The following is a 141973-nucleotide window of genomic DNA, read 5'->3' on the forward strand; positions in this document are numbered from 1 at the left end:
GGTTATATAAAAACACAGTGACCCTGCTCCTTGTCTGCCTGAGAATCTTTACAGAATGACATAACTTGAGGAGTTCCTCTTTGGATATCCTCCCCCACTTCTGCACATGCGAGCATTGTGTTTTTGTTTTTTTGAAGGGGTGGCATTGAATGTTTCTACCATCCCACAGCAAACTTTCAATAAACCAAAGGAGGCAAGTGTAATATTTCATAAATAAATCAGTTTTATTGTTGCATATAAAATTAAATCATTTTACAATTTATTCCAGTATTACACCTAATATCCAAATAAAGTAGCTACATTTATTAGATAAATAATATTAATAATAATAAAAACATTCATCCTTTGACATGTTTCGCTTGTCTTTTTTTCATGAAGGGACATCAATAGCTGCCACAAAACATGAACAATAATGCCCACGTCAGGAAGGAATGAAACTACGCGCCTGTTAGACAAGTCGCCGAGTTACATTTCGTTGTCTTGTTCTTTAAGATATACCATGGTATGCTAATTGAAGATGCGCGTGTGCATATCAACATATACACACACAAGTCTACAGTCTGGGTCATGTTGGAGAAAGGATCAAAATATACACAGTGAATTGATATCAGCATCTAGCATAAATGTACAATTAGTAATTACAACCTGCTCCATGACGAAGCTACTTTCAAAGCTCCAATAATATGAAGCAATTCATGTTAAGAATGCTGATGTAGTCACAGCAAACAGTGCACTTCATTAAGTCCTCATGATGTAAGTCCACAATTCCTTGGGAATCTAGTTACAACAAGAAGATGGTAGTTGGCTGATGGTCTGCCTTCACCCCTGCAGTCATCTAGACTGCCATTGGCTGCCAATGATGCAGCTGATCTATTTCTCACTGAGGGGTTTGGATCCTCTTCACCAATCAGTCTCTGAATTTGTGGATGTCATTGGAGAGGCGGTAGAAAGGGTAGGAGGCTTCGTTGGCATGTGGACAGTTGTAAGTGCACTTGCAGGACTCAATCATCATGACGTTCTTGTGGAAGGTCTCGCCGTCCTCACAGCGGAACTTGACACGGATGGTTCTGGTGTCGTGGGGACTGCAGCAGCGACCATCCACGCAGGCCCCGCAGTATTTGGGCCGGTACTTCTTCAAGCTGGAGCAACCAGCATAGTTGAACTTCACTGGCTGGCTGGACTTCTTGGTTCTGCTGCACTTCTTTCCTTTCTGCAGAGGGATGAGAACAAAAAAGATGGCGATCAGTTGTGTGCGCAGAACCAGCAGTAAGATATTTTTCTGTTTCACGCATATTTCTATATCATTCAGTTGTGGTTGGCTCAAGCTTACCTTCAGACTGGAGTAAGGTGACTGGGTGCATGGGCGCACTTCACAGATTCGTGTCTCTTTGACCAGCTTGCACTCGCTGTTGTTGTTGGTGACTCTGGTGGAGATACCGGTTCCACAGCTCTTGGAGCAATGGGACCAAGGTGTGGTTTGGACGATGCACTTTTGACTGTCAAACCTGTGGACTTCAGGTTCTGCTCTGAATGCTGAGAACAAAAGAAATAAACCAAATTAGCAAATCATTATATGCTTCAAATGTTAAGATAGAACCTACAACTATTTAGAAAAGATTGACTGAAATATTTCTTACCAGGTAGGGACTTGAGTCCTCCTTTGAAAATTGCAATGAGCTCATTCTTCTTGGTGAGGTCTTTCTCCAGCTCTTCACTCAGCATGTCTTTGCCAAATATCTTTTCTAAGATGTCGGTCTCCTTGCCATCATTACACACCCATTCTTCACAGCACTGGCCAGCAACTTTCACCAGCCTGGGATTGGCACAGCCCAGATTGGGCAGAGAGAGCTCTTGTGGACAAAGCGGGACGCATCCCACTGCTCCATCAATGCATGTGCATTGGTGTTTACAGTTGGGCTGGAAGCTCTCTCCATTCTGGTAGATCCTGCTGTTGTACTCACAGGGTCTGCCCTCTGATTTAGCTGTAAGAGGGGGAAAAACAGAAAGAAAGGAATGTTATTCTTTCCCGCTCTTCTCATAGATGTCTGCTAAAGACATCACATGGCTGCCAGATAAGGATCAGTTCAACTGAGAAATTATTCAGGCTGCCTGAGGAGTCTCCCTCCACAGTGGGCTTTGAGGTTTGGACTACTTGCATTCCACAGTGTTGAAATCACCTAGCTCCTACTCCTCTCATTTACAGAGAGGGGAAAACAGACTGCAGGCTAATTCAAAGAGCAAGTGTAGTCTGAATACATACCACGACAGATGCCTCGAGTTGTAGCAGCAGCAAAACTGGCCCCAAAGTTACACTCCAGCCCTTTGGTGTGATCACAGGGCTCGGTCAGACTGCAGTCCTCATTCAGCTGCCTGGCGCAGACCTTGCAGCACCCGCAGCCGTCCAGGACCACACTCACGCCAGGCGCGCACTTGGGCATCTCCGAGGGACAGTCACACATGGAGGGGCAAGAGGAGGATGAGGAGAGGACCTGCGCGGTTGACAGAAAAAAAATATCTTGATTTAGACTTTAAATCTTGACCTCAAATCTCAAGGAAAGAACAAGTTGTTCTTTTCTCAAACATAATAATTGAACAGTATCTGTGAAAATAAAAATAACGAATAAAAACTCACCACGTGATGGCTTACGAGGAAGAAAAAAGTAGAGATGGTAGACATCAGCATCTTGGACAAATTTTCTTTGCGCGTAAAGAGGAATCCTTGTGAAAAGTCTGCGCCCGGTACTATTCCCTGTCTTGGTCGTTTGTCTCTCTTGTTTGCTGGTAGTCTTTGTAGCGTTAGAGGCTCGTTTAGAGCAGATGAGGCTCTCAGTAAAGCAGTTGCTGTCTGCTGCAGTCTGGCCACCTCCGCGCTTATATTGGTTCATGGGAAGCTGACGTCGTCCCCGCTGAAAGTCGGCCAAACTATGCCAGGAATGTTTCTCGGCGCATTTTCCATCCAAGACCTAAGCTCCACCCTGTCTATACCTTTCTCTTTTTTTTTCTTGTTCAGATAGATTCCCCTTCCTCTTGGATCCCATCTGAATACTCTTTTCCATATTTTCTCAACTTGTTTATCCTCTCTTTCATTTCTTCCTCTTCTTGCTTTTCACGTCTCAAACAGATTACCTAAGATACTTCCGAGGATGTGTGATTACCCTGTGAAACTTTGATATTTTTATTTAGTTCTCCAAATTAAGAAAAAACACGACGCTGTAAAATAATATACACAAGTTCCACTCAAATCTAAACAAATCTGCAGCTGGGTGAAAAAAGTGTTGGTTTCACCTTAATTTTGCTACTATTAGTGAATAATCCCGTGGCATCGTTTATGCACATCGAATCCATTCATCTTTATCAAATGTTGCAAACCATGTCTAAGGTAAAAAATGTGTTTTTCTCTCTGTTAGTGTTGAAGGTGTGGGCAGAAATACGTTTAACAGCGTCTATTTCTGGCTCTCCGGTGCCTTTATTCAGAGAAGTCTAAGCGTTTCCAGATGCGCACCAAGAGCTCAGACGTAACAATATTGCCATATTTGGTATGGCAGTAGCCTACATTATTGACATATTTCTCCCTCTTTGGCCGGCATTCCTGACAGCTTAAATGCTGGTAAAATATGTTCCCCACGCAGGGAGATTCTTTTTTTTATTTTTTTTTTGCACTCATTCCTTGGGTTCTCCTGACTTTTCACACAAACTGTCCACTTTTTGCTGGGTGGGGAAGAAATCTGCTCCTTTCGTGTGTCCATCTTTCCACATGATGTTGGTGGTGGGGAGTACAGAAAAATACTCGCCTACCTTTTACCTCGGGGGTTTCAGTAAGACCCTGCTACATGAAACGATTCCGATTTATTGATAGTTTTCAACCAGATGGGAAAGCTGTGCGTAAAGACGCAACAACATGATGCTTTAAACAGCTGGTAGACTCCCAAAACGTTTATAAGAATATGAACTTTTACCATTTCTATCTTGATATAGTCTTTTATATTTGTTTTAAATTACTTCAAATGCAGCGCCGACCAAGACGGCTGATGAGCCTCACTGGTGAGTTTGGATTTGGTTTTTAGTTTGTTCGTTTTTTATTTCTATGTTCTTTTTTTACTCTGTTCAGTATTAAGTATATGTTAGTAGCTTTTCCTTTACATGTATCTGATCTCTTTTTCAAAAAGAATTTATCAAATGGAAATATTATTCAATACTATCGTGACTTGTTAAAATAAATTATTGAAACATTTCCCCCTCTGCGCAAAATGTCTTAGGCTGGATTTTCTTTTCCTTTCCTAGTTTTCAGACTTCCAGTTGAGGACACTAGATGGTGATGTGACGGGTTGAGTTTGGAGGATGATGTGTTTTTTATTTTGGGACTTGCAGGGCACATCTTCGTGGTTGTTCTATAAACCCTCTGCTGATGTCTGTTTGCGCTCAATGAACAGCCTTATGAGTGAGTGAGTGCGTGTGTGCGTGAGTGCACGCAGTCCGTTAGGGGGTGTGTCTTTTGAGCACATGTGTGGCGTGCTGTGCTGGACTGGAATGCAACGCACTTGTTATACAAAGTATTTCACAGTACTTTGCAAAAGTAGATCGTCTTGATATATATATATATATATATTTTTTTTTTTTTTAAATTGTGAGTTTATGTAATGGGCCAGAAAAGTATTTTATGATTGTGAAGTGAGAGACAAATCTCAAACAGGTTGTCTTTCTGAATTAACTTATGTTGAGATTGTTTGATCTTTCCAACAACTTTGACCTGTTTCTTTGCAGAGGAAGGGCATCCCCCACAACATGATGCTGCCAACACCATGTTGTCTTGTTACCTTTCCGACAATGGATTATGAAGGTTATTTAATTTACCGCATTTTACTTAGGACAGTCAGATTAAATGAAACTGACAACAATTTCATGCCAAATCTTTTAGTTTTTTAATGGTGAGAACGTTTGACAACCGTATATTATTTTCCCTTGCCTTCAGAATTATGCACAACCTTGTGTTGGTTTATCTCAAAGCATCACAATAGCACATATCTCATATCTCAGCGTTTTTTCATTGTAATGTGACAAAATAGGAAAACATTTTAAGAGGTGTGAATGAGTTTACGTGTTTGTGCTTCTGACCCTTTGTTAATGTGACAGGAAACAGTGTTTTCATTGTACGTCAAAGGAAAAATAACATTCAGGAAACATCCCTGAAGGCCAATGTGTGTTTCTTTGTCCCAGTTACAAAATAGTTTCCATTCAGGCTTTTTGAGAACCTTCATAAATTATACATCACACCAAAGAGACAATCTTTAAATATTCCTAAATGTTCTTCAATGTGCCGGTCCTTGCAGTTTCTCTGTGTCCAAAGGACACGTTTAAGAAAATTCACTGTTCATCCCAATCCAAGACATTGCGTGACTCCTTATATCTCAGTGTAATGGAAACCTGTTGTCACATCCCATAGTTCAGAAGACAGCAGCTCTCATAATCAATGCTGAGGAAGTCTGTGGCCAGCAGCCCACCGGCCTCTGCATTCAGAGAAACAGAACAGGACGATGTCACATGTTTGGACAATAGATTCCACTGTGGCGTTTTCAGGATTAAATATCATAAGCAGAATACTTTGTGCATGAGCAACACATCCTTTCAGTGTCAGGACATGGAACAGCCGGAAGTCCAAAAAATTATGGTCGGCACTCTTAAGAATGGCTGCCAGAGTGAATCCAACAATCAAAGCAGAGTCAAGCGCTGAAGAAACGCAGATCTTTAAACACTGACAGAAGGCAGAAGTTAATGTGTACAGACCATTTTTACTGAATCTGTTTATGAAACAGTTTTCTGCAAAGATTAAGATGCAATCCAAGACGATCCCTGTTGATATCTTGTTTGTACAAGGGCCATTAAAACGGACTATTTCAACAATAAATACCAGTAATAAATGAAACACTATTTACAAAAGCATATTACACAGCACATGTGTTACCTTGTCATATGGCTGTGTGGCACTGAGATGACAGAGAGAGCAGATAATGAGTTTTATTCCAAAAGCCTTACATACTCTGACTGACTGTCAAAATAATCAAAGTGAAAAATATGCATAAAAATCTCTGAGAAGTGATGACTAAGTTGAAAAGAATGGGGATTTCCAAAGAAAGTGGAGTAAAGAGCTTGATGCCTGCAGGTCAGATTGCATATCCTGTCAGAGTAATCTGGGTTTCTTTTTTATCATTTTACAGCTGATTGTACAGGCAGTAATCAAATACAAACTCCCAGAGACAGCTGCCCATGCACAGCTTGGAAATGATCATGCGGGTCAGGTCAATCTTTGCTGCTTATCAATTAGGACAACATTTTTATCATATAGCAATAATATCAGTCACATGGTTGGAAAACCAGGGATCAGGAAGGCTTCCTGGTTCCTGGTGCAACCCTGCCTACCTCAGAAACACTCTTTGTGGGATGACTAAAGATGCCTGATCCCTGATGCCTGATTAAAGGCAGGTGTGGGAATAAGTGAAGTAGAAAGTGTTGTGCTCCTCAAAGAAATAGAATTCAATTTTTAAAATGCGGACAGAAAATATGTATTACAGGAGCAAATAATACTAAAACAGCTCAATAAAACATTGAATAATAACATCTCTAGCTCATATTATTTATGTTTTCTTCTTGTATCATGTTGGTAGAGTTTAAAGCAGCAAAAATGCACTTTTCCCAGCTTTTCTTACTATATACTTAGCCAAATTGTTGACATTTAAAAAATGTATTCTTATGCATTCCTAATGTGACAGATCCAGATTTTCTGCTTAGATATTGAAAAGAAAATGTAATTATGTTTGGGTGTGTTTAAGTTACTGTCCCCTCCTGACACATGGTACTGCTCAACTGTTCCCTCACAAAATAAGCAAATTTAAAATGTTGCTTCACACAAACCATCATCACTATTGTAATTCTTTAAAAAGAATGTGCCAGATGAGGTTTGTAGCATTGAAAAAGGGGAAAAAATCCTGTTCAGTCTTTGGTGACAAGTTTACTTTAGTGTGGAAAGCACATATTGCCCCACTATGAGGAATGTGTGCTGTCAGCTGTGATGCTAAATACCAAAATTCAGCATCATGATGCTGCTTTCCATTCGTCAAGAACTCGAGCTGATCGGCCCCTAACATTAACAAATCCACACCTTATAAGTAAGCCATCACCTTGCAAAATAATTCATATCCCTTCAACATTTTTGCATTTTCTCAGCTAAAAAAAAACAAAAAACATTTACAATTGCTGTGTCAGTCAAAAAGGAAAACTCAAATTTTTGTTCTTTACATTTTATCTTAAGGCACTGATAAATCAGAACCTCTAATTCACCCGACTTTATTCTTGACAGTTTCTGGTGGCAGAACAACTTCATAACTTTTTCTGTAAAATAGTAACAAGACTTTAAATGTATCTTCATAAAGTAGGACAGATGTTAATTGAATATTGATTTATTTTCCAGTTGCTCTGGCACAATCATTGGAAATGATTGATTTGTGTTGTGTTACTTGTATGTCAAAACTGGATTGGAATTTGATGAAAATTTAGACAGAATAACGTTTTTCACACAATAATATCTTAAAGCTAGTCTATCTTCTGGAAAGTAACAAACGATGCATAGGACGGGATTTAAAATGAATGAAATGAACTCAGCCCTCCATCCTCTGTTATAGAGGAATAAAAGTAAGAAAACTCACTTCTGTTCAAAGGGGGAAAAAAACATAAGCATTATCCATTCAGAACCAAGAATGATGGAAAAGAAGGGGGGCTGAGCAGGGGGCAGGTGCTGGTATTGGGAAGAGGGTGGGCAGTGTTTGGCCATCTTGGCTGGAGTGGAAAATGGAATGTGGGGCTCCTCAGAATGTGCTGGAATGTTTAGCGCAGTTGAGGATAATTGAGTGAATCTGGAACAAGAAAAGACAAACTGAGATCTTGTGGTGGAAAAAAAGTGCTTCTGGGACGTCTGAACAAAACATTCCATCCATTCAGACGGCTTCGCCAGGCCCAGAACCTTCCTTAGATGGCACTGTAGGGAATAGAAGCCCCCACCCGCCCGCCATTCCTCCCATACTTGCCCTACACTTCACACAAGCAGAAAGCCCCTTTTGATATTCTTTGCCCTTGAAGTTTGTGTGTGTTTTTTGCTTGAAGTCTGCCAAGAGCAAAGCTTTTAAACATTGGGTTGAAGAATGGCGCTGTGCTCTTATCTTCTTGCTTTTGAAAAGCATTTTATTAAACATGGCTGGAATAATGAAAATCAGTGCTGCAGAAATCAAGTAAGGATACATTTGTTTTTCTAGCATTTGAACTTCTTGTTTTATGCATGTGGTTGTTCTCAATCATTTTTTTTCTCGCTTAAAGGTAAATTTAACTTTTATATTAACACCTTCATTAAGGTGAACCTCCACTTGAAGCTCAAGGTTATTGTAGTTGTTATACCTTATGTAGGTATTTTTCAAGAGTTGAAATAGCTTGATCCATCTTCCCATCAACTCTGACCAAGTTCACCGAATCTACTGAACAAAAGAATCTCCACATCATAATGCTGCCACTACCTGATTTCAAACTGAGAATGGTGTCTTAAAGGGTGGTGTCCAGTGTTTCTAGGCCAAAAAGTGTCCTTTTGGTTCCAGCTGCTGTAGATAAGATCTCTTTTTAAAATGGGACTTCTTGTGGCTTGTTTTCAACAATGCCTTCGATCCCAAATAGACGTCCTAATAAGAGATTTGACCACCTGAGCGGAGCATTTAAGCAGCTCCTGCAGTTACCATTGGCCTCTAGGTGGCTTCTCTAAATAATGTTCTCCTTGCTAGTCCGTTTATCTGGTCGGTTTTAAATTGTGTCATACTCTTTACATTTTTGTATGATGGGTGGACGGACTTTGCTCTGTGAGATAATCAAAGCTTGGGAAATTGTTTTATGACCTAATGCTGCTTTAAACTTCTTGAAAACTTTATCCCTGACCTGTATGGGATTTTTCTTGGTCTTGATGTCATTGTTTGTTCTCTGATTTGCCCCAACATCTCTAAGGCCCTCATGGAAAAGGTATACTTATACTTTTTTTCCCCACATTATTTAGGAGTATCAGAGTAAAGCACATTAAATACACATGAATCCACATTTTTCACATTTTTATTGAATTTTTTTAAATTGATTGCTTCTACTTAGCTGGAGATAGGCACCAGCAACCCTCTCGACCCCATTAGGGACAAGTGTGAACAGAAAGTGGATGGATGGATGCTTCTACTTTACAAATATGTGCAACATTGCACAGTAATTTACACCGAAGTGAAAGTAAGATCCATCCATCCATCCATCCATTTTCTTCCGCTTTATCCCTGGGTCGGGTCGTGGGGATAGCAACTTCAAAATAAAACAAAATCAAGAGTCATCAATACTACAAGTATCATCCAGAATCAGTGTTACTGCTACTGAGTAATACTGATTCTCGGTAGCAGAATCTTTTTGGTAATTGTTTTTTTTGTTTTCCTGATTTTGAGGTGTGATGAAGAAGTTGACAACAACATCTACAGGTAAGCCCAAAAATATTATTTCCCCTGGGAGATTTTTCTTAAAATGGGTTTTATTCAACCAAAAAGCTGGTTTCTGATAAGAAACAAACCTCTTGCTTGATAAGTTTGTTTCTTGCCAGAAACAAACTTCAAGTATCCCACAGAAGATAACTAAACAATGTAAAACGACTATAAAGATTTTAAAAATGTAAAAACTATAATTAAAAACAAGGGACATGTTTGATTTTTTAGGGACCTTTTTTAATCCTTCTGGATAATCAACAGAAAAATCCTTAATTGTGTTGCAGCATTTAAAGGACCAGGATTTTGTATGTTTCTTTTTAGTATTTTGACCACAAGTCCAAAAAGTCTTTAAGGTTTGAGGCCTCTGTGCCATCACCCTAATCTTTAACTCTCTCCAGAGAATCTGAATTGGATTCAAATCAGGACTTTGGTCATGCCAATCTAAATATTCCTAAAACGTCAGTCAGAAGAAACAAGTTGATGTATTTAAAAGATTACAAATCCTGGTATAAAGATATTTGGGCTAAGTTACCGTTCTGCTAGTTACTGTTTGACTAACTGGAGGTACTGTTTGACTAACTGGTCAAGCTTGGTAAAGCTTAACGTTGCATATTTTCTTTTTGCAAATAATTAAAACAAAAAATAATTATTCATTTCACAAACTACTTCATTTTTGTAAACATGTTAACAGTAAGACGCTGGTTGTGGGTAATACCATACACTGACACAGGGACAGTTTGAGAAAAAAAAAGAGAAAAGGAATAAAGGCGTTTTACTCCAGCAGTCCTTTGATTTGAAGGCTCAGCTGTGCGGAGACAGCGTGAAACTGATTAATCGATCAGCCTAGTGCGTTTCGGTCACTTGTTGGACTGATCGCCTCTGAGGGCTGACAGCCTCGTAGCGCTACACGTGATGATCGGCGCGCGTCACAGAAAGCTGTCGCTCGCCCAGAGACTGGAGCTCGGCTGACTGACACTGTGTGTTGCAGGCTGTTGTAAATAAAGAATAAAAACCCAACAAACTGACAGAAAATAAGCAAGACAGGCAGCACTGCGTCAACAGGGTGGCTTTTTTTTCTTATTCATTCGCTGAATTGTCTCTTAAGGTGTTTTTTTTCTCCAATCCTTTTTCCCCAGATTTGAGCGTGCCAAGAAAGAGAGAGAAAAAGAGGAAAGCGAAAACATGGCTGGTTTGATGGCAGGTTTTGGTCACTACACCCATGCGGTTGTCCGGGGAATCCCCGCGTCCCTGGCCAAAGAGGCGCTCAGGACCAGCCAGGCGGAGGTGGACCTGACAAGGGCGCGGACGGAACACGAGGCGTACGTCGAGGTGTTGCGGACGAGGCTCGGGCTGGAGGTGGTCGAGCTGCCCGCGGACGAGTCGCTCCCGGACTGCGTGTTCGTGGAGGACGCGGCAGTGGTGTGCGGCGAGACGGCGCTCATCACCAGACCCGGGGCGGAGAGCAGGAGGAGAGAGGTAAGGAATGTGTCAGTATGATTCAACGTGCCCAAAATAATACAATTGTAGAAAAAAAGTTTGATGTGGGATTGTATGGGTTTGCTTAATCCCTCCTCTCCTTGTTGTCAATTGGATGCAATTAATAGGTTTCAGGGATGCACAGAAAGGTGACAAAACCTCCAGGTGACCAACATTAGAGCAGATTACTCAACACATAAAGCGCCCATGTGTGTGATGGTGATGACATAGTTAAATATTAATTAAACCCTTTATCTCTCTTCAATGTGCAAATTGTGCACAACATCCTCAGTTATGGATATAAAACATTAATAAATAACCAATATGTGCAGTCTGTTAACATGTTTTGATAACTTTGCAAGACAACATCCATGTCAGTCATATTAAATTTTGTATTGGGTGTTAATGCATTTTTTTCCTGTATATTTTATTTCAAATTAATTTGCAAGTTCACAGTGTTTGCTTTCTTTTATTGTAGATACTATGCATTTCAAGGCATCCAGTGCGGTGTTGCCTCATAACTTACACAATTTTACCTAAGTTGGAACACATGGCTTTGAGCGAAACACAGTGTCTCCACAGATATGTCCAAAAAATGAAATGACTGGAAAACAAAGGAAACAAATAAATACATTGTGTGACCGCACATGGTGGCCTAGTGAGGGGAAGCTGCAGTGTGGGGTATTCATGTGTGAGTGCTTGGCAATGAGAGGAGTGGTAGGACAGATTCTGTGAAAGCTCCCTGTCATTCCACATCAGAGTCACTTTACTTGGCTCACTGGTGATAATGGTCCTCCAGCCTCACTGACGGCACAGATATTGATCGAAAAGCTCAGTGCAGCCACCCTCAGCCCCGCTGCGTTTCACATCTGACGCACATGTTGCCAGTTTGGTTTGTATTGCATATGAATGTGCCCCATCAGCACTCTCATAATAATATGTGCATGCTTTTTGTGCACTGATTTGGTTACTTACCTTTATTGCAGTAGACAGGAAACATAGCAAGCCAGCAGCATATATAATGACAGAATACACGCTTGTGCAAATCGCAAGTGCAATTTAGCAAAATTAATATGTGACACTTATTTCTGCACACATGGTGTTTTAATAGCACTAGGAGATAAAACAAAGTTAGCTGCTTAATGTGCTGGTATGGTTGCAAATGAATTTTTGCGTTAAAGTGACCATGAAGGCTTCTATTCTGGAATTGAGATTATGTATTTTGGTGGCCAATGATAAATTATGCTTTCATATAAAGTGTTTGGCAACCTTTTGCACTTTTGCTTTGCAGCGATGCATCCAAGCGCTGTCAGAATTACACTTAACCATTTGTGATGGGTTTTAACATTTCAGCTGTTCACAACTTTAACTCCAACATATTCCTAGACTTGTCTCCATTTTTTACTGCTGCCAGTTCCCTGTTTAGATCAGTAGTGCAGTGTTCAGGACTGCCCGTACTTGTTCTTCACATGGAATTAGGACGCAGCTGTGTCTGAACATGTGCAGACATTAATACTCCATTGGTTGTAGTCAGTTTGTTACAAGGTTTCATGAAAACAGCTTGGCTTTGTGTTCTTCAAGTGAAATTGTGAACTTTGCCCGAATCCTTCAAAGAGATTAATTATCTCTTTGCTTTGATCTTAGAGAGCAGATATTGTTTGTGGGACGATTGACATAGGAACCAAGGTGCTTGTCTAAGCTTAAAAGAAAAGCATTGAGTAGTTGGTTTATAATAGACATTTCAATCCCCAAAATCAGCTTAAAGTGTTTTCGTCTAATTATATCCCAAACTCACTTCAAAGAAACTTAATGACTTACTTGATGTATTAACATACTTCCTCCCTCTGTTCTTGGAATTGTGAGACCATCAATTCCTTAATAGAGCTGATGAATTATAGATTTTTATGATATGCCATTAAATAAAGGTGTAGAGCCGCAGCATATTCTCAGGCATTGGAGCAACGATCATCTTGAATGCATGTTGAAAATAAAATCTACCATGACTTGCTTTTTCTGTACCTTTTAGGGTAGAGATTATTGTCTTGATTTGAATAATGGTTAGTTATTGTGACAAAACATGTGTCTGGAAAATAACGGAAGATTTTGGGTGCGTATCCAACAAGGCCATATTCAGTTTCAAGCTGAGTTTGACGTGCCTGTGATTTATGTCAGGGTTAAGGCAGGATAAGAGACAGAAGTTAACCTGAGGCTTGTTGCAGCCCTGAGCATCCCACTGAGGCAAACTCAAGGCCTTTGTAAAAAAGATCAATGATGAGCTGTAAAACTGAGCTTCTTTCAAAGCCAACATGTAAACCACTAGAGCAGGCATGTCCAGCAATGATATGTGCTCATATAAACAATGCCTGCATGAGGAAACTACCTTCCTAAAAGTACCTCTAAACAGTGGGACTGCTCACTCATTGGCCAGGTTCATTCATGAATTCCCACATCATTTTACGGTATACAGTGGTTGATTTGTCAATATTCGAAGGGGGTTGCTTATGTCCCAAGCTGGTTACATTCATAAAGTAGGCCTTGTCTCCATAATTAATTTAGCCAGAAATGATTACGATAAACGATAATATTGTTGTTTTCACACCATTTTCAAATGATATAATGACAATGACACTATAATGCAGGAACACATCAACAAAGATCTTTAAACTTTAAATTCTAGTCATTATTTAACTCTGGAACTGGAAGATTTTTTTTAAATGTCCAAAATAAATAAACAAAGCAACATAAACCACAAATACAATGAATTATAAACAAAATTATCTGAAATAAAGGTCTAGTTGACATCAACGCTCTAAACTGAAGACTTTTGTCCTCCAGAGAAGAGAAAAATGATAAATCATGCAAATGGAAATTATTGAGGTAATTTTAATTTATCAGGTGATTAATTGATTTCTTGATTACTGCGACAGACATATTCACAAAATGCTAACAGCCCTACTGCTTTAGGTGAATCTGACAGAAATATAGGGTGTGTAGTAGTCAGAATGATTACTTAAAACAATATAAGTAAATCTAAAGCTTTGCTTGAACCAACAACTGTATTTGTTTTGCTATGGACTGTAATATGTCACACCATGTGAGCTCTCCTCAATAAAATATCAGCAGTAACCTCTGTTGTGCTACAGAAAAAACAAGACTTCATGTTTGGATTTTTTATTTGTTTTTGCTGCAGCTGCATCATGACAGACAGATCCAACAGAAATATGAGTCCAACAACAAAAGTACTAAAAGTTTAGGATGTTAGTCAGCTTGATAATTGAAAGAGGGAGAGACGACTGAAGAAAAGTAGAGAGCAGAGGACATTTGGGGCTTAAAAAAGTGGACAATAATCAGATGTCTGTCAGTGACAGTGGTTTTCACAGAACATTTCTGATACTGATTGATGTTGTTTGTTGGTATTTGTTTACGAGAGTGCTCAATAAAGCAGTCAGTATTTTTGTCACCCTCACGACCTCGCCTTATGATCATAACCAGAGAATTTATTCATTTCTTTTTAGACGGCTGATAACCACACAGTGTGAACCCGACATTAGATGCAAGTATTTCTGACCTTAACACTCAAATATAAATGACGTTTCTATTGACAGAAAAAGTAGTATAGCATTCTAAAAATCATAAACGTATTTTTTCCAATTTACATAAAAGAAGGAAACGTGTGCTCTGCAGATATCGCATTGCCGGATGACTGCTTTGATAAATTCTCTGTCTCCTCTATTTTCCATTATTCTGAATAAAATCCTATTCAGGTTAAGGTGATAAGAAACATTTTTTTCTGTAATGTTTTTTTTATAGGTTGTTAATGTCCTCATTTAATGCCATAATGCTATACATGTGAACATTGTCACTGTCCCTGACTTCTGATCACACAGTTGCTGCGTAATAAAGTAAAGAGAATTGGAAATAGTAACTGCGGGGGAAAAAAAAAAAAAAATCCTCAGCGCTTTATTTTCAGTTGTTGTTCTTACTGCTCTTTGCTCATTAGGTTACTTCTGTTTATGCATTTGCATTTTAACTGTTTTTATCCACTATGACTTTTAAATGAGGAAGAAAATTCAGGCTGCAGGGTTAAAGGAAACTCATATTCAGGAAGTACCAAATCTGTGTTGAGGGCAATAATACGAAAAGAAGATGTAAAATGTAGGGGAAGAATGTAAGAGTGCAATAGGATTTACAAGTAGAGGTTCCCTTACATGATACAGTCTGAAGATGTTGTGTGGTTTCCATAAAGAACCCACAGAAATGTATCTGACTAAAATAGCCTTTTGAGCAATCCAAAAAAAGGTTTATGTGTTAAAAGCTGCAGTCATGCAGGATCATCAACCCATCCAGCCAAGTCTCCATTTTGATTTGTGCTGCCATCGATTGCTAGCAAAGTTCAATGAGAAGCAGAGTGACATGTGACCTTTTGGTTGAAAAGACACCAGATTTATCTTTGCCTGGTCCATCTCTGGGGATTTCCTTTCTGGATGCTAGAGTAGAAAAACAGAATCAGGAGATAACCATATCATCTGGAGCAGGGGTCCCCAAAGTCGATCCTCGAGGGGCGGCATCCTGCATATTTTAGTTCTCTCCCTGGTGGTACCAACAACCTTTACAGCAAGTCAATGCTCTTCTTAGGCCTCTAACGAGCCATCATTTGATCCAGGTGCGTTAAACCAGGGAGAGAACTAAAACATGCAGGATGCGGCCCCCGAGGACCGACTTTGGGGATCCCTGGAGGAATACCAACTTAAATTGAACAAATATGGAAATATCATGTATTGCTTTTTAATTTTGTATTAAGAGTGCAGCTGTTTTCTCTAAGCTTGAGTGTAAACAGTTAGCTGAACATTATATTTTTCTCAAACTATGAGTTTGAGACAGCCTACTTGACAAATTAGATTATTTTACCCTCATATTTTCATTATTCAGTGATTTGAGCTAAAAATCATCTTAACAATTAGTTTTCAGTGGAACGGGGAGTTGTTGGAGTCAGGCGGAAAAAACAAAAACAATAAAGAGTCCACTCAGACGATTTCTTGTTTTTTTTTCTCTGTGACAGAGTGGGCACTTGAGAAGTTTCCCATCAGTCTGCTTCTAATAAAAGGTTTCCTTGATCTTGGTGATTCAGTAACATAAGATATGATAAAGATCAAATTTGAAAGTGGCTTTCGAAGCAGCAGCCCACTGTTTGTGGTTTTTCTTTGTAATAAAAGATGGAAGAACAATTTCATGGGCGAACGGTTTGAATGTTGCAATTCAACACACTATCTACTCAAACACAACTTTTTTGTTGCCTCTTCCCACACCAGGAGGTTAGCAGCTTGTCAGCTCTGAGGTTTTCAAAAACGTCAGAACATTTTCAAGAACCCCGACACAGGTAACTCCTGGAAATAAGAAATAAGATTTACTACAGGAGTTTCAGAATCACGTTGCTGAGATTTGATCTCATACCTTCAGTTTCAGCATTGGATTTTTTAGAACTAATGTTATTTAAAATGTTTTTAAATCAGTTAAAATCTGAAAACATTAATTTGACTTTAATATTAACTCTTCAGAAATATGTTCTGTCTATTGTACAGCATTTTACAGAGCTGTAAACAGGATTACCCTTTTTCTTTTTCTATTTGCTAAATGCCAGACAATGAAAAGGAGAAAATTTAAGAAAATTTTTTATTATTCTAGCAAATAGAAAACATTTTGGTCATCCTAATCGACGTAAAGGGAAATGTTCATTCTGATTTCACATCCGACAGTGTGGAAAAAAAAAATGCATGTCTTTTTGTATATAATGTATGCAAACTTCTGGTTTCAACTGCGTCTTCAAATATCGATTGTCAGCCGTAACATTAATATTAGTAGCAAATATGGATCCAAATCTTTAGATCAATGCATTAATAATTATTTTTGCTGATGGACTGTCAGGTTGACAATGCTGCCAAATTTAATCACCCAGAAGTACAGTATTTTTCTTTCATTTTTTTCCATTTTATTTCATTTTATTGAAACAGCTAAAACAGTTCACTTAACACCAGAGAACTTGGAAAATGAGTGCAATTAAAAAATTGCTAAATTCTGTTATAAAATAAGTATAAAATGATTGGGTGAGTCCAGGTCTGCAGTCTGGACGGAACCTTCTGCTCCACAGCCACAATATTTAGGTCATGTTTTTGTAGACCTAATATTTAAGTTTGGTCCTCGTTATTTGTGTTCCTGTGGGCCCCCTTTCCGGTCAGGCCTCACGTTTCCACCCCCAAACCATCACCAGACAGCAAAAGAGGCCTTGTTTTGACTAGACAACCTGCAGATCCTGATTCCTCTCCGCCCTCCTGCCTCTTATATGACTTCCTTTCCGGAAACAACTTTGTTTCCTACAGGGAGACATGACATCCGAGTGTGATCTGAGGGGAGGAAGGTGACTCAACTGCATCCCACCTGCAGCAAGTGGGTCGAGGTGATCGTGCCTTGTCTGACACATTCCTCCCACAGTTAACCCACCCGTCCCCTTGCTGTTTTTTTGCCTCACTGCTCAAATAGATGAAAACACTAAATTCTCCATCCTAAAACACTTGAGGGGTCAGAAAAAAGTTTCAATTGACTATAAAGAAGGTAACTCTGTTTTCAACAAAAGAGAATAAATATATTACGTAATGGTATTGGTAGAATACCACTCTACTAAAAAATATAAATCAGATTAGAAACTGGGTTTTAAGTTGGCAAAAGGTCTTTGAATTTAAATGAGGCTTTGAATAACTTAAAAGGTGCCAAGACATTCAAATATATTTACAAAGAGATGACTTTAAATAATTTAATGACTTCCTTTGGCAACTGCTTTTACAGAGATTGGCACTCATGTGTTTGGTACTCCTAGGAATAAATATAAAATATAACCAAACTATTAAATGGGTCTTAGAAGGGAGTTCACCCAATCATAAGTGGAAATTAACTGGGATAATTGGCTACTTTTCCTGTCCTAACTTGATTTACAGTGTCTCGCAATAGGATTTCAACCCCTTAAATTTTTTTTATGTTTTTGTGCATAGAGATTGAAATCTTTAGAAATTCCAATAAAGTCAGATACTTAACAGGCTATTACATCTCGTTGCTTGTACTTGTGACAGTGCAATGACAATAAAGTTGAATTCTATTCTATTCTATTAATTTCTTATTAGTGCAGGGTTAAAAAACAGCTTTACAGTTTCAAAAGGGTCACTTGATCTGCAGAGTTCATAGCAAAGACAGTTGATTTTCTTTCCTGATTGATGCGCCTGGTGTTTACTTTTCATATATGTGGAGTAGAAACAAAAATGTAGACCAGATGGCCCCCTGTGCCATCGCCTTGACCTCTAGTCCATTTTAGTTTGGTCTACTGTAACCGCCACCTCCCAGTACAGTGGAGAACTCTGTGAAACAGCTGCAGGACACTTGCGAACAGGAACTCCTTGCAGGATGACCCGGTCACACTCCGCCGTCACTGTGGGTGTGTGAATGTCTGGCTCGGTGTGCGAGTCGGAGTAGTGGAAGACACAGGAAGTGGGCCAGGCAAGGCGGTGCTAAGAGAAGTCTTGCTGAGCCCAGTGAGGGTTCTTCACTGGTTGAGACAAAAGCCCTTTTACTGCTTGACGCCTTAGGAGCAAAAAACATGACATGTAATCTTCTTTTCTTTGTTTCGTAAGTTTAGCCTACTGCACTGTTATCAGCTTTCTTAGAAGACACAGTGGGAGGACATTTTCAGAAAATGCTGTTGTTTCAAGTAAACTTTATGGATAAAAGATAGGTACTTTTATGGCTTCATGTTCTGCTTCTGTTTTTCTCAAAAAAGGTTCAATGATTGACCGAGAGGCTGTTAATCTTTACCCTTGAAACTAGTTTGAACAGTCTCATGAAAATACTAGAACAAACACACTAAGCTTTGCTGTTTCATGAAGTCTGAAAGCAGAAATAATGTCCTAATTCCTACAGCTTTTATTCATTACATTTTTAAATCCCATCTGTTGAACATTTGAATATTAAAAAAATAAATTACATTCTTTAAACACATGGTCATAGATTTATTTGCATTCTAAATCTGGAGATTTCATTGATGTCCTTAAACTGTAGCTTGTGCCAAACCATACAAACAACTCAGCTGCAGCTGGAGATGCACTAATAAATTGGTTAAACTTTGTTGAGTTTTGTTCTTGTGACCAGCCAGTCAGACACTGAAAATACACAATTTTGCACATAAACACATAAAGATAACATGGCATGAATGTTGTTACTGACTGAAGAAGACTCGAGTGATAGCTAGAAGTACAGAGATGCAAGACATTTTTTAGAGACTATTTATATGTGATGCCAAGACTTGTGTGCAGTTCCTTCATTCTGCGAGTCGGTGAGAGAGAGCGAGTCTTTCAGCTGATAATAGAAAGGATTGAATTGGAAAGGACATGCTGGATTTGGACAGGTTTGCAGTCTTTAGGAAATATTTATGTCATGAAAACATGAAAGTAGACATTGCTGTTATGGCAATGCAAGCTACACTAATTATCATAATCACTAAGATTTTGACTTTCTGTGAAATTCTGAAATCCTGTTTTGCAGTTGCAGGTTTCTCAATGACCAGTCAAGGGGTGAATTATAGGAAAAAACATGTTTTAAATGCTGTTCTTATACTTTTAAAGAGAGATTGAAAGCATCTAAAAGTACTATGGAAAAGTCAGAACTGTGCAAAGCTGGAGATATTCCAATTATGAGTCTCTAATTGGAATATTTTTTGTCATTTTGTCTTTGTCATATGTGTAGATACATATCTATCAAGACTGAAATAAATCATTGTAGGTTTTATCTTCAATATTACAAAACCGCACACTTCCTTCCTCTCTGTTTTCCCTCCCTCTCTCTCTGAGATATAAACTGTCAACAATGACTTTATTGATTGCCAGAGATGGAGAGCCTGAGGGAATATTTTATACCTTGCAGGCTATTGCCATTAGTCTTGTCTGTCATGCCAGCTGTCAGCTAGAATTAAATGTCCAGTTAACTCTATTGCCACAGTCAGTCTTTTAGGTTTTTCTCTTGAGGAGCATTAATGGGATTTAACGGTCACCATTATTGGCAGAAAAATTCTAAATTTAACCTTGCAGAACTTTTAATTAAATTTTAAGTTATTTATTATCACAGTTATTTGTTACCACAGTTGGTTATTACTGTAGTAGAACATGCAGTAGAAGCTGTAACTCTGATTAAAGTTTTCTATCCTGTCTTCGCAGGTTGCCATGTCTTGATAGGTTTGCAACTGGGTGACAATTTTTCTGTTGATTGATCAGTGTTGTTTAAAATTCCCAAAGCTTGGCATGTTGTTTTATAATCTAGCCAGTCGTCATAATGCTGTTTGCTTGCTGGTGTTCTTCACCCTTTGAGGCCTTGAGAGCACAGCTGTATTTAAACTCCAAATAAACTACACACAAATCAACTTTGTTTAGCTGTTTCCTAATTGCACAATATTGTTTGTTGAACAGTGGGCTGCATATAGAGGGACATCACAGTTTTCAGATTTTTCAGTCCTTAGAAAGTTGCAAGAATTCAATGAACTAAAATGAACTTGGTACAACCCTGGGACAACGCTAATATCCATTCTGATGTAGGCTGCATCTTAAAGTAAAGTAGTTTTTTTTCCCACAGTAGGGTGGGCTTCTTTCACCTGCCCTGTTTAACTTGTACATGGATGACTTGTCAGTGGATGTAACAAATCGGCGTATTCAGTTCTAAACCAAAAGGACATGCATGTGTCTTTCTTTGAATTCCATTAATGTACAACACTTGTACATAGAGAGAGTCCTGTGGACAAACTTGTTTTGGCAACAAGTGTCAAATCTATGGATCCTCAGTATCCCTGCTCCCATAGAAACACTGTTTTCATATCTGCTTAGAACATACAAAATGTAAATTTAACAGGATTTTTCTGTCAACATCAATAAGCAATGTTTCTGTTGCACACACTTTATGCTTAATTTCTGTCAAACATTTTCAGTCAGCTGTTTTCTTTTTTCCTTTCATACATCATTAATTTACATTTATTTTATCCACAGGACACCGGGGAACTCATTAATACAGCAGTCAGTCGATATTAATCTCAACTATGACTTCAGCATATAGCCATGTGAAAGTCGTTATCTGGAAACCTTACTTTGACTGAGAGCTGATTTTTATCTCATGGAAACTTTGAGAGTTGATGTAAGAAATGATCGGTAGTGTGTGCGGTTTGGGACCTATTTGTGATGAACTTAGTATGATCTTCATGAAGAATGAAAGGTGTGACCTGTGGTGCTATGCAAGTCGTTAATTTTTTCCATCTACTTTAAGATTAATTTATTTTTATTTTTGGCCACATTGCTCAGTTTTATGTTTTTGGCTTTTCATGCAATTTCTCTCTTGATATTTAAGAACTGGTTATAACCACATTATTGTGAATCCTTACAGAGTTTACATTGTGTTCATTGAGTTGTTGGTCTGTGATACAACATAAAGCTGAACATTCCTGACAGTGTGATTATCATTTGCCTTGTAAAGAGCCAATCATCAGCTTTCAACAAAAGTGATAAGTCTGTTTAGTAGTGCGGCTTTCAATTACAGCCCACCAAAATTAAACTTTATAGTTTACAATTTTGCCAAACTAATGAGAAAATCTTATGTATTTTATGATTTTTGAACAGAACATTCTGTTTTATCTACTCTTATTCGCAACGCAAAAATTACATAAATTAGCCTTACTGGTAAACTAATTATGTAATTGGCAAACAAGAAGTCCAGTGATTTAGAGGATTGAGGAGAAGTACTCAGATCAAATGTAAGGAATATCCTGTCCTGGCTAGAAAACAAAATCGGTTACATCAGTTCCTTTTGAAACAGTTTGAATCTAAATTACGATACAGATTCATTCTTAAGTTGTTAATGTTCAAAAAGGTAATCAATGTGTCAAGAGGAATTCACATAGCTTCTCTCCATTAATGGAGGGTAGGATGAAACGGATTCCTAGTTTCACTGCAGGAAATTATACAAATGCAATATACACACGTTTTCATTCATACAAATATGACTAATATGTGTGCGTCTCTGAAGGTGAGACTGAGCTGTTTAGTTTCCATGTCAGGTTGAGTCAGAGGGAGATGTTATCTATCAAATGGATGCTAAAATGTTCTCTTAGTGTCAGGAGGCTGGAGGCCCCTGAGGAGAAGGCATGTCTCCTGCACCTCTTTCACCTACATGTAAGTTGTGTATGTGTATAACATTGAGACATACATCTTTGTGGGCTTAGCCTTAATGAATGAAATTTGAACGTTTATGCTAACCTTAAACAAAAAACAACCTAAAATCAAACAAATTTTGATGCTGCATTATTAATTGCTGGGGATAATCACTAGCTAAATGTAAGTGAAGTATTATTTCACTTTACATTTCACAATTTGATTGAGCTAGAGTCAAGCTCAACTTTGATTCCATACGCAGCAGACCCTCACCTATAAACGGTCCAGTTGTTGCAGATTCTCCTGTTTGCAGATATTTCTATGAAACGTAACTCTAAACTATACGCAAACTCTAAACTATAAGCATTTGTACAATTGCAGATTTTTTTCATTAAGCACATCTATTCTATGCTACATGACATTGTATTTACTGGCATTAGCAAAGTGGCTAATCTGGAAGCTGCAATGATTTTCCTTTCCAATGATAACCTCAAGAGGGAAATAAGGAAGATAGTGGATGTTAGCTTCTGAGGTAGTGCCAAGATGGCTTTGCTAATGCATTTTAACATGTATGTTTATACCCATAATGTTGGTGGATGAAGTTGATTCTGATTGTGATATCAGAGTCAACATTGCACCACTTGTAAGAGAGAGGTCTACATAGCACAGAGTGCAAAGAAAAAAAATGAACAGAGATAACATTTTTAATCATCCATAGGATCATTAATCTGAAAATCATCCAGTTCAGCAAATTTCTTAGTATATCTTGGCAAATATCTAAAATGTATGAAGCATATTCTCAGCAATACAATAAGTTGAGGCACTTTACTGGTGTCTGTTGCAACCAACTAACTACATTGTGTTTTAATTCATGTTTCTATTTAGGTAAAACGGATTTGATATATGCTTTTTACCTTTTCAGTTTTTTCATGAAAAAGTTGTTATTACTTGCATTCATGTATGTAGTTACATGTAGCAATTTTATGTTGATGGGTGACAGACATAAAAAGGGAAGCTAGGCCCGGAAGGAGGGTTAGAGTGTGATAGAGAGCCATAGGGAGGTGTGTCTGTAAAAAAGTGTGCATGTGGGTGGGCGTGGGGGCGTGTGTGTGTGTGTGTGTGTGTGTTCCCTCCTCTGTCTGCCCTGTGCTGTCACAGTCTGGTGTTATATACACTCTAAGTCTGTTCTCACGCCAAGCTACACACTGGAAACACTCTGTCTTGCTTTGCTCTGCTCTCCTCAGTCACACATACTCAAAAAACGTTGATAATAACTGAATATTTAAAGCTCCATAATAGTCTTCTTTTTAAAAATATTTGCAGAATTCAGAGATTAGGCTCCATAAACCATATTTGTCTTAGGTTCTCAGAAATGATCCACAAGCAAAGTTGTTTTTGTTAGATGTTGTTTGATGATTCCAAGCCTCCAGCATCGAGCTTAAAGTAACTTGTATTATCATAGTTTTGGTGATCCTTAGGAAAATTTGATTGGTCTACCCATTTTTCATTTTTCTACAGATCATTCACTAAACCTTGCAGTCAGAAAAAGAAAACAATGCATGCACAGTAAGAATGCTGTGTTTGTGCATTTATGTGTCAGTGGAAGGTTATTCATGTCTAGGGCTGTGAAAACTTACTTTTGGGCCACTGGATGGCTTCTTACATAAGATTCTCTTTCCATTGTGTAACTATGTTTATTTAGCTTTCCAGCAAATGGTTTGGTGAAGAGGTGAATGTCGCAGACAGGCTACAGAGGATACACAGGCCTTAGAGGTGGAGCAGATGTTGTATTTTGTTTTCGCTGTGTTTGGAAAGAAGGAATTAACCCTGCCGAAAAATTCCAACGGACTGTTTAGAGAGCTGGCAATGACAGATTTATTTGTTTTTTCTTTCATGTAGATAATTTTAAGATCGTGTTTTAATTTGACCGTTTTTACTTTAGATGAGGAAAAAGTTAATAATTTTACTTACTCTAGTGTCATGTTGGGGCCAAATACTTGAGATTTGCTCAACCATGTGTTACCTCTGTTGATATCTTTTTAAGCTGCTGTATGTTTACAGAGACTCTCTCTGCACCCCATAAATACTCACAGCACTAACCTGTTACGGCAGTTTTATCATTTGAGAATAAACACTGTGATGATAGACACCTTAAATGTTACAGGAGACTCGGAGCTGCTTGCAGTGTTTTCCACTTTTACCAGTAATCTGATGTGTAAAAGGTTTAAGGTAATAACTGATAGGTATTTTCCTTTCGAACCTATATAAAACAAAGAACCACAGACAACGTATATGAATTTTATAGCCAAGCTTTTGCAAAAGGAGAAAACACAGAGAACTGCTCCTCTGACCAGTTCACCATGTGTTCTGAAACTCTGCAGTAGAGCTTGTCTTTTTATTAACACAAAACAAAAGCAAAGGGGGCTGGTGCTGATAAGATTAGGAGCCCCCGAAATGAACACAATCAAACACAGTTTTACGACTAAGGAATTTCTACCTAGGGGACAGTCAGGAAAAACAACAAAGGTCGTAAAACTTCTGATACAATCAACTAGCAACCCAGTTCCTAGGTGTGATAACTAATCAAAGGTCTGAGAAACACATTGTTAACTGTTTCACATGAAGATAAACAGACAGTAGTGACTTCCAGGTCATTTAAAGAAGAGAACTTTTTAAACAGAAAATCACTTTAAACAGAAGATCACTTTAAACAGAAAATCACTAAGATCTATAGACTTAAGGTGAACCAGAGTAAGAATGAAATGATAATACCAAAAAATCTCTAACAATAACAGCTTTAAAGCAGAAGCCTACTCTCACACTGACAATTTTGCCACAATTCCCAGCTAGTAGATCTTGTTTTTGTTTTTTCTTTTTGCACAAAAAATGTTCCTCCTGCCTTTATGCTTTTTAACTGATTGCTCTGACTGGCAAATTTAGGTTGGAATCTACTTTCTTGTAGTCTGATTTAAAAAGTTCAAGTCACCTACCAATTTAAGGGTAGCTATTAGATATGAGTTGCTGTGTCGAATAAAATGTATACCTCTCCAAAGAGTCATGAATAACTAATTAAAGGTTCCTGGAAGACTCCAGTCAACCTAAACATATGTTCTTACAATTTCTTTTACAACTTAGTCTATCTCTGTGCTCTCTCTGATGTCATTTAAACATCTCACTATGATTAAGCGTAGCAAACTTCCAGACACTTTTCAGAAAATTTTTTTTTAAGTCTCTGACTTTTCAGGCAATAGACTGGGACAATTCTTTTTATTGCATATTTACCTGAGATCTACAGTACTTTGATTGAAGGTTAATGATATTATACTTTGTCTTTTGAATAATATATTGCTTGACATTATAGTAACCATGTTGCTATTTTCTTGAAAATGTATAGGAACAAAAAATGTTGAAACAAAGTGAGAGTTGTAGGGTTAAAAACATTCTTGACTTTTAAAAAAAAGTCCTATATTTGTCCACACTTTACAGCCCAGTGAAGTAGATGTTTGAAGTGAAAGGGGAAATCAGCTCTGACAGAATGGCAAGGTTCTCTGCCTCTTAGTGCTTACCATAAACTCATCTAATTGCTCTGAGGCTCCAAACCCACAATAAAAAGTCATCCGTTGGGGCCCAGAGCAGTGGGGGGCTCCGGTAGACTTCCGGAAAATTGGAAAGTGAATGAAAAGCTTGCATACAAGTACACACACACACATACACGCCCACATGTAATGTGCTTAGTTAAAATGTTACATTTTCCTCCGCTAAGTAGCCAGTTGTCCACAACACACTCACTTCAAAGGGTCATTTAGTACATTTTTTAATATTAAAGTATATTTGATAGCAGGAAAAATGGGAGTGAGAGTTTCTGCAAGTGCATGTTAAACTCATGTGTGGTTGCCTTTGTGTCATCATGAAATCAAGTTAATAATATAAAAACAGCAGGACAGAAATCTCACTAGTTAAGCCAGTCTGCTGCTTACTGAGTTCAGTGTAAGAGGAAACAGTCTTGGCATGTGATCACAGGTCAGGGGCTCTGGGGTTATGGAGACAGACTGATGAACTGGAGCCTACTGCCCAGTAAAGGATGTGGCATATCACCCTGTTAGCGGACAAGATTAGCACATCAACACCCCAGGAAGCCAAATTGCCAGTATCAACTTTAAAGGTCACACAGTTATATGAGCAGCTGTAATTGAGTGCCAGTGCCCTCGCTTTGACCAGCTTGATAGTGTGTATCCTGTACAGTGTACTTATTGTGACTTGTAAAAAGATTACTTCTGACTTCTGAGTCTTTGAACTCCAACAAATAAGACTCCATCTTATTTGTTGGAGTCAACAAAAAGCTCACCACCCAGACTGATTGATTCTGATTCATTGCCATCTTGTTGTATTGCAACTTCTACCCACATATAAGTTGCAATACAGAGAAATAAATCCTGATTTATTTGTAAAGTGTTAAATTTAGTTTTTTATAGGCACAGCTCTGTTCCTCATGCTCAGTGTTTCATCTGCCTCTGCCACAATCTGAATTTCATTGAATTGCTTGGATAGAGATGCAGGATGAAGTGGATTGAGCACAATGAAAAAAAAAATCAAAGCACATGACACTTCTTGCACTTTCTGTTGGAGCAGGTACATGATGCCTCAGGATATTAAAGAAACTAACTTCAAAGGATATCAGTAACAGTTTCAATTATTAATTTTAAAAGATTAATGAAACTGATGGCTAATCTGTTTGGCACGGTTTACAACACAAATATGAATTAGAATTTGTTGTAACAAGCTTTATAATTATCCTGGAATGCATTAGTCACAGTCTCTCCAAACATCCACACACACATTTTCAGTCATCATGAGTGGTAGAGAACAGAGAAAAGTATGGATTTCTCACATAAGAATTGGCTAGAGCCCCTGCTTTACATAATATAAGAATACATACATCATACAATCGCAACCATGCAGTCATTATAATCTTTTTAAAGAAAAAATCTGATTTTTTTTAGGGCCTAGAGCAAAGTAAGATGAGATTATTCATAGCTGTAACATTGTAAACTATGCTGTTCATAATTCTCTGCAGAAGCCGACTGAGAAATGGCCAAGCATCTAAATGAATGTCGGGGTAGCACAGTGTCATGTAAATGCCAGGGCCATTACAACAGAACTACTCGGAATAATTTACCCATCCTTCTTCAAGTTAATGTGTTCATTTCCTGGTTGCACCTGTTGAAGGATATGAGTATAATTGTCATATAAGTCTGAGGATTAGTCAGAATCTTAAAGGAGTTATAAACAGACTGTACATGGAAAAATTTCTAATACTTTCAGACACATGTCAATACTTGTGGACCACTGGAAATGTCACGCCCTGTTAACCAGAAGGCCTGCATGTGATGGAGATGAGAGTGCAGGGCTTGTTGTGAGTCTTGTTTGCCTTAAATGACATAGACAACTACAACAAAAAATTCATTCAGCAGATGAGACTGCAAAAATAGCACCGTAATTTAATAATGGAAGAGCAGATCTTCCTAAACATCAGACAGAATGTTTGTTCTCGGGGATAGGCTTGTGGCTGAATGTTCTCAATAAAATGATACTGAGATAAGCAGATTGCTGACAAATTAAAGGAATAGTTGAACTGGGAGTCTTGTTCTGTAAAAAAACTCTTTTAGAATAATATTAGTCTAATTTGAGTGTCTGCAAAACTGCTTAATTATGTTTCTTATCTGATTAGAAAGACACAAAGTTCACATTTATGTAAGGACTTACCGAAGGGTTTGGCAAGCAGAAAACTATGTGAATCAGAATTTCTCTACAGATCTCAATCCAACAAACAAAGTAGGGCCAGGATTTTGAGGAAATGTATCTAAATGACAGTCTTTGAATTAGAGAAGGTTAATTCATTAAATGGTGCACCATCCCATTCTTGGACTGTCACAGCGAAGACTCTCACTGTTACCCTTTGTTAGATCTATTCCTAGTTAAAACATTTCCTACTGCTTTTCTTCTTTAATTTTTTCAACATGCTAAAACTCTATTGCCTTTGCACCAGATTGTTGCAGAAAAGTGTATTTTGAAATTTCCAACACCCTATCTCCACCTAGTAACTATTGACATATTTGTAGCTCCAATAAAAATGTTTAATTTGGTTTGCTTCTTCATTTAGTCTGTTTTGATTAATGTTAAGGAATACTGTAAAAACTTTTTTGGTGGCCTAGATATGAAAACAGACATTATTTGTACGTAGCATCACCTTGATGCATTTTTTAATTTTAGGAAGACAAAGCAAAGAATAATCAAAATAGATTTGCATGTCATGTTGTATTATGAGTATTGTTAATAACAAACTAATGGTTTGAAGCTCTCATCTGCATTCTTTGTACATTCCACTGAGTTCATGCTTTTTGTTTCTTCATGGCCACGTTCGTCCAGCCTTGGCTGTATAATAGAAACATGGAAAGCCAGTTTTGACTATAGATGTTTGTGGGTGGTGCGGTTGTATCAGTTAGAGGAACGGCCTCAATGTCAGACATGGGAAATCTTTGCTGTAGACTACACAAACAGTTCTAAGTAGTCTGGAAGGAAACACTAAAAAGAATCTGCCAATTTGGAATCCATGACTTGTTCTGTTCACTGTTGGTCTTGGTCCTCACACAGACGCTCTCAAAAGATTAAACAGACTATATACAAATACACCCTCAGGCAGACAAATACACAGCGCAGTTCATTCAAACGGGCGTAAATGTACTTCCTTAATATTTTATTGTAGTCATAACAGGCAGCACAGTTCCTCCTCATCAATGCTACACTGTGGGATACTATTCCTCTAACCATGTCAGGTCAGCCTTTGCCTGTCTGTGTGCGAAACCGTTTGTCCCACACATCAGTCCGCTGGAAGTCTCAGGAGAAATTCAGATGATGACTGCCATAGAAATTACCCACAGAACTGCCCAGAAGCAACAGGAGTGCTCTGCTGTTGGAATCATCTGCCTCATTAACAACGGCTACATAATAGCACATAGCACAAAGCCACAGTGTTAATCAACATCATAATGTATTTTAAGGACACTGGCTCTTGTTGAAGAGCTATGGAAAAAGTCATGAGAGACATCACTTCTTGTTAGTAGCATGTGACATGACAGAAGAATAAAATAAGACAGACATAGATTTATAAGCCCCATGTTGGTGTTATGACAATTTTCCAGTGCAGTTAAGTTTTTACTGTGTTTTCTGTTATTTATTAGCTATATTCAATATCCAGGTCAACTGTTTATAGTACTTTGATTTATTTGATCTAATCTGACTTACTCAAGGCCAGTGTAAGATGTATGCCAATGGGTCTCTGTTTTTAAACCTGCATTCACAATGTATTTCCCTTGTTTATTCTACAGCAGTATAAGTTTGTGGTGATTGAGCATGTGTTGCTTTAGGACATAGTTGAAAATATGCTGTTTGTGAGTGTGGCTTTTTTACTTCCGTTAGTTAACATCTTTCTTTTTTGTGGAGCTTTACAAAAATCTTTGAGGAAATATGAAGCATTATCCATTTTATTGCTGATTCTTGGCTCCCATTTATTTAAAAAAGTGCAGTTTCCTTTTAATTAGATAAAGTAGAGCAAAAAATGTACCTAACAATTATGTAAAAATACACTATATTTTAGAATTGCGGGGTTAGGCAATGTATTAATTTACTGTACATTGGAGCCTCTAGTACATTCTGTATTCTTCAAATAAATAAATAAATTATAAAAATACAAGAGCCACTAACTATTCAGCATGCATGAAGATCCATTTCAAGATCAAGCATTTTTGAGGTCTCATAGTCAGATTTATTTAATCAAAGCTTAATGAAATGTCCCATATCTGGGTTTGTTTGGGTAAATCTTTATTCTATCTATGCTAATTTGACTCAGTTCTGATGTCTCTTGAAGATCTGTAACTAGATTTGTAGATCATAAACGTCAATCATAATTGCAGTACCAGTGTGTCCAATATCAATTGCAAAGATCTGCTTGGATGGCAGTTCATTTTATTTCAAGTGTTACACACTAAAGCTGGATATGGATGTGAATATTGAAAATATTTATTGTTTTCTATAGTCTAGTCATGTTCTCTCTTGCTGTCATGCAGCAAGAATAAACTTCAAATGTGTCTGGACAAAAAATAAAGTTTTCTTTAAAATATTTTCATGTACTTCTATGAATTCCCTAACTTCATTTGAAATACTTCACATATACTGGAAATGGCAAACCAGGGCTCTTTGTGCAATACTAACTTCCACACTTTGTTATTTTCCCTCTAACCTTGTAATTCTTGGAATGTTAAAAAAAAGATTGGATTTCTGAGTTTCCAGCTACCTAGACACCGGTAAAAGGTGAAAATTGGTCCATTCTGGTCACTAGTTGAGTTCTTTGCTTCCTCTTCTAAAGCACATTACCCTTTAATTCAGTAATTGCTAAGAATAAGACTTATATTCTTATAAGTTATAAGTTTTAAGTTGCTTATATAAAACAAAGGTAAAAGCTATCATCAATAGCTCTACTACAACATAAACGAGAAGACTGCAGTATCATCTGCATGTTAGAACATTTAATGTAGTTAAGCTTGTTGAGTTCATTGATTTGGCCTACTAACTGAGAAGCTAACTGAGGTAACCTTTACCCATTGCTGTAAAGTAGTGAGAAAGAACCAGATGCCATTTCCCTTTTTATCTCAGATAGTTCATACAAATTTTATAGCTTGTCCACAGCTGTTGATGTTTAATTATCAAACTGAGTGTGTTGCTGGTATAGAATTAAATTGTTTGATAATGTGAGTTGGATTTCTTTGTTGTATGTTTTTTTTTTTAGAAAGTAGCTCCCCATAAAATGCTTATGAGTTTGGAACTAAAGATAGGTATTACATCAGCCCTTTAAAAAACATGACACACTCAAACAAGTATCAGCATGCTTTCTGCATGTTGTCATCCACTTTGAAGGGCCATTCTGCTGGCGTGTAGATAAAGTTGAGGTCATTAACCATTTCTGCCCCCTGAACTGCACAAAAGCCCATGTGTTGCGTCATTTGATGTTGCTCTGTGAGTTTGCATAATATTGATTGTTTCTCCAGGCTACTGTCTATAAAGAAGATGACATCAGTCTGATATCTGTTAGAAGACACTTCCTCTCCACACAGACGAGACCAAATATCCGCATCCTCTTCTTTTCCCATTGCACCCACGTATAATTATAAGTCTAGGAGTTGTGCTGGCCGGAGCAAAACTAATCCCGTTGCGTACTCTGTCTCCCACAGAGAATAAACTAATGCTCAATATGTTCCCATTTCCTCACTGATGAGCCTGCCAAGAGTTTGGAGATGTGAGGTGTAAGGATTGAGGAGGGGTAGGGTGGTTGAGTTTACTACAGTTTCTAAACTTTATTATTCTTTTCTAAATTGGCCTAAACTGTGAGATTTTACAACCGTTCTTTTTTTTTTTAAACGTTTGGACTTTTCTGATCTTCCTTGTTGATGATAGACCAAATCTACTGATCTCACAGCAGAGGAAAGTGGCGGCTAAATGCAATCAGACAGAGTTGGACCTTGTCAGAGAAAATTGGGGTAAAAAATGATCACTGTTGTAATTTTTCTCTCTCTACCAACATTTCCCATTAATTTTTTCTCCTCGAATCATAACACCTGTTTTACCCATCGTCTCTATGCATCCATCCTGCTCGGTACACAGTGCACGATGTGCTGTTGTACGGCCCGCTGACTTCAAACATGAGCCACTTCAGGAATGATAATGATAGAAACATGCCTGGAAAAATTCAAACTGACGACCAAAAATACACTCTGGTCTTTGTGTTTCACGTCCTTTTTTTTGTTGTTTTTATTCTCTTTTGCGGTTCCGCATTTGTGCATGTAAGTAGCAGGAGTTTGGCCTCAGTGTACAAAGTGATTGATGGCTGTTTTCGTCTACCTGTTCACCTGTGTTTTGCATGTGATCGGCTGCATACTGTGTGGCAATAAAAGGCTTTCTGGGCAATAATCGAGATGGTTCTTTCCCAAGAAAGCACACCTGTGTCATAGCAGACCTGAGGAGGGACAAAATCATTGCACACTCGCACACACACACACCGCAAATTATGAGACATTCCCACTGTGCTCGATTTCACATTCCAATCTGGTGACACCATGTCTGCTTAAAAATGATCATATTCAACCTTTGCAAAAAAATAAAAATGACACTTTCAGCTTTTGAAATAATAGTTCGTCTCTGATTTGTCTGCCATTTGGAAATAGAACCCAGTAATTTCTCAGATGGATATCGGTTTGGTTGTATTTCACAGAAAACCAGACAAATCAGTCTCTGTTTGACTAATTTTATATTTTTGGAAGGCAATTTTGAGTTTTCTGTGACATTATCCAGCTTTTCATGAGGTCCACATAAAAATAAGACCCGAAATAAATGGACAATTTGAGAAAGAGTAGTTATCTGAAACTGCAATTAAATATACAATTTCACATTATATACTCAATCTCAATTGCTTTTGACTCTTTTAATGGATAAAGTCAGTGAAAGTTGAAGAAAACTGTGCTTCAGTGAACAAAATAAAAAAGGCATGGGTGTGTTTACAGAGTTTGGCTTTAGAGTTCAAAGCTGAAGTGTAGCACATTTACATGTAAAATGAAGTTCTTTACACTCAAAACTCACAAATCATTAACCTCATCAACAGAAAGAAAATTTCTGTATTTCATTAAATGTCAGTGTGAAAGGTTGAATCTACTGGCTTCATTGTTCATTTCCGGTGATAAAAGTTGAATATGTGAAGGGAGTCAAATAATGCTCTTCTAATAATACAAGTTAAGGTTGTACCTCAGATCCAACTGGAGGCAGATGATTAGCATCACAAAAGCTCAAATTATACATGAAATATAAAGTCTAAATCCTAGAAAAGTTTGGAAAGCAGTCTTCATGGAGGCAGAACAGAACCACTTTGTATTGCCTTTTTTCCTGAAAATGTGCTATATAAATAAAATTACCTTCACCTTTCCCTTTAACCAAAGAGAGAGAAAGAAGGACAAAGTTCAAATCATCTCTTCCTATTTTGCGAGGATCATATCCGGTACTCCAACATCTCTTGCCATCAGCGTGGCTAAAGCAAGTGAAGTATTTTAGCAGTGATTGCTCACAGCTGACGGTGTCTTCCAGGACATGTTGATGTGAAATATAATCTCTGTTGCCCAGATATTGAGCAGATAGCATGTCTTAAAAATGACAGTGTTCAGTCAGAGGCCTCTTTATATTTGATATGGTGAAGGTTGAGTGGTACTGGTGATCACTACAGCATCAGCATCCACAAGGACTACTAAGGAAAATACTACAACAACATTTACTTTCCTTCTGGGTTAAATGTTTTTTTTTATTTAAATTGAATTAAATTTCAGTTGTGTAGACAAAGGATTGACCGCAATGTTGACAATATGCTGAGACTTCTTATTTCCAAAACATGAATGAACTATATTCATCTCACATGTTGAATGTTTCTGGTCAACATTGTGTATGTTTTCAAGTAACCACAAGTGTTTTGAAAGGGGCACCACTGACGTTTGCAAGTTTCTCTGATCAGTTTTTGGGAAAACATAGAACTTTTACTAATTTTAAAATCATTTGAAAAGGGTGAAACATTCTGTACTTGTGTAGTTTAGCTGCATAAGCTTTCTTTATGGTCAAAAGTTAATGAAAATGTAAGATGTACGAGTTATTTAAATGTCACATTACCACTGATGTAACTTTACCGATAAACAATTATAAAAAGGCAAGTTCTTCTTCACATATCAAATTTATATATGTTGAATATTATTTTCACAAACCCTTAGTAATACTTGAACTGCTCCTTTTTTGCCCAATAAGAGTTATGACATCATGTTTGTCAACATGCTGAGCACATTAAAGATGCACACAGATAAAAATGTCACAATGGAATGTTCTTACTGTGGTCTGGTGGCATTAAGTTTCTTCTGGAATGTTGCAGTACCCTCGGCCTTCAGCTGCTCGCTGTTAGTCAGAGTGACTGCTAGGCACACAAACAGATAAGGTGACCATGAAAGGCTCAGGTCCAAGTATGGAGGGTGACTCTGTGCCATATCTGTGACCTTATCATTCAGTCATTCACAAAAAATGGATAGAGAGGACTGCTTTATTAAGATAATGCAGTCATATTAATTGCTGAAAGTCAGTTTTAACCTTATTATTTGTGTTTATACAATCTGAATACTTCTGCTTAATATTATTTGTTAATTTGTTAATTTAATATAGTCCATTTTTCAAGTAGGGCTGCACAGTGGAGCAGTTGGTAGCACTGTTGCCTTGCAGCAAGAAGGTCCTGGGTTCGATTCCCGGCCCGGGGTCTTTCTGCATGAGTTTTCATACCTCTCAATTAATGAATGGTGCCAATAGGGTCCAGAAAACCTGTAACCCTGCAGGGATAAGAGGGGGTAATAGACAATGGATAAATGGATGAGTGCATATTTTACTGAGTATAGGTTAAAGATTATTACAGGCAACCCATGCCAAAAAAAACAACCCAAACCTACTTTCACAACTCAGTTGTCACTTTCAGAACCAACTTTTCCAAAATGTTGATTGATTGAAGATTTTGTCCCCCTCCTCCATCACCCCCAAAAAGTATGAAAGAGTTTTACCAACAATGGCTTTTTACATGAACAGAAACCAGTGACTGACTCATTGGGGGAAAAAATTTACATAACAGTGGAGCAAATAATGATGAGTCAGAAAGCCACAGTAAGACGTACATTTTGATGCCCTGTCCTATTCACTGTTCAACATGTAAAAACGACCCCCTTTTGCTAATACTGTAGAATAAACATGCATCTCAATTGTTTGAGATCTAAATAAAGAGTTAATATGATATTGTAGCTGTCAGTCCCAGTGTTGCCCGTATATTGTTTATCCTATTTGCAAATGATGTGGAATTTGTTTGGGAAAGTGACTGTGATGCAGCAAGAGATTGTGAGGGGGGTAACTGAAGCAGAGAAGCAATGTCAGCAGTATGGGTGTTTTTTTTCTGTGTCAAAAGAGTAAATGTATATTAATTATTGGTGTGACAAGCTCACTTATGCTTGACTTAACTTATTAAAAGATTTAAAGAAAAACTATTTCAGTCACAGTTCCCACTTCCTGACCTCAAGAGGCTCTTAATGGAGGAAGACAAAGCCATTTATGGACTCTGTTGGACAAATGAAGATGCACCAAAGCAGACCTTTTTGAAATAGAGACCTTTTTCATGACAGATGCTCTTAAAATAAACCCTGCTGAATGTAAATAATGTGTAATTTTCAAGCCTGGAAGGTTTTATTTGTCACACAAACCATATTTTATCACTTAGTGACCTGAAGTATTTTGTTGTTGGAAAATGTGCTGCTAAGGTTGATATGTGATGGAATGTTATCACAATCAGTGGGTGGCTGCATTCTTTCACATCACTTATTCTTTTCAAGGATAATGACTAACATGACCAAAGTAATCAAATCTTTTGCTCTGATTGTTTAGCAGCTCTTTTTGTTCACATCCTTTTATTGTCTAAGGCTGATTTTATTATTTCCTTGCATCTTTAAGTCACAAGTTGCCCATGTTTTGGAAATAAAACCTCAAGGGTGAGCATTTACAAAGATGTTTTTTGTTTCCATCAAATCCTTCTCCCTAAGAAGGAAGAAATAAAAGTGAAGGCAAATTCCTTCTCATTCTTCCATAGTTTGTCAGCAGGAGTTCACATTTTCCTTGTGCGTACACTCAGTTCATGTCTCCTACCACCTGCGTGATCTCCTCATGCTGAATGCATGAGGTCATCGGGAAATGGAAAGCTTTCAATTTGCAAAATGTTAAAATGCTAAAAGGATTTTAAAAAACAGTTTCTGATAGGTGCCTTTTCTAAATGGCTACCAGTAACTAAAATTGTTTACTTATATATTTTTTTTCTGTTCCTTTTGCAATCTATTTTTCCTATGCAAAAGTAGGATAAATGGATTTATCCTACTGATTTCTCAGAGTAATTGAGACTATATCCATATATCTATAGTATATCTGTGTTTGTAATGATGTAAAGCACTTTGAAATGTCTTGCTGCTGAAATGTGCTATACAAATAAAATTTGATTGATTGATTGATTGATTGATCCACATAACTGTTACTGTTTTGCTTATGTGCCTTTTTATACTCCAGATGTCGTGTGTTCTTTGCTTTGCTGTGAACAATCATTACTTGATGAAGTGGATAGACTAAAACGCTATAAACTATGAATCTTTTCATGGTAATAAAATTTTAACGCCTAATAAGATACAGTATCTTGTCTTAAATGTCAAATTTCTGAAAATTTGTTGTGTCTATTGTTTGTTTTTGAAATGGCTGTTTATTAATAATTTTCCCAATTTTATTCATTGAATAACTTTTCATATTTTGCAACATTTCTTATGTAATATAAAACTACCATAGTGTTACACATCTGCCATTTAGCAAACTATCATGGCTATGCATATTGGATGCAACATTGCAGTCTGTATGAAATAATAGTTTGATCACTTGTGAGAAGGTTTGACAGAAAAATAATATCACGTGTTTCATGGTATACTTGTCAGTGTCGGAACGCAGCCCAAACCTTATATGAACAGGTTTAATTTAGCTTCCACACAGGTATTTGTCTTCATGTACTACATAGCTATGACCTGTGATTCACTGAGTGAGGTATTTGTATAATCATTGGCACTAAATCAGCACACATGCATGAGTACCTCAGCAGCTGTTGATTGGACAGTTGTACAGCACATGCACGCTTAACTGATTATGTCAAGGCTCTGTGAGTTTGTGCTTTCACTGTGATTCACTGCTGGGGTCCTCGCTGTTGAACTCTGTGACCTTGTCCCTGTAAGGCAGCAGGCTGCACATACTTTTTCTTCGTGTTTGCCATAACGAGGACACACAGTGTATGACGTTACTATGCAACATCAAAGATCTAAGTGACTCAATAAGTATTGCATTTCAGACCTCAACAGCCATGAATATCTGTAACATTCTTTTGGTTCACACGTATTTTGTGTCCTTGTGCGACAGAACAGATGTAGCCTGGACATTTTCTACTATTGACATTAGTTTTTCTACATTTGTAACTTGAATGAAAGATGTTAATCTTTCTTTTGAGATGTATAAAAAGTTAAAATAAATAATACATCTTTTATAGTAACATAAACTCTATAACTCTCATAAACTTTATAATAAAAAAAATGCACCTACAACTTTATTTCATGCTCACAGTCCCTTTGGAATAAAGGTAACTGATGCATTTTTGTTATTACTTTTTAACTGAGTAGCTTCTGAAAACACCTAATTAGTAATCTATGTCTTTCAGTTTCCCAAAAAATGCTTGCCACAGTCACTGATTTCTCTTTGCCTCTCTTCAGAATGGGAACAGAAAGAGAACATGTCATTCAAGGGCAAATGTGGATTCTGTTTAGGTCAGGAAACGGACAGAAAAAAAATAACCTACCACTAAACTGGGCAAAAAGATTTAAGTTTATGTTGCTACCAGGTGCTGTCATGGGGATGGTGAGCGAACCAAAGATCTCAACAGCTCACTGTCAGAAAACTGCAGGAATGAGCTGCATCATGGTCATTAAGTCTCCATAACAACCTTTAGATGTTATCTGCATGACGAGATGATATTTTGGAGGTGAAAATTAAAAGTTTGCTAAACTCTATTGAGACTTTAAAAGAACGAGTGATCCAAACACTCCATTTGGGTTTGAGGTGAGATTAAAAAGGCACATGTAGAAAAATAAACACTCCCCACAGGAAGATGTGTGATATTATGGGTTTGTTTGTTTTCCAAAGGGGCCGGGAACCTTTTTAGAGTGCATGGTATTATGGATATTTAAGATTTTAAATGAATAACCTGTTGGACTTTACTAGTAGACTGAACACAAAACATGAAATTAACTGTCAAAATAAAAGAGTTCTTATGAGAGTATCCAAAGAATCTGAGGAGTGGTCAAAGATGGCTCTCTATTTTATTTTCTAAGTGTACACTAAGTGCTTTCCCATTGGCAAAATAGGCCTGTGCTTTTAATATAATTTCATAACAGGATTTTCCCCTACTGAATAAATATACTTAAAGTTTTTTCTAAAACATAACATTCTGCTGCAATAAAAAATGCTTTTATTATTATTTCACTCATTTATAGCAGTGAAAATGTTTATCTTCTTCTGCATCTTCAAAGCTTGCTGATTTTGTTATGATATTGATGTCAATATTCCTAATCCCAAGAAGCAATTGCTTGGATGTTCTTAGATGTAAACCCCAATAACCTTTCCATAGAAGGATCATATCCTACTATGGAAAAGACCACAGAGGTTTACTGCTTACTATGCGGTTTCAACAATTTTCCAGACAACCGTATATGTTTGCCTAAATGGTTCAGAAGCTTCAAGAATCACAAAACCTTTGCATCAGTGGTTGCTTGGATTTCAACAATGTTCCACCTCAGACCACCACCAGTAGGTTCTCTGTGTGTATGGGGTGTGTGTTGATAGCATGGATTGGTTAAATGGAGCAATGTTGGATCAAGCAGTAACTGTGGAATTTCTTTGGTCATCCACCTCAAGCTTTCCCAAACCACTACTGACAGCGCCAGAATCATCATTTCTTCATGATAACAAAGACTCACCAGCTGGCGGAAATATTCTTCCCTAAAACTAAACCTGGCTTCCACAGCCTCCCTTCAAGCAAAAAAGAGCTGGTCTGGTCATATAAACCATAGAGACCCTTATAAGGTAAAATCACAAGTAGTTCAAAATGCATTTGTTCGAAGTTGGCTTTTATATTTGCAGCTGTAAAACGCATCAACTGCTCAGAAAAGACTGTTTGTTTATTTTGCTGCTTCCCAGTATTCACCTTGTGTATCTGAATTACTGGCTGCTGGCATTACGTAAAAGCCAGACTACATGCTTCTAAACTTTTTTCCATCTTATTTATGGTAAATGATTCAGCAGAGACTGACATAATGGATGTTTTTAGTTCCGGAATATTTCTCTTTATGAGAGTATGTGAGGAAGTTTTTTGTTGATAACTCAAAACTCTGGCTTCTTTGTGTTTTGTACAGCTAACAGCTTAGTGTTAGGGAAAACTTGGCTAAGATCTGATTAAATATCCTTGCCTTTTTAGGAAACAGATCAATCTGTTGTCATCTGTGTGTATTTGCATGTATTTGTGTGTATGTTAATACCTGTCCTCTTACACACAATTATTTGTAGTTATTCATATCCAGTCAACTTCATTTGGTAAACCCCAGTAAAGTAAGAGACCCACAGCTATTCCACAATTCAACATTCATGTCTGTTTTGTAATCACACGTTAGCAATTATGGATTCCAGTGAGAGATCTGCAAATAACTCAGCACAAACAAACAGATTTAGCCTGATTAATAAACCTAATGGATCAACTTTATTTGTATTCCAGAATATTGCTTAAAGCAGAGATCGTGTAATTGTTTTATGGCGTCAAAAACTGCCACAAGCACAACTGCAGGGCACCTTGAAGGAATCTGATTGCATCACTAAATTATCTGATTCATTAAATAGATGAAAGCTAACATTTGAATAAAGACTTTTGTTAATTTATACATTGTCAAATGGAAGTACGTTAATAAGCTATTATCGAAATCCTAATGGAGTCTAGATTGTAAGCTAAGTTAGTGTACAGAATTTTGTGTGATTCATTAACCTTTCATTTTTGTGGCATTTAAAAATAGAGTACATTATAAAAAATAGAGCTCAGACATAGTCTTTCTCAGGATTTAACACTGTAGCATAAACATATTAACCAGCCTGCTACTAATTATTTGGACCTGTCCAAATAATAGTAGCAGCAAAGTTCTCACAAGTCATGTAATCTGCAGATAAGCACCACTTGAACAGAATCAGTGCATGCTACCTGGATATCACAGCTACGGGATTTTAAAAACAATATTTACTCTCAGGGAACATTAGTGCACAAAGAAAATTATGAAGACTACTGAACACACCAGACAAGTTAAAGATGAAGCAGTGGAGAAATTGAAATCAGGGTCAGTCCAGAAAACAATTTCCCAAGCTTTGAACATGTTACAGATCACTCTTCAATTTGTCGTTTGCAAATGGATAGAGTGCTGAACAACTTCAAACCTACCAGGACATGACTGACTACCTGAACCTGCAGGCCTGACAAGCAGAGCAGCCAAGAGACACATGGTAACTGTAGAGGGCCACAGCTCAAGTGGGAGAATCTGTCGACGAGGCAACTCTTAGTCACGCATTCACAAAAATAGCCTTTATTGAAGAGTGGGAAAAACAGAAGCCATTGTTATAAGAAAGCGGTAAGATGTCATGTTGGCAGTTTGCTATAAGCTTTGGGGTCAGGTGAGAACAAACTGTCATTTTCTGGACTACGTGCAAAAATCTACAGTAGATCCAGCCTAAATGTGTTCAGATATGGAAAGTACAGAATGTGGCGTTGTCGGTGTTCATTGCTCAGTGTATCCTGCACACATGTGGAAGACATATAAGCGTTTCACATCAAGGGTAGGAAATTTGAAGCACACAGTTTGCACATACAGTCTGATCATCAAACTGTCTGCAGAATGCACTTTCAGAAGGGAACATTTTGTTTTCACTCAAACTTGACCACAGCAACAGTCAAGTTAATACCAAGTCATGCATTTTTGTTAACTTAAGTTTCCATGTTGAAGCAAAGGCTCAGCCGGGGGCTATTTTCCTACTACCTCTGCTTGCCCAATGAGATCACACCGTCCAGTATCCAGAGAATGTGAAAAATGGCGAGGTTTAAAAGCTTCTGAAGAGCACTGCATGTTATCAGATGGAAGAGGCTTATTGAGAGGAGGGGTTGGGATGAAACGTGATCCACTTCTATTACAACAAAATGAAGGAGAAGGGAGAGACTGAAATGCTTCTTCAAGTTTTAGCTGCTTCTCTAATCTGCTTTCACCTATAGCAGATGCCAGAATTCACCTCAACACCAGTTAATTTTCACAGTTTTAAATATTATTTGGCGCTTATGTGTTGTGTGGTTAAAAAAAAAAAAACAGGATTCAAAACAACAATCTGTATGATCTGAATTAGACTCAAATATCTGTTTAAATGTAGAATATGTATGACAAGCTAAAATTTTAACCTTGACTAAAATCTGGGGACATAAAATAAATATATTTGATATTATAGAGGTGCACTGTCTGGTTAAACTAAGCAATTAATATCCATTTAATAACCAGTTTCTGAAATTCATGCAGCATTTTTCATGAAATATTAATTTAGTGGATATATTCAGTACATAAGCTTGTCAGAACAGACATACATTCAGACTTAGCAAATTATTAATTAATCCATTCATAATCTATCAAAGATAATCCATATTGGACTGTTGATAGTCGTTTTTGCTCGCCAAAGCCCACATTGGGAAGTAAAAGTTACACTAAACCTTATCCTTAAATATGTGCAGACCTCTGCACTAAGTGTGGAATGTAACTTCCACAGCCAAAATGGGATACCTAAGATCCTTTAGGACTTGGAGCTCCGTACTTACAATCAGGTAACGGCTAGCCAAGCAGACTTCATAGTAGTGTCCAAAGTTGACAGGCAGGCAATAATAATTGACATAGCAACGCCAAGATAAAGGAACATTGAGAACAGGGAAAACAAGTGCCTTAATAAACATTGAGACCTTTAAAAGCAAAGATAAGTTATCAAGGCTTCAATGGGATCAAGGATCGCCAGAGCACTGAGGGGGACACCCTTCCACTCTACAAGAGTGGCTATTGCAAATTTCAGAAAGAAACAATTTACCCAGAGGAGCACATTCTTTAGGAACACCTTCCATCTGGCAGGCTGCATTAATTTGCAATATGATTGTTATGCAACACGGTTTCTACAATTTGAATCAGAAACATGTCTCTTTTCAGCAGAAGCTCTGAATTCAAATTAGGAATAAAACAACTGACAAAATCAAACTATGTGGTCATTTATCTACATTTTTGTTTTACTTAAGAATTGATATCATGTTGTTTTTGCTGTTTTTGAAATGTTAGATTTGGTGGTTCATTATCAATTGTGCAATTTTGTCATAAAAAAATCTGCTGTGATATTTCCCATCAGTGTCCCTCAGTCGAGACATGGTAGGAGCCATGATTTGTGTTTTTTTTTTTTTTTTTATGGGGCACAGTCATAGATGCTTGTTGTCCCCTAAAGTGTCTGGAAAGTGTGCTGTTTCCATTACAGCCTGTCTCGTTTTACTGCAGTACTATGTTTGTGCGTGGAGAGCCAAGGTTTAGAGGCGACCATTGTAGCCTCCAAAGTTTTTGTGTGTGTTTGTGTGTGAGGAGTGATTGTGACTCTTCTGGTTACACACATGGGCTACATGTGGAACTTCAAAGACTTAGCGAGTCACTTTGACGGCTGGCAGTCGGTTATCACTGACAGGAAAGCAGAGGGAGGCTGCCTGGCACTGGGTTCCAACTAGTTATCTGGATGACTGTTGTTGCTGAGAAGTGGGATAATAGGGGAAGCCGTCAAATTGCTGACTTGCTGACAAATCGGAAGAAATACCATAGTGCATCATCATATTTGGAGCTACAACGTAGAGTCCCTGTTTAGACTTAGACTTACAGTACAGACCAAAAGTTTGGACACACCTTTTAATTCAATGAGTTTCCTTTATTTTCATGACTATTGACATTGTAGATTCACACTGAAGGCATCAAAACTATGAATAACACATGTGGAAATATGCACTAAACAAAAAAGTGTAAAACAACTGAAAATACCCCTTATATTCTAGTTTCTTCAAAGTAGCAACCTTTTGCTGTGATTACTGCTTTGCACACACTCTGCATTTTCTTGATGAGCTTCAAGAGGTAGTCACCTGAAATGGTTTTCACTTCATAGGTGTGCCCTGTCAGGTTAATAAGTGGGATTTCTTTCCTTATAAATAGTCACGAAAATAAAGAAAACTCATTGAATTAGAAGGTGTGTCCAAACTTTTGGTCTGTACTGTACACTTAGACTTAGATTTTATTTTATCGTCATTGCATAAAGAAAGTAGTGAAATTGGCAATGAAATGTCATAATTACATAATAAACAAATAATGTTTTGCTAAATATATAAAGCATAGTATTTTTCAAGCAGTCTCAGACAGTCTTAGTGATGGGATTGTTGAGCAATCTGATGGCCAGTGGGAGACAGCTATTTCTGAGTCTGGCTGTTTTGCAGCGGATGCTACAGAATCTTCTGCTTAATGCCAACGGGATGAACAGACCATTTGATGTTTGATGTTGATGTTCATTAAAAACATTTGTTTCACCACAAAAGATTAATATCACGAATCATTATTTAAACCTGAATTTCTTTAGTGCTTTTCTGGAGATAAAAACAGGAGGCAATTACAAAAATTACATCCAATAGCTCACCTTACCTATAAATTGATTGATTAATAAGATGGGACATTTTCCAAGGGCATTCCTGGTCTACAGTTATGTGCACCAGGAAGGAAGAGTAGACAGCTGGTGACAGTGGCACAGATGGCCTAAACATGTCCATGTAATCTGATCCAGGAAAAGCTTAATTCCTGTCTTGCATGGTGTTGCATTTATGGCAATCATGGGATTTGAACCTGGGAATTTCTTGCAAGAATGCTAGCCACTGAGTCACAACAACCTAATATTTTTGCTTTACAAACATGTCTCTCAAAATTATTAATAAAACATGTGAAATGGTCAGAAATCTAGATTTTTTTCCTTTTTTGAAAATGTCAGCACTACACATGTGAGTGCAGATGAGGTTCCTCAGGAGATTCTTTGAATAACAGATGAGGTGTAGAATTCAGCCTGTGGCACTTTAAGAAAACACTTTTTCTTGACACCTTTTACTAACTTGGGACTGCACCATTTTTAAATGTATAATTCAGTGGCTTATGAAGCAGATATTGACTGAATTTGTAGCGATACGTTGCTTAAAAGGGTGCTTGGTCAGAAATCAGTTTTTATTTTGCTACTACACAGTTATAGATTCAAACTTGAATGTTAGGGTTCAATGTCATATTGCTTTAATACGTTTCTAGGACAACACAGAGGTTTTCAGCTCTTATGCCAGTTATTTTTAATAGTAAAAGATGATTCATGCAAGTCTGATTTAGGCCCTTTTATGACTAAGGCATATTGGTTTCTCTGACCGATCAGGCATTGTTAGTCACCTCTGTAGTATCTCTGCGGTAAGATTATCTCCACGTGGTTTTTCTCTTGTGCACATTAAAGGAAGATTTCTTGATCCATCCCTGCTGTTTAGCATTAGCATTTGACCTCCTGTTTCAGTTTGTAAGAAGGAAAAAAAATCTTTCTTCTGGGAAAGCCCTTCATTAACATTTATGAGAAATCTTTTGGTCCATCTTTTTTTTCCCCTTTCTGCAATAAACATAAGCTTGGTTTTCTAATTTTTCCATACAAGGCTGTCCAGTATGTTTAACTTCACATACTGTGGAGGTTCTTTTGGGAAATCCCTTTTAACTGGGCGTTAGTGGATAGCATGCATGGCAAACTGATTTTCCTCTTTTGGGACTATTTCCAATTTCTTTCTTTGGAAAATGTGGGTGTAGTCATAGTGTTATGATAGTGTTTCCTCTTCACAGAATGTACTTTTTCCATTTTTGCCATTTTTATGGAACGCTGGACAGAACAAAGGCAAACATCTGGTGGAACACCTCAACAATGAGAAGAATGCAGATGTGAAAGTGCATGAACAGATTTTCTTTCAACCTAACCAATATGCACAGCTTCAAAAATTACTCACGTTCACAAATATTAATGAAATATTAGCTGCATTATGGGCTGGGCTTTGCTAATACACAGAAAATGCACTTGTTTTTCACATTCTTCAGCTTGTGCTGCTTGTTAATCAACTAGTCATGTCAACAACTCAGTTCAGTTGGACTTCTAGTCATAAAATAGTGGTAGTGAAGATGAGTTATTGAACTTCAAGTCAAGCATCAGACTGGGGAATAAAATCTCCCAAAAAAGTAGGAAATATCCAGTGAGCATGAATTATGTGAACATTCCTCTACCGTCACTAGATCTCAGTCCAATTGTTCACCTTTGGGATGTGTTGAAACTGGAGATTTACAACATGAATCTGCAGCTGGTAGGTCAGCAGCCACTTCATGATGCTACAGTGTCAATATGAACCAAAATCTTAGAGGACACCTTGTTGGATTTTTGCCACAAAGTATTGAGGCAGTTTTGAATTCTAGGCAGGGTCTAACATATCTACAATTACTATTACTTCTTGCCTGGTACACTTAATAAAGTGGCCAGTAAGTGTAAGTGACGTAAAGAAAAATAAACATGATGAGAGGAGTTTGAAAAGGAATAGCTACTTTCTCACGTAGTCCTTATTTATACTGAGGTTCAGATTCTCCCTCTGCCTCTGTGAATCCTCCCTATGGCTTTCCTGACCTTTGAGCCTGGGATTCCTCTATTTCACATAAAGCCAGTGCCATACATAAAGAGGACTCCCTTCATGGGAGTTAAGAGCAAGAGAGGGAAATCCTGTAAGGAAAACTTTAACTTTATATGACTCACTCAAACTCTCCGCCTCTTCCTTTGACCTTCTCTACTCCCCAAACACAAGGCATATTTCTCCTCGCCTTGAAAGGCCATGATAAGTCAGACTCTGGGCCACATAAATCTAGAGAAACCTTACAGACTCTGTGTGGTTGGACATTCTGTTCTTTGCCCCATCTTTGGCCTCACAAGTGTTGAGATAGCTGAACTGTGTCAAAGCTCTAGGTATTTTTTACTTTAGCTTTCCAGGGGCCTCCAGAAAATGGAACTAAAACAAACACAATGGGAATCCCTGCTCAAACCATCTCAATTGAATCATTTTTTGTACACGTGAGGCACATGTCGAGCTTTGCTTCTGTCAGGCTAATAAGAGTTTGTTGGCCAGAGGTCTGGGAAAGCCTCACAAACTTTGGGAAAATATTTCTTGTGACAGGAATTGTCAGGAATTCCAATTTCCATTTAGCTGTGAATTATCCAACATCTTCCAAAAACCTTTTTTTGCACGTCTCCTGAAGGTTGAATTGCTTTGCTGTCATGCGTCAGCTCAATATTTTAGATTTTGAATCGTCAAATTTAAGTTTTGCATATTTTATACACTTTCCAGATATTATGGTACAACTTTTGCTTTATAAAACCATTTTCTAATATATAAAAACAGAGCTTTAGCACTATGAAATGAAACTGCTTTATGCCGAACATTGTATTCACGTGCTTTTTTCAGACTCTTGGAGATGACACAAGGCAGAGTGTTTACATTTTTTTACTGATTTTGTTACTTCATACATTGGTTATTTTTTGGAAATTGCTTTTTGTGTAAAATACTTTGAGTACTACAATACTACGTTAACTTTGTAGTGACATTTAAACTAATGAAAATCATTTGCAAAGGAATGAATGTTCTGCTCTCATGTAGTGTTGCAGTTGAGTTAAAAATTAAGCTGATAGAGCCAAAGGCATTCAATAAGTGATTTCCATCTTTTACTTTCATGGTGGTTGTTTTCATAATAAGTTATGTTTATTAACTTATTATGAAAACAATACGTTATTACTAACTTATTATTTAATAAGTTAATAGCATAGAAATGAACATTTTCAATGCTTACTTTTATGTTCATGTACTTCCTGTTATTTCACGAATAATTAAAGAGATATGTTATATTCATGAGAAAAGTTGATTAGGTCTGTGGCCACACCCATGTTTTTGCATGAGTACTTCTACTAGATTCGCCTATCTTGTGGATGACATTTCTTTATCACTGTAAATGTTAAGTATCTGTTCAGGGTTTGAAGGCCTGACAGGCGCTCACATTCTTTTCCTTTAAGAAGTAGCAGCCACTGCTGACGTTCTATTAACCTGCATTGCTGCAAATGTTGGCCTTCCCCCCCACACAAATCAGTTCAGCATGAATATTTGGCCGAGTGTTTGGTGTGTAATAAATCTTCCCTCTTGTGGTAGCAATACTTTTAAAGAGCTATTGTTTTATAGAACCTGTTTTGCCAACCAGTAATGAAATGAATTTCTCCATGAGATATAGTAGTTTATTGGTTTTTCCCACTTGTTTGGTATAGAGGTTCAGTCTGCAGGGGTCAGATCCAATAAACATGGAGGAGTCTGTGCCAAGCAGAGATGTGTTTGCTAAAGCCCCCCCAATGTTTTTCTCCGCAGCAGAGGCTCAGGTCCATTCATAAGCTGCTTTCTCTATAACTCTACAGTCCAGCCGCTCCTAGCCTGCAGCTCTGCTGTGTTTGTGGAGCCATGACATTGTGGGTTATGCAAAAGCATATCTCTGCAGCCCCGCTGATCGGAGCAAGTCCTTTATTTGCTCTGGGACACACACTAGACTTGTCAAACATACTCATATTTCTGTTTATTTTTCTAGTGTTTGACCCTGCTTCGGTGTCTACGTGGGCTACGCTGTGAGCAGCAAGACGTCGCTGTACAAAATGTTCATTGAAGAATACAGTGCCTTATTGTTAATTAAATCATGAAAAGAAAAATTTTGATAGATATAAGATAAAAAACATATTTTTATATGACCATTTTGCCTCCATCTTATAATGAAAAAGCTTCGCTTTTTTTTTTTTTACAAATAACAGTTGGAAGCTTTTATTTCTAAGCTTCTATCTTACAAATAAAATCTACAAATTGTAAGAGGTGACTGCGTATATAACACAGACAGTTAGGGCGTCTCTTATCTAAACATTAAGTTGCTTCTTCCTTTGCCATTGAAACTGCTGTGTGTGATAAAGCGTTGCCATATCTAGTCAGAAACCATTAAGGTACACCTAGGCCTGTCAGCAAACAAATGGAATCATCTCAATGACGTCCGCTTTGCTGTACCTCAAAGGTTCAAATCTTCTTATCCGTTTAGCTGTTGCATAGTTGAAAACATTTATGTGTTCATTTTGAATTCCACTTGCTTGATTGCCCTGATCTGGAACCATTATTCCAATTTTGTTCTCCATTGCTCTTTGAACTTTACATGAAGCCTCTGATATCAGTTAGTCTCATCACCGGTGTCTAAAATCTCAAGCCAAAGTTCCAGTTATGACGCACAAAGTGCATGCATCAAGCATATGTCTGTCTTATTTGAATAAAATCAGTTGGCCTCTCCGTCATGTCCGTTGACGTTTTAATGTCAGTGAGTGCTTTGATAAACGAACTTTGCAATTTAATCAGTTCTTTACAAAACTCGGATGTCCTCAAGTTAGATTATTTTGTTCATTCTTAAAGCTTTACATATCTAGTTTACTCACTTCTTCTTGGTTTGATGTTTCTCAAGAAAACTAAATGAATGCCAATAAACTGTAAAACTGAACTGTCTGTCAGATTTTTAATGAATGTAATAATTTGGCTAACAGTGACAGCTAACAGTCATTCAAGTAGGTTAATCCCATTGTGTTTGAGTCTGAGAGGAATGCTGCATCCCCATTATTTGGAGCGTGGGACTCTGTTGTCTGGTCCAGGGAGGCCAGGATGACCCTCAGGAATGCTATTGTTGTGTTCTCAATTCCCTTTTCCAAGCGAACCATGCTCTATCAGACTGATGGTCCTCTTTAGCAGAATGCGATATCCACGGGTACCAGGGGCAAGAGAGGGGAGAATCGCTCCATAAAAAGGCCCATATAAAAGGCTGTTCTCTCTGCTCCGTCTGTGCTGTCCTGTGTTGGAACGGCAGGAATGTGGCAGGCAGACCGGCTGGCCCTCAGACCCTTCAGCCCCTAATGAATTTTAAAAGGCCTTTTTCATTCAAAGTAGGGTGCTGACTAACAGCGTGTCGCCTGGCCAAGCACTCAGAGGGGAGAAAAGGGGAGTGAAGAGAAAAAGTAAAGGATGCCTGGAGAAGGAGGACTGGCAAAGTGAGTTAGCACCTAGATAGACTTTGGTATTGGATGTCCCTAACTGTAAGAGATAATGGCCACTCTGCATGAGAAGATACTCTGGAAGCATTCTTGACCTCGCCACGGGGGTCCAGAGAGAATAGAGAGAATGCGGTACAAAAAGCAAAGCGAAGAAGGTGAGATGAGGGTAAATAGGTTAGACATACTTTACTGAAAGACATCTGCTTACAGGGTGTTACACAGATGTTTCTGGGTCAAAATGTGTTTATTTTGTTTTGAATAAAAAGCTATTGATACCTTATGGGTCATATGTGAAACTGTTAATCCTCAAATGTTAAATAATAAATTAACTATTATAAATCAATTTTTTTGGTATGCTGGATTGAATTTCACTAGCCACAAACTGAACTCAAGAAATCACATAAACAGAACCTTTCCTACAACAGTTAGGCTAAATGACCAAAAACAGATGCGAAACAACAATGTGGATATTGATCAGCCTAGGAAAAGGTTACAAAACCTTTGTAAGACTTTGTACCCCAACAAATCATTCTGAATACATTTATCCACAAACGAATAGTGTTCAAACATTGAATATTGGTCACCCTGCTGCATTTAAAGAATTATGCAACCATTCATGTAGGAGGACACAAAAGAACCCAAAAAGTACAACAGTAAGTACACTAAACAAAGTTTAGATGTAAATGATATTGAGAAATTCCATATTGGATGCCCTTTACATAATTTTTTCCAATAAATGTCCAATAAAACATGGACAGATGTACTTTAATCTTTTTAGGATTCTCTATGATTTAAGTGTTATTGGTTGAAACAAGATAAGAAAAGCACATGTGCTGATTTTTAGCAATTAAGACATGAAATGACTGAAGGTAGAAATTATTTTGCACACAGCACTGTAGATCCTCACTATTTTTTGCACTTGTGAATTTTTGCCAAGCATGTGGGGCTCAGAAGTCAGTGGAGAAATGCATAAATTTTAAGCCTAATGTACTTTAATTGACAGTGTGTCTGTGGGGAATGTTTTAAACCATTCTTTTAGAGACCTTTGACAAGACCTATCAATCTTTTTTTTCTTTAAACCAAAATGAGAATAGAGTTACATTTGAAAAAAGAATTTGCTTTCAGCATGAGCACACCTGCTGGTGTCTTCTGTCAGGAGTTTGGCTTTGACTTTAACTGTATGTATGGCAGAGATATGAGCTTAGGTTATACTTGTACATGCTGTAATAGTGCATGTACAATGATCTCATTTTAAGCACACTCATTTATTGGGATATACATATTTAAAATGACATGTCAGCAATGTTTTATAAGCAGTGAAATTTGCACTTAAAACATCGTTTTTTTTGTGTATTTTATGGTGGCATCTTGAAAATAATTATGTTCAACTATGTCAATACAAAATGCAAAAGGTCCTAGATTTTACAGTTGTAAAAGTTGGAAATGATTTTATTTTAGTCTTGTCTGTATCTCATATCTCAGTCTTACCTCAGTTATTCAGTTGTGTGTATAATAACTATGTGTTGACTGCAGCCCCAAAACACCATGAACAACATGAGGCATGTGTTAGATTGTTATGTGAGTCATATTGCCACCAACCGTACTGCCTGTACAGACCTTATGACTGAACAGACGAATCCATTTTGGATGCTTCTTACATCCTTTTTTTTTTTTCCATATTTTTCTCCGAAGAGTTTTTGCGGCGCTAGTGGCTCGTATTTTTTGTACAGTAGGCAGACAGGAAGGAGGGTGAGGAGAGGGGGGTAGACATGCGGTAAAGGTCGTCGGGACCGGGAGTCGAACCTGCGATGTCCGCGTCGAGGACTAAGGCCTCCAAACGTGGGGCGTGCTAACCCCCTGTGCCACCACAGCACGCCCCACATCCTTTTTTCCAATGAATATATCAGACATGATTTAATCCTTTTAACCCTCTAGGTTTCTCATGATTTTAACTGCCACTGCACTTATCTTGATTAAAACAAGATGACTGTTGCATCTGGGATTTTCAGCAATATTAGAAATGTTTGGATGTGTTTAAAGCAAATTTCACAAATTCTTACCAATCCTAAGACCGTCCTAAGACCATCTACTGGTCTTAGGACGTAAAATCTTATAATCCATTACAATTAAAATTTACATTCCCAATCTGAGAACCAACAAAATTCTATAAATTCTACTCTGGAAATAAAAAAATATATAGTTTAAAGGTAATTACATATTGGTTTTTAGGAGACAACCTGTTCTAACTGGGGACATAAAATGTATTGGAATCATTGATACAATGATTATTGTTCAGATAGGTAAAAATGTGGCAGTGCTAATAACCAAGTTTTATTTACATGTTATTTCTGTTAGCTGAGGAGCCTCTAAAATGAGCCGAGTATTGTGGGAATATGTCTGGATGGATAGATGGATGGACAGTTTACATTTTACATGGCATCTTAAGGACTTTTGCGTGTAACTTGTTGGTTTTTCTCCTTTCAAATAAGTCTGTATTTAATTACAGCTAGAAGTGGATGAAACCTTTTTGTCTCGTTCATTCTTACTTTTTATTTAAATTTGAACATGAAGTTTATTTGCAAATGTGTCAGCACATTTAGAAGATACCCTACCGTTGAGTGACGAGGCAGCGTAAACACATTTTGGGTCACATTATTTTCAGTGATGTCACAGGAAATACTTGAGTGTTGAAAGAAGGGAGTCTCATTTATTTTACAAAATTCCAAAGAAGAAGAATTCTTCAACAAGACCCATGAGATAAGAAAAAAGTATTCAAAAAATATCCATCCCACTGAAATAGACCCAGCTTTTTCACTGCACATGTGACCTTGGTGGAGGAGAGACTCGCTCAAACATTTTTCCTAAAGAAATGTTTTTGATGGACTCATTTAGATGAAGTTGATAATGTTCGATGAATCACTGATTGCACAGGAAAAATGTGCAACAGTCATTGATTATTCCACTGAACTGACACACAGAGACAAAAATGTGCAAGTTGAATGAAAAACAAACATCTTACCCACCTGGCTTCCTCTTCATTATCTGACTCAACTATGTGTTTTTCATTTTGCAGAAAACAATTGTTTTATTCCTACTAAATAAAACCAAAGGTGTTTGGCAGTTCAGAAATAGAAATGAAAAACAGCTGGATTTGTTTCTACCTGTAGTTATTATGCTGCATGCTGTGACTTTTAGAACATTTAAGAAACCATGAAAGGATTTGTGAGCACAGTTCAAAGCATAGAAGCATGCCGTGTTCTTGGAGCAATAATGAATGATATCTGTTAGTTACACCTCAGTACACCTCAACAAGACTATCCATGCTTTTTCTTCATCTGAGATTGTCCTCATGCTTAGACACAGCTTGGAAGAATCCTGGGTGGAGACTGTGCCTCCTTTGACAACTGAAAGAAGTGCAGCTAGTGTAAGGAACATCTTCTATGCTGCTACTATTCGGTCATTAGGAATGACCCTCAGATTGCAAGTTTAGGGTCAAGAAAAAGGCAGCTAATATCTCTACAGACCCCACACATCCTGGACACAAACTGTTTAGACTTTACCTTCAGGTTGGGACTATTTGCAAAAACAAACTGCTACAGAGAGATTGTTGTGTCTCTGATGAACACACTAACAGGAGTTCCCACCTATTCTGCTGGGAGTCCGCAACATACATTTTTTAAAAATTATTTTTATCACCCACCAAATTGATATACTTGTTTGAAAACAACATGTACACTGAGAGCAAAGTAAACAAAAGCCAAATTTCTTGTTTCTAGGCCAAAAAAGCTAATTCTGATTCTGGTATTTTTTACACAAAGCTCTGCCTGTGTTGTGCATAGGAAATTAAATCTGTGGATTCAAAGGGGAGAGAATGATCTCTGACCCCCGCTGCATTATCTGGGAGCACAAGCAGCGTACCTGGATGACCTCATGGTTCAGTGTTTCGTGGCTGAGGAGAAGCAGAAGCAATGTTACCCAAAATCACTCTGAGCAATGGGCTGAGGTCATAGTGAGATAGGGCTTGTGGAAACACTGATGCTCACGGTAACATGGAAAGTAAGCAGGACAGTAAAATCTCTCATGGTGGTTCGACAGGAGAGCAGACTTATTGGGAGCTTTTTGTGTTTAGTAGAGATGATATGGAGACAGAATGTGGATTTCCTCTAATTTTACTTCAGGTGATTCACAATAAAATACATCTTAATGTTAAGCCGGTGGCATGCCTGAACTTTCTCCTTGTAAATTTATGAAATGCAGGTGGTTCTGAAACAGGAGGAGAGGAAGAGGCATTTCTTGAGTTTGCAATGATCTTTTAGCATACCTATTTTCCCTGGTCACTGCCTTGTAAAACTTTTAACGTGCTTCCTACTAAATTACATCATGACCCGGCTCATTTAAATGATGTAATGGCAACCTGCAGGATAGAAAATGTTTAGTTACCAGTCTCGGCAACTATCTTAAATATGTTGAAAAGTTGAACCTGTACAATTTTTTAATTATGTGAAAAATTTATCTTTTAAAAACTGAGTCTTATCATCGCATTACTCTGTACAAAAAATGGCTTGAGGTAGCGATTTCCCAATTTGGAAATTTTGTCCTCAGTCTCAGTCTGAGTCATCAGACTAGGATTTCATTGAAATTTGTCTTGATTTGTAAAGTCAGAAATTCAGCAGCTTTAAAGGGCAGTGAAAAAAGTTATAACATGACATCAGTGAAAAGTGATCTACATTAGTAGAGGGACTGGGTCCCACTTACCTGACTCACCTGTGACGTTGGTGATGTGTTAAGGCAGGGCAGCATTTACAGTATATAGTGCTCCAATACGGTTAGTTCAGCTACAGTGTTCTGACAACACAGTCAGTCCAAATATCCAAATCAGCCTGTCCTTCACTGTGGAACATCATTGTAAATGGTGGAAAAAACGTAAGCTTTGGCTTAAGATATGTAAAAAAATAAATAAATAAATAAAACAAATCAGATCTTTAGCACAGTTGCCATAAGCACATATGCTAACTGTGCAATCAAACAAAAATACATGTTTAATAACTGGCAACTGAAGGCTCACTGGGTGTGTGGCTATCATAAAATAACAAATCACCTCAATACTAAGCATTTGAAAGTGGCTTGATTATAAGACCGTGACCTGATACTTGGGTGTGGATCAGGATAGTTCTACCTGGAAGAGCTCAAGTTTTATTTACAAGGTATCCTTTTCTTTAAATATTTGTTTTGTTTCAGACTGAAGTGATGAAAGAGGCTCTAAAAGATCTAAATTTGAACATAGTGGAAATGACGGATGAGAATGCAACGCTGGATGGAGGAGACGTTCTGTTTACAGGTAGGTTTCAGTTGCAATCTGACTACTCAGCGATTTTCACCTGAGGCTTTTCTTCTGTGCTTAACTTTGCCTAATTATGGTTGACTCATAAGTCATCAAGGTATGTTGTAATCTAATTACTGCAAATATAAACTTGATCCAATAAAAGCACATCCTATCCCTTTGATTTAGGGAAGATTATGGTGAAAAAAAAAAGGTCTATGAAAAATGTTTTAAAAGTGACTTGCTCAGCTGTTATTGCTTGAAATATTTTAGGACAGTATGATGAATAAATACTTTCCTGTAGGATACACCATTTGACTTACACATATCACTTATAGTGCACCTTACTGTTAGTTAACATTCTGGTGTTTCATTATTTTTAGAGTAAGATACACTAAATTAAGAAGAGGACATTTGGATTTTATTCATGTTCACTTTAGTACACAATAACTCAGATGACCACTGCTTTTCATGTTGTCAGCAAATATATTTCACTTTATTTGAAATGTATGCCTTTAGTTACATTTTTCAGCAAGACACCTGCAGAGAAAATATACATCACTTTGAGCTCAAGGTAAGAAAGTAAATGTATAAGTGGCAACTAAACGGGAAATTGCAGAGATGGATGAAATAAAAGAGCTGCTATATTCCATATGCGGGCAGACGAGTCAGTGCCTTTGAGCATGTCTCTGTGTTTTTGGATTCTCTAGCAAAACATTCCTATGTGTGACCTCCATGTCCTCATGCCCATGTACACACACCGGAGTTTCATCTGTAGTAAAACTGTTGTGTACCAACCTGCGGATCACCTCAACTCACCACAACTGTTAAATGTGTTAGGCAGCAGCCAACAAAACCAATGAACACACTCAAATCAGAAACATGGTGGTCTACATTACACTCAGAACATTGTGTTACACTCCGTGGCAATGTAAAATGTAGGTCAGTGGCGTCTTCACTGCATGAGCCAGATGGAAAAAGTACAGTACACCTAATTGAGTTCCTAGACATTGGCTCTGTGGTGTCTTTCTTTTCAGATGAAATCGGTTTCACATGGTAGGGTAAGAAACATTTCCTGCTGGCAGGGCCCAGACTAATGGCTCATATTGTAAAGGCTCAGCAGCAACATAAGGAACCCGTCCTTGAGCTCAGTGTGCGGCTGCATTCTTGCCGAGAGATTCAAGGATTTCTTTATATATATTTCCGACTATGTCTCCACCGTTCATGCTGAATGTAGTTAAAATTAAACTGATAAAACTGCCTGATTTGTTGACTATTTCTGCTGACTTTGCAAAATTCTAATTTTGAGATGTTTTTTTGTCCAGGTCGAGAATTCTTTGTTGGTCTTTCTAAACGGACAAATCAGAGAGGAGCGGAGATCCTAGCTGATGCATTTAAGGTGAGTTTATGTTGTATATCCATTAAAACACTTAGAACACCTTATTATTCATTACTGGGGCACAAAGCCAACATGAGTTGAGACACAACCATGTACACACACACATCCTGGGGCAACCTAAAGTCATCATTTACCCTTAAGTGTATGTGCTTTACACTGTGGGAGTAAACTGAATCACCAGGAGAAAACCTACCGGTACATGCATCTGAACCAACTTCATTGTTGGCCCCTTAGGAGCCAGATGTATTTAAATAAACAGAATACTGTAGGTGAGGAGCTCCATTACATTACATCCCTGGCTTGCTTGTAAATTGATGTTTTAAAATCCTGAAGGAAAAAGTGAAGTTTCAGAGTGAAACTTTAAACCTTAACTTGATTGGTTGGTGAATGTAAAAATGTCTGTTTTCAGTTAGGTAGCATTGTGCAAAGTCTAAGATATTTTATTTGCTGTTGTTGCTGCTCAGCATCATTGAAGCGGATGTTATTGATTGACACATCTGTAAAGAGTCTCTGTGATAATTATCTTTTAATGCTTTGGATGAAGCCTTAGCTGGCTTCAAAGCATTTTTAATCAACATTTGATGCAAACTTTTGCCAGTTATGTCCACGGTGATTAATAAAGCAGACAATAAAAAAAGATTTTAAAAGCTGATGTGAAGGAGTAAACCTTGCATTAATTACCTTATGAACAAGTTCCTCTTTTGTCATTATTATAAATCATCTTGTTTACTCTTGGCTGATGTGTTGCTAAACTGTTTATGTGTGCCACCTAAGCAGATGTTTCTCACTAGGCGCTGATGATTCATATTTGTAATTTGAACCTATAACTTGGGTTCAAATAATCCCTTCATAAGCAAGTGCAACCTGTGTCAAAATTATGCTTTTCATTATAACATAAAGAGTCATCCAATATGGCTCTTTATGTGATATTGTATAACACATGAAATCGTGCCAGCATAAGCACGATTGCGTGTGTAGGCTGGTACGTATCTCCAGTAGTCATTGGGTGAGAGGTAAGGTTCACTCTGGGCAGGATGTGGACAATTTAGAGACTGGCTCCTGTGGGAAGCCAGAGTAGCCTGAGAGAACATGCAAACTCCATACAGAAAGACCCCAGGCTGGAATTTGAACCTGTAGCTTCTTGCTCCAAGGCAACATTGCTAACAGCTGCATCACTGTGAAGCCCCATATAAAGAGCCCATGTTTCTAAGTATTTAAGGTAATAATTATCTAACCTCTTGGAGTTATCTGCATAACTTAATGATAGAGTGGCTCAACATATAAAACAAATACAACATTTATTCTCTTTTTCAATGCATGGCATACTTGAGCATCTTAGTAACTTCAAGACATCTAAAATATATTACTGCACAAAAAGTGGGGCCATTCACTGAGTTGTAGAGTCTGATTTGATGGGTCAAACATCAGTTTGTGGTAAGTAAAGGAGCAACACCTATTGGCACGATTTTTCCTGTTTTGTAGACGTTTGGTCTCAGTCTTTTCAATGAGTGTTTGCACAGAATAACTTCAGTTCATTTTTGTTTGGCTTGATCATACCATGCTCACCAAAACCTGCATCTAGCAGTTATGAAAATATGGCAAAACGTTTTGCAACAGCAAGATTTATTTCAAGCAGGATTAAAGGCATGCCGCCTTCAAAAAGAGTCAGAGTGACTGATCTAATCCATCTCCTTTGCTGCCGGTATAGATTAGAGATACTTTCTGCTGCGATCTTTTGTTCATCACATTTGGCCTCTCTCCGAGAAGGTGTAGCAAAGCCGAGAAGCACGCTGACAGGCAGATTCAGCGCTGGGTCATAATGTCAAGAGTTCAGCACATTACGGTAACTTGAACTGCCTTATTCTCCCCTTGTCCCATCTGTATCTGATTTGAGAACCTCATTACAGATTCCTCTGTGTTTTCTGTTATCTTTGATAAGATGGGACTAAATGATGCGTTCCTGGCAAATAACAAAAGGAAAAATTACTTAGCCATCAATTATTGTTTTTTCCACTTTTTATCTGATTGCTCCATCCTATCACTGTTGGTTTTTCCTTTAATTATCAAATGAAGGATCATTCTGTTTCCAGGTTTGTTTAGTGCTACACAACTGCATGCAGATGTGAGGGCTCTTTGCTTTAAGGTTCTTACAGATGTTGGGATAATGGTGTTGCTGATGGAATCAATTAGTTTGGGAAGTAGTGCAGAGGTTAAATTATATTTTCTTCTATTTCCATGTTGTAAAAGTGTTGATTTCTTATTTGGGGTATCTAGCAAGGAACTGTCGGACTTTCTTCTAAGTAGTAAATAGACTCTTTTAGTGCAAAGTATGAAAGTATCTCAGTCCAGATGAAAAGTAACAGTTTCTGCTTCTTTATCACATTTATCTTGATAAGAGAAGAAGAATGGCTTCCATTTCTAATTTCACACAGACACTTCCTGTTTGTGGATAAGGAATGGAGAAAGAACATCCTGTAATTTCCATTGGTTCCCAGTTGAACCCATAAGCACACTCAAGAAAAATTGTTCAGGAGTATATCATACATGGCTTTTTTTGGCATGATGGAGTACAAAGTGCCATACTTCAGTTTGTTTGTAGCGATAAATAGAAGTATTGTGCTTAATTTGAACTAACAATGTGTTACAATGTGGTCACAGGAACATTTCACAATGGAGTCTATCAGGAAAACAAAATGTTTGCAAGTTTGTGTAAAATCTACTAATAAAAGAACAAAAAAATATTATATCTATGACTTCAGATATTTACAAAAAATTTCCTGCATTCAGCAACTTCTGGAATATCTAAAAATATTCCAGAAGTGTACTTTCAACATTCAAAAGGAAATTTCCATCATGGTTTGTCAGGATGTTGCTTCTAAAATAAAGTTGATGTTGGAAATACAATGTTTTCACAGGGTATGCAGTAAATTTTATAAGCGCAGATCACTTTTTAGCTGGCGTTTGAGCCTATCCGTCCAAGATCAACGGATGAAGCCTTAAGTTAAGCATGAATCTGTAGGTTCTAAAATCGTGCCTCTAAAATAATTCTGTTATAGACGGGATGTATTCAAAGTTGTTGATTTCAATACATGCTGCGAAAGATTTTGAGAGATTTTAATTCCAAAAAAGTTTATATTCAACATTATCTTGTAAAAACTTAATAGAAGCGTTGTGCGCTGATTCAGGTTTCTGTTCAGATGTTTCATTTTCTCTCTTTTCACAATATTGAATTCAGCATTCTGTTCATCCACAAGTCTAAGTTAGGGAACTATTTGTATTACTGCTGTTTGGTTAAACATGTTCTTCTGCCAGTTTTGTATCCACTGATTAAAGATATGGGGGGAAAAAACAAACAAAAAAGAACCACAGTGGAATAATTTTAGACAGAAAATAAAATATCTAAATCCAAATTTAAGTACATGTGCTCAATGTGGAGTCTTAAGAAATAGTTGTTTATGCTATAATCACAGATTTCACTGCTGGCACCCTTTATAATTATAAAACAAATGTAAACAGTACTATTCATTGTAATTCATGTGTTCCATTCCCACCTGTTCTGACGTTTTCTTTCACAAAAAAAGACAGTTTACCGCCTTCATTCTTTACTCACAGACTTGAGTAGTTTTTACCTTCAAACACGCTAGATAGATGGAAATAAACTGTTTTCAGTTTCCACTGTGAAAATACAATTTTATGTAACTTTTGTTTTTGTAACAATAGTAATAACAGCATTTGGCAAGCAGACTTCCTGCAGCCAGAGAAAGTGGCTTAAATCAGGTTCTTACAAGTCCTGTGTAATCTTCCCGTGAGCCTGAGGCTCAGTGACATCACCTCTCAGACACTTCTGCTGTTTCCACCCCTAAATGGTGTTACTTTATTATAAATGGGCCCTCTCGAGAGCCCTAAACACTGTTATTATTTTTATTATTATAGTGGAATCAGATGTATTCACCTTGATTTCTTCCAAGGTTTTAATTTTTAAACTCTATTACGATAATTATTTTTTTGTAAAATGCCTTTGTCAAATGTTCTCAACCCTATACAGCCAAGGTTATTTTACCAGGATTACATTGTTGGTGAAAATGTTAGACAGCAGGTGGAAAGGCACACTTCTGAAAAGTATTTTCACATCACTGGTTCTGTTTGACTCTGGAATGCGTAGAGACTACTGAAATCATTTCCATCCTGTATGCATCCTGTGCTCTTGGGACTTATTTTATTTAGCTCCTATAATTGGATTGTGTTTCACAGGACTATGCTGTTTCCACTGTGCCTGTGCTGGAGGGGCTGCACCTGAAGAGCTTCTGCAGCATGGGAGGACCAGGACTTATCATCATCGGCTCCAGTGAACCAGCTCAGAAGGCTCTTAAAGTAGGCAGCTGCTTATTCTACAACGTTGGTCTTGACACAAGTTGACAGATTGAACTTCTTTATAACTTTATATCTTGATGGCACCCTCTTACTGCAACCATATAAAAAAGCATTGTCCCTTTAATCCTTCTGAATTAATTCATATTCTCTGCTAATTTGCAGGGAATGCCTCTGGCATTTGCTCTCCAGCTTTAATTACAAAGGTTTTGTCCTCCTATTACACAGCTTGAGCTCATTACCGCATGAAAGGCTTCTAAATGGAAATTCACAGGATGTTGGGCGTCCAGACAAGAGACAGCTTACAGCCTGACAGAGACAGATTGGTGGGTTACACCAAGAGAGTACTAAATCTCAGCACATCCCGGCTCGAGAACTATCCCAAAAATTCACAACCATCTGCAAGTCAGTTGTTTGTTCATGCTACACTGAAGTGAAGCTCACACACACATACGCACACCCACCCCCACACGCCTACACACGTTGATTCTCTAATTCTATAAGTCCAAAAACATACACTAGATCATACAGTACACTCTTGGCGTTCTCCTGTCTGGTGTGACAGCTCCTCTCCGCCGTTGCTTTCAGAGTCAGAACTCCCCCTACAGGTCAAGCACATAATTTTTATTGTGTAAAATACTCGTTTGGTGTATCTCTGCCAAAGTGTACACAACAATAGAAGAATCCGTGAATGAGATAATTACATTTATTTTCCAGCTCCAACTCATTAAGACTCCTGGCTGTTTGATCACCCGCAGTAATTAGCTGCTGGAATGAGGAGTGGCCTTTAGCGATACTTAATAACAGAGGGTTCGCTTGCTAATTATGGCTTACGTCACCCTCTCTTGCAGCAATTAGCTTCTGTTTTAAAGGACTTTCAGCACCCCAGCATCTGCAGTTAGGTGATATTATGTCTGTGAGGAGAGGGCGCTCTTATGAATGCAGCTTTAATGAATTCGGACTGCTTGTTTTGGATATGGATGCTGGTCTCATGACAGTACAGGTCTTCCTCTGCATACTTATGAAACAAACCTGAAGCTCAATGGATTCAGTTTTTTCTATAGAGAAAGAAAATGTTAAATGGAAATTTTATGGAAAGTTCCACTTAAACCTTTTCACATTTTGTGCCTTTTTAAGCACAAACTATGGTGATTTTTTACTGGAATTTTATGTCACAGATCTACTCAGAGTGTTGCATGTGAAGTGTAAGAAGAAGAGTTGTTTCTAAAATGGTTTCTTCTTTCCAAGATCAATCGGATTTGATGGACAACATTTTGCATTGCAATTTTTAACACTTGCTCTACATCAGTGGTTCCCAAAGTGTGGGGCGCGCCCCCTGGGGGGGGGCGCAGTGCCATTGCAGGAGGGGCACGGGAAGCGGTATGGATAACAAAAAAAAAAAAACATCTTTACAGTGAAACACAAAAGTGTTTCACTGTAAAGATGTTTTTTTTTTTTTTTTAAAAAAGGCCACTCCTCATTCCAGCAGCTAATTACTGCGGGTGATCAAACAGCCAGGAGTCTTAATGAGTTGGAGCTGGAAAATAAATGTAATTATCTCATGTAAAGATGGTTTGTAGTGTGTTTTGTGTGAAATAAACTTCAGTGGAGTTTGAAAACAAAATATGTGTATAGATTTATGTCTGGTTGAACAATGTGTGTGCCCAGTTGATTTTTTTTGTTTCTGTTTTGGGCGGGATTTTATTGTAATCCATAGGGGGGTGCAGAAAATCGTTGGAAACCACTGGGGGGGGCCCAGAAGAAAATCTTTTTGAACCACTGCTCTAAATTAGTAGTTAGATTTAGTTCTGGACTTTGACTGCGCTGTCCTGTTGTCCTGCCAGGAGATGCGGTTCAACCGTAGTCCCACGTTTTTTCAGCCTCTATCCAGCTGCCTTCTGTGTTTATTTGGCTCCATCCATTTCCCATCAATGCTGACAGCTTCCGTGTGTTGTCGGTTCATTTTTGTGTGATGGGTTGAACAGCACTTTGTGTTATAGGCAGGGTTACAATCTAACCCTGCTTTGAATATTCCCACATGTGTTGTGTTCCTCTGTCTGCACGCTGCTGTTTTTCACTTTATAGATTTCCCCCCCCCTTGTTTTATGCTTTTCTTCCACGAAAGATTACATTTATCCCTCATAATGTTTAAATATCTATTATAGGATTTTTCAAAATAATTTTTAAAGAACCACCATTTTATTTAACTAAAAAAACATGTAAAACAGTTACAAATGAAGGATATCCATCCTTCATTTGTAACTGTTTTACATGTTTTTTTTTACACATTTTATTGTTTAGGATGTTTATTTGTAGAAAATTATGTAAAGTTTCCAGTTTCAATAGGCAGCAATAAACTACTATTTTAATTTCATTCTGTTGTGGAAATTCCCTGCAGTTATTTTATAAGAAACACAAAAACCTATAAAACACAAAAACCTGCATTTTTTATATTTATCTTTAAAAACTTATCTTATCATCTTTATCATTTTTAGTCAAAACTATTAAGAACCAGTGAGTTATGTCCAAAGAGCCTCTTAAGCCACATGTGGCAGATCTCGGGTCTAGTGTATAAAATCCCTGAAATTTGTTCCTGAAATGGGAAAGAAATGTGATAAAGTTCATGGGGCATGAATACTTTTGATAAAACACTGTTGTTTTCTGATGCTTAAATAAGCTGATGGCTTTGCTTTCTCCTATGCAACGGGACTCAGAACGGTGGATCTGTGTTTAGCTCTCATAGGAATGGGAGTACACACTGATTTTACTGATTTCGTCATCTATCTGCGGCCGTCAATTCCCAGCTTCACCCAAAAAGTCATCATCCTAAATACAGCCCCTGTCACAAGCCTCAGCTCCCACTCCCTGTAATCACACATACACACTAACCACACCCTACAGCAGACCGCCGGCAGGTTTGACATCATCAGTCACCACTTCACATAGCCCTGCTTGATTTATGAGGTCATCCCTTCCCACTGGTCAGCATCTGATCTCTGCCTCAAGGATGCTAACATGCTTCAGTTTTCAAAGATGATGAGTTGACCACACACTAAAGGTCAGATTGAGTAATTTTTCCATATTTTGTCAACATGACTATAGGTTTTTTGTTCCCCTCTGTATTTTCTGGAAACAATATATTTTAATATTTCTTTTTACTGTTTTATAAGGCCAAGATGTTAATCTGTAAAAGTAGGTACTTTTACACAGATTAGAAAAATCATCTTGCATTTAGGCAATATAACTATAGTTTCACCACAGCTCCATATAACTGTAGCATTTACCAGAAAGAGAGTAACTAACTGTGTTCTTCAGTAAGACAAGTCTGGCATTTTTCCTCAGGATTTTGTTGGAACCGTAAGCAGAATTTACTTCATGTGTTGCTGTTGCTTAGTGAAAAGGAGAGTTGTAAAACTTTTAAAGGCACCATGGGAAGTTTTAGAAATATTCATACCGGGGTTCAAAATGCAGATTATGCTGATTATCACAGTGGAGGGCATCAGATCCAGTAAATTGTGAGACTCCTTGTTATCTGCTTGCCAGTTCTTTGCCCAGTAGGGATTTAATTACTTTCCTGTAAATATTTAGATTTACCACCTTTGACTGGGCACTTTATGCTGCCCCGGTAACCACTCTCTGTATTAACTGGATCTAAGCCAGTGTCCAGGCAAGAGTCAATGTTTATTTGCATGAGACTTAGACTACCATTTGCAGCTAGGATGACTATATTGAACTTCAGGCCCAAGGTTTTATTTCATAATTTTTGACTGGGATTCAGTCAACGTCTAAATTATTTGAGTGTAAAATTAAGAAGATTAATAAGGTTATGCTATTTGGAAAATAACGTGATGTTTGGTGGAATCAAGGTTTAGTGCTGTGATTTTAATCCCCCTTTATAAGAGGAAGCACACCCACTCATGACCTGAGTATTTACCTGGTCTGGTTGCACATATAGAGATATTTTCACTCACACTGCCTATACTTAGCAATTTGGAAATTATTTTAGCGTCATCAGTTCATTACAGGGTCATAAGTTGCCAGCTTTCAATTCTGTTATATGCATGGAATTATTAGTTGCACATAATAACTAATATGACTAGCAAAATTGACCTTTTGCTAGTCCATTTCATAAATATTAGATTCCTTATTATTAGTTTTTAGCATTTTTGCCCCCAAAATTTTCACTTTAATAAAACATTTATTAAAATTTAACTAAAGCGTGTGAGTAAGTCTAACCCCACCCCCAGATTTTTTTTTTTTTAATTCCACAAAAGTGGGCGGAGCCAAGAGACTGAGGGACCCTGTCAAGTGTGGGGATGAGTGCAGGGGGTTAAGCAGGACTGTTGCCAATGTAACAACTTTGTTGATATATTTAGCAACTATTCAGACCCCTTTGAAATTTGTTTTTTCTTTTTTTTTTCAAAAAGGCAACTTTTTTGTGTTATTGAAGACGTACAAAGCACCAAACACTACCTGTCTGGACTGTGTCAGAAGTGAGTACTGCTGTCAGTCCTTCCTACTTCCTAATCACTGCAGTGAGTCTCAAGCCGCCTGCAGTCAGAACAGAGGAGACCCATTCTACTCCGTGTACACATTGCAAATTAATTGCACATGTAGATAACTGAAAAACACTATCAATTAATGCACACCACAATCGCTTTTCCAACTCCATCTCAGGACTGCGACATAGACATCAACCAAGCTGTGCCATTGTAAGAAATAAGAGAATTCAACTGCAGTAACTACTTTTCAGCCCAATAAGACAGCAATACCATGTTTTCAGACCAAATATTGGAGAATTAAACACATTTACATAAAAATAACAATTTGCACAAAAGCATAAAGATGGGACTCTTATGGACCAATTTAGACAACTTTTCTAAAAAAAAAAGTATTTGGAGTTTAGTTCTTTTAGAGTAGTGACAATTTGTCTTAAGCTTTCTCTTTAAAAGTGTTATTTATTACTCTCTAATCACAGTTTTTTTTCTTAATATTATTGATACAACTGATCCACTTCCTGCGAGCTGTCTAGGTTCTCCTATGACGATAATAAATAAATAAATAAATATATATATATACTTTATACATATGTGTGTATATGCGTGCGTGTGTGTGTGTCAGTAGAAAATTAAATTAAAACTTGACCAAATGAAAACTTTGTGCTTGAAAATTTTCACCAGAAAAAAATCTATTGCTCCTTTCAAAAACGCTTGGCTGAGTTCAAAGAATTCCCAAAAATCACAGTCAAAATATGAGAAGGCAGGCTAGTGCATGCTGCTAAAATGTCATGTGCCACTATTTAAAATGCAAATCAGTAGCGAGTATGGCCCCCACATGTTTGTAGAGATCCAAATGTTTCTGTTGCAACATCACGTGCTTCCAAGGTGCACAGAGATGGACAAAGAAAAAAAAATATCTCTTGAAGAAAAGAGATATTCATCCACAGATGTTCTGCTCATAAACCTGCTTTACTTCTAGTTATAACATCCTCAACACTGACTTTTTCTCAGCAATATGACCATCTTCTTTTCCTGGCCCCCACTTCTTAGCCTCTCATCCCACCTTAAGCTCCTTCTGATTACATAAAAACATGACATCTGCTGAGAAGGAATGTCTGTCTGGTCCTGTGTTCTCCATTAAGCCCCCCCAAACCCCTCAGTCACCCACAGCGGTTTGGCGAGTCAAAGGATGCTGAGCTGCTTTTGGGATTGTGGGCTCGATTCTGAGTCAAGGAATCTGAGTGGAAGTCTGTTTTGTGTTTGTGTTTCTATCCACTGTGTGGACTCTCATATTTACATCAAAATGTATGTTTCCTCATCAGATTATGCAGCAAATGAGCGACCATCGCTATGACAAGCTGACGGTGCCAGATGACATTGCTGCCAACTGTGTCTACATGAATCTTCCCAACAAAGGACACGTGCTTCTTCACTGCACAGCGGAGGAGTTTCCAGAGAGTGTGAAGGTAATATTCATCTCAAATCCCATACTTACTTTCTCACAAATGCACAATTACACTGTCATCAAGGATGCTAACAGTAACACCTGCGGTAGGAAGGACCACCATCAGGACAGCCAGATTGGCTTGGCGGCTTAGATTTAAGGAGAGGCTGTCTATGTTGCACTTCATCCTCCCCAGAACTCTGAACAAAACAATTGGCAAGAGAGAGAACCCCTGCATGAGCTACATAGTTATTTTCCTCTGACCACAGTGGGCTTTTTTAAACAAAAGAAGCTGCAATTTTCAATGAATTGAACTGTTGTGGACCAGGTTCGGACAAGTCTAAAACCAAGGAACACCAAAGCGTTTTATCTTCTCCATCAAAACTTGAGTCGTTCATTGAGGCGGGTCCAAATGGATGTTTTCAGTGACAATGAATCAAATATAATTTTATACACAAAAGAGTTTAGTTATAGCGATTACATTGAAAGTCTCCAAACCTTTACATCTTCGTTGAGAGGTGCAGGTTTTTATCATGCCTGTCCTATCCATTCATATACATCCCTTTGTGATGGTCATCATTATGGGTGAGTCCAGAGGAGTCCCAAGGAGTGGCACTTTTTGGAAATATGGCTCTCACCCACGGCAGCATAGATAGCTCTGCAGAGATCAATAGTCTTCTCAGTCGCTCCCTGGGCAAATTTATTATTGCTTTTTTGCAGCCCAGCTCTTACTTAAAATGATTTTTATTCCATTTTGAAGGTCTTTCAGCTGTGTTTGAAATCCTCAATATTTAAACTAAAACCTTAACTTGACTACTCTAAGCTGAAAATTAATTAATTGTTGTTTCAGACAGGTACCAAACTATAGATGATAAACTGTTAAAAGAGTACATTGTGAGAAAATATTTTTCTTGATAACTTTAAGAAAATGCCATATCAAAAATTATTTTAACCCCCCCAATAATTGGACTTTATTGAATGGTACAATTCCAAAGTTTAAATTTAAACCTTTTATTCTCAAATGTCTGCACAGTACTATTATGTAAAAATGTATAAATAACACTGACCATTTTCAAGTATTTTTATTGTTGAATAATCCATCCATCCATCCATCCATCCATCCATCCACCCACCCATCCATCCATCCATCCATCCATCCATCCATCCATCCATCCACCCACCCATCCATCCATCCATCCATCCATCCATCCATCCATCCATCCATCCATCCATCCATCCATCCATCCATACATACATACATACATACATACATACATACATACATACATACATACATACATACATACATACATACATACATACATACATACATACATACATACATACATACATACATACATACATACATACATACTGTACATAAAACACCTTTCATTTGATTTTCTTGATTGAAGTGAACCAAATTGATTTTGTTACCCAGGTAGTCCTTGTGATTTGTGAGCCTCTTCTTCACAAGAAACACCATTTATACCAAGCTTACCAATGACCAGAGGAATGCCATTAAAAAAAAAATCTTTAAAATCGTTTTCTTTTATTGAATTATCCTTTGTGATTAAAATTAGTCACAAACTTAAGAAAATATGTTTGCACAGTCACTTGTCTAGAAACATACACGGCTAAATGTTCCCCACAAATATACAGTACAGTAGCATTAAAGTCTCAAACGGCTCAGATTTAAGGAAAATTGTGTCTCTGACCCATGACATGTATATTCCATGTGGCTGCTTGACATGAATTATGTGTTATTTTCTCCATTTGTCTGCTGGGTCAGGGAAGACTGAGCAGTAGCTGTGTTATTTTGATTCTTTGGGGTGACTCCAAATCACAACAAGTCATAATGGTTCTCACAAGATTAAACTTGGCAACACACAGTCTGCAGAGACAGTGTTCAAACCTCAAAATGTACTCTGTGGTTAAAGGCCCAATCCTTGCCAGCTATTTTTAGAAGGAGGAATTCACAAAATGATGTGTCTTTGGACCTAAATCTGCAAAGAAGTCTCTGTTTTTTTCCAGGAAGAATTGCTGATGGAATTTAGCTTGAGCATGATAAAAATCTATTTGTGTGTATAATGCTGCTTGCTTTGGGAGTACCTTTTAACAGTCTATTTGGATAGGTTTGTGAAGAATGTACAGTGCCTTGCAAAAGTATTCCTCCAGAACCTTTTTGCCATCAGCCTCAAACTCCAATAAATTTTACAGCGATTATATTGGTAGACCAACACAAATTAGCACATTACTGAGGGTTAAAAAGGAAACATCTGTGAACTAAAGCCTCATGAAGACTAACAATCATACAAGGTCAGGGGTGAAGTTGTGGAGAATCATAAGGGGAGGTTACAGTATATAACAATATCCCAAGCTTTGAACATGCTATACACCACTACTCAGTTCAATGCAATGATAGTACTGTTCAAAAAAGCAGGTAAGAGTCTGATAGAGACTCTGAAGGAGCTGCAAAGATCCACAACTCAGGTGGGAGAGTTTGTTGCAAATTTGAGACTGAACACAATGACACGCCATGCATCTTAAAAAAAATCATTTCTGAAGACCATGTATTATTGTTTTTCTCATATTACCCCAAGTTGAGTTGGTCTATCGCATAAATTCCCCAAACATTTACATTTGTGGTTTACAATGTCTAAATATAAGTTCAAGGATTAACACACAAGGCACCGTTGCTGATTTGTGATACAGTTTCATCTATGTTTTTCAAGCATACCAAAAACTATTACAAAGTCTACTTTCTGTGCCATATTTGCACATATATAAGATTTTGTAACTTAGGGAAATATATATTATTAACACCAGACTCAGTAAAACAGCAGGAGCTGCTTAATCAGAGCAGACTGTCATGTTTTGCGCAGTGGGTCTGGAGTAGGTACATTTTTCCCAGGGGAAATTTTTGCTTACTCTTCCTGTGAGATGTGGAGATTTGTCTACATAATCACCGAGGAACTCTGCAAGACATCTGCCTCCAAACACTGACTGCCCTGACCTCCGCTCTATTTTTAGCTGCTCATGAAGTTACATAAGAGTTTTACACAAACAAAACCAGGGGGTCATGAGAAGATTGGTGGGGTATGACAGACTAAAGGTTTGGCATATGAAAGGGTTAGCTATGTCTTGGAAGTCCGGAGTTAAATAAATGAAGCATATAAAAGCCCCAGTAACTTATGATCCAACTATTTGGGACTATGTCAACCTGACCCAAAACATAAGTCCTTTCTGCTGTAATAAGAAATAGGCTTGATACGATTTAAAAAGATGGAATATGAGGGTGAACAGGTTCTGTAAACAGAAGAAAAGTCATTAATGTGAATGTATTTCTAAAAGCCATGCAAAGTCTCGACCTTTCCTGAAAAATTTTTTATTTGATAACCTAAGGGTAAGACTTCTTGGTGGCAGTAAAGCAATCCTCTAAGTTTTTTTCTTGACTGAAAATGGAACTAAGAAAATGAAAAACCTGTCACTGAAATGTCTACTTTTGTGCACAAGGAAATCAAAATGGCAAGATAAAAGCAAATGCCATTTTCAAATATAGACTTTTCAGTTTGGCTGTCTAATGCTTCTGGAGTTCTGGAGAGTGCATGCAACTATGTCTCTTGGGGTATTTTGTATGGGTGTTGTGTTGGAGAATTAACGAGTGCTGTGTTGGAGTTTTAGGTGTGAAGGTTGCTTTTAAGCTGTTTGGTCCTTGAATAGCCAAATTTAGAGCTGCCTCTGCGTTTTGGACAGAAAAATGAAGTTTAATCTTAAAGTGTGGGGATAATGGGGTCTGATTTGGAATCTCAGGCTCTGTTTTTTTGCCGATGATCTGATTTTGATGCCATTTGAAGATAACAACCATATAGTCATCCTCGGTGAACTGTATGGTTCCTGAGCTGATATAAGAGTCAGCTCTTTTGCCCTACAGCTTAGTGCTGAGTCTCTTTTGCTGAGGAGTTGAGATATCCTGGAGTTTTCTTAACAAGAATATAATGGGAGATGGATAGACTGTCTTAAGGACTTGAGCTGTTGAGGTAAAGAATGAGCAGAGCCAAATAGGGAAATCTTATGGTTTATTATGACCGTTTAACAATGAAAAACTGAAAGAACAAGATTTTGGATATAAGTGACTGAAATGTGTTTCCTCCATAGGCTGGGTGGGCCTTAGTGAGAGGGAGAGCACACAATCATCCAGTGGGAGCTTGAAGTGGAACCGCTGGTCCTCTGTTATGAGTCATTTGAGGTTGTTTGGGCATCCAATCAAGATGCCTCCCATTAGAGATTTTCTGGGCACCTGTCTGTGAGAGCAGACACTTGGACAGAACCAGAATTTAAGGCTTGGGTGTTGGGGTCCTGCTGATGAGCTGGATAGTTTATGTAAGGAGAGGATAAGCAAAGTACAATATATTGATGGATACATCAAAAACATAAATTACTTTTTATGTGTCTCTGTATTAACAAAAGGTCAAGAAGTACAGAAGAATGGAAATGTTTGCAAATTTCAATGGACAACTAATACTGCTGAACATTTTAAGCATTACAGCTAAGTTCGTCATCACATTCCCGTTGCCATGTAGACATTTCTTTTCAACAGACGGCAGTTGGGGACAAATGAGCACAGGCAGATTTCCACAGTATAGTGATTTAGACAATGTACGAAAAAGGAGTAAAGTGAAAACTGTGTAAGAACATGCATTAACACCATAGTTTTGAACACTACAATACTGTTTGTGAAAGGGGAGTGTCATTGTTTCAGCTGAGATCTGGCTTATGTTGCTCCATTACACAACATTCTAAGCAGTCATTGTAGTGACGTTAAAGATATCATCTGCATCAACAGAAGCTTTGTACGCCATATTGCATCACTCCTTTATAAGTGTGTTTAGTTGGTCCCCCTGGTTGTGCTTTAAGGCCTCACTTGATATCACTACAGGGTTGAAGCAAAAGTTTAAAGAGAAAAATGTCCTGGTTTGGAAGTGCAGTAGGAAAACAGTGGTTTTCTTTTGGAAAATGGCCACAGTGTGACACATTACTTTACAAGGGTCTTTTGAGAACGCTGTAATAGTTCTCACTCCATTTTCTTTTCTTTTTTTTTTGTTTGGAGAATTTGCTTAGAGACGAGAAAATGTTTAGAGCTGTTCTCTTGCTTAATATTTTGTGTCTCTCCCCTGGGATCTATGCCAACAAAAGCAATTTAACAATCACTTGTCTGTCCACAAATAATTGTATTTCATTTGTAAAGTTCATTCCGGTTAATGCTAGAAATGACTGTCGGAAGCAGTATTTAGTTTATTTATATAAAAAAGCTGCAGCTACAGTGAGAAAACCCTTAGTATGTTAATACTAAGCAAAATTTACCTTTCATATGAATAGTGCTAAATGTCCATAGAAGACATTTTGCGTATTTTGCACATTTCCCTGTGGCAGTTATGTGTTCCTCATACAACATCACTATGATGTACATTATTTTTAATTTGTGGAATATTGCAAACAAAAATAAGTCACTTTTTGGTTTCTTTTTTCTCTGTCCTGTTTTCATCTCAACTACAGATAGCCCAACTAGCATCTCAGGTGATTGGGTTAGGGTTAGGGTAATCGGTGGGTTGCTGGTTCAAACCAGCCGCTCAGTTCTTGTCTCCTGGCTATGATGCTTTACTTGATTTGCCTGCTGGCTGTGGTTAGAGAGTCCAGTGGCGCTGATTGCATAGCAGATGTGCTTGTATCAGTCTGCCCCAGAACAGCTGTGGCTACAATGTGGCTTTCCAACATGAATGTGTGTATGAATGTGTGAACTGCTCTGAAATCATCAGACTTGATAAAGTGCTATACAAATTCAGGCTATTTATCATCTTACCTGTGAAAAAACACTTTAGCTTGTTTTTATTTACTTTATTTACCAAGGATCTATGGGGGGCTGGTGTCTAACTTCAGTGGTCAGTGACAAAAAATTGGGGTACATCGTGGACAGGTTTTCAGACCATCACGGGACAAACAGCCCTAAGGGCAATTTAGAGAAACAAATAAATCTAAGATGCAAACTTTGGGACTGTGGGAGCAACCGAGAGTACCTGAAGAGAACTTGGAGTGTACTTTCTACTAGAAATGTGGTAATGTAAAGACTTCCCTTGGTAACGCAACTCTTGAATCACCATAATTGCCTGTGGCAATAGCTGTCATGTCTTGCAAGCTTGTTACGGCTAGAATTTTTGCAGCATTCAAATTTTATATTTGCATTTATTAAGTTGTTTAGCGTTTCTGAAATGAGACAAATGCACAAGATTTCAGGATAGGGTTGTAAAAAATCTGCTTTACAGAAGGATTCACTCTGAGTTCCTATCTACCTGACTATCTAGCAAGATCTTCTAAAAATTTCTCCTAACTTGGATCATCCAGACAACTTTTTTTTTTTTGATGCAGCTGAGCCACTGACTGAACTAGGTCAGAAAAGTAATGAACAGAGTCAAATTCATAAGACATGTTTTCCAATTTCACTAGACTGAACGTGGCATAAATTTTCTAAATATCTTGTAAACACAAAATAAAATTGAAGGTCTGTGCTAATACTCTTGTCTTTGTGTCTTGCAGGTGTTTGAAAAGCTGAAAGACCACATGCTGATTCCTGTGTCCAACATGGAGAAAGTGAAAGTGGATGGAGCTCTCACATGCTGCTCTGTGCTCATCAGCAAGAATCCAAACATCTGAGCATGTTGAAAAGTGATCTTTCAGTGCATGGTAATCAAGCACTGCAGCTGGTAAACAGCTTAATGTTGAACAAAAAGAGCAAGTTAGAGGAGAGAGGAGCACTTTCAATGGTTTTTATTGCATAAAATCTAAAGGGAACCGTCAGGTCATCTCTCCAGTACACTGAAATTACAATAAGACTACCGGTAGTTAAAATGTGAGAGTAGTTTAGATGATCAACATAAAGCATCAGGTTACCAATGTCTTTATAAAAAATCAGGATTGATAATCGTGCTATTTTGCCCCAAAACTTAACACCGACAGTGTAAACGGTGAACAACAGGACCAAAACAGCTGTCTCTTATAATGTTAGATATTGTTTAAAATCAGTAGAGGAATGTATGTGCCATGTTGATTTACATCCTTGAATCTTATGAGGATTCATAGATTATGTATTGACTAATCTGTGAATACCATTCAGTGTTTATGACCCTTACAGAGAACCTCAATGAAATTAACACAGATTCAATAGATTCCTATTTTGTCATTGTAAGCTGAAATATTAATAACATTGTTCTGCAGATCTAAAAGAAGATGTGTATAGAGTTAGCTTATATTGTTTACATGCACCATTTTGACTGTGATTTACCTTTTGTGTGCTCTTGTGCCTACATAGTGTGAGTAAACTTGCATTTTTAAAGAAATGTATTCTGGACCAACATCAAAGAAACCAGTTCAGCTAGAACTGTCACCTAAACCATAGCTTCACTTTTATTACCCATTCACAGCAAAATTCTGACTGTTTCCATACACTTGGTGCTGAATCTAATTCTGAAAATACATAAATATGTTTAAAAATGGCAATGTAGCAAAAAGCTTGAAAAGTCTTCTGGTATGATGATTGTAAACTTCTTTTTTTTAATCCATTCTTGTTTTGATGTTAAAATGTGTGCCCCTCAAAATCCATTATCACTCTTACTTTTAATAACTCTTGATTAAACAAATTGTTCATTAAAATCCAGTTTGCTATGTAATACTACACAACCACCAACAGTTACAGCATGTTTGTTGGAAAAAAAAAAACAGTTAAATTAAAATATACTGTACCAACCATGCAAAGATCATGAATGTAGTGCCTTGCATAAGAAATCACACACATTCAACTTTTTTCACATTTTAGTCATGTTACAACAACAGATATTGCATTTCACTTTATGTAATAGACCAACAGAAATCAGTGCATATTTGTGAAGTAGAAGAAAATTACACATAGTTTTCATTTTTTAAAGTAAAACTTTGAAGAGTTACATTTATTAGTATTGAACCTTCTTAACTCTGATACCTCCAAATAGCAACCAATTGCCTTTAGAAGTCAACTAATTAGTTAATAGTGCCACCTTTGTGGGATTAAATTTCAATATTAATGCAGTTATTCCTTAAAGACCCAAACAATCATGAAGACAAAGAAATACAATCACTTTGTTGTGGCATAAAATACGGAGAAGATTATACAACCCTATACCAACCTTTGAAAACCTTGTTTCTGAAGTTGAACAAACCATTTCCACTTTGAAACAAGGTGTTGGTATCGTCATACTATGGTGTTGCTTTTTTTATCATCTCTTACCAGGAGCTGGTAAAAGATGATAAAATGATGATGATGGGGAATATGACCATAGTTTAAGGCAGGGCAATACTGGAATAAAAGCTGACTGGGATAGATATTTATGCATTGCTTTGTGGTAAAATATCACATAAAATACAAGGTAATGTACTGTATGTACCTTATTTACATAAGGTAAGAACATTAACATTTGTGGTTTTAACATGACAAAATGTAGAAAATACTTTTAAAGGCACTGTATGTTTTTATTGAAACCAACACAAGTGCCTTTGTGGAAAATCAATGACTTTTTTCCCGCTGAACGACTCTGAGGTTGCTGCACTTTCTCCAACATCATTAGTTCTGCCTGTGTTTTTGATTACACTGGATGTTTGTTATTCTTGTTTGGCAGTTTTTCCATCAGAATCTGATGTATGCCATCCTGTCAGCACTCTCTATAGCACAAAATTCAACAGGACCAAATGTGATTGCAGTCAGAGTTTTCAGGACCAGTTAACCACAGCCGTGTGATGAGCTTCCAGTAGAAGCCTACCTGATGTTCTTGCTGCTTAAGTAGCTTCATTTCCGTTGTTGGCGAATTCCTGTTTGAGGCCTGTAAACATGACAACACGATAAATACAAACACATGTCCACAACCCTGCATGTCCATCACATCTGAGGCAGCTCTGGTTCTCGGTGTGATTGTCTGTGAAAGTTGAGGAAATGACATCAGGAGGTGACTCAACCTCCCCCCATAGACATTAGCGTATGGGCAAGTGGGCAGTGATGAAACATGGAAAGAATTCATGTCGGGAGGAAAAGCAGCTTGGGGAGTAAACACTGGCCCTTTCAAATTTTCTTCTTCTGTTGCCTCTCACTTTGAACACATTCTGTCTCCCACCTTTCTCCTAATTCTTCATGGACAACGTTGGGCTACTTTATGACTGTGACATCATATGCCCTGGCAGACGCTGCTGATCTGCTGCTGGTGTGATAGCAAACAGTAGTTGGACTGGATAGTTTTCTTCTAATGCCTTAGCTGCAGTATAACGATCCCCCATACTTGGACTGTAATTCGGAACTAATATAGATAAATTGCAAAATTATCTAAATTTGGGTTCAGATAAAAATATCTTAAAGCTGTTAAAACGTCAAAATGTAGGGTTTACATCCACTCCTAGTTGTTAAGGTGTTATTGTTCCATCTCAGGTGTTTTGGTTTTAATTCAAATTGTTGAACTCCTCTATACTTGAGCCTTTTCCTCTTCTTTTATGAATAAATTAACATTAGCTTTCATCTGTGTTGTGAGTCATTTATTAACCTTAGAGTTGAAACTTCTTTTAAAACAAATGACATCTTAATCCTCATATCTCATATGAGTATGCAAAAAGTTCACAAGATCACAAAGCCTGAGAAAATTTGAGTTTATGATTTTGGTACAGATTCAGTCCGTGGCCCCTTGAAGTCCCTCATTGCGGTAGCACATATCGGCAAGTTGGTGTGTGCTGCCACCTAGTGGTATTAAACAAGAACTACAGAACAAAGTACAAGGTGCCTGCGCAATTCGCATGATGTACTGTATATGTTTTATACTTTTCCAGATTTACGACTTACTTTATTTAAAACAGCGACAGTATATAGTACACATTAACCACAAGAGGAGAGATGCACTGTATCAGGATATAGCTCAAAGTACTAACTTTGCATTTCAAAAATTGCCTGATACAATTAAAAAAAACAACATAAAAACACCTGAATTATTATTATTATATTACTTCTGTTTTATTTTTCTATACTTATCAAAGACTTTGCAAGATTTTTTTCTCTAAGAACCCTGACGGCCTTTATTTTTTAAAAACAAAATTTCAAATTTATTATTCTTAACAAACATTTACATGTTTATATTGTAAGTATACAAGCTCTGAGGCAATAAAGTAATGGATTACTATACAGAACAGCTACAAATAGTTTTAAAAAATTACTACTATATTGCCCCATACAACAGAATGTAAAGTTAGTTGCTAATATTTGAACTTAATGTTACATGAAAAATATAAGAACTGTTATTATATGTTCAGCATAATCCAAAATACTCTAAAAACGACTGCATAAAAAAGAGCATTTATGACAGCACTTATTTTTACACCAGTTATAATAAACATTTCAAGCTTTTTTCTATATATCCGTAGTAATGTTTTAACATAAAACTTCCTTTTAATTTTTATCGTCACCCTTCTTGTTTTTAATTGTTTTTCAAATGTAGATTTTACTGAAAATATAACAGGACAAACCAGCAAGATGATTTGTTCAAAACTTGCTAACTATGCTTTGGTGAAACCAGTATCTGTTAATGCTGTATGTGAATTGATCGCTTCTGTACAGAAAACTTAAGTTGGAAGCAGACTTGTGTTGCATGTTTAGTCGAGTGAAAGGTTAGTATAGAGGTTACTTTCATCGTCTCTGACATTAATATTTTTACTCAAGCTGTCTGTAGACTGAGACATCGGTAGGTAAGAATGGTTAAAATAGTTGTTGCACGAGCAAGGCTTAAGACAGCAGCATGTAGTATAAAGTTTATCTCCTTCTTCAGGATCTTTTCCATCTTTAAACTGCTCATAAACATAACAGTTTTCCTTAAGGCAGTGAATGGAGAGATCTTTCTTCAGAGTTACATAGTCTCTGAGGGTTTCGCTCCCAGAACTTCCATCTGCCTGTTCCTCAATGGAAAAGCTTCCATCAGAGGAGAGGAAGTCAAATTCTTCAGTAGGCTTGTTGAGTACTGGAAGCTCAGCAGACATGATTTCCACTACAGAGGATGTTGTTTCTTCAAAATACAGCTTCGATGTGACTGGAGGGTCCTGTAAGGTGAGTACAGTAACTCATGTTGAATAACTTAGAATTTATTTAGACATTAAGCTTTAAATGTATTAATTCTGTTGACATTTATTATACATTTGTATTTGTTTTATGATGAAGTATAAAGAAAGAGTTTTTGTAGTGGTGAACATGTGGGGGGACAAAACAAGATTATAATTTGTGTTTTTTTCTTGAGGATTCTAACAAAATGAGAGCAATGTTAAATAAATTAGAACTTTTACAAAGTGGTGGATTTTTATTTAAAAAAATGTCTCAGTGACAGCAACATTTTTTTATTTAATGGAGCCTCTTCTTTCATAGAACAGAATTTACTGGTATTTTTTTTTCTGGGTTTCCCAGTTTGTTTCCTGGTAAACTTAGGAGTTACTTTCTGGACTATTCAGTAAAGTATCTGAAATGTCTTACAAAGTAACTTACAAGTTGCAGGAAAGCAACCACTGTGTTTCATGAAATTTTCACAAAGGTGGCTGGTAAGTCCTGGAAATGACTTTTAAGTTCTGGGAAATTACACACTGTGTTATTTTGTGCTACCATTTTGTTTTTATTTGTTGTTGTTTTGTGTATGATTGCTTATAATTACTTTAAATCCTGTCAGACATTACCCATTTCTGCTGGTTGATGTCTGTCAGGAAGCCCTGCAGAACCCTTTCAAGGTTGGGCACTGGTGGCCAAAAAAACAGCTTGAGCTTCCTAAAAAAAAACAAAAAACAAAAATTAATTCATAAGGATGTTGTTTTTTTTTCTAATACTTTTCCATTTCTTCAAATACTAGATCAGTTTCAGAAAATGTATTATTTCTAAATAGTGATATTTGTTTTAAAAATGACATAAAATAAATGTATAATTGCTTTTAGAACAATATGAAATAGTTGAAAACAAAAGTACCTGCGACAAAGTAAAATGGTTGTGATGAAGCTGATAGTTATGACCAGGATGGAAACATAGAAACACCACACGAGCTGCATGTCTGGAAACAGTGGAACTAAAGTTAGAATTATGCATTTCTACAACTATGTTTTTATTCATGAAGCAAAATTAATAAAACTACATTTAATTAGGTTGCCATTTTTATTTTTTTAATAAAAATAAAAATTAAACATTTTCATACTAAACAAATTAAAAAGCTTTTTTTTTTTTTAACTTTAATATATTTTTTTTATCATTTCAGACTTACCTGTATTATCAGTAGTAGTACCTAAGAGGACATCTGACCAGTCGCTCCAGTGTCCTGAATAAATCGACCCATCAGGTTTAGCTCTAACTTTTACACTGAACTGGCCTCCTGATGAAAGACGCACACACATGCTGGTGTTTCGCTGTTTTGTTATCTGCGGGTAGAAATAAAAAAAGTAATTAAATAAATACTTATCCATACTATTTGTCTTCATATTTGATGCATGCATTCTCATTTATTTATGCATTTTTGGTACATTATTTAAGGTTTTGTAGTACCACATAAATACAAACCTTTAGAAACCTTAATTTTACATACATTTGAAATTTTGGAACATTTAAGGCCTATCATGTTGACGTGACAATTTCTTTCTTTTGGCGCCATCTTGTGGTATGATAATGAAACTTTCATGACAGGATTAACACTAACATTGAGTACAAAAGGTTAAAACATAATACATCTTTTTTTTTTTTTTTTCCTTTTTCGGATTACCAAGAACAACAAGACTGTACATGATTGTAGAACCGTCATGATGAGCTCTGAACTTCTGCTTCTTTTGTTTTTGTTTCCATATTTACATAATAAATGCAATTAATTCTGCAAACCAACCAAAATTTGAAAAGTTTGTCTTTGACTAATGCTGAGTATTTTCTTTGTGTGTCTTGTTTTGTTTTGTGTGTGTCGTTTCCGTTACTCCTTAACTTTTTTCCAGATGAAAAAAAAAGTATGTAGGGATGAAAATGTTGCACACCATTGTTACTCTCATTGAAAGAGTGACTATTTTATTTTTTAAGTTGTTGATCAGTTCCGCTTTTGTTGGTGGATCTAACTTACCCTGAAGTCTTCAACTGCTTTGATCTGAACATCAACCTCATACACCATGTGGTTTAGCAGAGACGGGAGAGGAGCTTCCCACTCCAAGCACAGCTTGTCGTTAATCAGTTCTCCTTTCAGATGACTTGGTGGGCCACTTTTAACTGTTAACATGAATCACAAAAGGTTATGTAAAAGTCTTACTTTTTTGATGAAACATGGCCTGTGAGAAAATCAATAACTTACTGCATTGTTTAAGAAATTGAGCACAAGAAAAGATTCCATTAAATTTATTTGTGTACTGTGATGACCTATAGAAATAAAAATATTATTGATTGTCCATGATTGTTTCTCTTACATATATACCAAAGTTGTGCATATTTGATAGATTTATAGAAATAATAGTGATATTCTGTACTTCCTAATAAGGATTGACCTCATAAACACAACTGCCCGTAAGAACTTGAACTGTTCTAAACAAAGAAAGCACATCTTATAGTTTTTCTTCAGTGAAGTGTAACTCAGTATTACTCACTGGACTTTTTCAGCTCAATCTCTTTGCTGAAGAACAGTCGTTTGAGTGGAGCTGCAGTGCTGCTGAGCTTGACCTTCACTGCTCCAGACTTATCTCCATGAAAAGAACAGGTGTCAGAAAGATTTTCATCATCCTGACACTCCATCCAGTTCAAAGGTTGACTGTAAGAATTGGAATATAGCTCATCAAAGTTGCAGAAAAACAAATAAAAATCACAACTGTTTTGACAAAATCTCTTTGAAGGCTCTGTATAATATGTCCAGAATTTAAGCTATATAAACCCTTTTTGCAGACATCCTAGATGCCCATATAATATCAACACGTAATTTACAGTCCTAGGAAACTGTAAATGCAATTATTTCACTTGTAAGACTCTATAATGACATATCAAAAATGCTTTTGTTGATATTTTTTTGTCTTATATTAAAAAAAAGGTGTTTCCACCCACGTTTCAATATCTTTAAGAACCACTGCTAATAGCAATGCCTTAGATTGTTTCTATTTGTTTACTTCCCCATATTGGCCAACGTTCAACAATTGGACAGATGACCTCATGATTTATTCTAGAGTACTTTGACACAGGGAGAAATTTGTTGCCAGCTGAATAACTTCCTGCAGATTCTCTACCTGCAAAACAAGACCAAATCACCATCACCGTCCCACCACCATGCTTGACAGTTGCTTTGAGGTCTTTCTCTTAAAATGCTGTTTGGTTCTCATTATGGAAATCTCTATTTTGGTCTCATCTGGATTTATAAAGTTGTAGTACTGTATTGTTTTTTTGTGAGAAGTGTTCTCCCGGCACTTTAGAAACTTAGAAAGGAAAATGGTGGCATGGCTCTCCCACAGCTAAAGCATTGTTATTATTATTATTATTATTATTATTATTATTATTATTATTATTATTACTATCATGTTTTCCAGCTTGCTCCATTTCTCTGTTGGTATAATGAGGACTATATGGCTAAGTGGAAGGAAATGTGGGAAACTGGATTTCCTTTAAAAGCCCTGATTTGTGATAGCAGTCTGTTGGCTCACTTGGGAATGATAAATTGTTGGATACATCTAACATAAAAAAGTAATGAATGCTTACTCCAGTGGTGCCCAAAGTCTGTCCTCGAGGGCTGGCATCCTGCATGTTTTAGTTCTCTCCCTGGTGGTAGTAACAACCTTTTCAGCATGTCGATGTTCTTCTTAGGCCTCTAATGAGCTGTCATTGGATCCAGGTGCGTTAAACCAGGGAGAACTAAAATATGCAGGATATTGGCCCTCGAGGACCAACTTTGGACACCACAAGCTTACTCTTTTTCTATCACAAATATCAATATTTACATGCTGAGCTCTGCAGAGATTGAACACACACACACACACACTTATAGATATATAAGGATATTAGTACCTAGAGTTATAGAAGAGCTTGTAATCATTTTCTGCACCATATTTGGTGCTATTCCAATGACAGGTAACACTTTGCAGGTCAGAGGTGAAGCATACCAGGGAAATATCATCTACAAGAGAAAGGTTGTTATTTTTTAAGTATAAGCATCAGTTGTAAGAAAGTATGTATATGTATGTGCAGGCATTGCATCCAGCTGTTTTCAGTCAGACACACCTGTACTTTGGGGAACTATTGCTCGCACAGGTTTCGACCAGGCACTCCAGTATCCAGGATGTGCGTCTGGTCCATTTTCACATTTCACAGAAGCCTGAAACTCAACCTCCTCACCTGGTTCCAGTGAGAGCAAAACGCTACTGTCTTTTCCCTGCAAACAAGAAGTATTACTATACAGTAAGCATTTATCTTGAACTATTACCTTATAGATTGATTAGGAAGAAATGGTTCATGTTTTATCCTTTCTTCTTTAAAATAGTTAAACTTTCTAGCATAGGTTGGTCCCAGACTAATATTTGACCAGTCATTTGTTATTTATTCAAGTATGAATACTTGAATAAATAGTATTTATTGTGTACACAATGTGTGATTGTGTACACATCAGGAACATAAAAGAATGTTCCTATAAAAGTGAGTTGGAAATGCATTTAAGTTTTGACCAAAATATGATAAATTTATCTATTATAATGTTTTATTTCAAGGTGTTTTATGGCCCAGCTTAACTAAACATGGGCAAAATCTGTGAGGTGGCTTTACTGAGCACTGTATGGTATAAATTCAGTTTAAGCAAAATAAAGTATAATAAAAGTACTTAAAACGTACATTACCTCTACTGTTTTTTCCCCAAGTGTCTTGGAAGAATAGCAAATTCTATATTTCTCTTTCCATATGTGTTTTAAATTTGTGTCCAGAGAAATAAGCATTTTTCCCACAGTGTCTCCTGGCTGTAGGGAGACAATGGCGGGGGGATCCAGAAGACCTGCACATAAAATATAGCAAAAATAAAAAATACTTTTCCTAATACAACTGGAAGTTCTCAAAACTTTAACTAAGATACATCAAAATGCTAGCCTTGCTTCTTTGTTTTACGTCACAGCCCAAATTAAAATGCAAAGCAGACATGACATTCAAATAGAAATATTGAATGGAATCAGCAGCTTGAGACGAAACACAATATCTCTAAAATAGATTTGATCTCTATATTTATACATTTAAAGAGAACTCAAAAGAACAGGTGTGAATCAAACACCCTCACAAACGGCAGTGAAAACTGCATTAAAACAATATAAAATGCTTAAAGGGGGAGATCCATCTTTATACCTATGTTTATGCATTATCATAGCACTGAACACATCAAACTTTGAGCATACAGTGTTAATGTTTGTTTATGATTTCACAAGAAAAAATTCATAATGTTGAAACAAGTTTCTTACAAAGATCCTCCACATAGAGTGTCCGCTTGTACAAAATGATGTTTTTGGTCTGATCCACCACTTTCACTTCAGTCCCAACGTATGTAAAGATATCCCACCGTGGAAACGAACAGACATGTAGGAAAGTTCCGTTTTCTGTTCCATCGATAGACATTTTACACTTCTTACTTGGGTCCCTTTAGTGATAAATTTGTGTACACAAGAAACATGATATATTAGAAAAGAAAGACATTTTTACAGAAAATGTCACACAGATCAAAAGCAGTTTAAACCAAAATATTTTCAAAAATATAATTTAAAAATCCTTTAAGAAAGCTTAATGATGATCCTTTTGGTTGCAGCAGGGAAACAAAACAAACACATATTGGAGCATACACACATTCTACACCTCCCATATAGTTTTTTTCCTCCAAGCTCTTTGTACAAAAGTAAGTTTCCATCAGACTCCACCTCCATGTTTGATAGTTATAAGAGATGTTCTGCAATTTAGAAATTTGTGCTGCTAATTTGCCACACATCTCCACTCTCACATCACTCCTGAAGTACTATGGTTATTTGCATAGATAACTTTAGAAACCTAAGGTGCACTGCTTTACACTTTTCAAAGAAAAAAAAATCGTTCTCTTTTCTCTTTTTTAAACAAGTGACGTTTGCCAACTTTTCTTATTAGACCAGACTGACAGTTACAACTAACAGCTGATATTTGGAAAAGGCTGATATTGAAGTTGCATGGAGTTTCCTGTGATTTAGAACTGTTTCAGGATTTTCTTACAATTGATATTTTTCAAACTGCAGAATAATGGACCTCTTGCAGCCCTTTCTAGATTGATGCTATTCTAAAATAAGTAAGTTAATAAACTGTACCTTTTACAGGTAAGAAACAACAGAGTGCTTTACAAAACATAAAAAACTAAGAAGATAAAATTTAAGTGGAGATTATACAGCATACATGTGACATAGGACAAAATAAAACTACCGTAATTAAAAGCCACTCCGAATAAATGTGTAAAAATAATTTTTTTACACATGTACATGCTGTAGTTACTACAAACATGGTTTCATACAGTAACAATGACATGTTGTTTTATTAGGGGTGGGTTCACCTACGAAAAGAGAAAAAAGATTTACTTTTTATTATGACTGTTTATATCAGTGGCTGACAATTCTGGTCTTCGAAGGACCAAATTCATGCATTTTCTTGCAGAAGTTGGTGAAAGGCTACAGAGATAATTGAACTATTTGATTGAAGACAACAGGTCCAAAGAGCCCAATTTGTGTACCTGAGGTTTAAACTGACTTACAAGTGTTACAGAGAAAAACAGGACTATTAAAATCATACCCTTCAATATTATAGAGAAAATCATACGTCCTGTTGTCTGTGGTCTCAAAGAAGCAGGTGAAATCAGTCATTGTTCGAGTGAAACACTTTGGATCTTCTTCATCTTGTATGAGCAAAACATCTGGTCCAGAAAAAAAATCACATAAATATGATGCATATATGACAGACAATATAGTTGTCAATGAGAGCCATTGAAACATCAGAACATCAATAGTTGGTAATATCCACTTTGACAGATAGGAGAACACTTAGGCTTTGTCTATAACATTTTACAAAGTTTGAGCATGCAGAGAAAGAAATCTTTGACCGTTCATCTTTACACAATCAAATGACTGAGATGACAAGAGTTCAGCTTTCTGGTCTGCTCAATTATTTCTGAGTTGATTTGGTCAAACATTATCCTGCTGAATGCGACAATTTCCACGTAGACCAAAAACGACCTTGTATTTTAAAGCCCTCATGACACCATGCAACAACAAATGGGAAACAAATGAGCCCACAGCATCACAGATACTACACCATGTTTAAAAGTGGGCATGAAGGTCATGTCTACTTTCAATATAATAAAATGTATGTACAGAAATGATGTAGGTTATTTATTTTAAATGAATTGTTGGTGGTGCCAATCAATTGGGGCAAGGAAAAAAGTTCCCTTTTAATATGGGTTTGTTGTTTCTCAAGTTAACTGTTTTCCAGTTCAACCTGCTGGATTGGTAATTCAGGGAATTACGAATATCCCAGTTTATTTGGTAAGGAAAAAGTGAAGGGTTCACTATGGAACTTTACAACTTAGAAAGGAAACGGGTGGCATGGCTCTCCCACAGGTAAAGCATTGTTATTATTATTATTATTATTATTACTATCATGTTTTCCAGTTTGCTCCATTTCTCTGTTGGTGTAATGAGGACTATATGGCTAAGTGGAAGGAAATGTGGGAAACTGGATTTCCTTTAAAAGCCCTGATTTTTGATAGCAGTCTGTTGGCTCACTTGGGAGTGATAAATTGTTGGATACATCTAACATAAAAAAAATTGACAGAAGCTGGGTAATTTGACAAAAATGGATAAATCATTAAACTTATTTAGGTGAAACGCATTTGTTACAGAATTCCCTCCCAGACTTCAATTTTAAATCCTGTGGATAAAGAAGGGTCTTACAATCTGCCTCACACTTACAGAAAATTATATTCCGTTAAAAGTTTCCAGCTTATGCAGAACATACAGTATATGGCTTAAGGAAAAAAAGATTTCTTTTAAGATCTAAGATTTTACTGCAAGTGGCAAAACTACAGGGTCTTGCGACAGCTGATACAGAATTCTATGAGATTTTAAAGTCAGCGTATTGGTCAAAGACACATTTATTAACATACACCTTTGTTTATAACTGATAAACAAATTATGGGCTATTGTTCCACTAGCTCCTCAAAAGCTAGTTTGAGCTTCCACTGGCTCTTCATTCTGGAAAGAACATTGCTACAAAGCCCTAATAAGATAAACTAAGACACCAGTCCAGGATAAATATGATGCGCATAGTTTCTATCTTTACTATTTGGAATTAAAAAGATGCTATGACACATCTTAGTAATATTTGTAGGCTAAGTCAAATCTATGTAAGAATATACTATCAGATTGTGCAGATGTTTTGCAGTAAATAAGTGGTATTGTAGAGTTTGAAAACAAAAAAAGGAAAGATGTTTGTAATAAGCAAAATGTAATTTTTTGTACAGCTGTCATTTTCTAAATAGAAATGAAACAATTTCTAAAAATTCCAGTGTGACATTAAGAATTTATTTTTAGACTTTTCAGGTCTCCTTGACAATAGGTGCGGACCAAAAATATCTCAACAAAACTTGTCATGTTTTTGGGAATACAAAATCAGGCATGAGGAGTCTTAAAGAAAAGTAATATTTGTTTTCCTCCAAAGCCAGAGTTGCATCTTTTACACCTTTGTCTTCTGCAAGATGTTATCTTGTTCTGACAATTATAACTTTAACCTAAATTAAATTAAAGATAAAATTATACACACAGTCTGACAACAAACTTAAAATATACAAAACAAATGTCTCTATGAATTGATAGGCATTTCCAGCAAAAGAAAAAAAGTGCAGTTAGTACAGCAACGTGGGTAAACATAATTTAAATTTCACCTGAACATTTCAACATATGTACACTTACCTTGCTTTGACAAATTAAGCTCAATGTCAGCATTGCAGTGCAAGAAGGGCATCAAGTCAAAATGCATCCACAAGCTAAAGAGAAATATCTTCCATATGCAATGCTGAGTCATCATTGACTGAGGTGTTGTGCTTCCAATCCTGATTTAAGCTCAGCTCATGTTTGTGTTTATTGTGTCTACTTCATGCAGTTTTGAGTGGGTGTATGTGGGTGGGATTTAACAAGTTCAGAAGGGTCGAACTAAAAAGCTGAGCCTAAAACAGGAAGTGCACTCTATCTGTGGTGGAAGCTGACACCAAAAAAGGCAAAATAGGAGGAGAAATGTACACTGTTTTTTTTTCTTCTTCTTCATATTTTTAGGACACAAGAGCATAACAAATGACTGCTGGAGATTCCAATTATCATGATCTCCGTTGTATGTATTGGTAGATATTCTTATTTGTTGTGTTGATTAAAAGATTAGTAAGTGAATAATGATAGTTAAGCCAATATAATCTTTAGAAGACTTGGGACTTACCATTTCTCGGGATAATGTACTTTACAATGTAAAGCGCAGAACTTCATAAGCTTTCAAATTCTTTGTTCTACAGTTCATGAGACAGTCGTGCCATCCTGAAAAACAAATAAAAAATGTACCCAAAGAGAAAGCCATGTGTGCTGATTAACCACATCCTGACCTACTGCACAGCACATTTGGTTTTATTTCTCACGTACAGAGGCAGGCCCCTGTTGCTCATAGCCCTGGCAAATTTAGACAATATTAATTACTTTCATTGGTTTGTCTTTGATAGGAAATGAGACTGGCATCTCCCGAAACATAAAACAGCATAAATTATGTATCAATGTAAACATATAAACAACGAAAGTTTTTATTTATATATATTTTTTGACTCACCCCACAACAAAATGTGACGGTGTTGTGGGAACCACTGAGGCCAGAAAGTTAAAATTCTCCTGAATACATGTTTATGCTCTAATTTTGTTGTTACAGCAAATAAAAAATACCATATTTAAAAACTACAGAAGTCAGATGTTAACAATGTGTGGATTATAGTTAAATATTGACTTTGTATTGCAGTAAACGTTATGGCAAGTCCGTTATAGCAGCGGTTACACCGCTCGCTGTTGTTTACATCTCTGCTGTATTTGCACAGTTTTTCTACTTCTTTCAAAATGTCCTATTTTAAATAACTTGTCACCTGCTTGTCATGGAGGTTGAGCAGTCATGGAGGTCGGGCCCAAACGGTTGAAAGAATTAAGCTCAGATTGATATCAGTTGAAGCTTCAATGTTAGTGCAACAGAACAGCCAAACCACACTAACCACATGAACAATGAAAGACAAACTGCTTAAGTAAGATCAAAAGTAAGAAATCAGTATAAGAGAACTACTAAACTTGCTAACTAAAGAATAATATTTATATTAAATGAAAAGCTAGCGAAACAATACATTATTTATTTACTATAATGTATTTACTACAACACATTATTGTAAACACCATAATACGTTTACAGCCTACTCCCTGGAGTTGAGTATTCATAAGAACAAACTAAACGGTCATATTTTACTTCCTTACTATGTTTACATTTTGTGTAATTATAGTTTCATTTCATTAAGTACTGAAAAGTTAAATGATCAGTTGTATGTTTTTATCTGTGTGCTAGTCTGCATGCATTAATTTTGCATGTCACTGCTGCTGACTCATCTGTATTTCCCCACTGAGGAATAAAAACATGTTTCTATTTCAAATTTTCTATTTCTAAAAGGGACTTTCTCACACTAAGCACTACTGCTTAAAATGAAATTTCTGAACAGAAAAACAAAATGGCTGGTAAAAAAAAAAAATCAAGAGGTTAAGTGTCAAACTGATTAAATCACCTATTATCCGAGTTTCTGAAATCAACAAGACACTTCTTAAAATGTTATTTTTTTAGGGGAGGAGTTATCTTAACATCTACTGAACATTTTGTACTAGAGTATGAACTCCATTTGATTAACAGAATGTAATCAGGCGTGGGTATACTATTTTATTATTTGAAAGAAGTAAGATAGAACCGGAAGATTTTTATTACACAAAATTTACAGCTGAATTGCAATGCAAAGCTTTACAGATGACAGATCTGTTGCTGGCTCTGATCAACCAAATAATGGCGGCATCACCAACCACACTGGTAGATACAGCAGCTACTGGTACTCCAGAAAGTTTGTCTTTCAGATCTAACAGTGTTCTTTCATAGTGCTCTACAAAAGTTGAAAATGTTTCACATGCTGTCACGTTACATCCACAGATTTCTTTTAACAAGTGCGTCCGGCAAGTATTCACAGCGTTTCAGTTTTTCCACATTCTGTTATGTTACAGACTTGCTCCAAATTTTATTACATTTCCTCAAAATTCTACACACAAATACCAAATTAAGACAATGTGAGAAATTGTTTTTGAGTGTTTTGCCAATTTATTAAAACTAGAAAACCAAAAAAATAAGTTAATACTTTGTTGATCCACCACTGGCAGCAATTCCAGCCATAAGTCTAGAATATGATACCGCAAGTTTAGCTCACCTATGTTTATGCAGTTCTTCCCAAGCTCCATCAGGTTGGATGGTAGATATCCGTCAGCCATTTTCAGGCCTCGCCAGAGATGTTCAGTTGGATTCATGTCTGGACTGGGCCACTCCAGGAGATTCTCAGTGAATCTGAAGCATTGAGTTGTTGTCCTGCTGAAAAATTAACTGCTTGCATTGTATTTCTTTGGGGCCTCATGTGATAAAACATTGCAAATTAGTCTATTAGTCTGGAAACTAATGAGTCCATGACTAATGGTATCTCTGCCAACAGATTCTCCCACCTGAGCTGTGGATCTCTGTAGCTCCTCCAGAGTTACCACACACCTCTTGATTGAATAACTGATGTTCTAAATCAGGGGTGCCCAATATGTCGATTGTGATCGACCAGCAAAATGATACGTTTTCTTCTCTAATCTTCTCAAATTTTGTAATATTCACCCATGAGATACTGAGTTGTGTCTAAATTCATCCTCCAGGGTTTATAAAATGTGTTCAGTTTTCAAAACATATCAAAACGTTTATGCGTTATTTACAATAAATCTGCTTAATGTAGGTAAAGAATATTATATGGTCAGACAAAACGGTAACACGTTGGTATAAAATCTTCACAGAGCTCACATCATGGGGGTCAGAAGTTCACCCAGACTAGTTCTTTAACGTAAAATTTTGAATGCTGTGAGCTATAAATAAACCTTGGGCCCATGGTGTTTTCCTCACATGTTAGAAGGTCCTCAGGAAGCTTGGTCACAGAAACCGTGTTTGACAGACAGCTCTGTGCATGTGGTCGGTTTGTGGAGGAAACCCGGTGACAGATCAGTTCAGCGCAGCTGGGCAGATCAGGATTTCTTTTTCTTTTTTCACGTGTCCTGTTGCAGCATTTCACACACACACCATATAGAAAAGCCAGTTGTCGACATGTGCGAAGACTGTTCTGCTCTACAAAAATGTTACCTCAAGACAAACTTTATAAAATCAAGACTGCAGATCAGCTTCCCTTAGCTCTCCCAAGACTCCAGTTCTCTGGGATGTACTTTTTCTTCTTATGAACAGACAAAAGACGGGAAAAAATAATTGTTTAAGAACCAATATAAATCCATGACAACCATGCTAACGTTTTTATTACATGTTTCCTAACAGTACAACATTCAAACTGATCACCACTGCTCACACAGCACACTCCATACATAATGACACCCCACTAAACATGAGTAAAAAGCTTAACAGTAGATTCATCTTTGATTGATTTAGATTAATCACACACACAGAATCACTGGTGGAAAATTTCCTAGCACCTGCTGTTAACACAAAAGCATCTGACATACACTTCTCCAGTAACACTCAACCAGAGTCCTGGATCCTTTGCGCTATTAACCTCAACTCACCCCAAGGTTTACACCAGGGTTTAGACTTTGGGGCTAAGATAAATGTATTTTCTATTTGATGTTATATGGGCCATGCATTTTTTTAATCCTGCTGGGATATTCAGTTATGACCCATTTTATATTTGCTGGCAGAGCTCTTTTCAATTAACCCTAACCCTACCTAGTTACATTTCCAGGGCATTTTGTAGAGGAACAGGCCCACAGCATCATAGATCCTCCTTTGTACTTGGACATAAGGTCTTGCTTTCCCAAATTTTCTCTTTCAAAAGCCTCAATTTTAGTCTCTTTTTCAGATTTTTACCTAACATTCCTCCCAAACTATTGGTTGTCATGTAGAATCCAATAGAATCTATGAAAACTTGATGACTGCAACCCTCTAATAGTGAACTTTGGGATTTTTTAACTTTACTTATTTATATTCTGCTTTCTTTATCCATCCTGCTCATCTGTTTATGGTTTTAACTTTTAAGAGTTCCAGTAAGTGTGGCAACATTGATTTTGTAAAAAAACACAAACAACCCCGCTACCCCCAAAAAACTCAGAAATGTTTTCCTAATAATCCAGATTTTTTTTATAATTCTGTGTGAGTGTGAGATAACAAAATATAATTTCATTATAAGGCTTTTTACACATATTTACCAGGGTTCCTAAAAGTGTTGAGTGTACTTTATGGTGTGGAGATAATTTCTGATTTCAACACGCCTTCCACATTGTCTAAAAAATATATTGTTCTACAACTCTGCCTAATTTGAATACATGGCTCTAATACTTTTTCAAAATTCTTACAAATGTATCAAAATACAAACAGCGGTATTTTCACAGGGCAGCGATAGGCAGTACACGGATAATAACTATGACAAATGGCACATATCATGCTACTGTAAGTGCTACAATGGTATCTGTCACAATTCACTCTCAAAAAAGTTTAGAACTTCTGTTTGCAGTCCAAACTGTGTCCTTTAAAGTTTTCTCCACAAAAATAGCTCCTCCTCCACGAGTAAAAAAAATAAAAATAAAAAATCCAGCAGACACCCCACAGACCCGTTGGTGTTTTAGCAAATCACATAGCTCCACGTTTGTAAGTCCCCCCCTCAGGGATCGGAAGAAAATATAAAATCAGAAGAAAGAAAGTTACGTCTGTTGATTTTTGTTTTTACATTGAATAGAAAGAGAGGGGTATTTCTTCCAGAAGGCTTTCTAGCAAATGCGTCTTTCCACCGAAGGCTCAGCTATTCTCCACATCTCCTCATGCTTTTGGTAACCCAATAAAGTGTCCTGTCACAGTCCTCCATCTATAGCTGGGTGGTTGCGGTGAAGCGTCCAGTCCTCCTGTGCTGCCGTTGACTGGCGGGATGGTGGCAGTAACGTGGCGGCCTGCCGCTCGTCTTTCTCTTGGAGCTACGTGGCGTGCGAGGGTCTGGGGGGGCTGGTAGTCAGGCCTCCTCTGCGGTGGCATCTATCCCAGCGTAGGTGAAATTCTCAAACAGAGCCATATTAACGTAGGCCTGGAAGACAGGTGAGGTTTGGAATTTCAGGGAAACCGATGGAGAAATATAAAAACTATTTACAGCATTCAATTGAAATTAGCAGCTAAACTTCACGTAAGTGACCACATTTCTACCTCGCTCATCGTGACTGTTAATTTGTAACAAAGGGTTAAAGAGTTCAAGAGAAATTGCAGCAACATGATGATTTATGATGCAACACTTTTTGTAATACAGTGCATGGTGAAAGTTTTTATACCCTTTGAACTTTTTCACATTTTGTTAAACTGTCAGAAATGTTACAGATTGAAATCTAAGAACTATTATGTGTTTTTGTAATCAACCGTGTCAAAGTTGCTGATTGGAAATAGACCTATGCTTTGAGTAGGCCATTTTAATACATGATTAGGCTTTGGTCTAAACCATTTCATGCTAGCTAAGGATGTATATTTAGTGTCACTGTCCTGCTGAAAGATGAACCTGCAGTTTCTCTTCCAGTCTGGAACTTCTCAACAACTCTGACTAGCTTCTCTCTACCTGCTGAGGAAAAGCATCCCCACAGTATCATGCTGCCACCACCATGCGTCATTCAGGTAATGGTGCATTCAGGGAAAAAGTGAAAAAACTTTAAGCGGTTTGAATGCTATTGTGAATCAAGAATTACCTTCCTGGCTTCCTGCATCCGGCTGAGTTGGACAGAGATTTGTGAGAAGGGTGGTCTCTCATAGGGACGATCCCTCCAGCACTGCCTCATTAGTTCATAGCTGGGATGACAAACAATGACAGAACTTCCTAAATAATGTTTGGATAAAAATGCTAACACCCTATCATTTTGATAAAACTCCTAACAATTACTAAAATAGTAGAACAGAGTTGAATAAATCAGTTAATTGCCTTTAGGAACAGGATACTTACACCTCATCATCACAGTTTTTGGGTTTCTCCATCCTGTAGCCCTGCGGCAGTTTTTCATACAGTTCGGCACATGTCATTCCACAGTATGGTGTACCACCTAATTCACACACAAACAAGAGGCAGAAAATAAATGCAATGTAAAAGATGAGACCAGGAAATGCACAGCAGAGGTTAAAGTAGATCTATTACTCAGACAGTCAATTGTGCTACACGAGTAGATTTGGAGAAGATAGCTCTTCCTGAAACTATAAAAAGAATTAACGAAAAGCAGAAATAAAAACAGAAAAGCAAATTTAACCTGCATTTTATTACAATGTTGTAAGCATTCTTACCCAAGCTTACAATTTCCCAAAGTAGAACTCCAAAAGACCATCTGTGAGGAAGAAGGTCAAAAAATAGTTGAGATCAAGCAAGTTAGAGAGAACATAAAAGTTTTTTTTTAAGTCATAAAAGAGCAGATGCACTTTGTTGATGATATCTGGTGCTCTGCAAACAGAAACTAGCTGTGCTAATCTAGAAATCAAAAACCGTACAACTTCAAAACAATCTTATCTTGCATTCATACAAGTTTTGGCTTTGACAAATGCATGAACTCAAAATGCATGAACTAAAAAACTAGAAATTAAAAAAACTACACAAAGTTTTTAATTTTAATCATTTAGTAGTTGAGGTTTCTATTTAAAAATGAAGATGTGTTCATGTCATTCATTTCCAAACATAAAGCCACAATCTTTACTAGATTGATAAGCAAAACTTTCTGACACGAATAACCACCAGTTTTATATGTCACAAGCTGGTGTGGTAGATTACAAAATCAGACAAAATGTTGTTTGTGCTCAGTCTGTCTTTTTGCCTCACAGGTATCTCTGCTGCACTGGTTCCTACTAACATTTCACTCATTCTTTTTTCACTAATTCTTGGTACTGTTTTGGTCCTCATAAGCAAGGTTTTTTTCTTCTTCCTTTTGCTGTCCTGTGCTCTGCTGGCCTGCTCTCTGCTGTATAAACAGGCTCCAGTTGACAGAGAGTCAACTGGAGCCTGTTTCCTAGGCTTCCTGGTTTGTGCTTATCAGTTACGTTGCACACTTTTATCAGTGTAACAATGACAGGGGATGATTTGTTGTTTTCTGAAGAAAGACACTTTGTGTTGTACATAATGAACAACTTTACAACTTTAATACCATCCTTTTGTTCAAATAAAAGACTCACACGTCACTCTTGCTTGTATACACGCTGTAATTCAGGGACTCAATGGCCATCCATCGTACAGGCAGTCTGCCCTAGAAGCAAACCAGCACATTTATGTTAAGGTGGTTAATTTTCACAAAGTAACTGGAATGTCAAATCCTGAACAATATTACACTATCTTTGAATCAGTTTAAACGTACATCTGTTTTCTCAACGTGATGATTTAAGCAATACAAAACACAGCTTTACAAATACTACACATGAAGATAGTTTGCATGTTTACAGAACACTGCCCTCTAGAGGTGAACCTTTTATTGATCCATTACTTTCCTGGATGTTTCTGTAAAGAAAATGGACCCAAAAGTTTAAAAAACAATTCATGGGTTATGTGCTTTCTTTTGTGCTGTGTATATATATATATATATATATATATATATATATATATATATATATATATATATATATATATATATATATATATATATATATATATTAAGGTAAGATGTTAAGGTATTTATGTGTGAATGGTTGTTGATGAAGCACTTGACAAAAAAATCTGTCATTAACTGGGTCAGATAATAAAGCTTTTCTATTCTATTGTAAAAGTAAATTAAGATTTGTTCATGCTGGTGGTTGTGTTTTAAGGTCTGGATCAACATAAAAAAAATTGTTTAAGGTTACTTTGCCATTCATAATCACCTTTTTAACCCCTCAAATATTCAGATTATGTCATCTCAATCAACCTGACTTACCCATTGCTCAGGGCAGATTTAGTTCCTCCCCCAGCCGTTCCCCCATTTTGTGCCCAGTGAATGTACAGTTTAATTAAACTGTATGTGAAATTAGACTATGTTAATGAATATATACAGGATTATAGTGTGCTAAACTAGCAAAAGATAAAGAAAAAAATGCAGGACAGCAACCCCCAGGTCTGGTATTGGACACCAAATTACACGACTGGTGTAATTCATCTACTCTGAGATGCTTTCAGTGCCCTCTCTTGGATTACTTTGTTAAAAACAACAACAGCAACAAGCCCCCCCCCCCCCCCCCCCCCAAACAACTCACCATTGTTTTCTTGACATACACTTCTTCTCCTCTGGACAAACCAAAATCTGCAATCTTTGCCACTAGGCTGTCCCCTACAAGAACGTTCCTTGCTGCCAAATCTCTGTGAATGAACTAAAACCAACACGGAGGAGATGAGAAGGGAAGTAGTGATAATTGTAAAATGAACATGCTTTACAAAAAGGTGAAAATAAACTTCACCTGAAGTGTGAACATAATTTACAGACAGAATAGAATTTTGAGTGAATTAAGAGTCATTACTGAAGCCTCTTTGCATAAATTAGTGAAGTCTTGTATGCAACATTTAAAACATTATGCAACATCGCAACATCCAATGACATCAACTACTAGAAAACAGCTGTTTTTGAAGTTCAAGCTCAATCAGAGATAGACTATTCACTATGAGGGATATTAGAATTTTTTTTCCATATCTTACCTGCTTGTCACTGAGGTAATGCATGCCGGTTGCCACATCAACAGCAAACTGCAGCAGCTGCTGGGAGGTGAGGGTAGAAGCAGTCCCGTGCTCTTTTGCAAAAGCAGGATCGGTCTCCAACACGCGACTCTTCCTCAAAAAGTCCAGGAGGTTCCCATAGGGAGCGTATTCTATGGCTATGTACAGGTAGCCTGAAAAAAGACACACAGTTCTCGAAAAAGCTTCCTGGGTAGCTCGCCAATTTTAACGCGTAGTTCTGTTACTGTCAAAGTGGCAGTCACTACCGCTCCAGCCTGCTATGATACACATACGCTTGCTGTAAGCCGGCATATCATGCACATTTAGGGTTTTAATGATTTATTTGAAGAATAGCTTTTCAAATTGGCCAATAGCATCCAAACAAGAATTAGATTTTAAAATTAATGTTCAAAATCAATTTCCCACTTTGGGTAGCTGAATGTCGTCTATAAATAACTTTTATACTGTACTTTGATGAAGGGAAAATGAAGGTTTAATTATTTAGTGGCACTTCTACAAATTATGCTTCTAGTTGTCAACTTGAGATTTTCAAATAAAAAAACACCAACAACTGTCTAACATGGTGTCATCCTTTGGTAGTAGTGCATTGCACCATGGAATAAAGCAGGAGGACAATCTCCAAGTTCCTGTACTTTATGTTAATTCAACTCAGCAGATCAGCATTACTCCCACCAAGGAGGAACACATACCAACCAATACCATAATATAGATACTGTCAGGCCCAATCAATATTTAAAGACCAAGAGCCTTTCAGCATCGCATTCAAATAGTTTAAATTATTCATTTTTATTTTTATTCCACAACAATATCCGGTCTGTCTACCTAAAAACCCTGAGTGAGGCCTTGACAGACTTGGTTGCAGCTGCTCAGAGAGGCAACCGGCTACAGATGGTAAGGGACTTGGCCTTGAACAATTTAAACTTGACTCAGACGTAGGCCGAACCTTTTTATAAAATCCTCACTGAACTCAACCAGATGGCTGAATCTCTGTCAACAGATGACAGCTTTCAGCCTTTCCACAGGCTATTAGGCATTTGTAGCTGTTGGAAAGGTTTCATGCTGATTTCACCAGGATCAGTAAGAGTGCCAACACAATTAGTGAGGACCGTATGGGGAAGGAAGGAATAACAGTCTGATGGAGAGGCTGGATAAATATCTAACACAGAATATTCTGTATTTCCAGCAGAAAAAAAACAAACATATCTGCCACACAGGAAAAATGTAACAAAATATATTAATAATTAAACAAGATTTGAAATCACTAATCTTATCAAAACTTAACAGACTTTGATCTTGCTTCATGTTTGTAAGTAAGAAGCTCAATACATTAATAACAACCATGATAACCATTTAGAATTTTATTGTGAAAGGAAAGAATTGCAAAAGGTACCCACTTGTAAATTCTATGCAAATAGTTTTTATTCCACTGTCTTATGGCTCCTTATTTATTCCCTCAATTATTAACCCACACTTTCTCCACTGTTTCCCCTTGAAAACATATTTAGCTTTCACACATTTGTTGTTGTAACTATTCACAATAACCTAGCAAAGCTCTTTTTGTTTTGTTGTCTTTTTTGTTCATATTATTCAGTAGAGTTGTGGCGTAGATTCTTGAATTTGTCAACCGTTTATATTTCAAGGCTAAATTGGATTAGCTTAATCTAATGTGCTTACCACTAAATTTCCTCTCTCATATGTTATCAGTCTTTGATCAAACAAACGTAATCACATTATTTGGGTTGGACTGCTATTAAAAGAAACTGATACATCATGGCAGGAATTGTTTTTCAGTTCAGCCATGGAAAACAGATAGCAAAGAAGTGAGATGTATGGACAAATCCCTTCAAGCCTCTGGAGGGCGAGAGGTTTTCATTTTGGATTCCTTCCTTCTGGTGCCTTCAGTTCAAAGATGAGAGAAAACAATTGGGAGGAATGGCCACTTATTATCATCATAATTATTCATATTACAAAATTGCTCAAACTGATTTTCATGAAAACCTAACCCAAAACCTGGATGTTCTTTATTAAAAAGAGTTTTTACAAAAATGTTTTCTTATGTTTTTTAGGTTGTAACATCAAGCACCTCACAAATGCGCCTCAATACCTTTTCACCTTTTGTTACGTTGCAACCAGATTCAATTTATTTATCATGCATTGTTTCAATGTATGATGCTACCACTGCTATGTTTCAGTATGTAAAATATGAGGTGGAATGATGGGAAAAATTAATTTTCCTTCACTTAGCAACTTGTATGAAGGCCAAAAAGTTCATATTTTTTCACGAGATAAAAATTGCAAACTAGGTTATTCACAGTTTTCTTTTTCAAATTTGTGGACTTCATAACATTTTTTTTCCAGCATTGTTATGCTCTTTTCGTTTAGGATTTTAAATTGGGCAAACAAAGCTTACTTTATTACTTCATAACTTATTGTGGTGAGTTGTGTAAGCAAATAGGTGCACAGGATTTTATTTAGGGGCTCAATGGTGGAACAGTTGTTGGGACTTTTGGCATGGGATCCTCATCGACTTCAAAATAATTCCAGACCCAAATGCACCACTAGATGTCGCTCACTCACCTCTGTTTTCACAGGCTCCTATCAGGTTGATAATGTTGGGATGCTGGCCCAATTTGCACAACACTTCCAGCTCTCCAGCAAAGTCTCTGTGGTCATTCTCTGAGGCAAACTCTGCAGGCAGAACAGCATGCTTCACATTGTTACACAAAACACAACCAAAAATAATTTTCCAGAATAAATCTCACAGGTGTTCACTACAGAAACTTGTCTTTTAAAAATCTTTCAAGCTTTTCTATGAATATTAGTGACTTATTCACAAATATCCAGAACACTATTTAAACATTTTTATGTAAACATTTGCTCTAACCTCCGATCTCTGTCATTTGGAAATGAAAGAGATTCCTAAATTTCAGCTCTTTTCTCTCTAGATACAATGAACAACTAAGAAAAGAATCAGTTTCACTGTACTTTAAACAATGTAGATCTGTTTTTTTTTTTTCAACTTGTAATGCTGTCATAATTAGGTAGCGGGACAAAAATGAGTTTAAAAGCTGTTAATATTCAAAGAAAACCTTGGGCTTTCAGTAACCTTGAGAATGTCTGATCAAGACCATTTTAAATATCAAACTGTGTCTCATTGCAAGAAAAGTATTAAGAAATTTGAGTTGGTTTAAAATGTTGAAAAGTACTTACCTTTTAGCATCTTGATGGCTGCACTCATTTTGTTGCCATCCTTTTTGATCATAGCTTTAATGACCTGTTATAAAAAATATGGTTAGCTTAATTGCTTAAAAGCTTGATTGCCATTCATACATTGATCAACGTAGTAAAAATGAAATAGCAGTATAAACCTGGCCAAAGTTGCCCTCTCCAATGACATCTTCAAATTTAATGTCCTCCCATTCAAGGATTGGATATGTGAGCGGTTCTGGCGTGGGCTTGGGTCTTCTTGTTAGGGTCAGGGTTCCTGAGTTAAACTGCAGAATAGTTTCTTCTCCCTACCATAAATACAAATAAACAAATAAATGTGAGTGTTTTGTTTTCACATATAGTCTTGAAAAACGTTTTTATATTCTTCCAAAGTTAATACTAGCACACCCTCACCGATCCAGACTGATAGGTAAATGTGCGCCGACGGTTGAGCAGCATCTTCCTGATATAGAACAGAGCCAGGAGGGCGAGCAGTATGGTCACACAGGTAACAGTTACTGAGCCCACCACTGCCACCAGGAGCTGATTACCGTCCCCGATGGGCTTTCCAGAAACACCTTGGGTGGTTGGTGCTAAAATCTGTGAGTCTGTTTTCATAGAAGAGACAAAGTACAAAGGAAAAAAATGAGAGGAGAGACGGGGATTATTTCTGTCTAAGGAAGCAGCAGATGTAGTTTTAGTAGTCATCTTAAGAACTTCTGTTCCAATTGCCAGTGTTATCAATAAAGAACATAAAACCTACTTCAAAAGAAACAATAAAATATTTATTTCCTTCTTATCATAATTGAAAAAGCAACCCAAGGACATTGGGATATTCTCTTTCCTTTCGTGCCCTGAGTATGTTGTGAGTGTGTTTTGGTTAAACAATGTTAACGTCATGCAATGCCTTCAAAGAATTTTTATGTCCAACTACATTATTACAATCCTAACCTCCCAAGAAGCACTTAAACATAGAGAAGAAGCTCCTTCTTACCATCTCCTTGTGTCTTCTCCTGAACAAATGTACTCCACTCTCCAGGCACTTTGGAGCAAGCTCTTACTCTGAACTGGTAGAGGGTGCTGCTGTTGAGCGCCGTCACGTCTTTTGTGGTCTTGTTTCTGTCATTGATGTCCAGCCAGTGATGAGGGCTTCCCTGGCCGACTGGCTGGTACTCTATGACATATTTAATTATGCCTCCGTTTGGATTCTCTGGGGGCTGCCATGTCACCTGGACAGCAGATGTGGAAAGGGCTTGGGCCTGGACACTGCGGGGAGGTGAAGGCCCTGAAATGCAGACACAGTTACTATTAGCTATTTTACAACAAGTTTTGCAACAACAACAAAAAAGCTGGAATAAGATTTTTTTTTTAACATTTTCTTTTAGTTTGTGTTTTATGCTTTTTAGTTTTATGTGCTTTTGTGACTTTCGGTAGCTTTGATATGTTATTTGAGACACCAAAATTTTTGTGTCAAAGAATTATTTAAATTGAGTAAAAGAACAAAAGTTGGGTCTCGTAGCTCCTGTTTGTCTTGTAAGGTCTCTAAACATCTGTACATATCCATTCAACTACTTTAACAGTAAAATTTGCAGATCTAATTTATTTTTCCACAACCATAAAAAAAAATGAGCAATAAAAGACACCAGAGGTTTCCATTTACCCTGGCTGTTGATGCGGAAGAGGAAAGGTTTGGAGGCTGGCCCCTGGCTGCCACAGTTGATGAGGCGCACCACCACACTGTAGTCATGATGATACTTCAGGTTGTGAAATTCGGTAGAGAGCACATTGAGCAGGGTGGTCTTCTCCCAAAGTTTTTCATTGGACGGTGGGGGTTCAAAGAGCTGCACTAAAAATCCAGTGGCTGTGCCAGGAGTGATGTCACTGTCTGTAGGTAGTCGCCACCACACTTTAGCATTATGGCCGTCTACTGTCCTATTTTCGATCTCGGGCTGAACCGTGGGTTCTGCAGCAAACAAGTAGAAACAGTTACACTTACAGTTAAAACCAGAAGTTTACATGTGCTATGTAAAAAGCTTTATTTCTTGCTGTCTGAAGTTAAATCAGTCCAAACTTATTTTGATTATGTCCGTTAGAATTACCAAATTTATTTCTACTTGCTAAATGCCACAATCATAAGAAAAATTATATGTGAGAATTTTTTAATGAAGTTTACATACATAATGATTACTGTCTTTTCAAATTAACCCGAGTCATCTGGAAAGCCCAGATGACAATATTACGGCTTTGGAAATTTCTGATGGGTTATCTGACACATTTGAGTTGAGTAATTACACAGGTGTGAATATATTTAAAGGCCACACCTGAAGCCTGCTGGTTTCCAGTTTGACAAGACAGGAAGGTCAAAAGAAATCATCCTAGATATCAGGAAAATAACTGTGGAGCTGCACAACTCTGATTCATTCTTTGGAACAATGTCCAGATGCTTGAAGGTGCCATGTTCATCTCTTCCAACAATTAAACGCAAGTTTAAACATGGTGGGAATGTCCAACCATTATACTCCTCAGGAAGGAGATTGGTTCTTTGTCCACAATGTGCAGAATAAAAGCCAAACATCTAGTTAAGATGCTGACTGCAGCTGTTAAGAAAGTGTCATTAAGACGTTAAGACGGTAAAACGTATCCTGTACCACCATGGGCTAAACAGTCATGCTGCAAGGAGGAAGCCATTAATCCAAAAGAAACATATAAGCAAAAGATTGCAGGTTTACTAACACATACAAAGACTGTCATTTTGGAAGCATGTTCTCTGCATCTGATTTAACTAAACAATTGCACTGTTTGGCCATAACGGCCATCATTACATTTGGAGGAAAATTTGGGTTGCTTGTTAGCCTGAGAACACCATCCCGGGAATAAAATATAGAGTCAGTAGCATCAAGCTGTGGTGCGTTTTAGCTGCAGAAGGAACTTGTACACTTCATAAATTTCAATGGCATTATGAGGAAAGAACATTATGTGGAAATATTGAAGCAACATTGAAACACATCTGCCAGAAAGTTAAAGCTGGGGTGCAAATGAGTGTTCTAAATGGATAATGACTCAAAGCACGAAGCCAAAGTTGTTACAAAGTGGCTTAAGGACAACGAAATCAATGTCTTGGCATGGGTGTCACAAAGCCCTGATCTCAAGCCAATGAAAAATGTGAAGGGGGATCAGAAAAAGCATAAAAATAATAAAGGGTGAAAACTGGGACATCAAAGGTTAGCACTGTAAGTTCAAATAGGAAAGCTTTAACAATGTCAGTCTTCTCTATTTTACCTCTCATTTCTTAAACATAAGATTTGAACCATATCTACATGGACTAAAGAAAAAATACAAACTTTTCCAAAATGCCACATTCATTATTTCAGTATAGACAGGTCATTCTACGTCAGTAATCTTGCTGTTTTTTGAGTTTTGGGAAGTGTTATAATGGTGACGTCCCCTTGGCATTTTTTGTGTTGGCTTATGATTTTGTCACTCACGCTTAACCCTGTTTCTGTTTCCTGATCTCTGTGTTTAGTTTTTGTTAAGTAATTTCCACCAATCAACTTCTCTAACTTGTCTTATCCTTTTGATTCCTTCTCATTTGCTTCCATTCTGTTAATTAATTAGTAATTAGACTTTCAGTCGCTCCTGGTACCCACTCAGTCTAAATGCCTGTTGTGCTTCCCTCGGTCCCCATGTCTCCATGCAAGTTATTTCAACTCATGTTGCCTGATTTGACTTCACTCCTTCTCCCTACTATATTGGGTTGATTTCATTTTTAAGTTTCTTTACAATTAAGTGTTTTATTTTCCACCTCCTTTGGCTGTTCGCCTACCTCTTGTATTTGGTTTCATCACTGGAACAAATCTTGATAAAAAAAGATCAGACCTGAACATGGACCTCAAAAGTGAGCTTATAAAGGTTTTGCAACATGTGATAATATAGGAAAGCAGCGGCTCACCTTTCTAGGTTTGAAGACGGGAATTTGAAAAAGATAATATTGCCCCCACCCAGCAACTCCATTGTTGCATGTCCACGTACCTTTCCTGCGTTCAATACTTTATTGCCACTGCTGTCTGAACACTGCAACGTGTGCTGCACTTCCTTTCTGCCGCAGTTTCAAGCATGACATCACAAACACAACCAAAAACGTCATTGTGAAACTTTGTCAGAAAGCAAGAGTTTGCTAGATGCTTCACTGTAAGTCTTTAAGGGTCTGATCAGTGACAGCTTATTGTCTGTTTCTAGCAGCCTTCAAATGCACAACCTAGACCATGGCTTTAGGATTCTACAGACTCCTCATCGTCACCATATTGGATTCATCATCATCACAAACATACCTCCACCAGTCTTTGTTCCTGTGCTCTTGAAGGAAGTTGTGGATGAGTCACATCCACTACAGCATGTTTCAGTGTTCTTGAAAATAATCTTCCTCTTGCCAAAGACTCTTTAAGCAATTTAAGTATGAACCCAGATCTGACTGTTTCTATGCTTTGGGAGCTAGTTCACTTATTTAAATGGCCCACAAGTTATCCTCTAGACCTACCCTTCTGTCCTATGGCTGTATTCTGCTCATACCGCTGTAGCTGTAGAGGGCTCCCCCTTTACTTCCACAGCTACTTGGCCTCCATTTCTAATCCTCTTTGCCAGATCCTTCAGCTTCCAGGCCAGCTAGTATTTCTGTCATTTCTCGTAATGGGCTCCAAACCACCCTCCAGAGCTTCATCGTTGGACCATTTAGCTCCCCACCTGAACTCGCAGCATTGTTGGGCCAGCCTCCATGCCCCCCACCTGAATTATTTGCCTCATTTGCCCTTGTGAACTCTCGTTTTTTCTTTTTTCTTTTTTTTTCTCTGTTCTTCAGGCTTTGCTTCCAGTTAGTTTTATTTGGACCCTTTTCAATGCATCTAGAGAGGTACATTGGGAGTGGTTGTACTATGCGTAATGTTGAGATTTATGCTAAGTTTTGTCAGCTTTATTTTCACATTAGGATAATATCTGTCCAATGAGAATAATTACTTTCCCTTAAGCAGGTGTTTTGAGTTAAAATTTACAATGTCCATTCATATAGCATAAAACTGTGATTAATTCTTGTATAATTATAGTGTAATTAAAGTGCAACTGTAATAATATAGTAACTGTAATAATATGTAGTTAAGTGAATCTTATTATTCTTTCTCTACTATTGTTGTGCCCCCCCAAAGAGGCAGAGTTTCTTTTTTCAATATCTTTCTTGCATGCACATACTAAGACAGTTGTTTCATTTGTTATGATTGTAATCACAATACTAACTCATGTTTAATTAAATTATGTCTTTATTCTCTGGCAGCTTTCCCTGTCCAGAATATGCCTGGTTGTGCTCTGGTATTTTTTTCAGATCAACAAGCTTTTGTTTTGAACGTGTGTGGCTGTTTGAACTAACAATTCAGTTATACATTGATCTCACCAGGACAGTCTGTCTCCATAACAGCTTCTGGTCCAGATTCTCCCTCTCCTCCCTCCCCAGGACGACTCAGCTGGACGCGTACGCGATACCTTGTTGAAGGCTCCAGGTTCATCAAAGTGATGGCCTCCTTGTCACTATAAACTGAAACAAAACAAAGAGTTGATAAGGTTACCAAATATTTCAATTGTGGTTGTGATGTTTAATTTAAAGTTTGGCAGTCCAAGTTTGTGTCCCTGGTCCAATACACCTTAATGTGTATAATGTAAATATGTCTAATCAGATACATTTTAGTTTAAGCAACAAAAAATGTGGATATTGGACCCTCTCATGACCATCTGTTTAGAGATTATTATAAAGAGTATTCTATGTATGTTTCTCACAAATATTTGTTTTGTGAGCAGTCTCTGTGTTTATGATTAATTCTGATCTATTTGTTTTACTATCACTTTTCCTTTTATCGCCAACTTAAGCAAAGCTTTGTTGCTTTGGCTTTGGCTAACATGTTACAACATTTGAGACTCCATGTTTTACAACTGCTAAGGGGGGAAAATTGCTTAAACATAAAAATCATAAAAGCAATTGTACTGGCTTTATGTTTTTTCTCAGCCCACCTATAATTGAGGACCAAAAGTCTCTGTTCTCCACAGGCTTGTACAGAAGTTTGGTTGAGATTATGGGGCCATCGCCTTTGTGTGACTCCACCGGCATCACCAGCAGCTGCTTACTCCTTTTTTCAAGCAGCTTTGGAGCTGTAGTTGGCACTGGGGGCACTGTGTAGAAACATGAGATGATTCACCAACAAATGTGACAAAATGTACCCTTTGTACACACACGTAAGCACTGCTCATAAGTAATTCCACACCCAGACCTTTAATAGTAACGTTGAACTTGCGAGAGTCCCGGCCTCCATTGGTGGACACCCGGCACTCCCACAATCCCCCTTGTTTAACGCTCAGTGGAGGGATCTCAAACAAGGCTGTGCTCCGATTCGACTCCTGAATTGTTTTAGAGGCCTAAGTGAAAAAGATGGAAAATGGCTGAGCAATACAGGATGAAAGCCACATGTTCATTTCCTGTGGCCACTTCTGTTCCTGCTTAACTTTTCCTCAAGAATGTCCTCCCAAGGAAAACGTTCTTTGTTCCTGTGGGAAATGCTGGCACAACTATTCATCAGATTGTTTCTGTTATTAAGGAAACAGAGCAGTAACAATAACATAGTCTGAACATATCACATCAAGGCAATGCATGGTGACTGCTGCAATGTAGAGTGATACAGCCTTATCTGGTCAAACCATTGTTGTGTTGACTTCCTCAAAATGTTACGCCGGCTTTGAAAGCATCACTCATGGCATAGTTCAAGTACATTTTCCCTCTCAACTTCCACATTTCTGAAACTTTAGTCCTTAAATCTTACAGCTGAGGGGGTCTTTATGCCTCTTTATGAACATTTCTTCTCATCCATTATTGTCAGTTCACGTTTCTTTGCCTTTTTGCTGTTTTCAAAGCGCTAATTAAATGATGAATTGAATTGTCTGACACAAAGCAGGGGAATGGGATGAGGCTTGAAAAGAAATTTGCACTACTAGGAAAAGTGATTAGAATTTGTGAAAGAGAAGAGAGCAGAGTTTTCCTGAAACATTTTGTAGCAGCAGGGTTATTAAACAAGACAAAATCTTAACATTGTATGAAAGAATAACACAAGAACGACTGAGGGGACAGTGTCTATGTGGCACACCACAATCAGCAGCCAGACCATGAAGACTCACTGGGAGTCTTTGAGGAAGCATGATGTTTTTTTCAAGTCGAAATATGCATTACAAAACAAATAAACCAAAATAACATGACAACCCCCCCAAAAAAACAGAATAAATATTCTCACATCCACAGACTGTATAAAACTGAATCAACTACTGTCATGTTCTGTGTTTTTCTGTGTATTTATTTAGAGTTTTCTGTGTCCCTGAGTCCTCGTGTTGTCCTGTCCTCCCTTTGATTGTCCCCAAGTGTTTCTCATCCCCGTAATTACCTCCTGTGTATTTAGTGCCATCTGTGTGTCTGTGTCTTTGTCGGGTCCTCGTCTAATGTGCGCTCAGTTCTTCGTGTTGTCCTGTCGTCATACCAGTTGCTACTGACGTTGAGCCCTGGCTTCCGCTCAGTTGTGCTGCCTGTGTTTTTGGACTGTTTTGGTTTTTGTTAATTAAATCATCATTATTCGTCTAACCTGGTTCCATCTGCGTCTGCCTCACCACCCTCAACACACTATTTCATGACAACTACAGCTCTCTCCAAACTTGTGTTTGACCCATAATTACCCGTAGCATTTTAATGTACATATGCTAGCTGTAGAAAAAGTCGTACAATTCGAGTGGAGTGACAGACGGTGTTCTCGGAAAATGTTTTAGAGGCAACTTGTTTAAGAGTTGCAGAACCCAAATACAGTGAAACTTGAACTAGTTGTGCACAGAAAAAATGTTAAAAGAAAAAAAAAGTTTTACATTACCATAAGATGCTAACACAAATAGTTCTGGTGACATAGTCCATGGAGGACTATATCACCTGCACACAGGTCCATCATTTCTGCGCACTAGAGTAACACTGGTAGTTAGAATTGGATCACTTGTGAGATATAACTACATGCTGACTGAACTTCCGTATTTTTCTTTTTTTAATTTATCACCTACAACCATTCACTGTTATGGTAAATCACAGATAGACGAGGCTCACCAAAGAGTGCTTTTAAATCCCTGGGTAAAGTGCCAGTCTGTTAGCTCCCCAAGGTAGTTTCAGCAAATATTTCCCCTGAATTCAACCTGATCAGAATATAAATGAATTTCCACAGCAAAAACCATGTATGATTTTTCCTTCATTACATTACTTTGTGTTGGCCTATTACTTAAAATCCCAATAAAATACATTCACGTTTGTGATTTTAACATGAAAAAATGTGAAAACAGAATACCATGCATTGTGTACATTTGCATTTTAACTAATTTATATGCTATATTTTCATGTTTATTTTAGCTAGGCCTTCAATATATTATCCTCCCAAGACTGTTTCTGATCTACTGACCTTCAGCACAGTGTTGTCCAGCTTTCGAAGCTCAAAGCTGTTGTGGCTGGGTAGGGGGTTGCCTGTAGCTGAACATTTGACCTTGGGACTGGAATTCAGATTACACTCCAGGTCACAATCCAATTCCAAAATTTGAGGAGCCCGTTCTGGAAAAGAATGGAAAATATTTGGATTAATGGTTTATAGGTGATATGAAAAGGTTGCAGTTTAATCTATAAGAATATCTTGAAAGTTTAGATTTTGAATCATTGGAAAAAATACAGTTTTATCAGTTTGGTATTTGGTTAAATGTGGTGTATTTATCACTACATAAAAGCTGATTAGCCTTTTAAAGCTTCAGCTTTCAAATGTTTGGTGAGCAACACTTAGACTTTAACAGCTTCTACATCTTTCGAAAATTATGCAAGACTGCTATTTTATTTTTGTTGCCTTAACTCAGAATAGTAAAGCTTTTATTTTTTATTTTTACATAAAGGGTTAATATGTCTGTTATGATGCTCACCAGACTTCTCACAGTTCTGTCCTCTCCACCCTGTGGGACACTGACATCCACTGAAACGGTTGCAAACTCCTTCATTCTGGCATTTGCAGCTTAACCGGCAGTCTGGCCCATATGTGTCATTAACACAAGCTGAAAAAAACAGACAAACCGAACACCACATAAAGTTTAGATAGTTGAATTCAACTCTAATATGGCTACAAGGAAAGTCAGGTTTTACACACCTTTTTCACAGAGCCTCCCAAACCAGCCGCTGGCACAGGAACAGCCATAAGGGTCTGGGAGGCAAAAGCGAATCTCTTTGCAGTTGCTGTTGTGGTTGGTTCTGCAGGACTCCTGGCAGTTTCTCCCAAACATTCCTGTCCTGCAGGCTGCTCTCCATCAGTGGAAGGTAAAAATTACAAATGTATTTATTTGTATTCCTAAAAATGTGCTGTCTTTCAAACTGTGTTGCAAAACACCCTGACTGTAACCAATCTGTCAGCATCATCAGCCAGAAAAGCTGCTGAAACATCTTTTCAGTTATTTGTTTTGTCACACAATAGTCAATGACGTTATAGTGAAAGCAAAACACTCGCAATCCAAATGTTACAGATCATAACATTTACATAGACTAGGTGTTTAGATAAAGTACATTTAAAAAATACAGATGACCTTTTTGCATATTTTTAAGAGACATACAGACAGATAGATAATCAACTTTTATGGATATTATTCTGCTGTATTTTGTGTCAGTGTAGTACAAACCTGTCTCACAGCGTGTCCCCATAAATCCAGGAGGGCAGACACAATCCCCATCTAAATCATGACAAACTCCTCCGTTAAGACAGTCTGGGCAGTCTTTGTCGCAGTTATGACCCCACTTCTTACTGGGACAGTCTGCAGAAATAAAGTACTTTATTATAAAATATGTTTCTTACTTTGTCATGACTTGATAAGGTTTTGATATGTCTAAAAAGTAATTCCTGTATATGTGTTTTATTTTTTTAAGCATCTACTACATAACCCTTCTTTACAAGGATGCGAAACATTTTTACATGCTTGTAAATATTAAATAAATTCACCCATACATTTAAATCCAAAGCAACATTTTTTAGTCATTGAAATGACTTTTTGGTTACAGATAAATGTAAGCCTTTTAATACGTATTAATTACACCATGCCACTACATGTTATTATTGATGCTTAAGAGTGTTGGTGTCACAGGATGTTGGTACTAAGTTTAACCTACTGTATGTCCAGATGTCTGAACACTAGTAACAAGATGAATTGTGGCTAATTACAAAGCAAAGCTAACAAAGATTCCTCAAGGCTCCTATATTGGCCCACTTCTCTTCTACAGTAGGTCAGGGACACACACAACTTTATATTTTAGTGTAACTACATGACCACAATCCATTCAGTCACTACATAGATGTCCATTTTATTACAGAGTACATAGATAGAAAAATGGAATTTCTCCAGCTCATCACAACAAACCAAAACCAAAGTAAACAAAAAAAAACATAAAATGATAGATTTTGGTTCAAAAAATGAAACATTGTTCAGTTGTTGATGTTGGCATTAAAAACAACAGAACAGACAAGAAACCTTGTTCAGGAGCTTCTCTGTAGTTATTAAACAATCATCTCAAATAGCCAACATGCAGAAATGTTTGCTTCCTTTAAATCAGGCCTGAATTTTATTTGTCATCAGTTTTGATCATACTGCCTCTTAAGGCTTGAATTAGAAACATTTTCATTATCCATCTTTTGTCTTCAAGGTCATTTTTCTTAGAGGTTTTCTCTTTTTCATGTAGAGCTTTTTGACTCACATTATGTATGAATGGGGACACATAAATTAACTTGCTTATATTTTGTCCACATATCATCTTTATAAAAACATAGAAGTAGAACGAACACAAAATCATGAATCTTAAGCTTACTGTGAGCAATTCTCCAAAGCGTCTCAGTTTCAGATAACTTTGAATATTCAGAAATTCCAGTGTACATTAAAAAAAGAGACTGAAGATCAACTAATGAAAATTATCCAACAACATTTGGGCAACAAGTTGTAAGTTGTAAGCAAGTTTTATGCAACGAAGAGTTTTAAGAATGAAGCAAAAATAGCAAGGACACAAGCCAGGAGGCAACTGATAAATGTTTTATGAATACGCAACCGCATGAGTGTTTTTAGAGCAACATGTTCTGCTTTTTTATGTTTCGTGCAAACCACATGGGCGAGAAGCAGATTCATACCTCTATCTGAATGTCAGCAAAAAGGCAAAAAACATCCACAGAATACATTTGGATTTAAAAATCACAGGCATCACCTGTTTTCTTTCCACAACAGACACAAAATCAAATTGGCAGGGTTTTGTTTTGCAACTCTCTATAAGTGCGTAAGCTCAGCTGAAACATTACTAGTTGGAGAAACCACAACAGCTTTTGTGAAGCTATGAGAAACAATGTGAAACATGAAAATCTCTCAGACTGGAATGCAATCTCATCTGGTACTGTGGTAGTATTATGGTTTGGGCCAGCTCCAACATCTGGGCCAAGAAAGCTTTCCACAATTAATGAAGTAATTCTGGATTAACACAGTAAACTTTGAAGAAAACCACTAATGTGTGATAGAGTAAGACAATAAGAACACAGTGGTTTTAGGAAATAGCGTGGCTATTTATTTTCCCAGGGAAAATCTTTTTTTCCCAATATAAGGTTTTTCAAATATATATAGCAAGAAACCTATTTAAGAAAACCAAAAGGTTATTGCACAGTTAAGTCGGGCTCATACAGAGCAATGGTCAAAAATGAATTCAAGCTGTTGGAATGATCAACAGAAGCTGGAAGTAGTTAGTCGGAGTTGTTGCTGCACATGGGCTCCATGCAAGATAGTGAAACTGATGGTTAGTGCAATTCTACCACTCTTAAATAAAAGGTTCCCACTTTCAAAGAGCCTTTTTAACCTCATGCTGAACAATGTTTTAAAATGTGCTTCTTATTTTCCTATTGCATCACACACACTCACATAGTGCAGTTCAGTTACATGCAATGCTTTTCATCAGAGTTTAGTGTGCTTTGTCACACTTTATCACACTGCATCAACAAAACCAAAGAACCATGGCACTCCTTTCAGAAAGAAAAGAGCACAATGCTTTTAAGGCGACTGCAAAAAAAATGAAAAAAAAAAAATTCAACAGAGTGACTTTTATTTGAATTCAGCTCCCCAGAGTCAATATTTTATAGAATCACATTTTGATGCAGTTACAGCAGCAAGTTTTAGGGAGTAGTAGGGACCTTTGCCTCACTAGAGTTTGTATTTTGCCTATCTTTTCTTCTAAAATAATTTTTCTCCAAAGATTGACACACATGTAGCTCCACTCATGTTTCTACTATCCCTAGAGCATAAGGCTGCACTACCATCTTTCACCATCGGGCTGATGTTTGCTGGCTTTTTACTCCACATAGCATTCATCAGATACTGTCAGTCAAAAACCAGAGAAGCATCTTCCACTGCCGTCCCCTGCATACGAAATGACAAACTGCAAACATTGAGGCTTCTTGTGACTTTCTAGAAACAATGTATTTTCATGAAGCTCTCCCATAACAACCAGATTTGTGAAGCATATGACTAATAGCTGTTCTTTTTTAGAAATTATTCCACCTGAGCTTTGGAACTGTCTAGCTCCTCCAAAGTTACTAGAGTCTGTCGACTGCTGCCATGTCTTGGTAGGTTTGAAGTGTTGCTACAATCTTTCCATTTTCTGTTCATCGAACTCTGTTATATTGTTTTATAACCTAACCTTCTTTCAATTTTACCGCAACTTTTCCTGTGTGATTCTTTATCATGTTTGTTTTCTGACTTTTTCCCACAATGCTAAGAGACCTTCGCAAAACAGCTGTATCTGTGCAGGGATTAAATTACACATGGATGGACTCCGCAGGGAAATGCACTATTTTATTGGACAAAGTTCCAATAAATGTTTGTCTTTGGGATTGTAATGTGAAAAAAGATGAGAAAATTCAAGGGTCAATTTTACTTTTGCAATGCGCAGCATCAAAAATATGTATACACAGCACTGCTTGCCCTACCACATATGCATGCAAGCAGTCTCACATCTTCATCCAGATATGCTCCTCCAACATAGCAACTGGTGCAGTGTGTTAGATTTCACAAACCTCTAACGATAAGTCTCATCCAGGCGCCGTGGAGGGGGCTGTCCGCAAAATAGCTGGCGCTGTAGATGCCTTGATTGGCCAAAGTTGCATTCTCCACTGTCAGCGTAGCAGTGCTGTTAGTCACCTCAATCCAGTGTGTAATGTAATAGTAGTTTCCTTTGAAAACATGAAAACATTTTTTTACAATACACTGTAATGTGTAGTTTCTGTTTCCACTTCCTTCATTATATTTGTGTGAGTATTTTGTCTGGATGGTCTTTTAATGTGTTTTGAATTTCTGTGCTTCCCTTACCGTTAAATTTCCAGGTCACGTCCCGCCGTTCAGAGCCCAGCATCTCCATGCTGAGATGTGCAGTCTCTCCTTTGTTCACAGTCATTGTAAGGTACTTTGGAATAAAAGTAGCTGGAAACGCAAAGACCAATGATTTTCCAGCTAGATGAATAAACTCATACTTCAAATCTGGTTGTCTAGAAGCTGAACATACCTCCAATAAAGTTGTTTATCATTGTGAGCTTAAGTGGTGACTCCTCCGGAGTCTCACAATAGAAGATTCCAATATTCTCAATTTCACGGAAATCCTTTGCCACAACAGTTCTGTGAGAGTCCTTCTGCACTTTAAAACTAGTTGGTCTTGGTAATTTGAGGATACTGTTATCTCTCCTGACATTCAACCTAACCTCCGCAGGGCTGTGCTCACCATTGATACAGGAGATGGTGAAGTGACTGACGCTGGTGATTTTTGCTGTTGAGGTCATCGTCAAGTCCATCACTGCACCTGCATTACAGGACAGCACATAACAGTTCCTGTATGCTAAGTTGTTTGCTTTCAAGTCCAGAGTACACATATTTTACATTGAGATCCATAGCTGGATGGGTAGTTAAAGTTCAGATAAAAAGAAAATACACCCTACAGGTCTAGAGCTTAAACATTAAAATAATATACCACAAGTAACCCATTGCCATTATTTACTAAACAAAGATGAGGTCAAAACAGGAAACTACTCTTCAAAACTGAGGCAATATTTTGTTGTTAAATAGTTACTTATATGCACATATACATATGCACATGCAGTAATTTCCTGGTCACATAAAATGTATGTATCATAAAATGTTAGGCTAATTAGCCATGGATCAGAAACAATACAAGTTCCACTGATGGTACTTTTGCAGCATGTAGTGGTACCTAAAAGAAATGTTGACACAATACAAAGTAAACAGAAACAGATTAACTGTGATGTATAATTAATTAATAATAAAACAATAGCTGTTTCCATAGCATGTCATTTTATCTGCACAACCGGATTTGTTAATAAATTTGAAGTGCAAATTGAAAACAATAGTTTTGTTTATTTTTTAGTTTTTTGTTTTCAAACAATAACTTTAGGTCCTGTTGTTCTTCTGTCTCAAAAGCATATATCAGTGTTGGACAGCTTAGTATTGTATTGCAAATTTTAGGAAAACAGGTTGATTCCTCTGCAGTTCATTAGCCAAACATCAGATTTATTCACATTTATTTTCTCCTCTTTGAGTCACATACATTTTTCATACGTGATCAAATTATTCCAATCTCCAATCTAAGAGCAAAATTTGGCTTCAAAAATTATCGTGCGAGTTGTTTTTTGGTATTCTGAGATGTTCTTATGAAACACTAAACCTCAATCTCAAAACACAACTGATTACAGCTGCGTGATCCAAAAACCTCAGGAAACGGTCCCACGAGCAATTTAGGATCATTTGGACCTACAACCTCAAAAAGGTTTCAAAAAACATAACTAAAAGACTCAAATATGAACGTTTTTAGATTGATACTAGAACAGTTACCTAAGACATATCGCTATCTGTTAAGTCGTGCCAAACACATTAAAGGTCGGCCTACCCAACATCCCTTCTCCCTGCAGTCCACAGAACAATGGGAGGAAACTTGGATGAGCTTCGTTTTCCCCTGAGGGTTTATTGAACTAAACTCTATCATGCCAAAGTTTATGATACTGTATCAAATTATTATAATTGCAAATTCACTTAAGTCATAAATTGTTAGCTGAAAGCGACACATGGTCGATATCACGGTTTCCCTTAAATACAGTTTAACCTTTTCTGAGTTTATCTGCTGCCATGTCTTTAATAAACTGCCACTCACCTGATAAGTCACAGAAGCAGAATACCAACACCCACAAGATCCCCATGGTTTGTGTAATCCTCATTGGAAAAATAAAACACGTTTTCCACGAAATCACTTGCCGACCGAACTTTTGGAACTCCACACCTAAAGCGGCGCCGCTGCGAGACGACGACGCGTGTTTTTACGCATAGCGTATTCCAGAGCTCGCGGTCACGTGAGAAAAAATAAATATTTTCGGTAATAAAGCAGTTGTCAGAGAAGGTACATCAATACTGTCACGCTGACTGCGGTCTAAGCTGTGGTGAAGCTCAACCTCCTCTGGGTGGGAGAGGAAGGAAGAGCGTCACCAGACAGCGGAGAGCTGCTGGCGCTCCAGACCTTCCCGATGCGAAAGATGTTTTAATTAACCTAATGTGCTCAAGTGATTTTCTCCACAAAAAAAAAAAAAAAAAAAAGACACGAACACACACACAAAAAAATAAATAAATAAATAAATAAAATAGAACACTATAATAACTGCTGAGATTAACCTGAAAAGAGATAAAAGAAAATCCGCTTAAAAATAACAATTTGTTAAGGAAACGACAATTTGAAAGTTTTACATAAAGTTGATATCTTTAAGTATTGTATATTAGATGTAATCCTTTCAAACTGTGTTACTTTGCAGGAACAAAGGAAAGCCTAACACATATTCTTGCTGTCTTCAAAATCCATCTGCGTGTAATTTAAACTCAGTATAAATACAGCTGTTTTTCAAAGGACTCCAAGGTTTGTTAGACAAGATGAGTGAACAAACAACATCATGAAGACAAAGCATCACAGACAGGTCATCTACATTACAGAGAGAGGTTTAAATCATATTTATCAATATCCCAAGCTCTGAGCATCTGACAGAAAGCTGTTCAGTCCGTCACTGGCAGATGGAAAGAGTACAGCACATCTGCAAAAATGACCCGGCTGCCCACCTAAACTTACAGTGCAGGCAGGGAGACCAAGGTAGATCTGATCTGATGGTAGATTCAGAAATAGATGACTCAGGTGGGGGAATCAGTCAACAAGATGACTATTGTGCACAGCACAAATTCAGCCTTTGTAGCAGGACATGAAGAAAGAAATAGTTAAAAAGCTATAGGTTAACTCCAACTGTAATGTATGCTGCTGAGAAAAAGCGTTTTACTCATTTGTATGACACATATTCAGCTTTTTGGTGTATGTGTACAATGTTTGCATTTAACCCCCCCCCCCCCCCAAAACACACTCCCTAGTGCAAAACATGGCAGTGGCAACATCATGCTTGGATGTTTTTCCGTCAGCAGAGCTAAAGAAGTTCGTAGAAAGATGAATTTAACAAAATAAGCAAGAAAACCTTTCAAAGGCTGCTTGAAGAGGTTGTAAAAATATAAAGTAGGACCTACAATGTAATGATTTAGACATATCAATGATGAGACATATTGATATTGATTGGTGGTGATTAAAGCATATTGATGTGTTAGAATTGTTTGGCAATTATACCTTTCATAGACACTTTCCACTCTGCCTGACTGAACTTGAACTATTTTACAAAAATAACTAAAGGTTCAGCATCTAAATGTGCAATGCTATCAACTCTGACTCACAGGTGCTTAATGCATGCCACACTTTTCAGATTTATACTTGAAGATTTTTGAAAAAAATATTTTGTCTTTACTCACATGTAAAAAAAAAAGTTTGTTTTAATATAAAAGTTTGTGTATTGTACACCTTTTGTTCAAAGTGGATATTGTACAATTAAACTTGCTTTTTCTTTAAAACCAAATAAATATGAAGTAAGTCTAAATAATGCATCACTAGATGATATGTATTGTTGGATACAAGACCTGGGATTCATGTGTCTTCTAAGACTGACTTACTAATCTGCTGCTGAATAACTTGTACAGAGGAGAGTGCAGCAACAAGCCAGTGTCAAGTTCTGCCAAATGTAACAGCTTTGTTCTCTCACTTCGATGAGCTGCTTACAATCCCTGCAGCTTTTATGGTCAGCCAGACTCCCCTCTTCCCCCGTAATCAGTCAGTCTCAGGAAACGATGAACAATATGCTTGTTGTGTCTATTTCTACAACGATGTTTTAAACGCACCGCAGTGTCCCATTCTGAGATGTGTAGTTGGGACGAGTGCCCATGCTTCTTTCTTATTTGCTCTGCACAAAAACAACAAAAAAGAAAAACTACTTGGTTGATTTAGTGCTTTTCCTACATTTCCTTGTGGCTTCAGACAATCGCCTTGAAGTTCAAATAACTTCTTATTGTTTGAGATTTCCTGTTTTCAGTTTTGGGAGATTACATGGGTTTCATTTGTAAGCAAAGCGTTTTCTCTTCTTTAAAAAAAATAAAAAATTCTGAAAGTAATGACAGGTCCTATAGAGTGGGTCCGTAATGTCCCATATTTTCAGGTCAAATAAATCATAAATCTGAAAAACATTCCCTAAAGATCATCTAATTCATTTGTGTTTGAATTAGATGAGTTTACAGAACAGAGTGGATACTAAGCCATAGTACAAAAGCGATCTGAAATAGTATTGTTTCCTGATGAAAATATTTTTATTTTGCTTTTTTTTTTTTGCAAAGAACAGGGTCTCAATGTTCGCCATCAACTCAGATCGATGAGCTCCTCAGCGACCTGTTATTGTGACCCGTTTGCCTCAGCAGAAGAGCTCCATCCCATTTTCTCTGCACATGCTTTTTGTACGTTGATGGATAAGACTGAGCTCAAAAACATGATCGGTTGCCCATCTTTTTACATGCCCAAATCAATCCTGGCTGAAATCTACATCTCACATCCTAAAACATACCTTTACACAACTTCTATCTGATTTTTTGCATCATTTTAGCACACTTTTCAGAACCAAATGAGATGGTGAGTAAAATAGAAAGTGCTAAGTGTTGCAGACACAGCTTGGTGGAGCCTGCATAGAGCGCCAGAGGAAAAGCCTAAAGGCTGGGTCAGCACCGACGCTTCTGCCTCTGGCTGCATAAAGTCTGTCAAGAGCCAAATAAAAAAAAAGGTGTGAGTGTTTTTTTAGTGACTGTGTGTATCTGAGCATAAAAACTGCACATGTGTCTGTATGTGATGGTCCCTTTGAAGAAAAAAAAAACTGTGAGCAAATATGAGGAGGAGTAGTTGTGTGTGTGTGTGTGTGTATGGAATCCAGTGTGTGTGCATGTGTAACTACAAAGGAAATGGCTCTTGTTGGTTGGATTTAAAGGGTGGAGGCGAATATCACTTTGACAGTGACCATTGTGTCCTATTATCTTTGTTGTTATGCAGCAATTATGGAGTGTGTTTATTGTTACAGCTACAGCCATTTACTTAATGAGATTACCAGTCAAGGCCATTCCTCTGTCAGTGTGTTGACCAAGTTCAACTATAGCACTTTGTACAGTAAATCATTTTCAAAAATAATACGCTTTATGCATGATTTTGAAAAGTAAGCCTAAAAAATTTGCATGGCTAAAAAGAACACAATCTGTATGTATTTTGTTGTACAGGATGTTTTACATACAGATTCCCTTCAGTAATAAATTGAAATCATGTCAAAAAAACAGTATTTATCTTATAATTAAACTGAGCTTTAATGCTGTAATTAAAAGCACATCTTAACCACACCCCACATTCATGTGTTGTTTTTGAATCTGTATTAACCTACAAATATCTTGAGGAGATTTTAACTTCACATGCTGTCGTGTGAATTTACATCAATGTATGGAAAGGGTGAACGCCTCAATGTATTTTCCCAGGATTGTTTGTGCTGGATCAACAGAATATAGTGCATCACAGAAGGAAGAGTACATATTATTCAAATAAAAATCTGAAAAGTGTGGCATCCATTTGTATTTAATGCAACTTTAATGAATATTTTGTAGAACAAACTTTTGCTGGGATTACATATGTACATCTGCAACCTTTCTTTATAGAGACTGAAATTTCTGCCCGTTCTTCTTTGCAATCAGATAGAATGAAGAGTGTGAATATTTTCAAGACCTAGAATTTGGATTTCATCCCAGACTTTAACTGGACCTTTATAACAAATGAATATGCTTTGATCTAAACATTCCATTGTGGTTCTCACAGTTCACTTAGGCTCGATGGTGAACCTCCACCCTTTCACAGCCTCCAACTAGTTTTCTTGTAGTACTGCCCTGCATTCAGCATCTTCCCAGAAACTTTTGAACAGGTTTATCTCCATGTGTTATTTATTCTTCACACCTTATGTACATAACACGCTCTACCAAAATTGGCAGGTTTGTGAAATATAAAATTAATAGTTGCACTGTTGACATCTGATCTCTGCAGCTCCTGTGGAATTCCCATGAGCCTTTCTGCTACTTCATTGATTGATGCTTTTCTTCCTCAGTTTGGCAGTTTTGTGGACGGCCATGTTTTTGTAGGCTTGCAGGTGTGCAGATGGCAAAGTGAACAGAAAGTTCAGGATATTGCTTCACAAAGTAACCCTGTTTGAAAATTGTCCACGACTTTATCCAGAACCTTTCTGCTGTGTTTCTTCGTCTTTTCCATGCTGCTTTTTGTCTGATCACAAGTAGTGATTAAGATTGCATTCTGAAGATAAAGGGTTGCACTGGGATGTCAAAGCTTTAAAAGGCAGTTCATCACATTTAAGGAGTTATTTTAAGCAAAAAAAAACAAAAGGAAAAAAAAGGGGCGTGCTGTGGTGGCGCAGGGGGTTAGCACACCCCACATTTGGAGGCCTTAGACTCGCAGACGTCGCGGGTTCGACTCCCGACGACCTTTGCCGCATGTCCTCCTTCAAAAATGGCGCTGGCTCAGCTGGCTGCCTGCAGACGCAGCTCCTGTCGTGTGTTAATCTGTGTATAAAAAATTCTTGCTGTAACTGCGAAATAATTTCCCTGCTGGGATGAATAAAGTAATTCTTCTTCTTTTTCTTATTTCTGTTAAACAGCATATATCTCAGTGACATTTATTTCCATGCTGAAAATCAAGATATACAAAATTTTTCTTTCTAAACAGTAAAACAGCCATAAGTTCTTTTCTTTCCTTCTCAATGATGCGCTGTGTTGTGTTGACCTATCACATAAACTATCCACACACTCTCCATTGAAGTCTGCAATGTGAAAAATCTCCATTCAGAAAACGCACTGATTGATTATGGAGAAAGCCTGCCATGTTTGTTTCAAATAGCTTACTGTAGCACACCCATCAGTATGTTTTGGCGTTTCTGACATTTTGTTGTGGTTGTCACACTGGTGGAGGTGGTGATGGTGAAGACAAGGGTGTGTGCAAGTGAGAACGACAACAGAGGCAGGAGGTCTGAAAGACTTTGTGAGAAAGTTTGTATTAAATTCCCATTTCCCTTCATTGTGTGCCGAGCTGGCCTGGATCCACACGCACTGATCCTGCTGGGCCCTGGGAGCCCAAGAAAGGGGGTCGCTCACACCTCTTGGAGCCCCAGCTCACCCCAACCGATTTCTCCCTAACTGCAGTTTCAAACCCTTGACCTTTATCCCACCATACCCCCTGATCTCTGATAAAGAAACCATGTTCAGTTCTAAGTGTGCGCTTGAAAACAGGGTAACACCAGTGAAATGAGTAAATGTAAACATTGCTAAATGAATTGATGAAAGACAAAATGGCAGAATGTGAGATAAAGCATGCATGTGTGACACATATTAGCAGATTTTAGATGCCTCCATCAGAGCAAGTCGGATTTCCCCAACGATAAGCAGCCACAAAAGCCTGATAACACTGTTTCTATGGGAAATTTTGATCGGGTTTTTGCTCTTTTAACAATTTTTAAAGCGCAGTTTTCTTAACCACATGTTAAAGAATGTATTTATATCCCAGGACATCTTCTTTACTTTGTTGTTTTCCACTACAAGGTAATGAAGAAACAGGGAAACCTGCAGTTTATATTGTCAAGACATTCATTGAAAGACCACAATGAAAAATGACAATATTTTAATGTCAGGATGGTTAGTCTGTTGAAAAACAAAGGAGAAAATGACCAACTGCATGGAGAAAGAGTTCATCTGCAAAAACAAAATACAAATCGGAGAATCTTTCTGGATCAACAAACACCTTTTTATGGTTTAGTGACAGACCAGATGTCTACAGCTTTTTTACCAAAAGAGAACAAAAAAAAATACACAATGAAACTGTTTTTATTCATTTCTAAATCAGATGCATCGGGGCGCAATCATGTTTCTAACCACAATATCTCTGCAAAGAGACGATCCCCATAACACAGGGGTGGGCAATCCTGGTCCTCGAGGGCCGGTGTCCTGCAACTCTTAGATGTCTCCCTGGTCCAACACGCTTGAACCCAGCAGCTGAATCACCTCCTAAGTGCATTCAGGTTCTCCAGAGTCCTGCTAATGACCTCATTATTTGACTCAGGTGTGTTGAAGTAGAGATGCATCTAAAAGTTGCAGGAGACCGGCCCTCGAGGCCTGGAGTTGCCCACCCCTGCCATAACATCAAAACGATGTTATGGACCAGCAACAGACAGATGTGGACCAAATGCTTTTCCAAGAAAGACAACCTCAGATTTGTCACCACCTTCACACAAATGCCTCCGAATGGTACAGCTGTGAAAATATCTGAAGAGACATTAAACCACACTCTTGGCTAAAGGACATGAAGGCATAAGTGTCAACGTTTTGGAATCCACACCCTTGGTCACATGTCACTTCCTTTGCCATATTTCCTCTCACTTTCCACTGTATACATTCTCACAAAGAAAAGCTGCCATTGACATAACCTACAGAGGAAAAACCCTCAAACAGATGGAGCAGCGAATGAAATGATGACAATAGTTTTGATAGAAGAGAAAAACAAACAAGGGTTGGCATAGTGACAGAGAGGACAACGTGGATGGGTTTCAAATGACAATAGGAACTTCTTAAACTACATTAGCAACAGATGAATCAATCTAATAACCAGGCGCAGAATCTATAAAGTAAGTTTGTATAAATCCTTCACTAATCTGTAGAGCAATAACTATCCCAACATAAAGGAAAATCAGGTGTTTTTCAAAAAAATATTTTTTAGGATAAACTTGATAAAACTTAAATTTAAACTGAAAGACAATTAAAAACTGAACATTAATCTAATCAATTATATTAATTATTAGTCATACTAACATTTGTCAACTATTTAGAACAAAAAAATCTAAATAAAATACACTACTTAGTAAATAAAATGAGTTCAAATAAATGTCAGTTTTGCCCCACAAACTATGTTTCTACATGCATGTATTCAATAATACATGCACTTTAATGAATGTATTATTGAATGTTCAGTATTTTAAGTGTAGGATACAACTGAAACTACATTCAGAAGTTATATGATTCAGAAAATTAATTATGTTTTCAAAATGCTGAAATAATGACATATTTTTATGTTTTTCATACTTTTCAAAGTCATGACTTTGTAACAGCCTCTCTAAAACATTGACTTTGTTCTCATTAAGCCACTTTCTAACTAACTTTGTGGTATGATTAGTGTCACTGGATATTTTGTTATGTGGAAGTTTATCTTCCTGCCTAATGCCTTGAGCTATTGCTTCAATATTTCCTCACAACTCTATTTCTTCATGATGTCATCTATTTTGTGAAGTGCAGCTGTTCCTTTGGCAGCAAAACAGCCATAACATAATCCTGTCACCCCAATATTTACACTTGGCATGATGTTACCAGGTTTGTAGTATTTCTTCTTTTTTTTTGTAATCTAAATATAAAGATGGTCATTATGATCGGGATCGGGAAGATGTGAACATGGTTTTCACATCTTTGTCCATTAGCATATCTGCAAACTATAATCTAAATTTTTATGTGACATTTAGAGTAGTGGAAAGTCAGTCATATTGGTGCAGGACTCTTTTTCTTCTGTATACAAACACTCGCTTCTCAACTTCAGTGAGCATCTTTGCAGAATATTTCACTTTTTTCTGTGGTTGATTTGCACATTTCACACCAAAACACATTGACCTTAAGAACACAGAACTATTTACCTTCCTGAACGTTTGATGATTGGAGACTTTTGTTGGGTTTATACTTAAATATTCTCGTTTGAACAGAAGAGCAAGGACACCTAGGGAATGTGGAAATTTGCACATTGAGGAACCAGGGTTGTAGAGGTCCCATATTCTATTGTTCATATTTTGGCCAATATGTTTATATTTTGAATAGCTTAATTGTAAATATTATGTTGATGAATTGGTCATTTTTGATGCTTTTATGTAAACGTCACATAATAACAAAAAACTGTTCTTAAAACTATATCTGAAATGTGCATATATGGCGTGGATATACGCAAAGAGTTAAAGTACAAATGATCTCATTCTAAACCTTCATTTAAATAAGATGTTGTAACTGACTCTCACAAAGTCATGACATAATCATCTGAACTGTATAGCCGCATGGTAATGTCTTAGCATGTATACTAGCTCTTGCTAGGAAAGGAGTTGTCATGAGGTAAAGATTAGCCAATCAGATCCATTTTCAAGAGTTCATGTAATTATTCTACTTTGCTGTCTACAAAGACAGATTTCCATTTTAGAATCTTACATGTTAGTTCATGTTTAAATTCAAAATATAAATCATTTCAACTTTAAAATTAACAAAACAAATATATAATGACAGACATTAAGGGAAACTGATTTGAACATAATACATGCATAGTTTATAAAAAAAAACATTAATATTTTGAAGATTCTGACATTCCACCTGAATTAATAAAAAAGTATTTGTAACTGGAGTTGATCGAGAATATGTTGATAAAACTCAAGGTGAATGAAGTGTAAGATTGAATCTGTTTTTTTTTTCATGTACAGTACATTTAATAAGTCCATTCCACAGGAGCATGTAATTCAAAGTACCCGTTGAATCCTTTACTTATCTACTGCAGACACCCACATCTAACCTCATATGACCGTATCCTAAAGTCGGGTTGGAAACAAAACGAGTTACTGACAAGTTTTACAGCCTCATGATTTGGGTTTCAAGTTTCTAATGACAGGAACACTTCCCTTCTTCCCCTCCCATTTCCTCGGGCTCCACCAGCAGTCTCATTACAATTATAAAACATTTAGACAAACTTTATGGTTATTATCAAACCATAACACAGACTGACGATTATACAGAAGTAATAATGTTACATCCACATACAGTAAGTTTCTGTCAAATTATAGTCAACAAAATGTTATTAACCCATATCAGAGAGGTTTCAACATGTATGTAGGCAAGTTTCTCAAGATATTAAAGAAGAAAAGATCAATATGATCTATACAGTCTTGGATAGCTAAAAGAATGTTCAACTCTATAGCTTTAAAAGCAGAAAGCTCAGTGAGTAATAGTGGACTTAAACAACATAGGAAGACCATTATTGCTACATCAATTGCTAAAGTGGAGGTGTTTTCTAATACAGCCCATAAAAGAACCAAAAGAGGTTCTATTTCATCTTAAAGTCATTTCTATTTTACTAAAAATAATAACATTTTGGAAAGCAAAAGCAAATGTAGAAAGTAATAATTCAATTAGATAAATATTGTGATGTCACAACATGGATAACTGTACCATTTCAAATCTGAATATAAAAAATACATTTTTTTACAAAAAAGATTGTCTGTAAGGGCGTCTAGTCAAACCATTTATCTAAATTTAATGGATAAACTTACTTTAGCCAATAGGTCTATACTAAATTTAAGGCAGGTGATTGACTTTAGAATAACCAGAATAAACAGCTACAAACGTAAAAAGACTGTGATTATGCTCCACTAATCTGAAACACACTTCCAGCCAAACGCCAGGCAGTACACTGAGTTCATTTAAAACCAAGACTAAAAATCTACCTATTTTTAACTGCCTTTGATCATTAACTGGAAAATTGATCAAAATATTTGACATACATTTGATGATAATTATTCTTGATAAGTTTGATAATCTCATTTGACCAAATGTAAATAAACAAACTCAGCTTGAGAACAGTTTCCACACTGTCGCATTTTATTTTTGAAAAAAATGCCACAATAGAAAAACTGTGTGGAAAACTGAGATGCATCCATGATAAAGTGGTTTGTAAGACCATATATTCACTTATTTGTAGTGTCCAAATTCCATCATTACAGCAGTCTTGTGTTTAATTCATGCATCCTTCAGGAAACACAGTTTGAAGAACTACTATTAATGTAAAATCATGGTTCTTTGTAAATTTAGGTCTTTACAACAGTAAAGTGTAGTAGTTTTAACAATTCTTTTATGTCAAAATAAATGAATAAGTTAACACCATGATAAGAGGAAAATCTATTTAGACTGGACTTGTTTCTTCTTACATGAGTATTGACATCCATTATGTTACTTGGAATGTTGTGTATTTTCCGCTCTAAAAAACGATGACTTAGTATATTTTTTCCTATCCAAAATGGTCATTAGTCAAGAAGCTGAGGAGCAGTTCTCTTGCTGTGTCTCCCAACAAAATACAACACATTTTTTAGCCACATTGTTTAGCCACATTGTTTTAAAAGTTACAGATTACACTTTTCAGGCATTTTTTGAATTGTCTGTCTCTGTATGATAGTATCTGCACATGAATCACAGACACACACCAAAAACTAACAGAAGTGAATCTACTTGGTCACTAACATATTTTACATTAGTTTCATACACTGACAGAAAACATGGTACAAAATTCAATCTGAATGACCTGCCATCAACCCCATTCTCCCAGTCTGCCTCCTGGGATGAGACGGGGAATGTGACTGGTGTGATCTGGGTCCATCACCAGATGTAGAGTACAGTGACCCACCAGTCTGACACCACACACACCCTCCATGTTTTCAGGATGTCAACATTTCAGCCCCTGGTGACCTTTCACAGGTAGCTGTAGCGTAACCAGACGTTCACCTCATTAATATTGTTATAGAAAAGCTCTGAAATAACACAGAGGAAGTGATAATCAAAATTGAATTACTGGCTTCTTTTTTTTTTCCAAAGTGACACTGAATACTCCTAGTCTGCCCAGAGTGTTGTTTTTTTGGCAATTTGAGAAAGATTTTGCAATGTCCAGAACATGAAGAGACTATGTTCTCCGTATATTTATCCAGATATTCTGCAGCAAACCAAAAATAGCTCCACTAGCTTTATCTTCAGCAGTGGAGTCTTGAGCAGTGAGTGTTTATTGAGACTACTGCAGTTTTTATGAAGAAACTGTATCTGCTATTTTTAGGTTTTTCTGAAGTGCTCCTTAACTCTTGGAAAACGTTTGATTATTCTTTTGCTTCCTCTGTAAGAAATCTTGGTGGAAGGTGGTTTATGATGAAAAGATGTCCTTTCCTCTTCTGGATTATGGTTCCAACAGCGCTCATTGGAACCTTCAGAAGTTTAAAAGTGCAGCAGCTACTATTGCCATTATGTTTTCAAGAGTACAGTCTATATGTGAAGAATTGTTTGCGTTTTGAAATTATTCCACTTCAGTCTAATACTTTGCTAATTAGAAATCTCTTTTGAGGTAATCAGTTAAAACTGTACAACCTTAAATTGATGGATTGAAATATGCTAAATTGTGTGATTAAACATGATATTGTCAAATAGAGAGTGCTCCAAGAGATAGTTTAAGAAAGCAAAAAAAAAAAGAGTGAGATGGATGAGCTGTTTTTGCTTGTCTAAAGTGTCTAAAGGACTTGAGCCAGATTCAGGAAAAGGTACGTCTGCTGAGGGCTGATATGTGTGTGAAGGAAGTGGAGGGAACACAGGGGCAGGAATCGCCCTGCAGACCGGAAAGGCCTTGTGGAGGTGATGGTGGGAGTGGAGGTGGAGGGTGTCCGCTTCAGTCTGATAGCTTGTTTGAAGCACATGCACACACACGCGCACGCACACACACATAGAAACATACGGAATCACATATAACACATCGCTCTGCAGGCCGTGGATTCTTGTTCTGTGAGAAATGACAAAGTAAGTCAGAGCTTGATGGCTAGTGGTGGCAAAACATACATGCACGCTTATTAACTCAGGAAGTTAGTGTAAGTGCATTTAATTATGTGTAAAAGTGTTACTGTAAATACAATGGTGCAATCAACAGTAATTCTGTTGTAGGAAATCCACCTTTTAATGCCGTAGCAGTTGGAGTTATGAGCTGCAGGAAATGATCCTTAGCCCTTTTGTTTGATTTAAGACTGGAACACTTTATTGTAAATAAATTAAAAACACTAGCAGCTCTTTTAATTGTTCTGCTTTTGCCCTTAAAGACATATGTAAATTAAACTTTATTAGTGGACACAAATGAAAAGAAAGAAAGAAAAGCACTGGTAAAAACTGGGAACTGCCAAGAGAACAGCATTTGCTGTGCTCCCAGTGTTCTCTTCACAATGCATTCTTTTTTACCAACATCCTTTAGTCTTTGTCAGGGTTAAAAACCAGCCACTAAAGCAAACAAAAACAGGAAAAGCCAACAGTTTAAGTTGCTTCTCAGATTTTGTCTAATCTGCCTCCATGTTGCAGAGGATACTTGGGTGAAATCATGATCTGACATAAATTTGTTATAAAAGTATTACTGATTAAACTTTAGCTTTAATAACACAAAGCTACATAATTTTTAAAGTTTTATCAGTAATACTTTTATAACAAATTTATGTCAGATCATGATTTCTTGGTTAATGTCAAGTTGTCATAACGAAGACATTTTGAATAATGTCAACTTTGTATTAAAAGTGTCATGATTTACCAAATGACACTTTATGACAACAGTCATAAATATTCATGTAGACTTACTCATGTTCATGACAGGTGTTATGTCATGTTTATGACGGTGTTATGACAGTCTTATTCACAACCCGTCAAATAAAGTGTTACTGAATAACTTTTATGTTAATGGTGTAAAAGTCGGATCAAATGTGACATGACCCTTCAGACTGCAGACCTTCTCAAAACTACCAGATACATATACGATTTTGTACCACATGTGAAATTGACACAAGTCAGACTTTATTTTGGCTGAAAAGATCAGACTATTCCCTGAAAAAGTCGGACTTGGGTCACAATTATCTGCTGAGTGAACATTGCTTTAGAATGACAACTTTTTTTTTTATCAACTATCAATTACATGATCACCTTTTTTATTTAATTTTGCAGTCTGTAAATAAAAATAATATTGTTTTTTCTTAAGAAGGGACTTTAGGGACTTCTAAGTCAGCAGCTGAACGATGCACTAAACATTATGTGCTTCTTTTTGTATGTTTTCATATGGGCCCAGTTATAGAGATTTTATGATTTCCATCCAAAATTTTATGTTTCAGCTACGTTGTACTGGAGGTACCCCTAAATAATACAGTTACTATATGCACTGGATACCTGCTGTAGGAGTTACAGCTGCATTTCATTCATGCAGTAAAAACCGTAGAAGCATTAGTAGTTTGATACTCTGTCATTAAGTGTCTCTGGGCTCTCTCACTTTTCGCATTAACAGACTTACAGCTTCAATAACAGCATTAGAAAGAGTGCAGCTGGAGCATGTTAAAACTGTGGCGACTTCAATGCTCACTCCAAGGTAGATGGGAAATGGATGTTTTATAATGCTCCTTGTTTCACCTTCACAAAGTGTGTTTCTGTAATACTGGGTGCATTTCTGTTTAAAGCTTTGGTGTAAATTCATGAAACCCTGACATCCAAAACAAACAGTAAATTAAGCATGCCTGGTTATTAAGCATGCCTGGTTATTAACATTTCATTAGAATGAGTCATTTTCTTTACAAAGATCAAACCCAGAACTGGATTATTTATGGCTACTAAGTACCTAGTTTCATGTTGTAAATGCAATAGAGCATGGAATGGTTATTAAAGGTAAAGAAAAAAAAAAATCTTCCAACTATCTTAGAGAAAATGTAGATTTGAGTCTAACGCATTTCTTCCTCTTTTTATTATTCTCATGAAAGTTGCTCTGGGACTCCCAAGACCACGCAGAACCACAGGAACCAGAGGACCCTAGCAGTTTTAGGTCATAGCCAAGGCTAGTGTGAGGTGATGGTGGAACTGCCAGGGCCTGCTGGTTTCTGTGGTTCTGCCTGGTCTTGGGAGTCCCTGACTTCTGGTCGGCACTCTGGACACTGCCTACGCACAGCTGGCATGTGTTCCCCTGGATTGTACCTATGCAGCTCCCACAGGTGCCCCACCTGAGGGTGGCCACCTTTGGGAGCTTTGGTCTCCACTGTACTAAGCCGGTTCCTTTGACCTTCCTATAGGGCTGTCTGAGAGAGTCTGATGGTGCAACGCTTGGAGCTCGTGCGGGCACCTAGCCACCAGCTTGACCAGATTTTCTGTTCTATCTGTGCATGGGGATGTAGTGGTGAGGTAGGGTGGGGGTTGGATCAGTGCTCTGCATCTTTCCTTGTGTCTCTTTGGCCTGTGGGATGCTGCTCCTGTGCTTCACTGCCAGGCTTCCTTCACGTCAGGTAGACAGCTACTCTGATAGAGTGCCTGATTCAAATGTTATGATGTATGGCATTTTTGGAACCCCATGATGATGAGTTGTTATGTGGTGAATCACTGCCATACCTTCTCCAGAATAGTGTAGGTTAAGTCATACAAGAAACATCTACTTCCACAGCTAATGTTAAAAATGGCTCTACAAGCTACTGAATCATAGGGTGGGCTTAGTTTTTTTATCCTTTAACTCTTTCTTTGCTTGAATATTATTGGCAGGACTCTATTGTGTATTTTGTACACGTGAGCTTACATTTACATCATTTCATAATCTCACAAAGATCAGATGACTTTTCATGACAGGTAAAACTCTACATTTAAAAGGAGGGTTAGTATCTTTTTCCTATAACCACAAATACATGAGGCCCTTGAGATAAATTTTGGGGTGAAAGTTGCTAAAAAAATGCAGATGCAGATGTTTTATTCATAGATATATAGATTTGAAGCAGATGTGTAGCAATCCTGTCTCACATTTTCCTGTTTCCTGTCAGGGCCACAGCACATGGACTCATAAGCTCCAAAATATGTGAAAAATGTGAAACTATCACCTTGTAAAATTCACACCTAGATTTGTTTCAGAAGGGGAATGTTTTTAGGGAAGAAAAAAAAACAAAAGAAAACTGGCAGTTACTCTCTGTCCAGCAAACCTCCAGAGAGATTTGGATTGTCTCCTCCAAATGACCAATGGCCAGACACAGGATTGTTTGTCACATAGCTTTTCCTCCTCAAGTGCAACTGTCCATTGTTATGTACAGCACAGCACAGCACGTGCTGTTATTTCCCCCTTCTTTTAAAGACCTTGTAAGGTTTTCCCATCTTCTTCACAAAAAGAGCCGTGACCCCCGACTCCGGCACTTTTCTTGCAGAGCAAAGAGTAAACAATGCAATTCAGCAGAAGAGTGAGAAGGGTTGAGGGGAGAGGTGGAAGATAAGTGCTTGCAAGATAATTTTATACAGCTTCTGAGAGTCTTTATTATGATCCTAAACCATCCAGAAAGCTAAGAGAGAGGATTAATTAAACATCTTTATCTGTCACTGATTTTAAAGAAGTTATCATCTAAGACTGATAAAAAACATATCAATGTTATGCTGTCTTTGCAAAATAAAGTACTGTATTTTAATTTTAAACCAAAATATGTTGTCAATGTCATTTATACGTAATTTTAATGGTATCAGGTTTTATGCTGCAGTGGATCCCCAGAATTTGCTGAGGTTAGGGAACACAACCGCCCCTGAATACTTGAGAATCCCTCTAGTAACGCTTTTAATTAAGATCATTATTCAAAATTAACTCCAAAGCCTCTGCTTTTAGCATCAATTTTCTTGAAACTCTATTTATTGTGATCAAGTTGTCCTTTTTTTGCTACCAAAATGTACAAATATTGTCTTACTTCTACCTAAAAAGAAAAAAAACATTTCACCCACCATAATTTTCATTATGCCATTCCCAAAATATAAATAGTAGTGTCATCTACAAATAAAAGAAACTGTAGTTTACTTAATACTTCACAAATCAGGTTAGGTTCTGTTACTGAACCTTGTGAGACTATATATTAATATATCTTTGCCCTGATAGTTAATTTTTAAACAGCACAAAGTATTTTGACTTTAAGCACTTATGAGAAATGCAAAAAAGCAACCGTTTCCAAACAATCTTTTCTTAAAAAGTATTAAATGAAAAAGTATTATGAAATACATAATACTCAAAATTACATGAATAAAGAACAAAAAGCTACTACCAGCCTTTTTGAAACTACATCTTCCAGATGATGCTGAGTTATCATTTTTGATTCTGAACCCATCTTTGTCCCTGATATTTTCCACAAGACATGCAGCTAAAGCATCCTGGAACATAAACAGGGAGGGAGGTAAGGAGAATTGGTATGGGAGTTAAACGTACAGATACAGGAAGGTCAGGAAGTGGTGCTATTGTTCTCAGGGTCACATCGCTTTTCCTTTCAGAACCTCAGAGGCATTTCTCTGTTCAATCTGTGGATCTGATATAAACAAAACTTCTAGACGTCGCAAGTATCTAGTCGCACATCCTTTCCCAAGAGGGCGGAGAAAATGTTTATATTTTAAATTCACGAGACAAAGTCTGTCACCTGAGGCAATTACATACAAACAGACACACCAGAAGGAGAGGAGACATATCATAACTAAAGCAAATATAAAACAAAATTCCTCAGGTTATGGATGGGTTCATACACAGAACATCTGTAAAAACCACTTAGATTGGTTAGTTACTATGTCACTTGCATGTCAAAACAGGTAGTTACAACCTGAACGGTTACATACTGCTTTCATTATGTGTTTAACTTCTTCCTGGTTTGGCACTGTTGCCACTGACCAGGTCTAATATCTCATTGGCCGGGGAAGGGCAGGAGGAGCACACCTTGGTAACCAAAGTTACTCATTAACATGCTATTCTGGGAATGAGCTGCAGAGCACAACAAAGATCAACCTTTGCACAGCACTTCTCTATGTCACAGGCAAAAGCAGAAGAAAATGTTAAAGCTCACTTGAACTATGAGGGAAGTCAAAGAGAGCAGGTGTAATCTGATACCGCTGGGACTCTGATGAACAGGTGACCAGGTAAGACCTAATGTAAACAACTGGGCTTTTAGAAGGGATTTTGTTAGAAGTAGGCTGGGTAAATGTTTCTCTCCTGAATACAAGTATAACAAGGCTACTTACAAAAACTGCGTAAATGTAAAATTTATTACCTTGAGGCAATATAAAAGCACTCAAAGGCAGTCAAGCTAATAAGCTATTTGGTTTGATGATCTTTACAAAAAGTGCTGAGAAAATATAGCAAGCCTGACTTGTGCTGAAAAAAACATTTTCACATTTTGTTCCTTTAATGTAAAACTACAACATTTTTACAGCAAATTGTTGACCGGACTGACTTATTATTGATCCTTAGTTGTAGTTGCTGTAGCCTGGTCAACCACTCAGTGTATGCTGTAACACATACTAGCCAACTTACATGTATCTCATGATTTTCTATGGAAATAAAGTCAAAGAGCTAGGAGTAGAACTTTATTAACAAGAAAGCTACTTTTATTGGCAGCACTTCCATTCAAACCTGGAAACAATTGTGGTTTAAGATACTGATTCAGTCATTGTATAACATATATATATATACCAGAAAAGATGAAGCTAAATGCATAGTAATAGGGATTGTAAACTGTGACTGTAATTCAATGTGACTTTAAAGTAAACTGATAAATTAATCTCATAACTAAGAGAGCACAGTTTTCAGATCTGCCTTCAAGATTATTAAGCAATAACTGACAGCATTACGTTATTGTTTCTGTTATGTTTGCCATTTTATGATTTGCTTGGTTGGTTTCAACACTTTGGACAACTGTAAATTTAAGGAAACATTTTAACTTTCTTACATTTGGCAAAAACTTTTTAATCTATTTTATAGTGTACATGTTTCCCTTGATCAGTGATCAGACGATTAAATCCTGAAAAGTCTTTTTGCCTTCATCTAATGCTGTCCAAATTAATCAAACCAAGGGTTTTTGTTCTCTAAGTGAATCAGCAAATGTCTTGCTTTAATACAAATTTTTGAGTTTAATAAATGTGAGATAATATTTAGCGACATATGCTTTGATGCATAAATATAGATGACCCTGTAAAATAATGCTTTTTTTCTGGGATGCAAAGCTGCTACCTTTATAAAAACATTTATAAAACAAAGCTGTAGCTCAGTGTTTTTTCTATCTTTTTCTCGTAATTTGCCGAAACATGAATTGGCAGGTGACACTTCGAATAAAACAGGGAATTCATCCATTTGGAAATCGCTTCACATAATTGTTTTGTGTTCTTTTTAAAGAGCGCTTTGTACAGCCTCTCTTTTTAATAACATACACTGACCACCATGTGGGACATCAACTGTTTATACTTCAAATAGTTATGCACAAGCAGCAGTTCACCTTTACTAGATCACACCTTCCCATTATATTAGATTGTATAAACAAGTGAAAAAGGATAGTTACAGTATTTCTTTGCTCAAGTAAACACACTATAAAAGTTTATTGCATGCTCATTGTATACACTGTTTTTTTTTAGCACTACCATCAGTCTGGTATTAAATGGTAATCACTAGACATCTGAAAACTTGTTATTTGAACTTTTATGAAAAAAAATCAAAGACATTTTTTTTCTAAGTGCATCACTGTTGCTCTTAGTTAAATAATCAATCACACTTATCAACAAAGCCTCTGTTAACCGTTGCTCAGGGTTCAATAAATTCTATGCCTGTCTATTATCTTTGACTTGCAATGCCACGACTTGACTCTCTTTGTGCATTTCAAAGCAAACATAAGTGCAGAACTTGGTGGAGGGACAGAAGAGAAGGTCTGAAGCTCACGTACAGCTTTTTGTTTGTTAGCTTCTTGGTCAACGTTAATACTAAATAACCATGAATTATGAATATTTGTACAACAGTTTAAAAAAAAAAGAAGATAATGCTGACTTGCAGTAATTACATAAGCAAACATGTTTTCTGCAAGGTCCAGTCAATTTTTGGATAAAATCAAACTGCTAATTATTTGGTCTCTTTAAAATGGTTTGATTACACTCCATGCGGAGAATTCTATGATTTTCATTTCAGCTTCAGGAAAAATAACATTTGTCACCATCTGCCATGGCTTGTCAATCTAACAATGACAAGCCCTTAATTTAGGGCAACAGAGCAAAAAATGACAAAGATAAACTGGATTTCTTTTATAACATTTGTTTGCAAATGAATGCAGGAAAAAATGTAAAGTTAGCCTTTATCACATACATGGATTCACTTATTGAAGCACACAAGAGCTGCACAGGAACAACACCCACACATAAAATGTATACTTCTATCTCCCGCTGGTCCACGTCCTGCTCTGCCTGATGTGTATATTTTGTCCTGCTTTGCTTATGTGAAGACAGAACAGGAAGAGATAAAGGCAGCCCTGTTGGCTTGTTTACAGCTAACAGTGCTGCAGAGAATGGCAGGACAAGATGAAGGGGAAGAGGCCTAATGGCTGGAGTTGAGCTGCCGGACCCCTCTCGCAATGAAAAATCACCTCAGGGTCAAGAAAGTGAACAAGACGTGCTGAAACCTTAAAACATGCCTGAGAAAGCAAGAGACACACAGTGGGGATTGAAAAAAGGTCATAAATTTAAGATGGAGAATCCAGGAGAGTGATACACTAACAACATGATTTATTTTCCTTCCAAAGCTAAATTATCCTGTTGTAATACCGTGTAAATAAAACAAAACAAAATTTAGCTGAAGGATATTGTAAGAAGAAAAACATATGAGTTAGAGGACCATAGTTTCTTTATGCTTTGCCAGCCACTGTCAGTGATATCTAAACAGTTAAATCTCTGAGAACTTGCAACAACTTACTATAACAAGAAGAGACAGCAATATGCAGATGTGCAAATCAGAATATTTAAATAACTTTGGAGAGAACAGACCTGCAACTGGGCTACAGGCAAGTAAAATTGACCAATAGAGCCTTTTTTAACCTTGACTTGGTTTTCCAATTTCAAAGCCAAAACTGAGGTGATCAGCCTGTTAATGAGTGCATTTACTCTGATAGGCTAATTTTACATGGTATCACAGCACAGAGATCTACTGTATGTGTCACATGAACATTAAATTAATCTGAACGGGACATATAACAGTCATAATTGTAATTAGAAGATCTGGAAAGTTTTGATTGTTCTGTGAGACCGTTCTTTTTCAAAATCTTTTTTTGGGGCTTCAAGTTCAGTCAACAAAGCTATTTTTAAAAATTAACCCTGGGCATGAATAAATAATTCCAGAGGTTACTCAGTATGTTGGCATAACCTTGACCAAGCACTGATATGTTATAAATTAAGGTGAGGTTGAGCTCTAATAAAAGGTAACAACAATTTGTTAGAATAATGACCTTTCCTTTGAACTAAAACCAGAAACCAGAAAAATTATTAAAGGCACAATATTTTATTATGTTTCCTCAGTCATAGAAAAACAGCCTCAATTTTAATAAACATCCCACTATTGAATATCTATTTTGCACTTCAGTGAGATATTTTATAGTATATGAAAAACTTAGCAAAAAAGTTGTTTTGAAAATGCTGCCCTTAGGCAAGAACTCCTTGCTAACATCTATGCCATGCTTAAGCTCCTTGCACACAGAGATCAGTTTGTGCTGCAATCACAGGGGAATGAGAATCCAGAAAAGGAATCACAAAAGCTGATAGCTGAGACTCAGGGAAGTTCTGAGGTCCCAGATTACAGTTTAAACTCCAAATCTATCTGTTGCACTGCCTAACAGAAGCTTAGGCACATTCTTTAGCGATGTTGAAGGGTTAGAATGAGATGAAGAAAAAAAAAGACACGGGTTTATGGGGTTTATACAGTAATTTCATAGTAATGGCATTGCAATCCAAAAAAATCCAAAACATGTCTTCAATCCAAGACCTTCAATCTGCACTGTAATTAGTAAAAGAGACACAGATTTCAAATATTGTTTACTTGATTCTTTCCAGCTCCACTTGCTAAGATCTTTTCACAGAGAAGTCAGTAATTAAATGTAGTGCAAAAGTAGTATGGATATGAACAGACAACACCCCTCACATGGGTCCTCTCATGCTAAAACTGCTGGCAGTGGCACAAAACCCCCCAATATTTATGGGGGATCTTTTTAACTTGTCTCATCTTACACACACATTTGAAACGCCACACTCACATACACAGAATGAAAAGACATAAAACTGTTTTTCTCACTGTCTCATTAAATAACAAGATAAAGAAAAGAGAGACTTGTGTTTAGACTTCTTCAAAGTAAGAAGTTTATAGGCAGATTGCCATCCCTTTAAACAATTTTGGGAAGCTCTAGTGATGATGCCACAACTTTATAAGACTCTGATAAACAAAAATTAAATCTCTGAGTTAGATGGAAGCACAGCTGTGGAAGCATTTGAAGTTGCATCTCAAGTACAACTTCGTTGTGACACATCAGACTTGTGTGAGAGAATTTTGGAGCTCCACATGTCTGACTCATCTTTTTAACATATTTAAAATGCGACAAAGGCGCCCCATTTATCTGTTCAAACAGTTATACTCAAATGTAAATGCCATGGGAACTTTTAGGTGTCAAACTATAAAGGAAAGAAGTGAAATTGACCAAAAATTGATCCATGTCCCAAAGATGATTATGCTTTGGTAAAAATGTGCATTTCAATACCAGAACTAACATAAATGACTCTAAAGATACAAGCTAAAGCTACTAAGAGAGTATTACTTTCCTCAGAGTTCTGTGTCAACATGGGCTGAAAGGCCACTCAGAAAAGAAGAAATAATTATTAAAAAAGCAACATAAAAATTCAGGATATTGTCTCCAAACAGAAATAAGGCCATGAGACACAACATAAAACTCGAAATTAGCCAAAAATAATTATCATTACATTTGGAGGAAAACAGTGGGAGACTGCAAATCTGGGGACACGATCCAAGCTGTGAAGAACGTCACAGGATAATGTTGTAGATATCTGCTGCTAAAGGAACTGGCATGTTTTACAAACTGGAGAAAAGAACATAAAATCGATTAAAGCAATATCAGAAGGCATCAGCAAGGGAATTTTAAAGATTTGGCAAAATGTGGTTCTTCCAGCTGGACAATGACCCTAAAGACAGAGCTAAATAAGCTACAGAGTGGCTTACAGACAACAGGCAAATTTGTGGTCTAAACTGTAAGCACCATAAAGGCGGCATGTAAACTGAACTCTGCCAGACCAGTTCTGTCGGTAAGAAAGGGTCAAAATTTCAAATTATTATGAGTTTGTGGAAAAACACAGAAACACAATAGTTTACCAGTTTAGAAATTGTATGAAATAAGGAAATGCATTTAAACTTATGAATTTGAAGAAAGTTACAATAAAAAATGTCTAAAATTTCCTATTTAATAATAATCTGCCATTTAGCAAATGAAAATGATCTGGTCAGTGCTAACTGATGTAAAAGTGAAGCCTGTAGCATGAAAAAATATGTTTATTTTCCATACACTCTATGTAAATATCTGGTTTTACTTGTTGGAATGGAGCATCTTTACTTCAAATTTCAATCAGAAAATACTTTAGAAAGAATAGCTAAAAATGTGAAACCAAAACATCTGCAGGAAGAGAAACATGTTTTTTAAACAGCTTGATCCACAGCTTTTATACAAACAAATATTCATGTTTACTGAGATCATTAGAAGTTAAAGAAGCTTGTGTAATCCTGTCAGACTGGATTTTTTTTTGTACATCTGTTTGTACTTTACATACAGGGAACTTTCCTTCACGTTCCTGGATGCAAATGTCCAGGAAACATTTAAATAGCTTTACATAAGGATCTTCAGTGGACAAAAGGTTTATACTTCCATCAAGCAAATCAACATACATGATGGTTTCAGCACGGAGTCAGTGTATGACAGATGAAGAGAGCCATCAGACTAAGTCCAGTAGTTGAATCCACACAGATCACATCTTTATAGATTAGCATATACTTAACTTAAAAAAAAAAATGTTTAGAGTACTTTTTTATTCGATTTGTTGCTTCTGTTGCATGTTTATTTTGTAACTGCACAGCATCCTAGAGTGTCCTGAAAGGGGTTTTTAAATAAAAATGTTAGTTCTTTATGATAAAAATATTTTTTCTGTCAACTTGAAAGCCAAACATTATAAGATCTACAAAGTTATCTCAGCTGTATCAGAGGGGAAAATGTGTACTGCTTAAAGTGTTTCCATTTCCTTTTTTTGTGCTAAACACAACAAAAAGTAAGAAAGACCGCCAAATGCTGCAGTGTTTCTAATTTGAGGACATTTCCCCTCAGCGCTGCTTCAATAAGAAATAAATCTAAAAAACTTTTCTATTTGTTGTTGCAAAACAAATAATGATTGCAGGCTTCCTTCTTATTGCCTTTTAAGATCCTAAGAGGCTGCAGAGTCTATGTTGTAGGAAGCTATGTACTCAGTTGACTCACACACACAAATTTGTGAGTTTTTATTTGTTGAGCAACACCTCAGAAGAAGGTTTTCAGCAGAATGTGGGACTTCCTGTTTACGACACACTTTTCCTGCTTTGAGTGAACTCCAGAGATATTGTCCTCATTAATGGCTTCAGAATAAAATCACTTCTTTTTCCATTTTACTTTTTTGTGTGTTAAGTGGCACATTTAGGTCATTTGATTGTGTTGATTCTGATGAGATTTGCTTTCTTTGGCACAAAATAATTTTTTGCATTTCCAGCTAAAATTCTCATGAGCTTTGGGAGTCTAACTGAAGAAGATTGCTTCTACTCCTTCTTATAAATATGCAAACAGGTAAAAAAAAATAAAAATACTCAAGCAAAAAGTTAATGTTATTTACTCTACTTTCTACAGGACCTGGTTTGACTGCTTCAGAAGGAGTCTGATTTATATTCCAGCTTGTCTCCACCTGTCCGTCAACACCAGCAGGTCACTTGTCACTCAATCTTGCCACCTAGTGGAGTTACAAAGGTTCAGCTCTGATCCGGCACAGAGAAACCAGCCAACTACCCCCCTCATCTGGGGAGTTGCATTCCCTGCAACATCTTCCAATCATCATATTCAACCTTTTACCTACTGGGACGAATGTAACACAAAACAGCTGAAAATGAAAATAATGAAAAGCATGATTTCGAGTTTTCTGCGTGTGTTGCAGAACACAAAGTGACCTATCCGGGAGATATTCCCACAACGAGAGGTTTCATGCAAGAGTTGGTTCACTTAAAGCAAGCAAAAGGCCTAATTCACCAGGAAATAAATTTTAAAAAAAGACTCCAACAGAGACATCAAAAGGAAATGGCATCATCAGTAAATCAAACATCCATACCACCACTAACAATTAATGGTAAGAGAAAAGTTTGTTGTCCCTTCCTAAAAAAAAACATTTATTTATTCTTTTCATTATTTTTTTTTTACATTATGTAAGATAATCTTGATATCTTGGGAGACTTTTTTTTTTACTGTCACATTCCCAATGTGTCAAACAAGAATGCAGTGTGCTTAAGGCGTGGCCTTAAAAAGCAGCTGTGTCTCCAATGAGCTCAAATGGGCCAGTTAACCTTTCAGACGTTTCGAAAGTCATGACATTATAATCGGAGCATTCCCCATTGTTTAAACATATATTAATAATTCTGATAGTAAATCTCTGCTTTTTAAGACATTAACAAACAATTCTCTGACATATTCTTGTTCCTATCATTGATAATTTCTGGTACATGATTTAAACAATCTTTAATGATAAAATTGATTTTCTTATGGAGCCATGCTTTGTTGTAACAATTTAAAAGTGGAAAGCTTAATGTTTTTGTTTTGCTTGTTTTCTTGTAATCTTTGTGCTGTCATCCAGTTATTGTTTCATGAATTTACTTGTACTTGTTTTGCCTGTTCGGCAAGCCAACTCTGACCTGCACAAAGTACATAAAGTAGATGATCAACTGAAGCATAATACTTCTCTCAAGTCCTAGGTCAGATTTTTGCTGGTTTTGTTCACAACTCTTCTTTCAGTTAGCTGATTAGCAGTAAACAGAATGCTAATGGAGGGCCAGAGCTGTCTTATTTTATGCCATATACAATCAAAAATTGTACATATATATATGTTTTTTTACCATTGTTTGGATAAACAACAATTGAAGCCCATTCTACTGTTACACGTTTTCCAAAGCACATCAACATTGCAAAGTATGTGATTTTCTGTGATGCTTTCTTACAGGCACCACGGCAACCCGCATACCACAACACCCCAGTCACAACTGGGGGTTTTTGGTTGGTGTTCTGGCCACAGCCATTTCTGTCTCCCTTATCCTCGCCCTTCTCGCCAAATGTCAGGTGGTCCGACGTTACCTGGCCAGCTACAGGCACACACGCCTGAGGGAGCCCGATACTGTTAGCCATTCTGACTCTTCAGGTTGGTTTTTAAACACAAACCTAAAGAAAACTGATTAACATTTTGACATGAGGCATAATTGATAAGGGTATAACCTGTTTGAAGTCTGGCATTATAATGTAGAAGGGAAAAATGCAAGTCTTTTACAACATCTTGTAAATGCAAAAATCTACAATCATCAGAATGTGACATTTGACCTTTGACACTATATCGCATCTCCCGTCTAGCTTTTTTCATCCATCACATTTCTAAAAGAGCAAGTGAGCTTAAAAACATTACCAGCACATCAAGATTATGGCTTACATCTAAAAAGATATTTTGTTTTTCAAAAAATACAAATATTACATAAAATCAAAACAACAAAAAAATTTCAATAAAGAAACGTGGGACTATGTAGTACATGTAGTAAGAGGCAATCATTCAGAGAAAATTACAAATATAAGATTTGACTCTTCCGCTAACTTTGCTTATAAAGCCATGTGGAATTTAAAACAATTAATTGTTTTCTTGGATGTTTCCATTTCTTCTAAAAAGATGAAACTACCAAAACTAAAAAGAAATTAGAGCAAAAATATCACTCTTTCTATAAACACGACTTATCAGTTAAAATGTGTGCCTTTCTTTTTATTTGACAGACCACTGATCCTGTCAGTCAGCATGACTTCCTGAACCTTTTGTTTTTAATTAACTGATGCTTGTTTTATTCCTGGCTGCAGGCATGGATGTAGAGTTTGATATGCGCAGGGGACGAATGGACCCTCACTCCCTCCCCCCTGTGAGCGAGGAGGATGACGACGGCTTTATTGAAGACAACTACATCCCGGCCAGTGAGAGAGCCAGGGCTGAGAGAGCAGCCGAGGACATGGAGGAAGACACAGAAGAAGAGATGGATGTGATTGAATTCAGCATCACTTAGAGTCTCTGGATGCATGTGGTTCATTGGTTGAGCCAGAAACCATTTCTACTCCATTGTTTGTCTTGTCAGTTGGTGTGAATGTTTTTCAAAGTGGATACGCACTGCGTTTAATTGTATTATAATGAAATTAATTATTACACATGCCTTCTAGTTTTGAAGATCTGAATATGGGCTCTGAAGGACCATTAAATTCACATTGCTGACAGTTTCAAAATGTTTTAAAGAGCATGCAATCATGTAAAAGTCAAAATCAGCAAGAGAGAAGCACTGGCTATCTTGAAACATTGCAAGAAGCAAACATTTAATCCCCTGAAGAATTTATTTTAATTTCCAGTATAACCAAGGATATTTAGCTGCATAAGACATTTTTGGAACATGGCTGCATTCCGTTTGTACTCGCAAGTAAGAATTTCCAAAAATCACTGGAGCGACCAAGGCATTCTGAATTATTTAAAAGTGAAAGGTTTCTAACTAACAGTGATATCAAAATCCATTATGGCTCTCTTGAACTTCTAAAAGCACAGCTAATCTGCCTCGTAGTTTAAAATTTTTACATAGCAATTTATTACTTTCACAAGCAGCAAAACAAGGAAGTATTTTAATGACATTAGTGGGATTATTTTAAGAGTTGTGAGTTTTGCACAGTGAAACTTTGAATCTTTGTTTTTATGGTACAGAAGTGGCAGTTTTTGACATGTGAGGTGGTCAGTGCCGAACATATCAATATTTTTAAGGTTTTAAATTGTTTTGAGCGGTTTAGCAGTACATACATTGGCGTGGGACTGAATGTGTTTTTGGTTGCATTTAGGGTGGCAAACTACAGGGGCTTAACAAGGAGTGCAAAGAAGGGTTATATTTTAAAAATAAATCACAGTACACTAAAGATGCATTTCATGTCACTCATCTGTCTCTGAAATCCTACAGCTTCTTACACTGTTATCCAACTGTATGAACATTATTTTCTATTACACTTTTCCTTCTGCTTTAATTTCCAATGTGGCACTTTGCTTGAAAACTGTCAGGTCAAGAGAAAGTTCATAATGTGGCTACAGCCTAAAACAGCTTTTTTAACAGACACATTTTGTAAGAAAATGAACATTGTCTTCTGATATTTTTGTCTGTTTTGTTTTTTTACTTTTGAATAGCTGAAATAAATGTTAAGGGTTCGAATCTTTTGAAATCCACCTGTACGTTTGTTATAAAAAAAATACTTACTGCATGTGTTGCGTGCAAACAGTTCAGTTAATGCTTCAGAAAAACTGCATCATAAATTCAGATATAGTTTCATGCTTTCAGTACCAGTACTAAGAGAAATATTTCTTCTTCTTCTTAGAGCTCCTTATAAGAGTTAATTTCCTAAAACCTAAAAGTATGTGACTGTAACAGTCTCACTTTTGGGAACAGATATAGTTGATTTTAAAACTGAAGGAATAACTTTAGGACTTCTCGCTTCAACTAGCACCAACTCGAGTCACTCACCTTCTCCTTCTTTAAACTCCGCGACATAATGTGATATAAACAACAGTAATTAAGCTTGGCACTGCGCGCTGGGTCGAGCCCTGAAGCGTTTCTGTGTGAGGCCATACAGCTGATGAGAGCAGCCTGACAGGTCTGCGTCGAGCTGTCAGGCGAGGCTGCATCCGGAAGAGCGGCCCGTCAAGTTCACAGCAAAACCAGAAGCAGAGCTATTTTGCCTTCAAAACAAAAGCGTTGAATTTCACACTGTCAGCCCATTGGCGGGAAAAATACATGAAAATAGACAGGATTACCACTT

At 37.1% G+C, this 141973-nt stretch overlaps 5 protein-coding genes across 6 annotated transcripts; 2 read left to right on the forward strand and 3 right to left on the reverse strand.

Annotated features, from left to right (window-relative positions):
• Positions 1-200: 200 nt before the first annotated feature.
• cyr61 (cysteine rich angiogenic inducer 61) lies at positions 201-2902 on the reverse strand. Its single transcript, XM_023339060.1, has 5 exons — positions 2633-2902; positions 2261-2489; positions 1638-1982; positions 1331-1533; positions 201-1210 (listed from the first exon to the last, which is right to left on the reverse strand). Exons 1-5 carry the CDS (start codon positions 2681-2683, stop codon positions 908-910), a joined length of 1131 nt encoding a protein of 376 aa, XP_023194828.1. The 5' UTR covers positions 2684-2902; the 3' UTR covers positions 201-907.
• Positions 2903-10263: 7361 nt separating this feature from the next.
• ddah1 (dimethylarginine dimethylaminohydrolase 1) lies at positions 10264-75856 on the forward strand. The gene is made up of 7 exons (XM_023339782.1): positions 10264-10513; positions 10673-11012; positions 54479-54578; positions 55886-55959; positions 60211-60330; positions 66149-66292; positions 72862-75856. Exons 2-7 carry the CDS (start codon positions 10719-10721, stop codon positions 72976-72978), a joined length of 849 nt encoding a protein of 282 aa, XP_023195550.1. The 5' UTR covers positions 10264-10513; positions 10673-10718; the 3' UTR covers positions 72979-75856.
• A 544-nt stretch (positions 75857-76400) lies between these two features.
• Positions 76401-86905, reverse strand: mpl (MPL proto-oncogene, thrombopoietin receptor). Of its 2 annotated transcripts, none has more exons than XM_023339281.1 (12): positions 86816-86905; positions 84125-84245; positions 82786-82961; positions 82180-82331; positions 81572-81722; positions 81359-81467; positions 79960-80120; positions 79446-79588; positions 78612-78765; positions 78323-78404; positions 78040-78127; positions 76401-77418 (listed from the first exon to the last, which is right to left on the reverse strand). In XM_023339281.1, exons 2-12 carry the CDS (start codon positions 84193-84195, stop codon positions 76978-76980), a joined length of 1728 nt encoding a protein of 575 aa, XP_023195049.1. In that variant the 5' UTR covers positions 84196-84245; positions 86816-86905; the 3' UTR covers positions 76401-76977. The 2 variants fall into 2 exon arrangements, with proteins under 2 accessions (XP_023195049.1, XP_014326534.1); XM_014471048.2 differs by lacking the exon at positions 86816-86905 and adding an exon at positions 86299-86445.
• Positions 86906-89961: 3056 nt separating this feature from the next.
• On the reverse strand, positions 89962-114169 carry tie1 (tyrosine kinase with immunoglobulin like and EGF like domains 1). Its single transcript, XM_014471043.2, has 24 exons — positions 113881-114169; positions 112228-112518; positions 112035-112145; positions 111743-111898; positions 108330-108461; positions 107807-107953; positions 107586-107714; positions 107084-107229; positions 104882-105026; positions 104625-104783; positions 104014-104154; positions 100240-100542; positions 99574-99864; positions 98994-99187; positions 98741-98887; positions 98583-98646; positions 97950-98060; positions 95334-95524; positions 94898-95011; positions 93851-93921; positions 92975-93015; positions 92643-92739; positions 92392-92491; positions 89962-91748 (listed from the first exon to the last, which is right to left on the reverse strand). The coding sequence occupies exons 1-24, from the start codon at positions 113942-113944 to the stop codon at positions 91677-91679; spliced, it is 3417 nt and encodes a 1138-aa protein (XP_014326529.1). The 5' UTR covers positions 113945-114169; the 3' UTR covers positions 89962-91676.
• A 16638-nt stretch (positions 114170-130807) lies between these two features.
• On the forward strand, positions 130808-141347 carry c9h1orf210 (chromosome 9 C1orf210 homolog). The gene is made up of 4 exons (XM_023339115.1): positions 130808-130943; positions 137756-138245; positions 139110-139304; positions 140000-141347. The coding sequence occupies exons 2-4, from the start codon at positions 138104-138106 to the stop codon at positions 140197-140199; spliced, it is 537 nt and encodes a 178-aa protein (XP_023194883.1). The 5' UTR covers positions 130808-130943; positions 137756-138103; the 3' UTR covers positions 140200-141347.
• The last annotated feature ends 626 nt before the right edge of the window (positions 141348-141973 follow it).

The sequence above is a fragment of the Xiphophorus maculatus genome, chromosome 9 (assembly GCF_002775205.1).
Source record: "Xiphophorus maculatus strain JP 163 A chromosome 9, X_maculatus-5.0-male, whole genome shotgun sequence".
Classification (NCBI taxonomy): domain Eukaryota; kingdom Metazoa; phylum Chordata; class Actinopteri; order Cyprinodontiformes; family Poeciliidae; genus Xiphophorus; species Xiphophorus maculatus.

What these genes read in the sequence shown, in the direction of transcription:
- cyr61 (XM_023339060.1), bottom strand. Translation starts at nt 2,683, where the DNA reads ATGCTGATGTCTACCATCTCTACTTTTTTCTTCCTCGTAAGCCATCAC. An exon ending in AACTCGAGGCATCTGTCGTG is followed by an intron (nt 1,983 to 2,260) that starts GTATGTATTCAG and finishes CCCCTCTTACAG; the next exon opens with CTAAATCAGAGGGCAGACCC. An exon ending in CACCTTACTCCAGTCTGAAG is followed by an intron (nt 1,211 to 1,330) that starts GTAAGCTTGAGC and finishes ATCCCTCTGCAG; the next exon opens with AAAGGAAAGAAGTGCAGCAG.
- ddah1 (XM_023339782.1), top strand. Translation starts at nt 10,719, where the DNA reads ATGGCTGGTTTGATGGCAGGTTTTGGTCACTACACCCATGCGGTTGTC. An exon ending in AGGAGACGTTCTGTTTACAG is followed by an intron (nt 54,579 to 55,885) that starts GTAGGTTTCAGT and finishes TTTTTTGTCCAG; the next exon opens with GTCGAGAATTCTTTGTTGGT. An exon ending in CAGCTCAGAAGGCTCTTAAA is followed by an intron (nt 60,331 to 66,148) that starts GTAGGCAGCTGC and finishes TTTCCTCATCAG; the next exon opens with ATTATGCAGCAAATGAGCGA.
- mpl (XM_014471048.2), bottom strand. Translation starts at nt 86,413, where the DNA reads ATGATGACTCAGCATTGCATATGGAAGATATTTCTCTTTAGCTTGTGG. An exon ending in TTGGGGAAAAAACAGTAGAG is followed by an intron (nt 81,723 to 82,179) that starts GTAATGTACGTT and finishes TCTTGTTTGCAG; the next exon opens with GGAAAAGACAGTAGCGTTTT. An exon ending in ACATCAACCAGCAGAAATGG is followed by an intron (nt 77,419 to 78,039) that starts GTAATGTCTGAC and finishes CTCACCTTACAG; the next exon opens with GACCCTCCAGTCACATCGAA.
- tie1 (XM_014471043.2), bottom strand. Translation starts at nt 113,944, where the DNA reads ATGAGGATTACACAAACCATGGGGATCTTGTGGGTGTTGGTATTCTGC. An exon ending in GGGGACACGCTGTGAGACAG is followed by an intron (nt 107,954 to 108,329) that starts GTTTGTACTACA and finishes GATGGAGAGCAG; the next exon opens with CCTGCAGGACAGGAATGTTT. An exon ending in GAGAGGGCAACTTTGGCCAG is followed by an intron (nt 98,647 to 98,740) that starts GTTTATACTGCT and finishes TTTTTATAACAG; the next exon opens with GTCATTAAAGCTATGATCAA.
- c9h1orf210 (XM_023339115.1), top strand. Translation starts at nt 138,104, where the DNA reads ATGCAAGAGTTGGTTCACTTAAAGCAAGCAAAAGGCCTAATTCACCAG. An exon ending in ACCACCACTAACAATTAATG is followed by an intron (nt 138,246 to 139,109) that starts GTAAGAGAAAAG and finishes GCTTTCTTACAG; the next exon opens with GCACCACGGCAACCCGCATA. An exon ending in TAGCCATTCTGACTCTTCAG is followed by an intron (nt 139,305 to 139,999) that starts GTTGGTTTTTAA and finishes TCCTGGCTGCAG; the next exon opens with GCATGGATGTAGAGTTTGAT.